General features: G+C 44.9%; 4 protein-coding genes across 4 annotated transcripts; 2 read left to right on the top strand and 2 right to left on the bottom strand.

Moving 5' to 3' along the window:
- The first annotated feature begins 9,119 nt into the window (after positions 1–9,119).
- On the top strand, positions 9,120–12,780 carry LOC104562960 (G-protein coupled receptor 55). The gene is made up of 2 exons (XM_010209257.2): positions 9,120–9,285; positions 11,694–12,780. Exon 2 carries the CDS (start codon positions 11,707–11,709, stop codon positions 12,616–12,618), a length of 912 nt encoding a protein of 303 aa, XP_010207559.2. The 5' UTR covers positions 9,120–9,285; positions 11,694–11,706; the 3' UTR covers positions 12,619–12,780.
- An 11,530-nt stretch (positions 12,781–24,310) lies between these two features.
- ITM2C (integral membrane protein 2C) lies at positions 24,311–41,952 on the bottom strand. Its single transcript, XM_062006001.1, has 6 exons — positions 41,818–41,952; positions 31,889–32,026; positions 30,202–30,390; positions 29,848–29,958; positions 27,260–27,410; positions 24,311–25,687 (listed from the first exon to the last, which is right to left on the bottom strand). The coding sequence occupies exons 1-6, from the start codon at positions 41,926–41,928 to the stop codon at positions 25,596–25,598; spliced, it is 792 nt and encodes a 263-aa protein (XP_061861985.1). The 5' UTR covers positions 41,929–41,952; the 3' UTR covers positions 24,311–25,595.
- Positions 41,953–57,656: 15,704 nt separating this feature from the next.
- On the bottom strand, positions 57,657–104,771 carry CAB39 (calcium binding protein 39). The gene is made up of 9 exons (XM_062005956.1): positions 104,631–104,771; positions 80,135–80,291; positions 73,033–73,197; positions 67,956–68,074; positions 63,485–63,653; positions 62,694–62,753; positions 61,995–62,060; positions 61,059–61,202; positions 57,657–60,251 (listed from the first exon to the last, which is right to left on the bottom strand). The coding sequence occupies exons 2-9, from the start codon at positions 80,246–80,248 to the stop codon at positions 60,063–60,065; spliced, it is 1,026 nt and encodes a 341-aa protein (XP_061861940.1). The 5' UTR covers positions 80,249–80,291; positions 104,631–104,771; the 3' UTR covers positions 57,657–60,062.
- A 12,918-nt stretch (positions 104,772–117,689) lies between these two features.
- Positions 117,690–119,367, top strand: LOC104561373 (transcription cofactor HES-6-like). Its single transcript, XM_062006209.1, has 4 exons — positions 117,690–117,752; positions 118,162–118,257; positions 118,400–118,478; positions 118,922–119,367. Exons 1-4 carry the CDS (start codon positions 117,690–117,692, stop codon positions 119,365–119,367), a joined length of 684 nt encoding a protein of 227 aa, XP_061862193.1.
- The last annotated feature ends 24,812 nt before the right edge of the window (positions 119,368–144,179 follow it).

The raw sequence follows: 144,179 nt of genomic DNA on the forward strand, positions 1-144,179 counted from the left end.
GCAGTGAGAAAAGGGTGCCTTTGCCTCTATGTTGAAAGGTGTGGGGTTGAGTCACCTTTCTTTGCATTTCTGTCAGCTGGGAGACCTGAAGGTGTGTGTGCCTGGAAGTGGAGAACACAGTGCTAAGTAAAAAGTGAAGAACTGGGGGTAGTGAAATGACTGGTGTGCAATATGAAAACAACATGAACATGTAAACCCTTCCTGGGTTTCCTTCTTGCCACTGCTTGTTCACTTCACTGCACAGCACCCAGACCCTCCTCAATCACTCTCTCAGGTTCTCCTTCAGCAGCACAACACAGCCCAGGTGTCTCTTGTACCAAGGTACAGGAGATGGACCTATCTGAAATGAAGTTAAATGAAACACCTTTAAATAATGAAAATCCCTTAAAATACAGCACTTTACCACAAAGAGATTTCTGGAGAGGTGATTGCCCATCTCCAAGCATGGCCCACCAGGAGGAAGGCACAAGGTGGCAATGTTTAGGTTCTGGCTGGGGGCCTGCCTGCATCCCCTGCCCTGCACTGCCTGCAAACCAGAGGAGGGCTAAATCCAAGCTGTGCTTTCTCTATGCCTGCACACCACAGCAGTGCATGAGCTGGCTGTGAAAGCCCAGCTGAATGCAAAACAAATCCCAGCACTCACACTGTCTCCTCAGTTCCATTATGAAGTGTCATGGTGTAACTAGCATCAAGGTAACATTTGTACTGTTGTGTAAATAACAAAGATGGGATAGTTTCTTTTCAATTTGCTTAGGGCAAGCACATTTCTGCCCCTCTTTGTAAAGACTGTTCCTCTTGGGAATAATGAAGTTCCTTTTGGTGTGCAGTAGCCAAGGTCTCATCGTTTTCCTGGCTCCATGAAGGGCTTGGCCAAGCTGCCGACATTTGTTGCTGTGGTACAGAGCAGGCACTGTGCTGGCTGATGGGCTACCTGGGGACCTACCTACCAGTATAGGCAAGGTCTTCCTGTGGGCTTTCCTGTATCTCCCAGATGCAGTGGCATGTCTCTGAGCAGCACCCTGTATTTTCAATAGGGCCTGAGCAGGCTAAAGGCACACCTCTGGGCATAGCTCAGGAAAGCTGCCAGGAAGGTAGCACTGGCTGATAGGCTGCCCAGGGACTAATGAAAAATTAACATATGAGATACAGAAGGAATGGGAGAAACAATATTCTAGATCCTGGAACAATTTACTCAGAAGAACCAGGTGACAATGCTGCAAAACATGAACCAAGCATCAGCTCTGAAAACACTGAACTACGGTAGGGATATCAAATAAACCAAATCCTGTAGTTAAAGAGAAATGTATTCTAACGCTTTCTTCCCCTCCTCCCTGAATTCAGATGACAAGCCTCACTGCTAAATCAGCATCAAAGCGATAGCCCTAGCTAGTTTTGTTTCAGTGGTTGTGGTTATTTACAAAGAAATGCTCAAGACCAGAGCAATTTTATGCTAAAATATTTAAATGCTTTAGAATTGCTTACCAGGAAAACAACAGGAAAAGGATGTGGCCAGATAAATGCCTGTAGCAATTTAATCAGTGGCATATTTATTCATATGAATTTGATTTCACTGAGAATTAATAAGTGTGAGAAGTCTGAAGTGTATGCACATCACAGCACAAACTTAAAGGTTAAATAAGCTCCACTTTTGGGCAGGAAGACGGAAATCTTTATAGTCATGTCAAATGCTGCCTCCTAAGCCCTTTAAATCTTTCACTGAAGGTGCAGGCACAGAATGGTGCAGCCTCACATACTAACGCTCTGGGGAAGGCAAGAGACAGCCAGTGGAAAAAGAAGGTATGAAGGAGAGGGCAAGAGCAGAGGATCTTCCTTTGGTTGGTTGAAACTCAGGTTGTGGTGCCACGGGGGACCCTTCCTGTAGGGACTATATATCTAACGATGCATGCATAGTAAAGCACATAGCTACATATAGATACAAAGGCTACCTTAGAGTACAAGTGGCATGAATCTCTCCCTGCCCTAGTTCTGCAGGGTAGGAATATCCTGCACACATTGCAGCAAGGACAGATGGGAAAACATAAAGAACACACCAAAAACCCATCCATCACAATTTCAGCCAAATGCCCGTGAACAGGTGAAAAGATCATCAAACCTTTGTCTTTCTTTTCCCTCCCACTATGTCCTGTCTCACCCTACAAGTATGTGCAGACAGCAAGCAGAGGCTCCAGCATTCCTGTCTGCATCAGCCTCCTGCAGCTCTGAGGATTCTGTCTTGGAGAGAATAAGCAGTAAAAAATGACACTCAATTTGGCCTTACTGAACAATTAAAGGTGCAAGAAACCATAAAGGAAACATCAGCATGAGCACTACTATGGAAAGCCTTTAGTTGGAAATGTGATTGAAAACCACCACTGCTATGGTGTACAGAAGAAAAAAAAATCCCCCAAACCCCAAAACACCACCAAAAATATCACCTCAGATGCTCAAAACAAGTCACATTCTATTACATTGCGTTTCGTCTTGTCTCAAAGCCGAGAACTCAGTAGGATTCAATGGAATAATACAAAGCTGCAAAGCAACAGGTTTTAGGAACAACTGCTTCCTTTCAATCAGGCAGTTTTACAGGTTATTTCTTGAGACAACGCTCAAGCTCTTCTCTCCCCAGACTCTGCAGTAGAAGAGGCTCAGAGGATTAAATATGCTGCTCCTTGAGTGCTTTTGTGAACATACTTTCTATCAGTTAAGTCCTGAACATGGTACAACAAACACTTTTCTAAGGACAACACGACAGCAAAAGTATCCTGTACATATTGATCCACAAACATTAAACCTTGTACACTTCTCCTTTCTAGATGAACTCACACTGAGGGGGTTATTCACACTGTCAAACCAAAGGGCTGCTAGTCAACCAGCTTCTTTTGGTACTTTGGTTTGCTGCTCTGGTTTAAGACAAACTGCAAACCCTCTTGCAGAATGGGAGCAAGCCAGTGACCACTGCTCAAACTGCCTTGCAAAGTCCCAGCTGATGCAAGTGCCAGGGTCCCAGGCTCCTGTCTTGACTGCTGCTCAGAACAGTCTCTCTCTGCCCCATCCCGTGAGGAGCTCTTCATCCATCAGCCTCCATGCCAGGCAATGGGAAGATGTTCACAAGGTCATTGGCAGCCAAGAAGGAAAAAAGATGATTAACTCACTGTGTTCAGTGTTGATGTGACCTCATCTTAAATACCACATGCAGTTCTGAATCCTGCAATATAAGGATGTGAAAGTCCTTGAACACATCCAGAGGATGACAACAACAAAGCTGGTGAAAAGTTCTGGTTGACAGCAATCTAATCATGAGCCAGCAATGGGCCCTCGTGGCCAAGAAGGCCAATGGCATCCTGGGATGCATCAAGGAGAGTGTGGGCAGCAGGTCAAGGGAGGTTCTTCTCTACTCTGCCCTGGTGAGGCCTCATCTGCAGTCCTGTGTCCAGTTCTGGGCTCCTCAGCTCAAGAGGGACAGAGAAGTGCTGGAGAGAGGCCAGTGCAGGGCCACCAAGATGATCAGGGGACTGGAACATCTTTCATATGAGGAAAGGCTGCGGGAACTGGGGCTGTTTAGTCTGGAGAAGAGGAGATTGAGGAAAGGGAGCTCAATATTTACAAATATCTAAATGCTGGGTGTCAGGAGGTTGGGGCAGCACTTTTTTTCTGTTGTATCTAGCAACAGGACAAGGGGTCTAATTAGGTCTAATCTCTCTACTGAGAGGGTAGTCAGACACTAGAACAGAGTCAATGCTCCAAGCCTGTCAGGGTTCAAGAGCCATTTGAACAATGCCATTAATAAAATACTTTTAACTTGGTCAGCCCTAAACTGGTCAGGCAGTTGAACTAGGTGATCCTTGTAGGTTCCTTCCCAATGAAATAGTCTAGTCTAGTCTATCGCTTAACAGCTTTTTAAGGGATTGGTGATAAAAATAGGGTTGGAAATTCAGAGTTCCCTTTCTGTACCCAAATGTAGTTATGGCACAGTAGCTCTTGTGAGAAAAGACAGCAGCTCAGAATCTAGTTCTTGCAAAGGTACCTAATGAGAAATGGTAACAATGACAAGGGACACAAAGCTATCAGCAGTCTCCTACTTCCTCTGCCTTTCATCTGAAGTTGAAAGGAATAAGAGAATGGACTTCCTTCTGCAGAAACTTCTGGCTGTTAGCAACCAAAGCTATAAAAATCAGTTCCTAAAAAAAACCCCAACAACCACAACTTCAAAAAACACCAAATCAAAGGTAAGAAAATTGCAACTGTATAAAAAGGAACCAAAAATGTGCAGCCCCTTTTCTATGATTCAGAGACATGTGAGATGCCATACCTGTGTTTCATGTTAGAGAATGCAAATGCTTAACACCACTGCTTAGCAGTAGCATAAAAACCACTGCAATAGGCTTTAGGGTAAGCAAATTGGTGTTTCAGCACCTGTGACTTGTGAGAAAAATTCTACTGGTGAAGCAAGGCAAGGCTTGAGAAGGAGAAAGCCTTCTGCTAAGTGCACGAGAGCTGTTGGGTCAAAGAAACCAAGTGTTTAGAAATACAGAACCTTATTGTTTTAAAAGGAGTAATAATGGAAAAGGAAATTATGAGTTTTGAGTGCTCAGTACATTTCCAGAACTTAGGTGACTAGATGATAAGTGCTTCTGCACAACAGTGCAAGGCCTGCTTGAAGGCCACCACTTCCTGAGTTCAGCTGCAGAAAACAGGTGGGAGAAAAAGATGTTCTTTTAATCCTTGCTGAAACCTGCAGAGAACATAACTGCAGAGACACTACACTTTTATCACATATACCTCACCCTCACTAAAACGTTACTGAAATGAAATAGACTGTAAGATTCCAATGAATTGCATGGCCACGTGTATGGAAAAGAACACAAAATAAAAGTTGGCATGTTCTTGGTTACTTCTTTTGTGTACTACACAGTTCCAAGCCCAGTTTCAACACTTACCAACTGAGAGCAGCTAAGGGCAGATACACAAATGATTTCTGAAGAATGTAAGACTTCCAGAAGGGGTAGGAACATCCAGAGGTGATTGATGCAGTGCTTTCTCTCCTGAGCTGCAGAGAGAGCTGTGCCCAGGAAGGAACAGGCTAAAAATAGTATATTGCCTTTGTAAAATCCTTTTGCTTATCTCTGCTTTGATTCCCCACATGTACAATGGAAAAGATAACTTACACCCCCAGGATGACACCAGAACAATCACATTTAGAAGAGGACAGAAAACCTCAAACTTGACAGTATCAAGCGGGCAAACCTGTCACGGTGCATTGAGATGTCCGTGTAGCCACTCATTCTAAAAGCCATGTGGTTGAGTGCAGCAACCACTACATCTCACCAGCACAATGCTCAGCAGAGCTAATGTTTGCTAAAGAGGTTGTAAGGTCAGTGAAGCACTGAAGTGACACGTCCAACTATGCATACAATGAGAGATTTCCATGAACAGCCAAATCCTTTGTGTGCAATACCTGTGATAACAGCAAAATTACATCTTCCTAGTAAGCCATGATGTAATAAACATGTGCATGGCTGCTGGCTTGGTAACATTATAGTAGACCATGAGTTGGCATTTGGCACAATAATGGTACACACAGTTGACATTAGGAAGTAACAGAGCAGAACACAGAGAAAGCAAAATGAATTTCCATCCCCCCCACAACAAACCTTTTGGAAATGTATCATTTTGTAAGAATCTCCTTTGAGGAATATGTTAGCAATACAAATGCAGGGAGAGGTAGTGTTGACAAATTCTGACTGCTATCACTGCAACATACCTGCTTTTGCTGTTGGCAAGCAGTTTCTAACAAACTACCTCTGCTAAACACGGGGAAAAGTAAAGCTGTGGTGTAATATGGTTTGGTTGGGGTTGTTTTCAAGAACAGTTCCTGAGGAAGCAGTTGTTAGGTAACACAGGTCATTGATATTCAACCAGCTCTCTAAAATAATGAAGATATGTGGATTAAACATTTTGGCCTTTTCAGTATAGAAGATGCTAGAATTGTCTGCTAGTTAGACAAGTGCATATCATGTTCAATGCCTGGCATGGTTCTGTAAGGCCCTTGTAAAAATACTGTCAGATATGGGAAGAGGAAAGACTGGAACCTAACTCGGGAAGCCTTTGTGACCAAGCTTTGTTTTCTGAACTGCATCTTTCTGGAAGCACTATCAGCAATGGGAATGATGCTTCTCACACTCTTCCCTTAAGCATCCACTGCTGGTTTCAGTCAAAGACATGGTGCTGTATTAGATGCATTTTTTCTCTCACCTAAAACAACTCTTACGTTCTTCTTCAGTTCATTGTTTTCTCACAATGGCATTCAATGAGCTTTCTTCCCTGCCATGAAGGCTGCTGAAAAACACACCAAACACTTTCTCACAGACACACACTGTGCCATTACACAGACCCCAGAAATGACGCAAGGAGAACTGACCTTTCCCATTCAGAAGAAATGCAGCTGTGAGCCCTGTGGGGTCAGACTGAGACTCTGCTGGTCACCACAGCATACACCTCAAAGGATGCGGTTCCTCGGCTGTATGAGCAGCCCAGGGAGCTCACAAGGTGTATCAAGCACCTTTTGCAAAGAAGCTCCAGTTCTGCAGTTACTTTCCTACAGCTTTACATGCACTTCAGTATTGCAAAATATAAAACAGGTCTCTGGTCATCTTCAGTAGCTGATTTTTATTCCCCACCTTGCAAAGTCACAGCTGAAGTGCCTGTCTCATGGTGCCAGGAGAGGGACGGGTGTCTAAATAGTTTGGAGGTTCAGATGATGTGCTGGGAAATAGATGATTCACAAAAATGCTGTTTCAAGTCTTTCAAAAGTGATTATGATTTGAAGGCCAATGTAGCTAATGGAAAAAAAAACCCCACCAACCTTAGGAGTGTCAAAATGACTCAGTCATCAGGCTGCAGAGAGGCACGGGCCATGCTGCTGCATGCAGGGTCCTCAGCCCAGCTTGTGAGCACCACTTGAACACCTGCTCTGCACACTCACAGAATAACCAAAGTGCCAAAGCTGCAACACAACAGATGGAACTCCACCAAGCTGTTGCTGTTGGTGCTGCAGCTTGAGAGCCAGCAGAATGAGGATGCAGGGGAACGAATGCTGTATTTGCCTGGGCCGTAGATCAGAATGTAGCAGGTAATTTGGGTTAAAAAGTTGCTTTTCCTCTGGGTTTATTCACATGTCACCAGTTTTGAACTCCACCAGTCTCAGGGAACTGACACAGAAAATGCCCATCCTGCTGACTTGGCCTCAGGAGTCCCGTGGGAGTCTCCCCAGCTGATTTCTCTGTGGGAACTGAGACAAAGCTCTCAATACTAGATCGTTTAAAACTAAACATGTCAGGGCTCAAATAGAGAAACCAGCTCACTTGCTCTCCCAAGCATCAGATTTAGCTCCTCCAGCATCGAAACAATCCTTCTCCACTGGGATCCTCTTGGCACTGGTGCAGAGCCAAGGTTTGCTGGTACCTCCCTCACACTGTAGGGTCCTTCCAGAGAGCACCCAACACCAGTGAGAAGGTCATTGCCTGGGGTCAAATTGTACCAGCTTTGTGGCCCTGGCAATGCACAGGCAGCACTTACACTCACCTCCTCTACAGCAAAGCTCCATTTCAGCTCTTTATGTACTTTGCCCCTCTGCCCATCAGAGCTTTTGGCTTTCCTCTTTCTCATGGCTCCTGGGCAGTCCACAGCATGGATAACAGAGCAAACACTGAAGACAAGGAGCCTAGTGCCGTGCTGGTGGAGGCAGGTCGTGGGATGAGCTGAGCCACAGAGTAAGGTGTTCCTCCTGCTCATCAACCACAGAAAGGCAACAAAGGCATCAGAGGATTGAAGCTGTGCTGCTTATTTCCCTCTAACCACGAGAGGGAGCAGCTCAATAACAAATGGCTGTCCCGAGCCGCTGGGTTTAGGGGATGGGGCATTTTCTCCCAGATCTGGCTCAAAAAAAAAGAGGAGAAAATTCTGTGTGCACGAGAGGACAAGGAGGGAGGTGAGTGAAACTGAAAAGCAGAGAAGACTGGGGGCATGTGGGAGAAATAAAGGAAGAAAGCAGGGGGATCACTGCAGTGGTTGCTCTCAGAGCAAATACCTTTCTCACTAGTTAAATCCTGATTTCGATCAAGAAAGAACTGGTAGAGTTTGCTCTGCACAGCCCTGCATGGTACAGTGACTACTGATTTTGTTCTCAAATTGGAAGGATGTCAGTAGCACCATACTGAGAGTCAGGACTGAGAGCTGAAGAGCCAGGGCCCATGGCTCTGCTGTCTGCTGTGTCAGGGCACAGCAATGGATCTGAGTGCTGGGGGGTGGCACAACATGTGGTCACAGTCACAAGGCCACCACTGGATACACAGAAGTGAAACCTAGCTCAGGGATGCAGTGAGGTATTGTTCACTCAGACCTAGCTTATTTTTCCCCTTGGTGGTGTCTCATGTTTGGGGATTTTTTTCCTTAAGTAGAGTCATTTCAACTAAAACGCCATGGGGAAACTCCAAGTGCTGTTTCTTCTCTCCTTTCCTACCCCTCATTTATTTCACAGATGCACAGTTTGAATTCAGCCAACACATATGTTTTAGGGGTAGGCAAGGACCAAGCAAAACCACCCCTCTGGCCTTTCTTTCTGACAAGAAGACTGCAAACATGCATACAATTTGGGGGAGAGGGGGGAAATCCCTTTCTCCTCTGAATAAAGTGAGCACCTGACCCTCTCCATGGGTACATTCCCTGCTGCCTAGTTTAAGTGTAAACCCTGTCTTTTAGTAAAATGGCAGCTTGAACATATCAGGTCACTACTGAAAATCAATGATCTCTTTTCCCTCTTTGGTATCATGAAAAGTAAGAGAAACAGTGATGGTGATAGCTCAGGTTTTAGCTTAATGCCCACAGACGTTACACAGAATCAATAAAATCATGTATGTAGGAAAAAATTACAGCAAAACAAACAGAGAAAGGTTTGCAGGGCCAGAGTTTCCTTCTTTGTTACTGGAGACTATTTAAAATGAGTGAGTCACACACAGGACAGCCCCACAAAGCCATGTGTTTACATCCTTAAATGAGCTGCGTGACATGCTATGTACATAGTGTGTGTACGTAGACACAGCGTGGGGAGGCTGGTGCTGTAATGGAAACCTGATGAAACGAAAGGCAGCAGCACCTGGTACTTTCTGACATGCTGAGCAGCACTTAGTCTGCATGCACCTCACTCCACTGCCTTAAAAGAAAACACAAGACGACAAATCTACAAGATGAGAAAGAGAAAAAGTCACCAGAGCTAGAGACAGCCCAAAGGTAAGATAACGAGAGAGATTATCTAATTGCAGTGAAGCCTTGCTTTAAGAGATTTCTTCTTGCTGCAAGATCTGAAACTAAGTCTATTTTACATAACTTGTTTTGCCTTTAGCATGTCTACATATTACTTTTTTTAACAACAAACAGAGCTGCCCTTTGCATTTATGCTTTAACTCTTTGTTTGGTCTGTTTTGTTTATATATATCGACAATAGACTCTAGTCTAAAATGCCTTTTTATCATAACTAGACCTTTCTCAGCTAAAAACCTTGAGAAGAGGGTGACATTCTATTTCTCCAGACCCAGACTTTCCTAGGCACACCAGCAAATAAACCAATTTAAAAAGGTAAAAAAAAAGACTGAAGGAAAAAAAGAAAGGACTAAGGAAACCTCCTATGGAAACAATGAAATCAAGAACTTAGTCAATATTTATTACTTTGCAGTGATTCCTTAATTAGCCTTTCATTCCTTTGGCTCTCAGCAATGGGTTCCCTCCCAGCTTCAGACTCACAGCCCTTCAGTGAATGAAGGGGACTCAGCAGCATACTGGGTTGTCAAGCCCAGGCCACTCATACTGGGCAGTGTCTCTGCCCAGGTCATCAGTGTAACTCCTCATCTGCCATGGGCCACCTGATTTTGGTTGTTCAGGGACCCAGCCCAGCTCCCAGCAAACTCCCCAGCCCTGTGGCTGCTGGAAGGTTTAACTCCCACACAGTGAACAACCTGTAGCATAACAAGGAGTATTTCTCCCCTCTGCCCACTCAGATCCCCAAGTGCTTCACAAGCTCAGGCTTTCCTATCCTTTTTCTTTTGGGCAAGGGCATTTCCTTACCTCCTCTCAAGCCTCCCTCAGTCCCTCTCAGGGAAGCTGTGCTCTGCAGGAGGGGGCCTGGGAAGTGGTTCACCCCGACAGCAGCATTGCCTGCCTGAGTGAAGCCCTTGCCTAGGGCAGCAGGGCAGAAACTGCAGATGGATCCCTGCTCCAGACTCTGAGACAGCCCCTGTGCCCTCAGCCTGCCAGCACCTCACTCTCCTCACCCGCCTGGGTTTCTGGAGCTGGGTTTCACACTTCTGTAATGTAAACTAGTGACGTGCAGATTCATTTACCTGGCATTGGTGTGTCCTCAAGGAGCAAACGGCCAACCTGCTCTGGCTCCTTAATCATAACAGTAGCTAGATCTGAAGCAACAAAATCATTTTCCTTTTTGTGGATCCTAGTGTCTTTCAAAGAGACTTTCACTTCAGTCAAAGCACAGTGGGAGAGAGCTTACCTGGGAAACACTCAGGGTGGGGACTTGATCTGCAGAACAGAAACTTTTACTGAACAGTTGACAAACCTAAAATGAAACAGCATCAAGATCAATAAGTGCTGTAGGAAAGGCCCAAGATTAAAGTTGCAACACCTCTAGAGCAGCATACAAAAGCAATTTCTGAGTGCTGACAGAAAGGTCTCTGCAAGGCTTTCTTTATAGGTTACCTTTGCTGTGACAGAGCTGACTGCAAGAAAGGACCAAGTATTCCTGGGAATTTGCATTTGTAAGCAATTCCAGCAGAGACCAGCTGGTCCTTATCAGGAGAGTCCTTGGGCAGGATCAAACCAGCAGTTTCCTCTAAACAGGAGGATTACTTCGTGACCCCTGCTCAGAGGGTGCCTGCCTCAACATTTTCAGTCCCCTCTTTGCAGAGGAGAAACCAGCTGCATGTTTTCTACAACCCCTGTCCCTGCAGATGCAAATGTGTCCACTGGGGTAAGTCTGGCTGGTTTAGGCAAAAGCTTTGGTTCTTAAATCTCATTTCCCTTCTAAAGACTTCACCTCTTCTAGAAACAGCCTGTCTGAAACTGAACTGCTGCTTCAGCAAGCTTGTTAGAGCCTCTCTTTGCCCAGTGGTGGTAGGAGAAGGTGCAGGGTGGCAAAAACTGTGTGGGGTCTTTGCATTAATAAACATGAGGGAGCCTCATGCTCTTGGCTTACTGAGGTCTCTTCTTATACCTTGATTCTTCAAACCTGATTCAACTGATTGCCTCAATCCCCACAATCCAAGTGACCCGAAAAGCTGGGGCTGCTATCTCAGCCCTGCAAAAAGATTGGATCACTCCAAGGGGATGATGCAGACACATCTATGCTCTGCCTAAGCTAAATTACAGGGCAGCACAATTTGGGGTAACACTGCAAGTGGGGCTTGGACCTCAGAAAGCTTTGCTCCTCCTTGAAGCACAGCCTTGCCCCGAGATCCCTTGGCACGGAGCAGCTCTGTGTTACTGGGAGATGCAATTCAGCACACAGCAGCCCGAGAGGAAAAGGCACCTCCAGGTCTGCAGGTGAACAGAGACGTCATAGGCCTTTGTAGTGTGTCTTAAATGTGGTCTTCATCCTTCCTTGTGGTGAAGGTCATTTTCTTCTCTTTCAGCATACCTGGCAATATGAATGACACCCACGCCAAGAGCAACATCAGCAGTATCAGCGCCACTGTGGAACTGTTCCAGCTCCTCATGTACACCCCCACCTTTACTCTGGGTTTGCTGTTCAATGTGATGGCCCTGTGGGTCCTGTTTTTTAAGGTTAAAAAGCTGTCAGAATCTGCAGTCTACGTGATAGCCCTGATTTTCCTGGATACTTTGCTGCTGTTTACTCTTCCTTTTAAAATCGTTTCCTATCACCTTCAGGACCAGTGGAACTTGGGGTCTGTCTTTTGCTCTGCCTTGGAGAGCCTTTACTTTGTAAACATGTATGGCAGCATCCTCATCTCCCTCTGCATCTGTGTAGACCGGTACATTGCTATCCGGCACCCTTTCACGGCTCCTACCCTGCGGTCCACCAAGAAAGCTGCTATGGTCTGTGCTATCATCTGCCTGGGCATCTCCACTGGCACAGTCTCTACTTTCCAGCTGCACAGAGGGGGCTCATCCTGCTTCCATAACTTCTCCAAGAGCACGTGGAAAAACACAGGCCTGTTCAGTGCCCTGGAGATTACCTTCTTCGGCAGCATGGCAACCATGATCTTCTGCACTGCTCAGACCCTCAGGTGCTTGAGAAAGCACAGAAAACCAGACAACCCCCAAACACACACCACCAGAGCAGAGAAGATAGTGGTGACAAACCTCATTGCATTCCTGGTCTGCTTCACACCTTACCACGTGGCGTACTTCATGTACTTCTTGGTGAAGAATGACATCATTCACACTAGTTTTCAGCAAGTGCTACGAGACATCCTTCAGATCACCCTTTGTTGGGCTAACCTGAACTGCTGTCTTGATGGGGTGTGTTATTACTTTGTTTTAAAGGAGTCCTTGGAAGACTCATTCCAAAACAGTCACGCAAAAGCCTTGATCTAGGTGCTGCATGTGAGTTACTTGGGATGATGTTTGGAGGGATGTCATTTCTTGGGTTGGTGTGTACTTGGGATGCACTTTCATCAAAAGCACAGCATCCTGAACTGCTCCCTAGGCAATTTAAATGTGCAGATATTTATGAAATAGGACAAAGCTATTTAAGAAAAATCAACCTAAGTTTATTCCCAGGAGATTGCTCCTAATTTTCTTTATTTCCTTCTGTAATGTTTTGTGTTAACATCTACAGGTAAAAAGAAAAGGAATGATTCCTACAAATGGTATCTGCATATCTCTTTCAATGTCATTCCTCTTTACTTTGAAAAAAACATCCTTTTGCCTTTCATGTGGTAGCACCTTTCAGCCTCCCTGTCTACACTGCACCTGCAAACATCCCTTGGGACCTCAGTCACTTGGGCTGCTGAGAAACAGAGACTTGGGGTTTATGGTAAAAGCTCCAGACTAAATTCTTTTGCTCCCCCTGCCCTGATCATGTATACTCATGCTCACATGTGTGCACACTTGTCAGGTTTATATTTGCATATGCTATTTAAAAGATAACTGTAACTCTAAATCCAAAGGCAGCTTTGGGTTAACATGGGTATGGCAAGATCTCCACCCCATTCCCTCACCAGCTGGCTTTTGCCTGTGCCTACCACATGGCACTTTTAACTAATGTTGCCACTAGCTCAAGTCCCAGGACAGCTCAGATTGACTATCCCAGTTCCAGGCTTCCTCATGAGCTCCTCTCCTGCTTGCAGGCTTTTCATGTTCCTTCCTGCTTGGTTACAAACCTAGTTTCATGAACAGAGCCAAACCAAACAAGATTGTGAAATAAAAAGCCCAAGTCCAACATAGTGGCAAACATATGCATCTGAAAGAACTACCTGCATCTTACTGGAGGGCAGCCCTCATCCCTAAAGCAGCAGCCAGCAACACAGCATCCCTGGGGGAAAGCAACCTTTGGGACCTCAGAGCACAATGAGCACTATCACTTCCCAAACAAACAAGGCAATAAAAAATAATCTACCAGAAGGCACCTAACATGTCAGACAGTTACTCCTTATCAGTGCTCATAGGCATGCAGATAAACAGAATGACAACACACATCCAGCCTGCAGACAGGCAGCTCACTGCTCTGGGTAACCCCACTGTGCCTCTGCCTTTGCCTCTGCTGGGCAGCCAGCTCCCACTGCCTGAGCAACAAGAATGACGGCAACTGAAGCAATTAGTTGCAATTGCAACAAGCAATACTCTCAGCTTCATCCCATCACCCCTTGTTCTGTTGCTAGACACTATAGGAAAAAGGGATGCCTCAACCTCCTGACATCCACAATTTATATACTTATAAGTATTAATGAGATCCCCCCTCAGCCTTCTCCAGACTAAACAGCCCCAGTTCCCGCAGCCTTTCCTCATATGAAAGATGCTCCAGTCTCCTCAGCATCTTGGTGGCCCTGCACTGGACTCTCTCCAGCAGTTCCCTGTCCCTCTTGAGCTGAGGAGCCCAGAACTGGACACAGGACTCCAGATGAGGCCTCACCAGGGCAGAGTAGAGGGGGAGCAGAACCTCCCTTGACCTGCTGCCCACAGTCTCCTTGATGCATCCCAGGCTGCCATTGGCTTCTTGCCCACGAGGGCACATTGCTGGCTCATGGTTAGTTTGCTGTCCACCAGAACTCCCAGGTCTCTCTCTGCAGAGCTGCTCTCCAGCAGGTCAATCCCCAGCCTGTCCTGGTGCAGGGGGTTGTTGCTTCCCAGATGCAGGACTCTGCCCTTGTCCTTGTTGAACCTCAGCAGGTTCCTCTCTGCCCAGCTCTCAAGCCAGTCAAGATCCCGCTGAATGGCAGCACAGCCTCTGGGGAATCAGCCAGTGCTCCCAGTTTGGTGTCATCAGGGAACTTGCTGAGGGTCCCTCTGTCCCTTCATCCAGCTCAGTGATGAAGACGTTGAACAAGACTGGCCCCAGAGCCCATCCCTGTGGAACTCCACTGGCCACAGGCCTCCAACTCGACTCTGTGCCATTGATCCCCACCCTCTGGGCTCTGTCATTCAGTAGCTCTCCATCCACCTCACTGTCCACTCATCCAGCCACACTGCCTGAGCTTTCTGATGAGGATGTTATGGAGACAGTGTCAAAAGCCTTGCTGAAGGCAAGGTAAATGACATCCACTGCTCTCCCCTCATCTCACCAGCCAGTTATGCACCCATGGAAGGCAAACAGGAGAAACTGCATCCCAGCTCACTTCCCAGCTCTTTCCCCACACAGCAAAGCTGTGCCCTTTGCATCTGCTGTATTTCCTGGTAATACAAGATAGAATCTCATAAAGAAGTGAAAATGTCCTGAAGTGAGGGAGCATTCCCACTGCTGACCCGAGTGTGACAGACAGGAGAGTTCCGAATGTGTCTGGTTTTGGTGGGAGCACACTGACTCTCAAACTCAACCTCTGCAATTTGCTCCTAGATTTGCACCTGGCCAGTGCAAAGTTACAATTCAACCAAGTCTTGCAGCCTGCCTTACTCAGCCCTGCCTTCATCCTGCTTCCCTATCACATGCCCCTGTCTTTAGCTGTTTGGAGGCACTGAATTCTCTAGAAAAGCTGCAACTTTTCCCCCTGTCAGGTTCCTTCCTCACTAAGAAATTTCTACTATGGCAACAAATCTTAATGAATTAGTGCCTTCAGCTACTGTGAAAGGCAAAGGACACTTAAAACCTCTCATTTATTCTTCTTTATACACCATGACTCCATAAGAATGACATTTAGCACATTTATCACATTGTCTGCTGTGTTAAAAACGTTGCTGCAGGATCCTGATGCAACCAAAATCTAGGAGGAATGAGAAATATTTCTCAGGAAGAAAAGCTGAGTCAGTGCCATTTGCTGACACCAAAGGATGTAAAACCTCATGTCTGCTGTGTTACAGATTCCTATTAATCCCTCTCTCTATTCCAAGACAATAAAAGGCATTAAACTGGGATGCTATTTGGGAGCGAGTGTCAGCAGTTTGGAGATATAAACACTGCCAGACAATTGTTAATCCAAAACTATCATTAGAAACCCAGGAAATCCAGTTTAGATTACACTTCAGAGTACACCACCACAATCCTGACCATTCCCTGTTAAATATTAACTTTGTGACTACAAGTAAAGCCACTTCCCAGAGATCAGCATGAGACCTGGTCCCACTCAGCCAGCTGCAGTGCCTGACACAATGAATGTCACTGCTTTCCTCAGTTTATAGAGGAGTTTAGGACAGCATGAGAAGCTGCAGACAGCAGAGATCAGTCTGACCTCATGCATGCTAATATAGGATGTGCAGTGGCTTGAAAACATTGCTGCTGAAAGGGAACAGAAATAAAGGAATGGGACCTTTGACAGACCCAGGGTGGCATGGCTGTAAAAACCCTGCAGACAGATTTGCTCCCTTCATGAAGCAATAACTGGCTATTAATAACAACTATGGTTATGTAGTCCATTGTATGTGAGTAGTGAGAGAAGAAAGCCTGAGCTATGAAATGCTCTTCCCACTCCGAGCTCAGGCTCCTGCTGCTGCTCCTGCCTGTGGCTGCACAGAGACCTGTTGGGCCTTGAGACAGGACCCTGCTGTGCAACAAGGGGTGTTTGCTCCCATTTGGGATGCCCTGGGACATCCCACCCAGCCTCCAATGCCGAATTGAACAGGGATGGGCTATTCCGGGCCTCTCACTGCAAAAAGGAGCCTGATTACAATGCAAACCCACAGCCTGACACACCTTGCCTTATGATACCTCAGAAAACACATTTAGGCTACTAGGTGTGGGAGGAGGCAAAGCAATGGGCTGGACATCTTTACATGTGTAACCAGCTCCATGGCAAGACAAAACTTTACACTTGGTATCAATAGTGGGACCTTTAATGCCTGCTGCAGCACAAAATACAGAGGCAAGTATATCTTCCCATGTTTTGAAACAACAGGGCAGAAATCAAGCAGTCTCACTGAATCTTACCCTAGATTTCTAGACATAACCACATTGTTATTCATGCTGTTACAGCTTATTGCTGTCTCAAATTAGCCTGTGTCACTTGCCTTAGGATGTCCTCATATATCTATCACAAAACACCTTTAAAAGACATCCTGAATCTTTCTCCCACTTTTTTGGCAATCAAAAATCAGATCCTGTGTGTAAACTTTTAGTCTGTCAGGTTGTCTAAATGGCATGACACAGCAGCCAGACTCCTGCACTGAAAACTATTCTGTTTGCATCAGATGAAGTGTTTGTTTTTCCAGAGCGTTGCTGCAATCTTATTTTGAACATTATTCCTAGTCACATCTGGGTTACACTCCATCTCCCTCCTCATTTTTGTATGCCCTTTAAACACAGAGGTAAACAGAACCACATAGGCTACAATCTCTCTTACCAAAAGTTTTGGAGAAGCTGTTCAAGGTACAAACTGTTATTTTCTTGGATAAATACAACATTTTCAAAGCAGCAAAGCTTAAAGGTCATCCTGACATGGAGCCATGAGGAAGCAAGCACTTTGCTGGTCAGTTTGAGGACACCTCAAAAAGTTTTGCAACACTTTTGGCTGTTAACAAAGACAACTCAACTTACCATTAGACAACTTCCCAAACCCAACGAGATGAAGAAGCAGCACCACAAGCCTATGGCAGGTGACAAAGCAGTGCAAGTGGCCCACTGGAGCAAAGGGGTAGAAGATCAGGCACCTGTGGCCCCAGGGTTCATAGCCTCTGTGGGGGGGGGGGGGGGGGGGGGTTCAAACGTGGCCAGAAACAGCATGTGCAAATTGCAGTTGAGATTCAAAAACAGCATATGCAAATTGCAGAGCTACATTTGTCCCTTGGAGGACTCTGGGAAAGCATCCCTGTAAGAAAGCTTGTTCACTGATACAACTTATATTTGCTGTATTACTGCAATCCACTCTCCATTACAACCACTTTTGCTCAACTGCTGTTGCCTACTTAATCCAGCTGAAGATAGAAACCCTTTTCTATCTCAAAATCAGTTGCTGTGGGAATGCACCCAGTATTCCACAGTAGAGAGTTTGGAGGGTCTGATTTAATTGCACACCCTGGACAGACTCAGACTCCAAGGGTCAATGTCCAAATGAGGAATAAGAAATAGGGATGGATAAGCTCTTGAGGAACAAAAGGTCCCATTTTAATGCAAATAGCATTCACTAGGGAAAACAATGATGGAGAAATAAAGTCAGAGACAAAGCAACACAATTCTTGTGGGCTGAAGGTTTTTCAAGAGGCCTCAGCTGCTCTTTAAACTGTAAGCAAAATTTTAGAGCTTTTTTAGATTTGCTTTTGCATCCCTAAGTGGGAGCTGGTAGATGAAACCAAAAGCAAGTGTCTGACGTGCTTCAACTTTCTTTTTCTCACTTAGCTCCTATTCACACCCTTAGACAGGAGCAATTTTCAACATCTGCTACCGAACTTCTAAATGAGAAAGAACCTTTTAAGAAACAAACAAACAAAAAAAGGAAGTAAAAGTGCAGCAAAAAGAAGAGCAGAGGCAAATGAAATGCCAGCAGCTCTCCTCAGCAGGTGCTGGCTGTGAAAAGCCCCTTGAATCATAGCACCATTATGGTTGGAAAAGACCCTTAAGATCATCAAGTCCAGCCACCACTGCCAGGCCCATCACTAAACCAAACCATATCCCTCAGCACCTCATCTATGTGTCTTGAATATCCCCAGGGATGGTGACTTCACCCTTCCCAATGCTGAATAACCCTCTTGGTGAAAAAGCTCTTCTGAATGTCCAATCTAAACCTGCCCTGCCCTACCAATCTTTACTGGAGAGATGGACCCTCACCTCACTACAACTCCTCTTCAGGTAGTTGTAGAGACTGATCATATCCCCTCTCAGCCTCTTCTCTAGGCTAAATTACCCCACCTCTCTCAGCCACTCCTCATCAGACTTGTTCTGTAGACCCTTCACCAGCTTCATTGCCCATGTCTGGACATGCTCCAGCACCTCAGTGTCCTTCTTGTAGTGAGGGGCCCAGAACTGGACACAGTATTGGAGGCGCGGCCTCATCAGTGCTGAGTACACGGGGACAATCACTTCCATGATCCTGCTGGTCACACTATACTTTACACACTATACTACACTTTCTGATACAAGCCCAGATGCCACTGGCCTTCTTGGCCACCTGGGCACACTGCTGGCTCATGTTCAGACAGCAGTTAATTAACACCCCCAGGTCCTTTTCTGCCAGACAGCTCTCAAGTCACTGCCCCAAGCCTATTGCATTGCCTGAGGTTGTTGTGGCCCAAGTGCAGCCTGTCCAGGTCCCCCTGAAGAACCTTCCTGCCCTCAAGCAGATCTACACACCCACCCAGCTTGGTGCACTCAATCCCCTCATCCAGGTCATCGATAGAGATGTTAACCAGCACAGGCCCCAACACCAAGCCCTGGGGAACAGCACTGGTGATGGCCACCAAATGGATTTAACTCCATTCACTGCAACTCTCTGTGCCCAGCCACCCAGCCAGTTTTTCACCCATTGCACAGTAGGTCCATCCAAGCCCTGGACAGTTTCTCCAGGAGGATGGTGTGGGAAACTGTGTCAAAGGTCTTACTAAAGTCCAGAAAGACCACATCCCCAGCCTTTCCCTCATCCACTAAGTGGGTCATCTTGTCATAGAAGGAGATCAGGTTGGTCCAGTAGGACCTGCCTTTCATAAAGCCATGTTGACTAGGCCTGAACCCTTGTATAACCTGTATAGGCCTCATGATGGCACTTAGGATGATCTGTTCCATAGCCTTGCCTTGTACCGAGGTCAGGCTGACAGGCCTGTAGTTCCCAGGATCCTCCTTCTGGCCCTTCTTGTAGATGGGGATCACATTTGCTGTCCTCCAGTCTGCTGGGACCTCCCCAGTGAGCCAGGACTGCTGGTAGATGATGAAGAATGGCTCAGCAAGCACTTCCACCAGCGCCCTTGAGTGGATCTCATCTGGCTCCACAGACTTGTGCGAGTCAAGATGGAGAAGTGACTGAAGATCTCAGCAACAGCAGCCTTGACCTGTGCCAACTAAGTGCCAGCAAAGGGTGGTGCTGACGGGCAGTGGAGGCCTGAGGGAGCAGCTACAGTGAGCCAACAAGCAGCCCAGCTTGGCAACACCTGCAGCAGAAGGCAGAGAGTATTTAATGCCTTGTGCAAAGCACTGTTACATCCACAGGAAAAACCACAGCCTTAAACTGGTGTAGAGGGGAAAATGCCAAGAAAAGGTATATACAGTGAGAGCTCTTGGAATAAATCTTGTGTTGTGAATGTATTTGTCTATTTCTGTCCACAGTTTTGCAGTTTTCTCTGTGTGAAGTCCTGGTGACATAAGTCAGCTTTTCTCCTTTTGTGTTTTAGTATGTGTTTGTGGTTTTGTGGTGGGGCTTTTTTTCTTGTAAACTACACTCTTGACATCAGAGCACAGCAAGAGCAAGTCACATGCAATACTTGTATCAGGAAGGGCTCACTGCCACTCAGCATTTAACTCCAACCATGCCAGCTACTTCTTTTATCATATTTTTTAAAATGACAAAGCAGCAACAAATGACAAAGCAATGCCACCCCTCGTGATGCCACACATCCCTGTGCATGGCAGTGCCTGCCTTCTGTTACAACCACCCTCTGCCACAGCTGCTTTGCTTTGTTTAAAAACACAAACCAAACCAAAACTAACCTCCCTCCAACACTTTCCTAAATACACCACCACATTTGGGATTTCATCTCCTCAGATAACCCGGGGATTCTGTTTTTGTGATGGTCCCCCACAGGAGATCAAGGGGCTGGGGGGTGTAAGCCCAGCTGTGGGCAGGCTTGGGCTGATGCAGCAGCCCGAGGGTTGCTTTTAAATATGCACAGCAAAGGACTTCACCACTTTCTCCTCAAAGCTATTTGCCAAATTCAAAAGCAGTTTCAGCCAGAATAGCAGCATTACTTTTAAAAGTTTCCTGTAGCAAGGGAGGATTTTGCACAGAAACACTCCATCTCCCAGCAACACAATGCTGTACACACAGCCCCGTTTCTGTGAGGAAACATCGTGGGTTTCTACATTAAACTACTTGTTTAAGTTTCTTCAGCTTACTTGGTGTTTGCATGAGCACCAGGACACCCACACAAGTGAATACAGAACTAAATGTGAGAAGGATGGAGACACAGGGCATGCAGGCCTGAGCTGGCAGCTCCTGCCTTCCCTCAGTGCTGCTGCCCTACCAGCATGCCCTTTGGCCAGCTGAGGGGAGCCAAGGCCAGGAAACCTGTTGAATGATAAGGGTCATCGGTTAGCTAATGACATGCTAATTTGTGCAAGCAGCCCATGCACTACTGCACAGGCACTGAGCAGCCCTGAGCCCCACTTGCTGCCTCGGAGCTGTGGTGGTGGCGGGTGCCAAGTCCCCAGAGGCAGGTTTTGGACACAGTGTGCTTTCTCTTTGCTCAAAAAATTCCCTCTTTTTGGCCAAGCCAGATGGACACAGGCAGCAGCCACCCTGTCCTGTCACAGCTGCATAGGGCTAATGTTATCTGGCCCACAGGTTTCACAGCAAATGAACTGAATGTGCTGAGAAGTGCAATAGTAGGAGTCATTAATGGATTTTGCAGCTTCTGCAAACAGCCTCACACAGAGCTGCCCTTCCAGCAGTCACAGCACAAAAACAGTGGAGCACTTGCTGCTAATGAAAAATCTGGGGAAAGAGGGAACTGAAGATGTGAAGACCCAACAAGTCCCTACAGGCAAGCACAAAGAACTGCTTTGGCAGAGGCAGCGCTTCAGAAACAGCTCTGCTGGATGAATTCAAATTGTCCAGGAGATTGATACCAAATATTTACTTTTAATGCAATTAAACAACTTCATCAAAAGCACTGAATGAAAGCAAAGTGCATTTTCTTTGCAAACCTCATTACAGAACTGACATGCCTTCCTCTCCCTGATCAACACTTTGACCAGCCTATTCAGTGTTTGGTACCTGCTGTTATAAAGGCAACTAGGTTTGAGTTTGTTGTTTGCTCATGCATTTCATGGCTAACACTAAAACACTGGAGCAGTGAGAAAGAAAAGCTCTTTTAAAGCTGTGTAGAGACTCCAAACACTGCAAAATGCTTCTCAAAATTATTTTATCAGGCAATTCTTTTTCCACTGCTCCAGCAACCTCTCTTGCAGCTGGAGGAGCATCTCCTAGCAGTGCAGGGGACCTGGATATCTTCAACTGCACAAAGTGACCAAAATATGGCAGGAGACAGATTATTCTTAACTAACCTTCATCTCCTTCTCAGGTCCTGAGCTCAGGCAGAGGCAAGACTGACAGTTGTGACCCCTTGAAGACACAGATGTCCCTGAAATGTAGCTAAATGCCTGATAAAGACCTACTTAAGGACTGTCTGTGTGGCTGGAGCACTAGGGAGGTAGCACACAGCCAGCTAAGGTGTGGGAGCTTTGGATGTGTGCATTCATTCCCAGCAGTCACCATCTGGCATCACAGAGCCAAATATGACACTGCCCCAAAACATCTGCCATTTCTCTGTGGTCATCTAAGCAGCTTCCAGAGGCTACCAGGCCCTGACACAGACTCCTGACTTTGGGGACTGTTTAACAACGACCTTGCCCACAGAGGGAAACACAACACGCTTAAATGGTTACTGCCAGAGGTGAAGTGAGAAACTACCTGTTTACTGTTCCCAGCCACATTCATCGCCTCAGGGAGGAGCAGGCAACCCTCCTGCTCCACATTTACACTGTGGGGACCTGTGCACAAACAAGTGCTGCAGGTGGTGCTGTGGGGTTTTCCCCAGCATTGTTCAATATCTGGGTGTGCTGTTAGCTTTTAAGGAGGTCCTGTTAGCACCTCAGACCCGAACAGCCAGCCTCAAAGGCACAATGCTGCAAACTCTTTGCAGAATGTGCCCTGCAAAGGAATGTGAGACTCCTGGCAAGCTGCATGTGTACCCTGCCACAGCTCAAGGGGCATTTGATATATATATACATTAAAAGTCCCTTATAATGCAGGAAGTTTTCAATAGCACTGAGGAAGACAGGGGAGTGCTTTGAAGTTCAGAGCCAGCATCCAGCCCCCTCCCTCAAAATCCCCACTCCTTTTCCCCTCAACTCACAAGGCCTAACTCACACTGAGATCCTTCTTAGAAATCATTGCAGAATCAAGAGCAATCAGCTGCCAGCCTGTGTCATGATCACACCGGCAGCATGGGGCTGCCAACCCACAGCGCCTTCCCTGCTTCCTCCACGAGGAGCTGGGGCTGCAGCTGGCTGGGCAAAGCCAGTCACAGCTAATGTTAAAGCCAACCCATAGGTGTAAGTGTGCATGGTTTATTCCTCTCAGGGCATTTTTTTGGAGGTGGGGGGCAATGACACATAATGGTTTTGTAGTGACCTCCAGTGTCAACTCTTAGTTTGTACACCACCACCACATCAGTCTACTGGAATCCTCCCAAATATTCAACCTACAAAAGGATCAGTCTATTTGGAAACCAAACTGAACTCAGCTGAGTCATATAAAATGCTGCCTGAAGTTGCTGCTCTCAGCATTCAAAACCAAAACCACATCTATGTCAGGTCCATACATTTCTCTGCATTATTCTGGTCTGTATTTTCCAGTACTCCACGCCAGAGACCATCAACATGGTGCAGCTGGTTTAAGTTACTACAAAAGCCACTGTATGTTCAAAGCCAGTGAGCTAGAATTTTCTTTCATTTCCCAATTTCTTCATTGCTAAGTCACTGCCCACTCACCCACAGGAGCTTCCCAGGCCCCCTCGGTCCTGTTGGGCTCAGCCATGCCTGCAGCGGGGCCAGGAGCAGGCTGCACCCCCAAAAACCTCCACAGACTTAGCAGAGGGCAATGCTCTGGCAATGCTGCTGACACAGGGGCATTTTCAGAAGGCAAAACCCCAGTGCAGAAGCAAGTAAGTTTATAAATTGAGCTGTATTATGCAACAATTTGTGGAGAAGGGAGAACAGCTCATGAAGCCTGGTTGCTGCCCTCAGTGGCAACCACAAAATCACCGTCTGAAAAGAGAGAGAAATGAGTTGGGGTCTGATCCAAAGTCTTTACTTAACTGAGAACAAGTTGCTCCATGAATAACAAATGGAAGAAGAGTGATGTCTTAGAGAAATCTCTTTAAAAGGTGAAAAATGTTGAGAGGTTTTCTTCAACGTTGTCTTCTTCTGTGCAACTTCATTCCCCCCAGCCAGACCATGAGAATATTGCCATTGTTGCACAACACGATTTCAATTCCATTCAAATACAGATCTTAAAGTTCAAGTATGAAATTATGTACTTGGCCTTTTCACATTAATTATCCAAGTGAATAGAATAATGTACTGGAGAACATGTGCTAGCCAGAATGGTTTGTTAGAGCTGGCACCAACACTTTCCATAGTCACTATGAATAATAATAGTCCCAGAACAAATATTCTCAAACTCTAACATACCTCAGCTGCTTTAACATACCTCAGTTTGGCAGCAACTTCCCCACCATGGGCTGCCCTTGGGTCTCCCAGGGAAGCAGGGGGACAGGGAAAACCCCTCGGAGCCTGCACATAGGAACAGACCCCATGGTGGGCTGCTCAGCCACGCTGCACCAGCCCCCCAGGGAGGCCCAGCTGCCTCCTCCCACAAGGGACAGCTTCAGGGAGGGCACGTGCTGTTCATTCCAAACACACATATGCATTACATATCAGAGGTAAAAGATTTTATTATCCCATGGAATTTTCCTAAGAAGTAAGAGTCTTGCCAGACAAAATATACAAAGCATCTTATGTTTTCCTTCTATACAACTGCACTCTCATCCTATGAAACAGTGACTACATCAGTTCACCTTAAACAACCAAGGTTTGTCCTTACAGCTGTGGGACTGCACAGAATTAGCATATTCAATGACCAGTTAATTCATGCAGAATCAGAAGGAAGGGGAAAAAGGCCTGTATGCTTGCCTGAGTGCAGGCTTAGGTGCCTAGAAACAAAGAGAAATGCAGGGCTTAAATTTACCAGTATGTAGCACTTCCATAAGCAACCCATTTGTCTAAGCCACTACTTGTCATCCACTCCTCAATGAAATGTTAGGGCAACACGTTCTCCTTGGAAAAACACAACACTGGAACTGCAAATACCCCTCTGGCAGTGGGAAACTTTCCTCACCAACCTGTATGAAGTGCATACAGCTCTTCATTTTACATCAAGCTTAATGGAAAATGAAACCAGTGTGTCCTCTACTTGTTAAAACTTAATATTTATAGTTGCCTATGTTTATATATAAAAATAAATCCTCAGTCTCTAAGGACATACTAATTCTTATTGCACTACCTGACCATTCTGAGACCCTGTTTTGTTTTCACATAATGAACTCACACTATTATTAAAGTTTTATTCTAGAATATATTCACTACTTTTTGGTTGTGATGAGTTAATGATTGTACTTGCATTTCCTTTATTCTCCCTCTTCTAAAACAAGCAGCTCACTTCAACACACACTGAACAAGTCCAGATTTGCTGGAAAAAAATTAACAAGAATGTGCCAAATTGAAACTCACCCCACTCTTTTAAGCCAAAAAAACTGCCTAGATTGCAAGAACCAAATCATAACTATTGTAAGTGTCAAGGTGGCCTCAAAGCACTAATACCAGCCTGAAATCGCTCAGCCAGGAAAAAAGCACCTATTTCCAGCCATCTCTTCTACTCCAAACCTGCTCCCCAAAGAGATTCCCATCTGTGGTGTGGAAGAAGCTGCATCTACTCCCAGGTTATCTTTGACCACTGTGTAAATTTAAGCCCAGCAAACATCTCGGGTAGGTAGCAGGGAGAGAAGAGAATCAACTGTGAGGCCACATTGGAACCAAGAGGTTAGAGCTGCACAAGCAGGGGAGGGAGTAAAAAAACAGATAGATTCTCATGTCTAGAGAGGGGGCTTGAGAGCATGTGTGTGCAAGCAAAGCCAAGGAAGGTTGCATGTGGAGAGCAGCTTCACGACTTTTGGCAGATAACGGTTTCGACCACAAAAGTGTTTTCAAAGTGACGAATCCGATGACAGTTTCCAGCCTCCCGTCGACTGATACCTGCAAGTGATTGAACAAGAGGAGAAATTCAACCAGTCATAGTCTGTAAGACCCACAGCAAGCAGGGGAAGGGATGCAGAGGAAATGCAACTCCTGAACACTGAAATGCAGGAACAACACAGCCCATATGAAAAGCAGCAGCATCTGGAGGAACAGCCATGTTCTCTAGGCTATGATCCTGCAGTAAGAGCTGCCATGAGCTGGGGGAGCTGCCTAGAAGCAGCTGGTTTCAGCTGACAGCATCTCAGTGTTATCTCAGAGACCAGAAAGCCACAGAAGTCACAGGCTCGTACAAAGCTCAGCTCTGAATGTAGCCAAGGGGAGCTTAAAATAGTCACCACTCCATCTGGCTGCATCCCCTCATGCACTGCTCCTGCTATGGCCTCGGCCTCTCTGAGAAAGTTTGTGCTACACTCATACAACAGCTCTGCCAGAAGTTCAATTATTGATCCTCAGTGGGAGAATGCAGCAGAGAGCATGGGATACATGCACTTACTGGCAGGTACTGGGAATTCTCCCTATGCCCTTGCACTGCAGGACTCTGGGCAGCTCTGCCAGGCAGTGGCTTCCCTCTTAGACCCAACCCAGCAGTGCCCTGCTGACAAACAGGACCATGCCAGGGCTCCACAAGAGCAGCAGCCAGGGTGCCAGCAGCCCTGGCAACAAGTAGGCAGCTCCCTTTGGGAAAGCAACCACGAGCTACAGCCATGGTGATTTCTACACCCTGCAGCTTCCACAGAGATCCAAACTCAAACTCATTATAGCTTCATGTTGCAGGTGAGCCTTTAAGTACGTCAGTATCTAAAACCAAATCAAATGCAAGTACTGAAATGAAGAAGCTTTTTTTCACCAGTACCACCACTTGTATATAAAATACATACTGCTGATTTCCATGAAGTCATTTTAAGGTAGCCCAACATTCACAACTTTTTCCATGTTATTAGGAACTTCATTAATTAAAGGCAATTTGCAGATCTAATCTGCTCTGAATAGCTGCCACCAAAGTGGGTGTCTCCATTAGGGGAATTTCCCAACAGCACTGCTATTAGTTGAGCCACAGGAGCCCACGATAGATGAATTGCTGACTCCTGCAACCATTTTCTCAATGCTTCAATTAAGCTGATAGATGACAAATGCAGCAGCCAGCACCCACTTGCAGCAGCAGCAGCATCCCAGATTTGGATTTCAATTAATTAGATTGGAAACACCTCAAAAGATCTCCTGTGTGCTCACAGCCACAGGGAAACCTGTCTGGAATGGCCTCAAGCTGCACCAGCAGAGGTTTAGATTAGATACTAGGAAAAACTTCTTCAGTGAAAGGGTTGTTAAATACTGGATCAGGCTGCCCAGGGAGGTGCTGGAGTTCCCATGTCTGGAGATATTGCAATGCCATGTGGATGAGGTGCTGAGGGATGTGGGTTAGTGGTGGGCTTGGAAGTGTTGGGTCAGTTGTTGGACTCAAAGGGTTTTCCCAGCCCAAAGGATTTTGGGCTGTGAGGCCAAAGCCTTGTTCCCAGGACAGTGGGGAAGGGGGAGGCTGGTTAGGGCAGTGGAACACAGCAGGGCTCTTACGTCTCCTGGCGCTTCGCCGCTTGAGCCGGTACGTCTCCTTGCCGCTGCACAGGCGGTAGATGAAGGAGCCGAGCTGCTCCATGTCACTGACGTGCTCAGTTGCAATCATCTCCTCCTGGATTATGTATGTCTGAGGCAGGTATGTCCCTTTCTGAAATGACAGAGTTCCCACCAAAATAAAGCACAATCAGTGCCATGATGTCCTTGAAGAGAGCTGCCCCACACAGAGCGCCAAGGACAGACCAACTGTGGAAGATTCCCTGTTTGAAGGCTCCCACCTCCACTTACCGAGGAGCTTGCAGCTGCCTGGGCATTGCTGTGCCAATAGGCAGATGTGTTACAAGTTCAGCTTGGGCTGGGGGACACTTCTGAGGAGACTGGATGCTAACTAGGCCATGAAGCAAAGACTTACTTCTGGTCCCTTTCACTTAAGAAGAGTCAAAGAAATAAAAGAACTAGCAGATCCTGAGGCTGTTTTCATAGAATCAGGGGGAAAGCAACCAACAACAGAACAACTTCCAGTATCATCTCTTCAGTTTCCACCACAGGTCTGGTTACATCCACACAGATGTACTTGGAAACACGTTCTTAACTTGGTGCCGTGCTGTTGGGATGGCAAAGCCTATGGATCAATAAAGCTCTCCTCTAATGCTGGAGCCCTGGACTATTAGTGGAAGTTTGTACTACACTCACACAACAGCTCTGCCAGAAATGCAATTATTGATCCTCAGTGGGAGAATGCAGCAGAGAGCATGGGATACATGCACTTACTGGCAGGTACTGTCATGTTAACACCGGGGCCATGTTCAGGATTTGCCATATCCTTGACCTGGTGACAGGGCTACATGCACACCATCCAGTTGGATGAGACTGAGATTGAAATAGCTGTGACAGCTGAAGTAGTCAGGAATCATGGCTCTTCCACTACAGGGCTGTGCAGCAAGCACCCCACCTTCAACTCTCCACCAAGAACACCAGAGTGGTGAGTGTCTTGGGTTCTGCAAGAGGTGTGGATCATTGGGGCATCTCCACCTTCCTTCTGCTGCAGGGAGCAGAGAATCCCTCCTTCCTTTACTCTCATATTTTTGTAGCCCTAAATTGTCACACCTATACAGAATAAAGGGCTGGTTGTGCTCACCATTGTACCACTGTGTTGTTTTGTGTTGGTTATATTTTGGGGTTTTATGGTTATGCTTTAGTTGGTGTTGCACTACATTATTTTCTGTTCTCTTCCCTAAGCCGACTAGCCTGCTCTGTTTTGTCCTGGACCTTAAGTGGCAATTAAGCTCTCCCTGCCCTTTGGCAATTCTCAGGTCTATGGTACTTGAGGCTAATCGTGGTCTTTTGTTCCCTGATGGGCCTAAACCACAACAAGCCACAGCAGCTTTGTACTCAAGAACCAAATACCTAAGATCATTTTAACTTTTCAGTTCCATTTTAAACTCAATTTCTGATAAAGAGAAAGCATCATTTTCATTAACTGATTTTATACCCCTTATTTTAGGGTGTGACCAGCATCCCCAGTCTCACAGGTTTTATTTCCTGGGGCTCTGCTGTTGGCTAGTGCAATCCTGACCTTTACACTTCCCTCTGTCCCACTGATTAGGTCACCTGCCATGGTCAAAAGCTGTGGGTGGTTTCTAGTGAGTCATAAGTAAAGGTGTGCTGTATCCCAGCAGGATTCCCAGCACATTTGCCAGATGGTCACAGAATATGAAACTGTGAGGAGTGGCAGGAAACAAAGTAGGAGTTTGACAAGACCCAGAGATAGGCATCTCTCAAGGCACAACACTTTGCCTCTGAGCTTAACTCCTACAAAGTTCATAACACTGCATGTAGCAAGAAGTGAGTAAAGGGAACTTAAGAAAGAGTAAGAGTTACATTGGTGGGTTTGTTGGGTTTTTTTTAAGTAGACCCTTGTGGAAGGGAATAAAAGTCCCAGGCTCAGTGCTTTCTTACTGCAAAAGACTGAGATGGGTATGCATCTTCTGCAGTCTAAAACTCCTGGGGGGTTTTTCTTGCTGTTAAGATTAAACAGCATATTTTAGGAAAATGCTTTCAGTCACTGCAATGGCATCATGGGCTTCTGAACTAGACAAAACCACTGGTACTAAAACAAATTAATGCCAGCTGTGAGCAAAGGTGCATGAGCCCAAACCTGATGTTGCAGCCTGCAGCACAGTGGGGAGGGAGGGCAGCACACATTTCTCCTGCAAAAGGGTGAGAGCTGAAGGCTTGATACTCCAAGGGACACTGAGAGCTCTGCAAAGAGCAGCAGCAACCATGGCAAGACAGAGAGGAGGGCAATTTCTCTTTATTTTTCCTTCATTCCTACAATCAGTAAACACCAGAGGGAAGGAATGTGCTGATGCTCTGTGTCAGGTTGATCTGTCACGCCAGCACCACCGTGCTGTCTGCAAAATATTTCAACTCTACCTGCTGAAGCCTTGGCTCTACCTGAAGGCTCAGCTTTGTCAGTGCCAAGGCTTACCTCCAGGCACAGCAGTTTTGATTTCCCACAAGCTTTCAGCTGGCACCCACAAACCAACTGCAGAGAAGCACAACAATCAGGAGGATTGCAGCAGTACCTTCACATTAACCAGCAGCTCCCATAGGTTGCGAGGAGGCATCACGATAGTGGTGTTGAGCTCAATGACGTAGCATTTGTCCAGCCTTATGTCATGGTAAGCTGTCAGGCCCTGCATTCCAAGCACAGAAAATTAGGAACTGAGCCCTTCACAGGGAAATTTGTGAAAGGAGGTAATTCAGGAAAGAAAATTCAGGTTGGAAAAACTCAGAGGAGGCTTTGGGAAGGACAGCTCAGTAACAAAACCATTGCAGGCATAGGAGACAAGAGTGACAGTGCTGAGCCATGAGCTTGGTGCTTGTGCACCCCAGCTCAGCCCTGTGCTACACCCCCAAAGGCCCCAGGAGCTCCTTACTCGCTGGAAATCGTGGATGATATCCGCAGGGTCGCTCCCACCAAACTGTGGCACCGGGACGTTGATTTGCTCGTAGTTGTCCTCGATGTAAATCTTGACGTCTTCGTGCAGCTCCAGCTGCCCTCTGAAGGGTGAGTACAGCGAGTCTTCGTAAAGGACACCGCAGTGAAACACGCTCTCGTGGGGCAGCTGTGGGGGTGACATCCAGGCAGAGGTATACATGCATACACCCCAGACCCCATTAACAGCAAACATGGGAAGAGATGTACTCATTCTGGGTAAAAACACCCTTCTCAAGTAGATTATTCTTGAAGATATTTGAAGACAGTCTTTTTACCAGAAAATGTCCTTGAAGAACAAAAGACTCTAGTGAAATGATCACATCTCCCTTCCTGCTAGCCAGGTGCAAAGGGAATAAAGGATTCCCTGGGGGATTTCATGGGGAGTAATTCAGAAACTCAAACTGGCTGCCTGCAAGCTTTTAAATTCCACAACCAGGCTGTTCACACCCCTCCATGGACACAGCTTCCTGTAACTGCATTGTTTTAGATAAGGCATATATGTCTGGTATGAAAACAGCATCATTTCTCAAGGCACTTGTAACCTGGATATGGCAATGCAACAAAAGAAAGCAGCTTTGCCTCCCTGCAAAACAGGAGCTCCTGCTCTCCAGGGCCCCAGAAACACAAGGTATGAGCAAGGGAGGTAACAGAGGGTGAGCAATCAAGTTTGAGCATGAGTACCACAGGGACAAACTGCAGTCATAGGAGACTAAGACATAAAGGCCACATTGCCTTGCTCCCCAAAACATCTCTGACCATGCTGAACAGGCTTTGATGTTTAACTGGAGATAAGCTGTTATTTGCTATGGCAGGCTGGCAGCTGGGGTGACAACAGGTGCCCAGAATGGACCAGTGGGCATTTCCCAGTGCTGTTCAGCATGTGCTGAGGGCAAGTTACTGACTGGGTGATGGACAGAACTCTGTTCATAAAGCAGTAGACAGCCCTTCCTCAGTGCCAGGACCTTTTTCTCATAAGGAACTATCTACACCAAAAGCCCTGCAATAGGATGCCATCGCACTAACACAGCAGTTGAGCAGCCCTATGGCTGTTACAGGGTTTCCAGGTTAGGTATAAATTGAGTATGGGTGATAAAGCACTGATGTATCCTAAAACAAAGACTGCAAATGAATTTGACAGAAAGAAAATTTATGAAGCAAGGAAGTATATAAAAAGATGATATTGCTGAGTGGTAAGTGCTGTCTGCAGAGATGCAGGCAGCCAGCTGTCCTGGGAAAGCTCAATCACTAATAGCTGCTCCACAGCAGAAACCCCATGCTCTGGGGTTTCCTGGCTAAACAGTCACCCAGCCAGAGCTCAGCAGGTCCCTCCTTACAAAGCAGCTCTGCCTTGCCTCATTCCCTATGCTCTGACCCCCCACAACGCTGCCAGCACAGCACCTTAGGTCAGGCTTTGCAAAAACCATGTGGAAGAAAAGGTGCTGAATTTAACACAGTTTAAGGCACACCTTCCACAGCATCTCCCACTTGCTTTTTACTTCTCTGCTTGCTTTATTAATAGCAGCACCTATTTTTGTTAAACCTATAGAGTTTTCTTTCAAAGGCCAAAGCAGCTTGCCCGGCTGCTCCAGCTGACAAGCCAGCAGCCCTTCCCAACTCACCCCTACCTGTGTGATGAAGAAGTATCTGTACACATACATCGAGGCAAAGACCAAGCCCAGCAGCAGTACGAGGAGTCCCATGGTCAGGTAGCACACCCCGCTGAGCGATGACCTGCGGCCCTGCACGGCGGGAACCGGCTCCTCCTGTGAGAGGAGGAGAGAGTGAGCAGCAGCCCCTGCCAGGGAAAGGGGAAGGGAAAGCAGCTCTGCTCTGCAAAGGCCATGCATCTGGGGCCTGGACTGAAGAAGGCAGGCACCCTCCTGCAAAGCGACTTCAAAGCTGACAGCATTCTGCCAAGAGTAAAACACCTCAGGTGCATTTTACTCTCCCACTGCCCTGCATGGATAGAGAAAGAGGGGGAGAGAGAGGGAGAGATAGAGGAGGAGAGGAGAGAGGGTGAGAGAGAGAAAGAGACAGAAGGAAAGAGAGAGGGAGAGGGAGAGGGAGATGGAGGGAGAGGGAGATGGAGGGAGAGGGAGATGGAGGGAGAGGGAGATGGAGGGAGAGGGAGATGGAGGGAGAGGGATGGAGGGAGAGGGATGGAGGGAGAGGGATGGAGGGAGAGGGATGGAGGGAGAGGGAGAGAGATGGAGGGAGAGGGAGAGAGATGGAGAGATGGAAAGATAGAGGAAAAGAGGGAAAGAGAGAGGGAGGGAGAGAAAGAGGGGGAAAGAGAGAGGGAGAGAGAAAGGTATTTTTCAAAGTGTTTGTGTGTGAACATACACGGGTACATGTATACTCTAGACTCTTGTCAGGACAAAGTCAAGCTCACGTTTGTTTCAGTGGGCAATAAGGATCAACTGAAAAAGAAAGGAAACCAGGAGCAAACACTTCATGGCTACTGAGTGTAAGAGTATTTATGTATTTACACTTTAGAAACAAAAGGTGTTGAAATGCTGCCACTCTTGCAGAGTTTTTCAGAGGAAAGTTTTGAGGTGGAACTTACTGGTCTGAGAGAGGCACCTTTTGGCCCTGCTGGGGCAAGCTCGCTAAACAGCTATGTTGATCTCAACTGCATTTTCAAGCAGACTTTCAAGCTCACCAGCCTGGAATAGGTCACAGCATCAAAAGAAAACATATGTAGAGTGCTGCTCAAATCTATATAGACAGCAGCCAGCTCACCTCATTACAGCCCCTGAAAAGGAGAGCAGTGCAAAAAGCAGGGTTATCTCCCAGGGACTACTCATTCCAGTCTACAATGCTCTTATTTTTACCACCAAACTAATTCTCCAAAGCATTAAGCAGGAGGATGTGAGGCCTCTCAGAAGCAAATAAAAGATGCCAGTTCAGAGATGCCCCAGTTACCATGCAGAGGAGCTGGAAGCTGCCCTCAGCAGAGCAGGGAGAGAGCGTGGGGAGAGCTCCTGCAGATGAACTCCCTCTGTGCAGTACGTGATCTGACGTGTTTGAGTAGAAAGACACTCTCTCCACAGCTAGACAGAGAACAGCATGAACTAGGGGAAGAGATTTAAAAGCAAACAACAGCTTCTCTCTTCTAAGATGCATCACTTTTTAAAGGCAGAGATATTTCTCCAGGGCAACATGGCCAAAACCTGCAGGGTGCTGCAGCAGCTGAAGCCCCATGGAGAGACGTCTCTGGGTCCCTGCCACCTTCTGATGGCATGCTGGCAGCAAACAGCCCTTGCCCCTGTCCCTGCCATGCAGCAGCCCTCACTGGAGCAGCAGGTCAGTCCCAGGCTTGGAGGCACAAAGTTGCTCCTGTCTCAAGCCCCCAGCATCCCTGGGGCACCTATGGGGAGCCTGCCAGGTGAGGATCCCCCTCCATCCAGGACACCTGAACTCCATCGAGGAGAGAGAGTACAAACCCTCACTAAAATATGCATCTCCAATCCCCTGGCCCAGAGGATGAAAAGGCAACCAGCCTTTGTCACTAGGAATGAAGTACAATTGAAAAGCCCTTGGCTTTGGGCTGGAGGTGTTCCCAGTGCTGACAGTGCATGGCCTGCACTCACAGGGACATGGTTTGCAGAGGAGTGCTGCCTGAAAGGCAGCAAAATATGTCAGCTCTCTCTGGGAGGCTGCTTGTTTCAAGGGAGCAGCAGCCTGAGCTTTTGACATATATGTACTGATACAACTACAGACACTGCCACAGGCAGCCACAGCTTCCTCAAAGGATGCATGCTTGAAACCTAGAAAATCTAACTGATCTCACCATTTACTCTTTTCTGCTAAGACAATATGGACTATGGGAAAAGAAAACCAAACCAAAACAGTTCAAGGTTTTTATAGCCAGCACATCAAGCCAAAAATTCACACTCAGTATCAGTTACTGCTTGGGAAAGTGGCCCCATGTCTGCACTGATGCCACCAGCTCTTCCTGCATGTGAAGCAAAGCCCATCCACCCACCCAGCCACCCCACAGACAGCATCCCTACGACCTGCAGGTGTTGGGCTCTCCCAGCACTTGCTGCTGCTGCCCCACATGATAAAAAGCACTGCAGAGTTTGTGGGTTAAATTGTAGGGCAAAGAGCCCCCAGGGCCAGCTAGAGCAAGAAGTGGCCAGCTCCTGTTTGAGACTGGAAAACTTGCAAGCTTGAGTTCTGGAGAAGGAACTTGAGAGACTACATGCAGGGAAAACACAGACAAATGAAGACAAGACAGGGGAGAAGAACGGAGAGAAATAAACCATCACAGCAAAAGCTGTTCACCCTTGCATCCACCAAAGCATCTCCTCATCCTCCAAAAAAGACTCCAGCAAAAAATGAGTCATGTCCTCAATGGCAATTATGCTTGGAGGAAGGGAAATGAGGAGAAATACAGGTGACACCAAGGAGGGGAACAGTACCTGGGCTATCTCCCTGGCAGAGAGTGACAGGGGTCAGCACCAGCAATGAGAGGCTACTGAATGAGCTTCTACCTGGAGGGAAAGTCCTTCCAGGATGAAAAGCAGTTCTGATGCTTTAGATCAGGAAAGAAAATAATGTGTGCATGCACAGAGACATATATATATATACACACACACATATATATGGCACATAGTTTCCAAGGCAACCAAACTCCCTGCACCACTGCACTTGAGCAGCACTTGCACAGGGCATGCAGCAGCATTTCCATGGAGAACACAACTGATGTCTTTTGGACTTAAAGATGCCTGGAAGCCAAAAAAAAAACCCAACCCAAAAAAGCCTGTAATTAAGAGATTATCACAGGCAAAGGCAAAAAGCTGCAATAAATGAATCTAATCACATCTTTAAACAACATCAGGACAACAAAGGGACAACAAAGCCACCTGCCTCAGGAGTCACTTTGCAGAGCTGGAAATTAGAATATCAAAACCAACTACTGGCTAATTAAAACCCCCAGCTTTGCTGCTATAAAACAAAGACAGCAGGATGTTAAAAATGCAGCCTAGCATGTGGGAGCTCCTGAGCACCCAGTGATCATATTTTCATTCTCTCTCGTCAGCAAGAGAGATATAAATCCCCCCACGTTCTCCTTTTTCCATCCCTTTCTGGAACTAAGGGGTTGTTTCTCCTCCCACTTTGCACAGGGCTGAGGAATTAATTTCTATACATCTTTTTACTTTATTTTTTGGCAGGGGCACAAGAACTTCAAGCTGGAGTTTTTCCAGCCTCCTTCTCCTCTTTCCCAGGAGTAAAACCATTCAGAGCATGAGCAGAGACAATAAAGCCCCTTGTAAAAATAAGGCTATTCTTACCAGACACATGGCTAAAGCCTCAAGCATCACATTGAACAGACAGGGAGGCAGACAGAAAATACACAGCTGTGATAAAGAGGCAAAAAATGTCCCAAGCTGGGTGTGTAACAGCCTGACTGCCAAAATATGGAATCTGATCAACATGACCTGATTTCCAGAAATCAATAGGAGCCACAGCCACGTGCTGCAAGGATGGGGAAACATCAGTCCCTGCCCTGGGGCAGCTCCACCACCACAGCTAGAATGCTCTGGAGCACCTGGGCACACCTCAACTGGGAGAGGGTAGGAGCAAGCACAGCCAAGTGAAGGTCAGGGGCTTCTCTGCAACCCTGAGGCAGCATTAAAAGAATAAGGATCTTCCTCAGGAGAAGAATGAAGGTTAAGCTTTGGCACTGGGTCTCAAAACCTATCTAGAGCAATTAAAGACAAAAGGCAGCTTAAGCAAGAAGCAGAGCAGCAGTTCTGGGAATAGGGAAAGCTCTTAAATAGAGAGTTTGGCAGAATTAAAGAGAGAGACCTGATTCAAAGACAAAGATGTGTGCAGGTGGGAAGGTATTTGACTGCTTGAAAGACCTTTGACCAATGACAAAAATACACAAGAATATAGAGCAACTGTGGCAAGGAAAATGCCACCAGCTTTCAGCTTGTTCTTGGTGTAGCTGAGTCCTCCTTCTCACAGGTGAAGCTGCTACCAGCTGCCCACAAAACCAGCCTTCCCAGGTGGCTTGGGAAGAAGCAAGCCACAAGCCTGACTGTCCATCAAAGTGACACGCTGTACCACAGCAGGACAGAGTGACCACAAGCTCTGGAAGGAGCACAGCCACACACTCACCTTTTCCCAGACTAAAGCAGTACAATTGTTCCAATACAAGCCTGTGCAAGAGGTCTGGTGTCTAGTTTAACAACAGCAAGAGAGATGAGGCAAATTTACCCTTCTCAGCTTTATTGTTCAAATGGACTTCACCAGTAGACCATAGCAGCAAGGAAGACAACTCTGCAAAGCAACTGCAGAGGGATGAATTAAAACTATACCCCTCCCACTGCCCTCCCTCAAACCATAACACTGGCATTAAAAAAACATAGATCAAAACACATCTACCTTCCCACACATCACCCATGAGGAAAACACCCATCCAGAAGTGAAAATGCCTTTTCCACCTCCTGTAAAACCCATTAATGGGCAAAGAGTTGACAGTGCAAAAGCAAGAACTGCAAAACTGCACACAAGAACTCATCCTCCCTCGACACTATCTCTCCAGAGCTGGAAGCAGTGCTCTGCTGGGCAGGAGCTCGCCTCCTCTGAGCAGCCAGACACATCACCCACCAGACCACCTCTCCCCAAACAGCCATGCCAGCAGCAAGGAGCAACAAGGGTGAAAACCAGCCTTTTGCTTGCCACTGCACAGCAAGGAGGGCTCCCACCCTATGGCCTGGACCTATAGCCCTGTACTGTTTAATACATGCAGCATATGCAGCAAAGCTGCTGCCTTGTACTACATTTGGTTCATTTGTACCCTTTAAAACTGCTTCTTTTTTAAAGGTATTTCTTGGTTGTCAGTGTTTTGCAAAAGAAATGGCTGCACCCAAAGCAAGTAAACACGAGAGGTTCCTCCCATGTGAAGAGCTCCTGTGTGCAAAGCTGTGTTGGCTTTAGGGGAATGCAGCCCTCTAGACAGACATTTCAAGTTTCTCCATTTCCAGCTCTTCAGCCTACATCTCTTTGATGAAAGAGAGCTCTGTGTTTCCAATTTCAGCCACATAATTTCTGCTAGAAATAGCCATCCCCCCTCCCAGTTCTCCCACTAGCTTTAGCCAGGTACAAGCGTGACAATAGCAAATATTCATATCTTGAGTCCACTAAGAGACTCCAGTCTAGCATTTCCCTAGGCAGCTCCTGCAAGAGTCCAGATACATTTTATCCAACTCAGCCTTTTTCCTCCACTTACAAGGCACTCCCACACTATAGGGAACTAGAGGCATTTCTTTTTAAGCTGATGGCTCTATATGAGACACAAAAAAAAGTCATCACTTCAACCCACGTGGATATGGGAGAGTTGGGCAAAGGCCAAGAATAACCTTCTGTTACAGCAAGCACCTTCTTGAAAGAAATAAATACCATGTTTAGATCCCTAAATCAAGGCCTCAACATGGTGAAAATATGCACAGCTCAGCCTGGACTCAAGCCTGCCAACATGTCAATGAGTATAATCCATCCACAAGGCTGCCAGCTAGCTTTCCTTCCTCTCTGTTGATTTACAGCTTGCTTTGTAAAACCTCTTTAAAAGATTTTTCCTCACATCCCCTTTGCTCATCATCTGTCTTTGACCTCACAGCATCCTGCAAGCAAGTTGTTCACAAAACCCAGCATTGCATTGGCCCAGCAGCTTCCAACCAGCAGCAGTGTGACTCTGCTTTATAGGGCCACTTGAGATGCCTACAAGGTCAGCAAGAGCCACTGCTCCTCTCCCTGCCCCATGTGCAGAGCCCAGCTCTGCAGCATCACTGCTCATGATGCACTGGTACCTCTGGGAAAGCCAGACACAGCATTGCTGCCTGTCCTGCTCTGACTTGCTGCCACCTCCCATGAAGCACACATCCTTTGTGTGCTGGCTAAGGCAAATGCAAATCAGCCCTGGCTCACCATGCCTGAGTGTAAGAAAAGGCAGGGGCACAGCAACAGCCCCAGCAGCAATGAGGAGCTGGGGCAGCTGGGCTCCCTGCCAGACCGTCAGGCTGTAGCGTTGCCTACAGAGAGCACGCAGAGACCAACGAGCTGGAGGGCCCCAGTGCCGGGCAGCAGGCAGCTCCTGGTGGGAAGCCTTTCCATGCCACCAGGAAGGGTGTGATCCAAAGCCTACCCAAAGGAAGAGTCTTGTTGAATCTCAGGGAATGCAGATGAAAGAAGTGAGAACAAAGCCTGGTATGACTGCAAACAAGCAACAGCAAAGCGTAAGTCACCCTTGTGGGACATGATCGTGCACACCCTGGAAAGGTCCTCACAGCCCCCAGGTCTGTGACTCCCAGTCAAGGTGTTTCCAGCCAGTGTGCCAGGTCTGTGGGCATAGAGACACTCTCCCAGTCCTCCTGGTTTGCCCATATAAGCCTTCTCTCCCACCTGCCACGACCAGAGCAGACACCATCGTCCCCTCAATGTTCACCCTTCTGGTGAGCCAAAGACAAATGCAATCACACACACTGTCTCAGCACGGCCTTTCCCAGACATGAGACAACAGGTTTTGCTTTCTGCTCCCTTTCCCCAAAGGTTTCTGTAAAGCTGGCAGGCTCAGAGATGCCTCTTCCTTCCACCTCCTGTCATTTCCATCTGCTGAAGCAGAAGATTTTAACAAAACCCCTTTTTCGCTGGCTCTTGCACCATCTGTACAGAATAACTAGCTGCAAGTATTAGAGGGGTTTACAAGGAACCAACCAAAAAACCCACAACCCCTAAACCAAATTTTGTCTGGAAAGCTCTTGCCATCAGTTTTACTTGGTGTCTGTGGATTTCACTGTCCATCAGCGTGTTTCCCACAGCAGCTAAAGACACACTGTAAATCTGGAGTTCAATTAAAACTCACTGAATGCTATTTTGCATCTGAAAAAAGATTTTCCAACACATTATTTTGCTGGCTGCATAACCTCAAACTGCCTTCTGCTGAAGGCTGCTACATCCTCTCATCTCCTACTAATGACAAGAAGATTGTTCCCAGTATAAGCCCTTGAAATGTTGTGATTCCCTTGAAATTATGTGATTTTTTTCTGAGAGTTCACATTGAATATTCTTCCTGATTCAAACTAAGCTGCACAAGGGACAAACAAGTCTCAGCACATGCAAGCTTGCTGTCAGGACTCTTCACCTACTGCTTTTCAGGACACATTAGCATCACAGACATCCTTCAGCCCTCTACATCTTTGCATTCACGGAGCACCTGCCAAAATTCACAGCCTGCAGAAGCCGCCGCTGAATCATTTCCCAGCTCTGGCTCCTATCATGGGGACTGAAGTCGTGAGATCAAAGAGGGAAGGAACGCAGAGCGTCTTGTTTGCATGTCACCAATGCCATTTTGCTGCAAGGCAGCTACAGAAAGACACACACAGACAGGAATTATTGGCAGCAGGAGAGAGAACACGGCAAGGAAGCCTGGCTGTGGAAAGACAAACCCCACAAGCAGCATATCCCCTTGGTCTAGTTAAGTACAAACTACACCAAAGAATCCAGCATCACCATTACCCTGAAAAATAGCATCAGGAAAGGGCCATCTTCTTCTCAGTGGATGTGCTGCTCCCCAAACACCTCCACGCTGTGCCAACTCACCGCAGTCTGCTTCTACCCTCTGTCGTGGCTCTTGTGCTGAGTTTACTGTGTTCCTGTTTGCCTGAATTAAAAGACTGTGGAAGAGTCTTTGTTCTAAATTCATCCTTTTGAAGTTCCTTTGCAGCTCGCTTGGGCCTAAAAGAACAACATCATGACCCCCAGGAGTCAGAGAAAGGCCTAGGGCAATGTAAAGAACCCAAAAGTTACTCCTTGATACCTAAGCCAATGTCATTCATCTGGCAAGACCTGAATCACAACAATTTTGAGTGCTGGGATCTGGCAGCACTAATGATGGAAATAAGCTGCTGTTATCTTTAAATTTTGAGCTTATTATTTTTTTAAACTCCTTCTCTCACAGTGCTCATGAGAAGCAGCTGGAAACTGACTGAGCTCCTGTGGCACCACCACAACAACCAACCTCCCAGCTGCAGAAAGCTGGTTTAATGGCAGCATGATTTGGAAGTCCAGTGTGCCAGTCAGCTTTCAGGGTTGGACATCAAAGGTGGGAAGAAACCTACAACTTCCTTTTGTTCATAATCAGGAAAGATGAAGTCTGGAAATCACAAAGAGATCACAGTTGGACACCTTCCCCCATGACAGGTCTCTACACAGCTTCTAGGTGTTAGATTAATAGATGCAACCATGATGGATTGAGCACATTCAGATACTGACAGCACAGCCGAGAGCTCCAAGCACAGCCGTACGTGATGTGAGAGATCATTATGATATATGTGACTCCCTGAACTCTCCACAGAACTGAGCAATCTCATGAAGCCCCAACTGCAGAGCAGCTCTCTGGGGCAGGTAATTCCCACTTGTGTGGCAAGGCACATGGGGAAGGATGCTCTCAGGAATGGAGCAAAACCATTGGTCCCCCCTCAGTCCCCTGAGTTAGGGAGATATTGGGGTTCAGTAAATGATCAAACTGCATGCATGGTCTGAGGCACTCATGAGGAATACAGAAATGCCATTTGAGTCTCCTACAAGCACTCTAACAAGGTTGACTTGATGCTGTGGGTCAGCCCCATCTCTCTGAACAACACCCTCCCACTAGACAGCAGGATATTCACCCCAGCAGGCCCATCCTCCTAGGAAAGCTTGCAAGCTAGGGGTTCTCTAGCACAAGAGACTTCAGAAACACTCAACTCCTGACTAAACACAATCATGCCCATTCCACCTGCGCCTCCTTGAGAGGGGCACCAGCTACTCCACCACTGGCACGTGCCCAGCACTGCCTGTGCCTCAAGCAGCCTGGATGAGACTTAACTCTACCCAAGTGCCACAGCCATGCCCTGTATCTGCTGGGGATGCCTCAATGCCTTCATCCACCTCACGCCTGGCAGGATCCCAGCCTTCACAGGGGGAGCGTGAAGAGTGATCCCTCCCTTGTCAGAGGGGATCTCTGACATCCATCAGCTGAAGCCAGCAGAGCAATTCAACATCAGCACATCACCTCCCATCTCCAAAACCACACAGGTTCTGGAGAGCTCTGTGTACTCTTTTCCTCTTCTCATCTTGCTCTGGCACGTACCGTTTTGTTCTCTCACCTCTTCTCCGTGCCAAACCTAAGCCCTCAGAGACGTTAGGCTTTGAAACGCACCCATTAACGACCAAGTCCAAATTCTGCTCCCGAAGCTAAACCACCCAGACCAAAGGGACGAATTCTGATGCCACTTCTCCCCACCGGCCATTCCCTCCCGTGCCCAAGGATGGCCGCTGTCTGGAAGAGTACAAATCATCCTGCCCCATCCCCTCCCTACTTCCCCAAACTTCAGCTGCCTGCGCAACACGAGGACGTGAGCTACCACCCATCAATCCGGACGCTTCCAGACCCACGCACACGCACCTCGCACCAGCCCTAACCCGGCAGCAAAGGGCCGGCACCCGGCGCAGAGGGGCGGCAGCGCCGGCGGCCACCCCCCGCCCCCCGGCCCGCACTCACGGCGCCCGCGGGCAGCAGCACGGCGCCCGCCGCCCCATCGCCGCCAGCCGCCGCCTTCGCCTTCTCGGGTTTGAGAGCAGCCGGCGGCTGCTGCACGCCGATCTTCACCATGGCCCCGCGCCGCCGCTCGCCGCCGGCACCGCCCCGGGGAGGTGCCGCCCCCGCCCCGCGGAGCCGCCGGCCGCGCCGCTTCCCCCGCCCCCTCGCCGCTGGGACTGGATGGGAGGTCCCCCAAGTTCCCCGCTGGGGCCGTGAATCCCTGACCGTGAGCAGCCGCAGGGCTGCGGCACCTGCGGCATCCAGGGACCCGAACGCTCGCCGGGACGCGCCTGGCGGCAGCGCACCCGCCCGCTGCGGCCCGCGGCTCCTGAGCCCTGCCCGCAGGTTTGGGACACAGGGAGGGGAGCCGCAGCCCCGGGAAGCCCGGGCCCGAAGCATTTTCAGTACTGCAAGGGGCACTGCTGAAATCAGGTCAGCAAATGGATTAAAACCAAACCACAACAACACAGCATGAAGATGCAGCAGCCTGGTATAGATGCAGAGAGCAGAGATGACTCTGGGGAAAGCTGAGAAAGCAAAACATCTTCAAGGCCTGAGACCAGAATCCATGGAGGAACAGTGTTTTCATCAGGTGGTGTCTCCCCCAGGATCAGCTCTGGGCAGACAGATGGCTTACCCTCATCAGGGAGACAATGATCTAGCAAAAGCCCTTCTTTCAGATGCAGAGAATTGGTGTCGGGGGTTTGCTTTCGTGCCACTGATTGTGGTATTGTGCCAGAATGTCCACTGATTCCAGCCATGGCTCAGGGAGCAGAGGTGCCCGCAAGGGGCTGCAGGTCCAGGGCGCTCTGAGCAGTGGGAGCTGCGGGACACAGCCTGGCTGTACACAGGAGTCACCCAAACACTTGCACAGCATGGAGTAAAGAACATCGTGTTGACAGTTTTGTAACAAAAGGTAACAAAATGGGGGAAAAAACCCACTAACAAAACTCTCAACTCAACACATCCGTGGAGAAACAGAGCAATACCCTGACATTGATTGGGTCCACTTAAACATAGTATTTATGTATAATCAAGTCCTTGTGAGCATTTTCTCTCAATCCAGAGGGACTCATTATGTACTGAGCGCTTTACATCATGTTATGAACGAATCCATTGATAAATTAGGGCTACATTTTATTTGCAAAAGGCATCTGTGGCAAGGATTCAATGTTGACTCACAATTGCTCATAGTTCTGACTTGCCATTGTTCAGTGTTTAGAGCCGCTCACTCCTCCCAGCATCCAACTGTGTGGGTAAAACTTGCACTGGAATTGAAGTTTTATCTTATCTAGAGATAAGGGGCAGCAACCATGGAGCAATATTTTACATTTTAGGAACTCAGAGACAAGACATTACTGAGTTTCTGGCATCAGGAGTGCTTACAGCCAGGTCCAAACATCTCATACCCACTGTGCACACCAAGTGGCACCATCAAGATGCTCTGTGGCAAAAGCTGTAAGACAGTTACTAACTACTCTAATAATGTTTATCCTAAATGACATGTAGCCTTAGAGCAAGGAAGTGCCCAGAAAAGGAGCAGAGGGACAGAAACCCCCACACCATCCAGGGATGGAGGTGAGACTGACCAGCCTGTAGTTTCCTGGCTCGTCTTTCCTGCCCTTTTTGCAGCCTGCAGTGACATTGGCCTTGCTCCAGTCCTCAGGCACCTTGCCTGTCCTCCGTGATTGTCCAAAAGTGATGGACAGAGGCTTAGCAATCACATCAGCAGCTCCCTCAGCACTCTAGGATGCATCCCATCAGGACTCATTGACTTAGGAGCCTTAAGCTTGGCCAACAAGTCTTTAACCTCTTCCTTTTCCACCCAGGGCAAGTCCTCTGCTGTCCAGGCCATCCTCCTATCCTTGCTGGACTGGGCTTCCCAAGGGCCAGCCTTGGCCATAAAGACTGAAGCTAGAGCATCAATGGCTCTGCCCTTTCCAGGCATGTCAAGTGTTGGCCTGTCAACCTTTCTGAACCCGTGTCTTCTATGGAGTACAACAGCCAATTTCCTGCCTTAAGCAGGAATTAGTATTGATCAAATATATGAGACTGTGTGCTGGGTGAACCCCCTGGTCACAAGCCCAGAAGCTGTCTGCTTGGAGCAGTCTGGCTGTTCTCCCTCAGGAAGCCCCACCTGCCAGCCCACTCCCCTCCACAGCCACTGCTTCTGCCATTCCTACCTGGGCCCCTTGGAACACGTGAACTGGGCCCCAAAAGCATCCACGGAGCAAAGCCTGCTCCCGCTGAGGTCAGGAATGATGCAGGATACTATTGATGTTAACATGCACTTCAAGAAAAAGCTTTTTCATTTTTTTCTTTTCCTACTGGAAATCCACACGAGTGCCTCAGTCTATCAGTCTGCAGCACTTGGGAATCCAGCTGGACTACGACTACTAATGCTACCGTATGACAACAAGAATGCAGCACTGATGATGCTCAGCATAACAATGAACCCAAAACTGATATTTTAAAAATGTACAGGAAAAAAACCCATTCAAGTCATTATAAAAATGGGTCAATATTAGAGGTCTAAAACTTTAAGCATCTTTACTTATTTAATGTTTCAAAATGTAGTATCAGCCACAGTCCTGTCATCCCAAGGCATCGCTGGATTTCAATTACATACCTCAATAAAGGGCTTTGCAAGCATTGAGAAAAATCACCTTTATCACCATATAACAAGTTTCAGACTGAAAAGAATATTTCAACAAGGAATCTCCTTCAGCCACAGGCCCTTCAGGCTGAGGCTTAAAGGATAAGCACTGACAATGAACTTCACATTTCTTGCTAACACAGCTTAAAAATGTCTCTTGCCTCACATATGCTGCTTATAAAACATTTTGCTCAAATCCACCATCCTTTCTATTATTTAAGCAAGTTTCAGTTGAAAACTGCCGCTTCACTGACTTCATTAAAGCTATGTGATGTTTTATTAGTTCTTGGTAACAAAGTTTCCACCTCTTGTGTGTAATTAAGTTGAACCCCAGGAAGGATTTCCTTGACTGATCTTTCATTAAGCACAGCAGCATGACAGCACTTCTCAGGTGCCATCCACTGATCCCTGGGAAGTTCATAAACTTTTCTTACAGAAACTTACAGAAAAAAACCAGCACTTTACATAGGGAAAAAAAAAATCAAGGGAGCAAGAGAGCTGCTTTAATATATCCTAAGGCAACCAACATGTGTTTGTCGTTTACTGAGCTGCATCTATTTCGGAGGTCTGCCTGGTGTATTAATCAGTCCCTCACTATATCAGGCTGGGAGAAAACGTGGCTTTCGGAGTCCTTAAATCATTCTGCTTTCCCACTGCAGTTCCAATAAGGGCCTGTACTAGATAGCACGCTGTAAAAATTAGCAGAACTCAGTAATGTGATGAAAGCATACTTTTATTTCCCCTTCCTATGTGATACTGATCAGCTGGGTAGAAAGAAAGAGACAGGCTAAGCTAAAAAACCCCAGTTAAAAAACCTGTAAAGGAACAGGAAATTCTTAAAGGAACAGGCCACAAATGCAGAGGATACAGTGATGGTTTTCACTATTCCTTGTATAACTTCTAATTATCTCACATAATTACATGAGCAATTACCTGTAGCCAAAGGCAGAGAATCAATCCAATGGTTTCCATGGAAAATCACAGCACCTGTCTGCAGCTGAACTGAGCTCAACTTCTTGTCATTCCTGGGTGTACCCTGGCCACACCAGCCAGGGTAACACATCCATCCCCACTACAGCCACTGTGGATCAAGTCTTTGCTTCCTTCTCCTCCTTGAAACAAAACTGATGGTTATGCAGCAGCAGGAAGCCCTGGGCCACCTAGGAGGGTAAATAGAAATCTATCACCATTATGTACTTCAAAAATAACAAGTAAATTTCTCCTAATAGTAAGAATTATCCTGGATTAGCCTCCTTCCTGGAAACTAGTGAGCTCTGAGATCTCAGCTATCTCTCTTTTATAAACTCTAGTCTACAAAAGGCTAACAGTAACCTTTGGGCAGTAATACAAAATAATATATACATCCACATTTCAAAAAGTATGCACAGGCCAGATGTGCAATGGAACTGACCCAAACCACGATGTTCAGTTAACCACAGGAGGCAACACTGCTGAAAGCCAGAGCCGGGAGGCTTGTTAACGTTTGGTTGCCTGCTCTGGCCAAAAAGTGCAGAGGGATGGTGAAAGAGGGAAGGAAAAACATGGCTTGGAGACAGCACCCTAAATATCCAGTATGTATCTGTATGTCACAGGTTATCCAGGGAGCACACCAGAGAAAGCTAAGTTACCAGAAGTGTTGTATAGTTTATCCTTTTTATGATTTACAGGGTTTTTCTATAGAGTTATCCACAGTTTAACTGGCAACATGTTACAAGCTCCACAAATCAAAATATTTTGGAAAACTCCACCCAGAATACTCTCTATCACTTCTGGAAAGGTCATGACCAGCAGGGAGGACATTCAAGTTGGTAAGAAAGAACGAGTGAAAGGAATGGGGTACAAGCCTGAAAGCCAGGAAAGCCCAGGTAGTGGGAAGGGCCCTATTCCTCATGTTTACACATGAATGCAAATGTTAAGACACAGATTAGACACAAAAGCAGGAGAAAGGGAATATAGAGCTGGTTTAAGAAGATAAAAGACACAGGACTAGACTTATGTAGTTGTGGGAGAAGTCGGGTGGGAGGTCTCAGCCCCAGAGTTCAGGTGCATCGAGAGGATCTAATCCGACCTCTTGCTTTCCCTCTGCCTTCTGACACCTCATTTCCAGTTCTGTACTCCAGAACTGGAGCTGACTTTTTTATCTGCCTGCAGCAATCTTGTAATATCCCATTGGTCTGATTTTGAAAGAGGCCAGTGGTTGTGGGAAAACCCTGGGCATGCATCTTCTCTGAAAGCAACAAACTGAACCAAAGCCCCCTCCTTCCTGCCTGGGACCTGCAAACCAAGAGTGGGGAAGGATTTTGGGAGGCTGGTGCCCCCTCATCATAGGCACTAATATCATGAAGTCATTAGGCCTGGCAACAGGTGCAGGCAACTATTTTCTCATCATAAGCTCTGCCATAGCAGTGTTTGAACCATCACATGAAGTTATTGAGTGCAGAGGCAGCACGGTACCAGCCTTAGATGTGGGGAGTGAAGCACCATTGACTCCAGTTTTCAATGGCTCCACAAAAATGTGCCTGCAGTTACAGCTCTGAGCACGATACATATTTCAGCCAGCTACAGAAAAGCTGGGTAGGTTCAGGTGTGTATTAGCTTACACCAGCAGCCCTGTTTTCCTCTCCTCATGCAGGTTCATCATGCAAGTTACATACTGGAAGTGAAAGCCACCCCACCTTTTTCTTCTCTCTCAGTTTTTCTCTTCTTCAGGGCTTAAGAGCAAGTAAGCACTCTCAGCCTAAATAACACACTTTCTGGCAAGAGTAGGACACATTGAAGAGAAATCAGCATGACACTGCAATACCAGCACCAGTAGATTTTATGCAGAGAAGCAGGAAAGGAAATGTCTCTTTCCATCAGTGTGTCTGCTGAAGAAGTAGTTTCCAAAGCTAAGAGAGAACTGCTGTGGTGTTTCATGACAGCCGCCTCCTCTAAAATGAGTCTCCTGTCTCTTTATTTAGGAGATCTTGATGAGGATGTCAGGGTTTTATGTTACACACTTAGACAACTACCATTACCTTGAACCCAAGAGGGATGAAGTATCACAGCACACCATAATAGTATTAACAATCCTTAGGAGATGGAAATTTCAGTGTTAAGCTGACTGTAGGACTGAGCAAGAAAGAGCTTCAATCTTTTCTGTTCCCTTTCACCTCTTTGGTCTTTAATGGCATTTTTGCCTGGTGTCCAGTCATTGCCCAAAATATCTGCACAGCACCAAGCTCCTCCTTGCCCCAGTTCTATAGATTGACTATTTCTCTTTGGTCCTTGTCGCTGAATGCAGTACTGGAAATACACACCACAAAACAAAGAACAACAAAATCATGGCCAGAGACAGACATACACAACCACGTCACTGAGAATCCAAGACAAACAACTGCTTGGACATCCTTTGTTTCACCTTCTTTTTGGGAGGGTGACTCAGTGAAAAATGCTTTTGTTCACACACATTTTTTGTCATACCCAAAACTACTGCAAATTGGGTCACATGGAAAGAATCTGCCATCCCTCCTCTAGCAACACATGGTATCCTACACATACCCATAACTTAATTAATCTCAGTATTGCATAGCTGACAGTTTTCAGCACTAGAGAGAGAACTGCATTTATTTATAGCATCAGCACATATTATACAAATTCAAGCAAGCTCAGAGTCAGCAATTGTCAGAAATCGATCCAGCCTTTGCTGGGCAACATTCCTCTGCTTTGCAGCCCAATAGAATACAAGCCAAAGCAAGTCAATTCAGCCACTGCCTGAGCAGGCAAAGCTTCAGCCCTATAGGGTGGGACATCAAAGCACTCACTCTCTTGAACATTTCAAGCATGCTTGGGGTACCCTTTGAGATATTTCCACAGATTTCCCCTCTGATGAATGTGCTGCAGTATTCTAAGGCTCCCCATTTACACTGAGATTTGTCTTGGCAAAGTCTTGGGGTGCACAAGCTGGCACTGCTACACCTTCACAGCAAGCCTGAAGTGCCCTGTGTAAGTGGGACAGCAAGTTGGCAGACTCGTTTCTGATCATTCATGGTTTTGATTTCTTTTCCAGATTTTTCTTCATCCCCTGTAAAGTTTTCCAAAAAGCAGAAAGTCTTGTCAGGTCAGACTGCGGGGGATAAACCAGTCTGCACCTTCACAAGTCCTCAGGACATATTCCCCTAGTCTCATCCTGTTCTGCCAAGAACCTAAAACTTTCTCTTTCATTAAGTATCACCACATAGGAATATTTAAAATCTCCTATTATCTTTATTGCACAAGTGCAAAAGGTCACACTGCAGGTAACAGAGGGCATGTACTGTGGGACTCCTGAAAACCAGAGAACTTTTACATAGTCATCAGAAAGAAAAGTCGGTCACCTTACCAGCTGATCTCCCACCCTGTGCTCTGGTGGCTCCTGAATCATTTTTCACAGATGTCAGCCAGAGACATCAAATCAGGCTGGTGTCTGAATCCAAGGAAATCTCTTACCTAGCAGCATATAAGGTTGCATCCCTGAAAGAGCATACTACACTGTTAATGAGCTGAAAGCACTTCATGTATTAACTTCTGTTGTGGATCAAGAAAGAGAAGTTAGTGTCCCACAGTCTGACACAAGTCACACACAGAATACCCATGTCCCAGACATGACCCTGGAACAGCACATGGCTACAGGTATACATAATGGCACAAATGTATGACAAGTCCATGTGGATGCCTAACAAGAAATATATTAAGTTGTCTCAAACCCTTCTCAGGTCAAAATATCAGCTGCTGTAGTGAAGGAGGGTCCAAAGAGGCAAGAGTTCAGGAGGCAATGAAGAGCAGCATGACTTTTTTCAGAAGTCTCTATCCCAAATTCAATGCTTGGGCATAAACATCACATCCTTTCCAAGGCACAATTCCAAGGGAAAACAAATGGGGAATAAAACCTTTACTTAAGTGTTATTTTACAGCTCTTGTAAATATTTTAAAAGGGCAACAGACAGTTACAGGGGACACAAGATCCAAACTCCTTAAAACATTCCTGTCAAAATGTGTATTTGATGAGTAATGTAGCCTCCAGGTTACTATAGCAGCAAGATCCATCACCTAGGTGACCAAGCCCTAATGATGGCAACATTACCTATCCATACACACACTCACACTGTGCACAGTATCACACTTTCATTTCCTGCAAGATGTTTGTCTTCACACCAACAGATGGGTAGTAACAAACCATATGGACAGTCTTCATGACGAGCGAGCTTTCCTGACAGCAGCACCCTGACTTCTTAAGGAGGACTGTTTGGGAGGGCATCACCTGTGTAAGAGCTGGGCACCTGAGGCATTCAACTTCTGTAACCTCATTTACTAACAGTGTAATAAGAAGCAACAGAACTTTCATAAAAGCCCTTAGGAAAAGCCTCTGATGCACAAAGAGGTCACTTAACATACTAGAGGGCCTGAAGCATACATCTGCAGAAACCAGCAGGTATCTCTTGAAAAATGCATTGGCAAGATCTTCCCCCAAATAAGCACTCCCTTTGGGAAGTCAAACTTTCACTAAGAAGCACCAAACCCAATAAAATTGATTTCCAAATCAATACATTAACATGGAGATGATCTCCCAACAATCCCGTGCTTTCTTTTTAAGGCCTTGCACAGCAATCTTCACAGTATAATACAGCAGAGCAGCTCATGAGCTTGCCCTGAACCTCTAGCTGGGCAACAAACCAGGAGAGCTGCTCAAGTTCATCAGACTGGTGATGTAACTCTGAGTCTGTGTCTTCATATAGCACTGCATACAGTTGAGGATAAGCCCTAAACTATAGTTACACTAATGCTGTTTTAACTCCAGATCTCTGAGAAACACTCATGGGTACATACATGCTTGTTTACAACCAAGAGACATATCACTTTGAATACACAGAAAGATTAAACCCAAGACTCCTGAAAAAGACTGGGTTTTTTTGGTAACAACATTACATAATCAGCAACTTCCAGAGTCTAAAGGGATTTGGGGTGGTTGGGTTAAAGGGAATGAAATAGAATCTGGATTTTTTTCTTCCCCTTTTGTTAAATGCTGCCTTTATACCCCACAAAAGAAATTTAACTGAAGCAGAAATCTCTTTCCCTCATTAACAAGCGGGCATGACTCATTATTTCCCCACTTTGCTTTACATATCCTATCGGTGTGGTTTGCTTTGCTCAGCTCTTCTCTTTTTCATACAGCACCTGCTGTAAAGACATAGGAAGTCCTCTGTGGTTCTTTTGCCCTTTCAGTACATGTCTCATCACCAGAGCACTCTGACCTTTAAACACCACTGACTTTACTTGCCCAGCAAAAACAGTGTTTCTTTGACCTTAAGACAGTAGATGACATTGTCTTGACAGAACCAAGAAGTTCTGCCATGGCTTTGTAAGCCTTTACCCTTACTGAAGCACACTCAAGTGTTGTACTGCTGTTTAAATTTTCACAGATGTACTGTTACAGCTTCACTGATGCTTCAGTAAGTAGGGAAACCTCTTGAATGAAATTTGAAGTCTCAGTGTTTGCTTCCTAATCTTCTGACCATCTTTCATTGCCTATTGGCCCAAGTTCCTTATGCCAAGTAAAGACTGTGGTGCCTTTTACCTGCTTATCCATATGTAGAGTGAGCAAAGACCATTTGAAATCAAGCCTTTTGCCAGCGTGAAGAACAAAGTAACAACTCTATTCCTGATACAGTTTTCTTGTCTGTATCTCACTGGCTGATGATGGGATATAACAGCAGCAGAAGAAAACAAGATCAATCGAGCGCTGGATGTGAGATGATAAAAGACAAAATCCAGAGAGAAAGCAAATCTTGAGAGAAATACAAAACATGTTTCTACAGTAAAGGGTATTTTATACTGAAGCTAGACAAGAGTAAAAGGTGCTAAGAGAAAACAAGGCATCTCTTGTTTCAGGAAAGATGACATTTGCTGGCACAGGGTTACTGGCCCCTGAAGAGTCAACCTCAACACAGAGAGCACTTGAGCAGTGGAAAACAAAAACTACACGCATGAAAATGAATGTATGTTTTGTTGGCTGAACACTGGACATTCTTTGTTGTGGATAAATGCAGCCTGAATTCTACAAAGCTTTTGTATCTGCTTGGTTTCATTGTGAAAACACCCTTCAGAGGTGAGCCACTCACCAGGAACGCCCAAGGGCTCCCATCCCAGTCAGAGGAGAGGCTGAAGGTTTTGAGGGGGGTAAGGGGGGTGCTGAGGTTCAGCCCTGGCTGCAAGAGCCCACTAAGAGCAGCAAAGTCTAGATGCCATGAGAGAAACCAAAGGACAGGCACAACCTGATTTGTGGTAACAGAGAACAGTGTCACTTGGAAACTGCCAGATGAACTAGGTGAGGTAAAGGGCACACATCCATGTAGTGAACTGGCCAAGAAACTCTCCATGGTTTTTGTGTGTGAATTATATGAAATCATGGTTTTTTAGTGCATATCCCTAACAGTTCTCTTCAGAGGATTGTAGATCCAAGGTCTGGACAACTGGGTACTCTTAATATCTGAACTTTCAGCAGTGAATTGCACTTGTAGAGAAAATATTCAGCACTTGTTACATTATACAATTCTGCACTCAGTACACAGTACAAGATAAGCAAGCAATGTCTGGGGTTTGCCTATCACCCTGCATGGCATCCTGATTCTTTCTACTTTTTCATTTTAAATAAATATTTCTATTTTTATATTTACAAAAGGTAACAGGCTAACTGAACAATTCAGAACTGGCAACAGCTGCTCAGGTGGAGGCCTTGCCATTAGAGATTGCAATCATGCTCTTTAGAAATACAACTCCCTTCATACTGTCATGTCATTTTGACTTTAACTTTTATCACTCTCAAAACCAAGATGCAACAACAGGGAAAGTCAGTAGGATTTTCGTCTGTTGTTTCAAAGGGCAAGAGCAGTTCATGACAGCACCTGAAAGGCAGCAGTGTAAAGCTTCATCTTCTACCTAACAACAACCAAGAGAGACATTATTCATCTATTTCTTTGTAGGGAAGGCTCACATTAAAAAAAACATAAAACAGAACTGCTTGAACAAATCATAAAAGGAGAACTTCAAAGTAAGGAGGCACAGAACCTTTGGACTACTCTTCTTTTCCCTTTTACAATGCACAGAGGACATGAAAGGGGTTTGTTGGTAGCTCTTTCTCATTGTAAAAGGATTTTTTTTCTCCTGCTTGTCTTTTATATTAACAATTCAAGTCTTGCTGTGAATAGAAGGCTCAGAGGCAAACAGCATCAAGCATATTGGTAAGGACATCTGCTTAGTGCCCATCTTGCACTGGATTCTCAGGGCTGCACATGAAAGTCAAATGTGAAGAGTCAAAAACCAATCTAAACCAATCTGAACCAAACTCAGTTCAGCTCCAGCCAATATTTTCAAAAGTGCAGAAAATTAAATTGCTAATGCTTTAACTTCAAAAAAATAATGCCCTCCAAAAATTCACAGCTAGCTTTGGTCAGAGGAAACCTGGCCCTCATACTTGAATTACATGCAATCACTTTGCCTACTTGCTACTTTCTAATGATAAAAATAGCAGCTTATAGGTAACCACATGTTGCCTGCATCTTGATCCTGGATGATACACTCTCCATAACTGGAGAAAAATTGATTAGTTATAAATAACTGTACTTCTTACATGAGATTCAGCAATTACAGAACATTTCACAATGCTCTGTTCACAAGAGCATCCTGGAAAAAAAGATTGAAAATACAAATGGCAGAAATTGCTTGGTAGGTAAGAGTAGAAAGATGAGATTTACCAAAAGGACTGGGGTTTTGAAAGTGAAGAATCAAAGACTTAGTAAGAGGGGAATTATCAGAAAGCAGAGCTGCAGAAAATGTCCTTTATGGACTTGGAAGTTCAGAAGCATCAGAAGAGATGAGGAAGATTTAAAAACCATCATCTCCCCATACCAGAAAGAGTTCACCTCATGTGGCTGACTAAACACAGTTATCTAAGTCAAAGACAGGTAACACAAACCTGCTGTTCACACTGCAGTGCTGTGTTACAAGAACACTGACAGCTCTGCTGCAGAAGGAGATCTTTTCTGATCCGCTGTTTCTCTGCCCGACCTTCCTCCATGTTCTTTTTCCTAGAGATTCATATTTAATGTGAAAGAAGTGCAAGGGATGAGGCAACAACCAGGTCAGCCAGGAGACTGCAGAAAGCTGACTCCACAGCAAGAGGCAGCTGTACTAGTGGCAGTGCCAACCTCCTCCTGCCTGGGAGCTGGCAGCAGCGCCTACACAGCTGGTGGAAATAAACTGAAACCACAAGTCACACAGCAATGTTTCACCTTGGGTGGTACCTGCCTAGCAGATGAGTTTGACTGAGGTTTATGCCTTATTCTCAAGAGCCATCAGCCAAGATAAATATCAATACTATAATAACTACATAGTACCAATATAATATTAGCAGTTCCTAGGTTTTGCATCTCCTTATTAGTAAAATAAGAACTTTCTTTTTGGAAATCAAATGTCTATATTACTCACTGCACTCATGAATTTAGCTTACTTACATTTTCCCATAGGAATCTTTCACCAGAGCACACCACAAACGGTAACACTGCCTGTGCACAGCTGTCATGGGTTACTAATCTCCAAAAGTGCAATGTACAGGCACGAGAAATTTCAGTCACACCAGTCAAGGCTAAAAGAAAACATAGCTCAGGAGAAACATTCAGCTAAAAGAAATGAACGTGCAACTTAACACTCCTTTAAGAGTTTTTGTACAGAAGTTTAAACTGCCACATGCCAGCTTTCAGATTATTCTCCTCTCAAAGATAGAGGGGAAACATTTTAAAACTGTAAAGGGGGAGTAATGACTGTGATGTGCTTTTCCCTTATATTTTAATAACTTCAGGTTTGTCCACATGCCTCTCTCCTTCCACTTGCAGGTTTCACCCAAACTGGATGAATACCCAAGATAAGAGAAGACTGGCATTAGAAATTGGAGAGCTCTAGCTTCCCAGATAATACCAAGCTGTAAGAATACTTTCAACCACTGTCCATCATAGCTCCTGCATGCTTTGTTCTTTGTAAAATATCTGTTTGTTACATGAAACAATCTGAAGCCAAATTCCAATCCTTACCTATTACATATATTGCATTCTGATGGCCTACAACCTACTATGGCAAACCACTTCATAATTTAAACTAAATAACACTGTTACAAGCTCTTCACAACCTCCAGTGAACTAATCTGACGCTTATCTGCAGGTTTATAACTGTTCCTGCTATGTCTTTGTTGGCTTTGTCTATGGCTTTTCCTTACCAGAACATTTATCTGATATGATTTACAACTGAGATTCAACCCTAATCTGCATGTGTGTTTCACAACAGCTCCTCAAATATGAAGCATATATGTACACCATCACAAAGCTAAGCCTAAAGGATATCCTCTTACACTGAAGGCACATTACAAAAAACTAGTTCTGCAAACACACTGCTTTTGATCACCAGCTTCTTCTTAAGAAACAATTTCCATGGAAAAAATGTTTTATGTAAAAACACACTATTACTGTAAATTCTTAAAAGCTGTTTTTGTGTAATTGAATATCAGCTGGCATGACCCAGCACTCTGTAATTCCAGAGATGGAAAAAGCTAAGTTTTAGTGCCAGGTGAACCTCTGCAAATTTGATCTCTCTAGGCCTTATTTCTTACCCTGTCAATGCCCAGAAGCCTGCAAAACACAGTCTGATTTCTTAGTAACACTTTTTTTTTTTTAACTTCTGTACAACCTGTGGAGACTGATAAGGACCTAAGGCTAAAAACTTGCCTTGCTCCCATCTCAGTTGGTTAAACACTGTACTACATGTACTGTATGCCTTATTTAGATGCCCCAAATCACAGTTACAAGCTCTTGTAGTGTTAGAATACACAACATTCTTCAACTTCCCAAAACAGCCCTAAAAATCTATACAGCTTCTATTCTTGAGTTTTGCCCAAATTAAATGCAAACCTAATTCTCTCCTACAAGTCTCTAGACAACACTAAGTAATGTTAAATTCAGTTCAACATCTGTTTTAATAGTAGAACCTTGCTAAGCGGCACTCATGTTTTTATCACCCCGAGTTTCTCTATGGTGGGATGGGAAGCACTCCCAAAGGCTGCCTCAACAGGAAAAAACAAGTGTCAGGATGTTCTAACAGCTCAGGAGGAGGAATTTGCTGGGTAAGAAAAGGAAAACCACCTCCTGTTGACTTAATGATAGACAAGGAGAGCAGACAACTCCAGTCCTAATCATTTAGCTTAAGTAGTCCATACATAGTTGTTCCAATAGATATATAATGTAGTATATATATTTATCCCTTGTTTCCAAACAGATCCACTCCACCTAAAAGTATCTAAACTCTTTGTGTTAGCATGCAGGGTCCATTTAAGAAAACAAAATATCCTTGCTTTCATTGTGCAAACCAGATTGTTGTGAATTTAACACACTTCAAAATGTAATTATACATTGGTTGTGCAACTCAGGGTGTTTTGAGTTTTTCTAAATAGATAGATATCTTTAAATAGGAGGTAGAACCGGTGTTTTCTCCTATGCAATAGCAACTTTCCTTCAAAGAATACAATATATTGAAGTGGCACTCTCCTTCCTCAACTTCTTTCCACCTTTTGATGTTTTGGCTTGTCTCCAGTCACGTGTGATTTAAACTGCATCCACTCAGGGATACTTGTAAATACAGACTACTTACACTGGAAACAGCTTGTCACAAGTTCAATATGCTCACCTTAAGATGAACATTGATTTAAAGAGGTAACACACAGAAGAGGGTTATTTTTCCACATAAAATAACAGTTATTTCCTCATAATGATCAATCACCAACTTGAATTACAACATGCTGAAAAGCTGAAAGACACAGCACTCAAAATAGCCTTACAAAGGCCAAAACCTTTAGAGAAAGGAGAACAGACGTATCATGAGAAATAAGCAAAATTATGAGACAAAATATAGGTACTACACCCAACAAGATGGCACTAGCTCAAGTGAACAGCCATGTAAGGGGAAGCAATACAGGCATGAAAATTATTCAACAAAGCAGCCAGCAAGGGTCTAGAGTAAAGAGGAGGGGAAAAAAGTGTAGTAGCAGAAGAAAAATTAAGTTGCCTGCTCGGAATAACTTGGCAGGCCACAAACAGAAGCAAACTTACTGGAAGCAGCTCTGTCCATGACCTGCTCTCATGGCCTCTGGGGGCAAGTTTTACTCTGGTTCCTAGACGGCATCTCATAAGGCAGGTCCTGCTGATCAGTTCTGCAGGGAAAACAAATTTGAAGTAGTCAGTGCAATGCCTCCTTGCATTTCCCATGCTGCCTCCCCCTGGGGCCATTTCATCCCAACACCCAGCCAAGTACCCAACTTAACCACTCTTTTAATTGAAGTTTGCAATTTGTTTGGAAAGAATAAATTACTCCTTATCCCTGTAGCCTGCGATCTTACTGTCAATGACGGAGAAAAATGATAAACAGGTGTAACCTCTAGTGGCAGCTAGAAAAGACCAAGTATTTTTGTCTGCAAGGTAAGTATGTTCCCGGAAGAAAACCAGGTTTTTCAGCAATTTTGCTAAACAAAACCACCCTGAAGAATCTGCAACAGAAGTCCTGAATGTTTGTGTTTAAATGCAACACACTCTCTTGATGTTGGCCACCCTGCCTACCTGTGAAAAATGCACAGAGGCTGATAACTTCAAAGGCAGAGGCCAAAGAACTTCCTAAGAATAGATTTACCCACTGCACACACTTTTGGCTCCTGAAACTTAAGAGAGAAGGGAAGGGACAAAAATTATCGAGGATTCACTTCCAGCAATCCTATCAAGTCCCATCTCTAGACGTGACTCAGGAAACGGCATCTCCTGGCTTTTCCACTGGTCATGCAAAAAAGGAACAGCACCAGCAAATATTGTTGCAAATTGGCAAGACAGACTACCAACAATTAGTTCTGATTTACTGCATCTCTAAAACGGTGCTTTGTCTTAAATCCTTACAAATGTTTTTGCGGGACAGCGTTTTTCACCATTTCAAACTGTTTCACATTTAAAAGGGAGAATGCTGAACCCCTCTAAGCCAAGAAAGGAGAACACATCCACAAGAAACTCACAGTAAGAAACTCAGTAACACAGGAAAGAACACACACTTTTCTTCAAAATTTTATTTCAATTTAAATTATGGGGCCAGCCAGATTTTTTTTAATAAGAAACGCATTTTCCTCAAGAGAAATGAAATGCTACCATGGAAGTAGAATTACAACTGTATACATCTCTTATTTAAAAACAAAACAAAACAAGAAACCCAAACAAATAAAAAACAAACCAAAACCTGCTCACATTTAAATAACTTTTAGTAATACCCTTAAGCCTTCAAGCAGATAAGAAACCACTTCCAGAACAACAGCTTTTAATACCAAGAGAATGTCAAATGAACTTTAATTTAAATACAACTTCTTTTCAAAAGCCAACCTTCAAACGTTTCCACAGATTTAAAAAAATCACCATAGCCATTGTTTCTAAGGCCTAACATAGAGTAACCTCTATCCCAGTCCAAATGTTTTCACTTCTTTACATGTATAAATCTACCTTTTTCTAAAGAGGAAGCCTTACATGTAATGGTGAGTAACTTGGCAAATAATATTTCCTCCATTCAGCTATGACAAACCAAAATATAATAGACTGTTAGTACTGAACTACAATACCATCTCATGGCCAATTCTGCCTGTCTGTGATCTTCAGTAAGAGTAAGCAATTTTCTTTCCTCTAGCCAAAACGAATAGGTTTGCAAAGGACACACTGAGAACATTTAAAAAGATCAATTATAATGTTGAGTAACTTTAAAAAACCGAGTAAAACCACTCAATTTTCTGGAGCTGACTTCCCTTGTGAAGGCTTTCAAATCAGCTTAAATATCACTTAGGAGTTTCATCTTGCTGACTGACAAGTACTTTAATTAGGAAGAGGACAGGAAGCAACAAACATTTTCTACAGCATTCGCAATCAGATTCAGCCATGCAGAATTTGAACTTTCATACTCCAATCCGTAAGTTTGCTTGGTTGTGATCTTAGCGCTACTATATGACGGATAGATACAATTTTCTTAACATCATTTAGCTATATTTAGTAGATTCATTTTGTATGGTCACAGTAACAAAAAGATGGTGCAAAATCAGTTGGTTTTCCTGTTTTTATGAATACTGATAGTTTGCAGCATTAAAGAACATAATTAACACGACAAAATCATTTTGTTACCCTAGGACATCTATGAAATTGTTTCTTGAAGTCAGAGGGAATTAAATCATCTACTTATACAATTACTGTGCTGAGTTATTTACTGTAAGAAATGATGCACTGCAGGCTCTCCAGAAGTAAGAGGAGGCGATATTAATTCAGTATAATCCATGCCATCTGCAGAGCTGATGAGCACAATGCTAGTTTAATTGAATAAGGCCAATATTATCCAGTAAGAACACGGCATAAAGGGTTCCAGTTGTCTACTTCAACCTACTCTAATTGATGGCACCCCATTTGATACGTGAATACAAAGAATTTGGTTTGGTTCTTTTTTCCTTTTAATGCTGCAGTACTTAAGATTGTTAAATCTGCATCTCCATGTGATCTGAAGTATTCAATTACATATGAGCATTCATTTTGCAAAACTCAATATTAGGTAATAGTTACAGACTAATACATTAACATTCCTCTGCTGTACAAATTAAATCATATTTTAAAGAAATGAGCAGCCTAGGAGTTATATACAAAAGAAACCAGCAAGCATTGTTGAAATGAAATGCAATATGTCACTGCTAGGTCTACTGTCTGAAATACCTTTAAAGTAAAATTAACAAAACCCCTTAGAACATATTTCCAAGTTTACAAGTCAATTCTCAGAAAAATCAAATCATGTCAAAAACAAAATTCCATAAAGCAGTGAAAGGCATATATACATTTTCCTCATGAACCTTGAGATTTCACTCTTCTAAAAGTTGCTAAGTTTCAGTATCAGTTTATTTGCAAGACAACTGTTTACCCCAATAAGCTCACATCTTAGATACATTTCCCCTTTGATTACAAATAAAGCACTGCACATTTTTTTGTAAAATCAAGGCATATAATCTTATGCTATGGTGCCAGGTATGCACAGGTCACGTTGTGCTCATATCTCAAACAAGGTAAGTGCAAACATACAGATTTATTCAGATTTGCAAGCATGCAACCTGTCACTTAACTACATTAACACCTTCTCCCCTAAACCAAACTAGCATCTATATGTTTGCTGTCATGAATCTAGAATCTTTCTTTTCAGGACTCCTAAAACAAGCAGTGTCTTTGAATTCTGAAATGACACAAATATCAAGAAAGTCCACATTGTGCAAGAAAGCAGCAGCTATGTTTTTCAACTTGGACTAAAAAAGAAAAGAGAAAAACAAAAACCGTTCACTGAACAGCAGATTAGCAGTAATGTTCCTCATGAATCGATAAGAGTGCCTGATGCTGAATATCTAACAGCAAATGCTGAATTTGGGTTTAATATTTTAAGGGTTTATCGGAGATTAAGCTTCTTGCTGTGCTGGTCTCTTCAAATCCCTGATCTGTTTAACTAAATAGGTCTTCTCATCATTAAATTGTTCGTCCTCGGTCCTGTCATTCTGAAACTTGCTGAGGAACTCAATAAGTTTGGTCTGGTTCTTTAGAAGGATGTCTAATATAGGCTGTGTCTTGTTAGGGTTGGCTACAAACACCTGCAAGAAAATAAAAGGCATTTAGGATAATAGTAGGCAATGGAAGGCTACATTAAAACCCAAACCTAACTGACAAAACAGTGATGACAATAACTTAAAATACTGTTTTAATTATTCTTATTGCAGTATCTCCAAGGAAAAATAATAGAGCAAGTGCAAGTTTTAAAATAAAATCACTCCATTTATTTTAATTAGAAGTAAATTCAATTTGGGGGAGGTGTCCAGCCACAATATCCTCTGCAGAAACCACTAAAGACACCTCATTGTTAAGTTCTGTAGCAAATGTGTAGTTTCAGATTATATACAGCACGAGATGGGTGTTTTAAAGTTCACTGAAAACCTTTGTATCTTGAGTTATATCTCCAAGTTCCCAGCCATTTGCTTGTCTGCTGCAAAGTCAGGAGGTGTCTGTTACAATGTGCAAATTACAATTTAAGCTTTGAAATTTAGGTGACTTGGCTAAAATACTGCTATGTTGCATAAATCCTGAAGCTTCGTGATTTTCCATGACATCACATACTCCTCTTTGAACTACTGCATTTCATCTTTTTTAATACCCACAAATTGCACAGATAATCATATGAAATTCCATGAGTGGTTTTCAAATAGAGTTTGAAAGACAGAAAGATAACTGTTTATAAAGATGGACCATAATAAAGACAAAGGTTATCACTCTTTACTTGGCCACTTAGCAGACATTAAGATAAGCTCCATTTAGACTCAGGTGAGTAGTTTACTCAACTGAACCACTCCTGGTGGGGTTCTTTTGTTGTTTGTTTTATTGTGTTGGGGTTTTTTTAACCATACCTTGAACACATGAAAGGCCTCAAACTGAATGTTACGACTCTTGTCTCGTAGGAGGTTCATCATGAGTTTCAGATTTTCAGGTTTACTGATGTACTTTGTCATAATTGTGAAGTTGTGTCTGTCCAATAACAATTCACCAAGAAGCTAAAGGCAGAAAACAAGCCCGAATGAATAAAATGACTGACATTGGATACAAGAAGTAACTTTTTCATAAGTGCTTTCAAACACACTGAGTAGTTGACAGTGGTCTGTGATTTCTAAGTTCTGAATTTCTAAGTGCAAGTGCATTTTCCTCATATTCCAATGGTGCAGTTTCTCCTCTTTCTCAACTAGTGAAAAACTGCCTTTTGTTCCCTTCCCCTTGTTTTGAACTGGAATCAAAGGAAGAGTCCTTCATTCTTTTTTTCTATGTTATTTCATTGTGCTTTTTCCTTTATACAGAAGCTAAAAATCACCAATAAGGATATAGGGTTTTTTTAAGAAAAGAAGTCAGTACTTCAAATGAGAAATATTTACACTTCTTGTGCTACCTTCTTTGTCCAGAAGGAAGCAAGATATTCCTCACATGTATTACCCTTGCTAAAAGTTATGTGTTAACTATTACCTACATGAATGTAAGATTAGTATTGCTCTAGTCACATCATGGGAATTTTTATTAAATTATTTGTGTCCAGATTTGTTGGAGGGAAAAAAACAAACAAGAAATCCCCATATTTGCATATAGTAACTTCTACACAGCTAGAGAAATTACTTGTGTGTGCTGGACACTAAATAATGAAAGAACTGGACTAAATAAAAGTACCTGATTCCAAGAACTTAAGCAAACAAAAAAATAAAGAAACCCCAAGGTGTTTACTGAAGCCATTTCAATTAGTCAACCCATTCTGAAACTAAAGGAATTCTCTAACTCCCCATTTAAGAATAAAAGTGCCTTACCTTAAGTGACTGTCTCTTTGTCACATAATTTTCTGAATGAAGTAACTTCTCGTATTCACTGAAGAACTAAACACAGAATAAAGACAAGGATTAGCACCTTTCCAAGTGTCATACACATTCTTCTTTCAAATGGTTATAAGAAACTGGAGGAGATGAAAATTCCCAACAAGAATGTAAACAATGTCTGAAATCCCAGCAGATTCCTGCAAGTCACTACTGTTCAAATATTGTGTCTGCTTTTAGAAAAAAATACCCTTTTAAAGGAGTCTTTAACGTTTAGATTGCAATGTGATGGAAGAAGTTCTCATTGTTTCTTAAAACTAGAGTAGTTCCTGGTACCGAACACTCTTGATGAATTTCCTGAGTCTCCAGCAGGTGGAGGAGTGCTAGCTAGGATTCTGTTGTTCAGCATTAATACAGACAAAAGAAAAAGACAAGGAGAGGGTTCCCTCTAGTGGAAAAATCCTATCGAATTGTCACACAACTAGATTTCTGTCACCTCTTGTTTTTACACCTTTCTAGATTCAACAGTAAGCTCCAAATCTTTACTGCTTGGCAGAAATTATTGTAAGTTCGATTGGCTTAATAAAGTGCATAAACTTCCAAAAACAAAGCTAAACAAGGAATGAAAATACTGGTCTCTTCAAATATGATACACAGCACCCAAAAATTCAGCATATTAAAATGTTGGCTGCTCACCCTATCATAATGTTGTTCCAAAAACTCTGCACTTAGTAACTTGTGTCTTGTAAGCAAATCCTGTAAAAAAGCACAAAATCAATATTTTCACTAAAATATTTAAACAGTACATCTACATTCTCATGAAACACTGAGTATACTTCAAACATGTTGCACTACATGAGAAATTAAGGACATGAATGCAGTTACCTGGACACTGCCAAGGATCTTGGCACCACTTTGGAAAGGTCTGCGATGTGTTACGTTAATTCACACAGGTAAACAGCCTGTGGAATTATCACTCAACATTGCCATTTATGGATCAAGGTTGTGCTCTGCACAGAACTCTAAACAACCAAGGTTAACACTCACTATTTAATACTGATCTCTATCATGCTCATAAGCCCATAACTGGTAGTTTTAGGACAAGAAAAAGATTTCCTAAGACAAAGCATTCAAATACATTCAAATTTGTAACAGAGTGAAAAGGAGTTTACGTGCTTGAGGAGCTTGAGACAGAGACTTTGAAAAGCCCCTGGCATTAAAGTGCACCTGTATTCAGATAATGCATGACAGTTTAAATCTTGCTTTCTAGAACAAGAGTTATCAGGAACATAGTGTATATATATTTAAGTGTATACCTTGCATTCTGGAAGATAAGGAAGACCGGTGTCCAGTTTATTCATTTGTACCACATCTATTTTCTTTCCCTCTCCCTAGGTTTGTTTTACCCAAGACTGCAATATACACCATCTGCGTTCATACAGCAGAGAACAAGGGAAATAAGAATTCAAATGTTGTATGTAGATTACCTTGAATGTGGCAAATGCATCTGAAGCTATGTCAAACGTTGACATTTCCACATATCTGAAGAAATCATAGAATTGCTCTGACCACAAGATTATTTTAGCAAGTGGCTCATGCCTGATGCATTCTCTAAGCATTATTCCACAATTTAGAGCAATTTCTGGAGATTCGTACCTATTTAAAAAGAAAAACAAATTCATCAACCAAAGACTCTTTATAAACACTTTCACAAGTTAGTGCTGCAAAACCACACAGCTAATTAAAATAGAACTATCCATGATATTACAGAATCACAGAATGGTTGGAAGGGACCTCAAAATGTCATCCAGTCCAACCCCCCTGCCAGAGCAGGGCCACCTAGAGTAGGTCACACAGGAACTCTTCCAGGTGGGTTGGAATGTCTCCAGAGAAGGAGACTCCACAACCCATCAGAGTAGCCCCTGCCAGTGCTCTGTCACCCTCACAGTGAAAAAATTCTTCCTTGTGTTTCTTTGAAACCTCTTAGGTTACAGCTTATACCCATTGCCCCTTGTCCTATCATTGGCCATCACTGAACACAGCCTGGCTCCATCCTCCTGACACCCATCCTTTACCTATTCGTAAACATTAATCAGGTCACCCCTCAGTCTCCTCTTCTCCAAGCTGAAGAGCCCCAGCTCCCTCAGCCTGTCATCACAAAGGAGATGCTCCACTCTGTCATCTCTGTGGCCCTGCACTGAACTCTCTCCAGCAGCTCCCTGTCCTTCTTGAATCGAGTTGCCCAGAACTGGACACAATATTCCAGATGTGGTCTCACAAGGGCAGAGTAGAGGAGGAGGAGAACCTCTCCCAACCTACTGCCCACAGCCCTTCTAACCCACCCTTTATTAGCAGGAAGTGCTAATAATACTGGACATAAATTCACATCTCCTCTTTCATTAAACCATTTTTCAGCATCAATAGCTACTCATCGTGGGTTTCTAGGTTGAAATGCTGGCAACAGTGTCCTCTGATTGTAAGGACAATTGTGAACACCTCTGCACTCGAGCCTTTAGTACCTCAAGCACCTTCTCACAAGAGACTTGTGGAACATGTCCATCCCTGGTTTGGTAGAAGCGATGACGCCTGAAGCCACCCCTGATGAAGCTACACTTCCTTGACAGGCTTTCTTGGTCAAATATTACACAGTTCCCTCAGCTGACTTTTTGCATACTCAACAGCAGTCATCAACAAACAGTGTGTTTAAGACACATTTGACAGAAATACACCTTTGTACTTGTTCCCTGCTCCTTGTTTTCCTAAGCAAGCTCATAGTATGACCCTGGATGAAGATGGAACTGCTTTTCCAAACCAGTAACTTATCATGTTGCAGTATAAGCTATCCCGGTCTACAGAAATTACATCTGTTGTTACATATCTGGCTCTGGACCAGATCAAGCCTCATATGTACCTTCCTGCCTCCCAGCCAAAGCATCCTTTATCCTATACCCCTGGAAGCTAATTCAAATTTACCAGAATATTCAGGAGCAAAGTATCATAGAATCATAGAATGGTAGAGGTTGGAAGGGACCTTCAGAGATCATCTAGTCCAACCCCCCTGCAGAAGCAGGTCCACCTAGATCAAGTCACATAGGAACATGTCCAGGTGTGTCTTGAACACCTCCAAGGAAGGAGCCTCCACACCCTCCCTGGGCAGCCTGTGCCAGGGCTCCCTCACTCAAACACTGAAACAGATTTTTCTTATATTTAAATGGAACTTTTTGTGTTCCAGCTTCATCCCATTACCCTTTGTCCTATTGCTAGACACAACTGAAAAAAGGGATGTCCCAACCTCCTGACACCCACCATTTAGATATTTGTAAATGTTAATAAGATCTCCCCTCAGTCACCTCTTTTCTAGACTAAACAGCCCCAGGTCCCGCAGCCTTTCCTCGTATGAAAGATGTTCCATCCCCTGATAATCTTGGTGGCCCTGTGCTGACTCTCTCCAGAAGTTCTCTGTCCCTCTTGAGCTGAGGAGCCCAGAACTGGACACAGGACTCCAGATGAGGCCTCACCAGGGCAGAGTAGAGGAGAAGAACCTCCCTTGACCTGCTGCCCACACTCTCCTTGATGCATCCCAGGATGCCATTGGCCTTCTTGGCCACGAGGGCACATTGCTGGCTCATGGTCAGTTTATTATCAATCAAGACTCCCAGGTCTCTCTTTGCAGAGCTGCTCTCCAGCAGGTCAATCCCCAGCCTGTCCTGGTGCAGGGGGTTGTTCCTTCCCACATGCAGGACTCTGCACTTGTCCTTGTTGAACCTCATGAGGTTCCTCTCTGCCCAGCTCTCAAGCCAGTCGAGATCCTGCTGAATGGCAGCACAGCCTCTGGGGAATCAGCCAGTGCTCCCAGTTTGGTGCCAGCAGGGAACTTGCTGAGGGCACACTCTGTCCCCTCATCCAGGTTGTTGATGAAGATGTTGAACCAGACTGGCCCCAGAACCCACCCCTGTGGAACTCCACTGGCCACAGGCCTCCAACTGCACTCTGTGCCATTGATCACCCCCCTCTGGGCTCTGTCATTCAGTAGCTCTCCATCCACCTCACTGTCCACTCATCCCAGCCACACTGCTTGAGCTTTCTGATGAGGATGTTATGGGAGACTGTGTCAAAAGCCTTCAGTCAAGCTAAATGAGATCCACTGCTCTTCCCTCATCCAGCCAGCTGGTTATGCCCCCACAGAAGGTATATATCATTCTGCACAGTAAGCATTAACTATATTTCCATCCAAAAACATTTTCTTTTGAATTAATTTTCATGTTAATTCTTGCAATAGTTTCCCATTTAACCTGTCATGGATATTTGAAATCTACTTCACTTTTGCAGCCCATTCCATAGTTTTACATTTACATAAATTTGACTCAGTTGGATACCATATGTAACATTTAAGTCACTAAAACCAACTAAATGCCTATTTCAAATAACCTGACTTATGAACATGTGTTTCGACAATTCCTATCAGAATAATGGTCTCTGAAGAGTAACAACACAGACCAAAAATTAGGACAAACGTGCCACAGTCCTCACTCAGTCACATTATCACTGAAAGCATGCTGAGAGAGTAGTTTCACCTCTCTGTACCTCAAATGTCTTTGCCTTCTCTTGTATATTAATTTGAAGAACTACTGAATCAGTATTTTGTGTTATGACATAATTCAAAATGCTTTTGTCCCTCTAACATTGAAATCTCTCTTCCTCCCAAAATCACGGCTGCAATGCAGGGGAAATAAAACCCAACAAATCACAATGCCCTTCTGGCAGACAAGGCTATATCTTACTCATATGAATTGAAGCAAATATTCCATACTGCTTCTGGTGCTAAATCTTCAGAGTCAGCATGAAACTAAAAGATGTAAACTCCTGCCTTCTCTACAGAACAAGTTTCTTTTCCAGTGGCTTACACAAATGGCCAATGATTAGTCATAAGTAGAGATGTTACAGTCAAATAGCCTAATATGCCATGTGCATGGCAGGTTAGTCAGCATCTCTAATGGCTGCTACAAACTAGGAGGAGGGAAAAGGAAAAATACAACAAGGTTTCTTCTTTAAATGTTAAAAATACACTTGGTTATCCTCACATCTCAATGCTACCAACATAACACAGACAAGTATCTCACTGAGAAGCATGGCCTTTTCACACATCCCAGCAGGGATAGCTTCAGCACAAGTTATAAAACCTTGCTGTATTTATAAAATAGTTTATTAATATTTTATGACCTTTTCTATCCCAAAAGAATACATTGTAATTGCAATATTTGGAAATTTCTTAATGAATGCTATTTCAAACATGAGGAACTATTCTCAGTTGTTTTTGAAACATTAAAATGTTAACATCACCTTTCTGCTTTCATGTTTTGAGATCCACAGCTCTACATGTGCAACCACATATTCAGTATGGCATCATTCTCCAATATCCAGCACACCAGATAATACAAGAATAGGAGGAAGAAATAGCCATGTGGCATGCACTATATGCCCAAAATCATTTTTGGTCAAGGTTGAGTTGGTGCATTTATGTCTCTACAGGAATATAAATCACTATGAAGTCTGAGACCAAACTAAGACCTGAGAACATGACAGCAAAACGGAAATGACAGTGGTTAAAGGTAAAAAACAGCTTTTCACTCTTGGTAAGTTCACAATGAAATAGTAAAGAACAGAATCAGATATTGTACTGACAGGAATACGTCTGCATTATGACAGAAAGAGTATTTTAGGTTGCTAACAGTTCTCAATTTTCAGTCATATTTCATGCAAAAGTATATACACTCAGTGTTTTATTACTAAAATTTTATCTTATTATGGGCCTGAAGACAAAAAAAAAGGAATGAAACTAAAAAAATCAAGCCTACTGCAAAGGAGGAGAAAAACTCAGAACACACTGAACGTTTTCCCATGAACTTAAAAAACTTCTTACTTCATGTAAAAACATATTAATGCTTCACACATACATACCCTTTTAATAGCATGAACAATATATTCTGTTGAGTGCAGATGTATTCAACTGTGGGAGTTCTTGTACCAATTTGCCTTCTGAGAATGTTGTTGAAAATTTGCGCAACATCTTTTTTTCCCTGTCAAAAATATCAGCAGTTAAACACGTAAAATTCAAGCCCACTAGGCAAGTTAACAAACAGTATCATCATCTCATGCATTCACACCATGTGAGTTCTGCAGTTCAGTCAGCCTCTGTACTCTGATCTTAAACAGATCAAATATTCTGTGTCTTTACACTCACTTCAAATACGCCAAAGTACTCAAAACATGACATCGTGTTGCAGACAGATCACAGTAATTTACGTTAAGTAAAGCCAGCTGATGTTTCATCACATACTACTACGTAGCATCGATCTCCTGGGCTTGTTTTATACTTGATTTTGCTAGTAACATTCCAGTCTAACTATGCTCTTGCCTGAAAATGTGTTTCTTCAATATTCCATTATCCTCTCCCCTTGTCTAGGAACAAAGGTAATGGTGTGATGCTACCATTAAGAGTGTGCACAGCATTTTTGACTGCAGTGTTAACATCCAGTTTAAACTAGAACTTAGAGAAGCTGAATAAATAAAGAAATAATACACAATCATCCACTGACCTAAAATGCAAGTCTCTCATTCTTCGATGTATAAAAGTAGCATAAATAAGACCAAGATTACATACAAAATATGTGCAAAGACAGCACCAGGTAGTATAAAAGGAATTGGGTATGTTCTCTATTTCATATACATGCATCTCCTGTTTAGTTCTTCTGTCAGACCCTAGTTAAAGATGACAAATTGGCATGGGCATCTAGCAAAAAGGTGATTATAGATATAAGCACTTTTCATCATCATTCACATGCTCCATTTGAAAGCCAGATTTCTGCAATTAACTTTCCATTTTGGATTCCCATAACTTCAGGACTATGTGTTATCAGATCGAATCCACAGAAAGCCTAGGCAAACTTGTACTAAGTCTGGACATGCAAATAAAGGCCTATTAAGCAACTCCACCTAAAGGCTCCTTGAATGTTACATAAAAAAACCACTGCATTGGTTTTGCCTAGGCCAGGTTTTTGGTAGCTACAGCAGGCTACAGGGGTGGCTTCTTTATACAAAGATCTGCCAGAAGCTTTCCCTGTAGGTGACAGGGCCAATGGCAGTCAATTCTAAGATGGACCCTGCACCTTACCCAGGCCTGACCAACTAGTGATTGAGGTAACACCTCTGTGAATAACTTATTTGAGAAGCGGATGAAGGTGCTGGGCAGTTGCTAAACTGTGGCAGCAACAGGGAGGGAGAACGAGAAAACATCTCCGCAGACACCAAGGTCAGTGGAGAAGGAAGGGGGAGGAGGATGCTTAGGCACTGAAAGACTCCCCTGTGGTGAAGACCATGGTGAGGAAGCTTTCGCCCTGCAGTCCATGGAGGACCATAGGGGAGTAGAGATCCACCTGCAGTCCATGGAGGACCCCACGCCGAAGCGGGTGGATGCCTGAAGGAGGCTGTGGCTCCATGGGAAGCCCACCCTGGAGTGAGTTCCTGGCAGGACGTGGGAGCCCGTGAGAAGAGAGGAGCCCATGCCAGAGCAGGTTTGCTGTCAGGACTTGTGATCCTGTGAAGGACTCTCACTGGAGCAGTCGGTACCTGAAGGACTGTTCTCCCAGTGGGTGACCAGTGTTGGGGCAGGGTGTGAGGAGCTGCCCCCATGGAAGGGCCCATGCTGGAGCAGTTTGTGAAAAACTGTATCCCATGGAAAGGACCCACACTGGAGAAGTTTGTGAGGGACTGTCTCTCGTGTGGAGGGACCCCACACTGTAGCAGTGGGACATGTGAGGAGGCCTCCTCCTGAGAAGAAGCAGTGGCAAAGTCCATCTGTAATGAGCTGATTGCAACCACCAGCCCCTGCACCACTGGGGGAAGGCAAGGAGAGTCCTGGAGGGGAGAGGCGTTGGGGGAGGTGCTTTAAGATTAGGGGTTTTTTTAATCATCTCCCTGTTCTTATAGTTGATTAATAAATCAAACCTTTTTCTCCCCAAGTTGAGTCTGTTTTGCCCATGACATTAATTGCTGAGCCATCTCCCCGTCCTTATCTCGACATGCAAATTGCTCATTATATTTATCTCTTTCTCCTGTTCATTTTAGGAGGGGGAGTGATACTATCACTTGGTGGGCACTTGGCTAAACCACCACAACCATACATAAATAATGTTTCTTGACAGTGTCCAACTGTATTATAAATGCCCTGGCTAACACCAGCAAGCTTTTGAGTAAAATGCAGCATGTGTTTAATTAATAAATACAACAGTAATTACTCAAAATTATTTCAGTTTCCCAACCAACACCAAAATGACTGCACCAGAAAAAAAAAATCAAGTGTTTATAAAAATGTAGGAGGATTGTAGTTCTACAAATGCCATGTTTGTGGATTAGCATGGACAGTTTTGTTAGTGTTATTTTCAGGATATAAGGTTTTGTTTGTAAATGCTTGTTCTCTCAATTACAATTCCATTGAAAGCCAGCCCAAAGTAACACCAGAACTCTTTGTTCTGAAATGAGTAGAGCAGTGTTTCCAGAAATGGCTTTACTCAAACTCCACATAATATAGTCATCGACTCTCATTCACTAACATTGCCAACTTTGCGCTGGATCTCACAAGTTGCTTTGGATTCACCAGCGAGAACAGCATTTCCTTAGTATGCACGTAATTGAACTGATGGTGGTACACAGTAATACCAAAGCTAGTTATTGTTAGAGGGATGTGATCTCATGGCCTACAAGGGCAAACAGACACTGAGCCCTGTGCCAACAGTCACGACTGCGAGAGGTGAGAGGAAGACTGCTGGTATTGTCTTCTGAGCAGAAGGATTCGGGCTCCCTTAAGCAAAAGGCAGTTTTGTTTTTTAGTTTGGGATTTGTTTGGGATTTTTCCATTTAAAAAAACAAACCAAGAACAAAAACAACAGTTTCATCCAACAGATATCATCTCTCCTGCAGACACATTAGCTCAACTCAGCATGGAGATGACCGTTAGGCAGATGGCTGTGTCCATTTGGAAAGCAAGATTCCAGATAAGGATACCATTTTAAATAAGCCTTTAGATACAGCAAGGTCTGGAGAGTCAGACAGTTTTCTTAATGAAAACATCAAATTTGTTACTTTTCTGGGGATTTTTACCATACTATTCAGATTCCAATACATCTGAGACAGTTTAAGAGTCAGAGTGAATAGTCCCTGACCATCAATTAGCTGTCTATTCCTCTTCTACATGGAAACTTCCTTCAGGAATGAGAGTAAAGTTCTTCTTAAAGACATACAGTTCACTGTCAAATGACCTCAAGCTGTTATGGGACACCAAAAGGAATAAAAGCTAGACCTACTCTTCAAGTTTAAGAACCAAGATGAAATCAAGTTTGTATCGCCATCAGTAACAGAAAAATCATTTCAAATGCATTAAACCCCAAACCACAGAGATATAGGATATCAAAGCTGAGGTCTGACTTTGTAACAGCTGAGAAGCTGGTGCACTTATGCAGCACTGGCGTATTGACATTAATTCTAGGTAATAACAATTGCTGGACAGTCTGGCAGAGTTCATGCTTAAAAAGCAGACATGGCCCAGCCTAGAAAGAGCCATGAATGACTTTTTCTCTCTGAAGGAAGAGCTGTCATATCCCCATGTAACACAGCAGCAGGAAATCAAAAACTAAGGAACCAGACACAAACTTTTCAAGTCTCCTTAGAATAAAATGAATAGTTCTCCTGAATGAGAGTAAGTCTGCACAAATTGTTACCATTCTTCACTACCAGGAGATAATGAAGGTTTTCTTCACTAGTAACCGGGCTGAATAAACAGCAAGTTGATAACAATCTGGAGGTCAGCAGAATCCAGATGACATTTCACCATTTCCTTTCTTCAGCAATTAACATTGATCACATTTCAGTATCCCCTCTCAGCTTTCCCAGCTCTCCTTGCTTATTTAACAAGCTGAATGTTTTATGTTTGCTATAAACAGTTGCGTGGGTAGGAAAAAATACCACTGTATTACAATTAAACACAAATTAGAGGGTGTTATGGGTGGGGTGAAGGGGAGAGAAGAAAGGACAGGGAAGAAAGCCATTGTTTTTGGAACGCCACACTACAATGGGGCTTTAAACTGTTGTGTTTGAATCACCAACAGCTTGTTTATGAACAATACTGTGTTTAAGTAAGCTTAGGAGAGATGGTCTTTATGGTCAAAGCCATGGAGTGAGATACATGGGCTCTGGCTCCCTTCATAGACAACCACACACTTCTTGCAGGACATCAGGGAAAACAGGAGCATCCTGTTGTACTGCAACTTCTTATAACTAAATAGGGAGATTATTCACTATGGCACTGAGAAGTGAAATTATTCCACGTGATGTTGTGACAAATGCTAGACAAAGGTTTGTGTACAGGTACATCTGAGTACAAATAAGTGCCACTATTTTGAAGTAATCAATAAAAACTTGGGTATGTTGGTTTCTAATGAACAGAAAAAACACCAAGGAAAAGAGAAGTAAGGTTATAATCCCTTATTTCCAGAGAAAGATAGAAATACTGATCTGTTAAAAGCAACAGCTTTAACTTAACTATTTAAAGTTATTCACAGATGTTACAATAATTCTTTTACTCTTCCAAGGAATTTAATTTGACAAGAGGAGAATACAGACATGCCTTGTAGTATTACAGCTTGTGTTCACTATGGTATTACTACTAAAGAGACTAACTCTTCTATCTACACGTCAATTAAGAATGATTCCACACTAATAACAGACTTTTATCATGAGGAGTAGAGGTTTATCTCCTTCAGTGTTGTGTGGTTTATGTGCCTGAATTCATCGATTTCATATTCTACATTAGTTTCATTTTCTAGGTAGCTTTGAACAATGAGTTCTTTTTCTAATGGTTTTGTCCCAGCCAAAAATAAAAAGCTGAAGATCAGAAGATGTCTTAAACAATTAAAGTGGTAAGAATTTAAATGTGTTCCTTTTAACATATACAATGACAGAAACGTCAGAGCTCTCTTCTTACCTCAAAATCAATTAGCTGCAAGTCGGCTACTAAGGTACTAAGAAGACCACTGTTGTAGAGCTCTTGAGCAAGCTGTGCCACAGCTTCTGTCTGGGGTTCTTTTTCATTTGTGCCATACAAGATTTCTTTCATGGCAACAAGGTTTTTTGAGACCTCTTCAGTAGCCTAAAGAAAATAGGAAAAGAATACAGTTAGAGCACTGTTATTTGTCTTTGTAACTGCACACTCTATCATTGTTAACATCTGCACACTTCCATCAAGGGGGGGGAAACCATCAGGAAATGATCACCTGTTGAAAAACAGATAATGTTCCTGAAAATAAGACTGCTATATGTTACTAAAAAATGGAAACAGAAAAAAAAGCAGAGGTAACACACACACAATTTATTTGACAAGTTATCAAAAGTAAAAATCTCTTCCTTTTACTGCCCTTAAAGTTCCCATTGAAAAATCCTCTAAAGAACAGCAATGAGATGAAAAGAACCTGACAAAATTTCCATTCTATAAAACACAAGTACATAGGATCAGATTGGAAAACATGACATGGAGACACATGACTGTATCTAGTGAACTTCTCAGAGAGACCAAATGTATCGCTTCTAGAGATTTTGCACTCATCAGGTTTTGTCAAATACTAGGCTCCCTCTCCAGTCAGTGTGAATGAAATTTTTCCTTTCCAATTAACAAAACCTCAAAGAGCATCTCCTTTAATTTTCAGGTTATCTCAGTATACAAGAACACACTGGCAAACAGGCCCTGAAAGAGGTGCACTTGAAGTGACACAGGAAAAAGTAGTGATACAGGAGACAATTAAAAATCTAAAATGTTTCCCATTTAAAACATCCTACAGAAGAACAGACTAACTAGAGAAGCTCAAGATCAGCATGACCCATGCACTATGGAAGCCAAAGCCATCCCAGATTTGCTCGGTATGCAAGTAAGGATTCCATGACCTTTAAGGAGGCTCCATATCAGTTTTAGCTCCTCCACAACTTTCCACTCCCTGCTGTCTCCCTCTTCCTACTAACTGCAGTTCCTGGTCTCAGTTGTCTCCTCCTTAATCAAAATTCCAAGGGATTTTGTGTGCACTGATAGTAAGACAGCAAGAAGCAGGTGCTTGATAAGACTGCTTAAAATCATGACAGCTCCTGAAAATGTGAAACAAGAAAGCCAGCTCACCCTTTTGTAGCAGTTAAAGTCACACAATTAACTGCTCCATTTCTTCAAAATTTAGAAGAAATATCTCTTTACTAGGAAAAGAACAGGAACATCTGACAAACATGGAGATATGAAGAGATGTCTTTGATGAATGTCTACCAAGAAAAGAGGAAGCTTTCTATTGCTGTTTGTCCCTACACCCTGCACACTAATTTAGAAAGCAAGATGAAAGAGGAAGAAAGGCAGAGGGGTTCAACTAGTTACCTGTTTTAGCACAGTGGCAATACTAAGGTGTGCCTGCAATTTAGAAGAATGCCAGTAGAGAATTTTTCATACCAAAATCCTAGAAAACAGAAAAACATACCACATTTCCACACAGAGTGCCCTTTGCCTTACATGAACATACAACTCAGTAACTCCAAGAAGAGACTACAGGACTTAAATGTATTTCTCATGCGCTTCACAACTATCACGACCATTTAAGTGTGTTTCACTTGAACCTAGAACTGCATACAGCTTCAGTAGGATACAGAGAAACAGAACAGCTTAGGTACCTCAGGAAGTCATCAGCATGCAACTACCTGCTCAAGGCAGGGTCAACCTCCAAGTCCCCTCGGGTTGATCAGGCTCATGGCCAGCCACACTCCGGACACTCCACAACCTGTCTAGGCAACCAGTACTGATGTTTGTAATCATGAATAGAGACTGGCTTCTATCACTTCAACTTAGGTCAGACTATCCTCTCTAGATTCATACCACAAATACAAAAATATGAGGTTTCCTCAAAATATTATCTAAAAAAACCAAGGTCTTTTGATGTACTACAGTTCCACAAAATGACACTTCTACGTTCCTTTCTATTCTAAAACTCACCCACAAAAGGACCAGAAATAAATTTTTACAAACTCTCTACTCATCTATACTCCATGAACTCTCACATGTATTCCAAATACATGATGTGAAGAGCTATTTTTGCCTTTTCAGATGAAGAATGAAATTTAGATAGCTACACTAAAACATACGACACTATATTAACTACCAATGTTAAGAGCAAACTGAAAAGCTAGTAAAAAAATGCAAGACAGACAAGAGAAGGCTACCTAGCATTATGTGCACAAATTTCTGTGACATTACTTTCTAAATAATTGCCTCATATTCTGTTTTCTTTTAATAAAAATAAAAAATCTCTAGAGAAAAAACAAAATGCACAAAGTTCCTCCAACAAACAAGATCAAAAGTGGAATTAACAATTAGACATAGATATAAAACTATATATTTATACTGTAACAATATAAAAGTAGGGTATATTTTATATATAGATACATGCACAGGATATTCTACTTACAGGCTACATCAGATATATAGATTTTATATACTAAAATGATATACATGTTCACATTTAGATAAATTAAAATGTATATGCATATTCTCAACACTGAGCAGGAGCAACCACAGAGCAACCAGAGAAAAATACTGTGACAAGTCACATTTGAAATTCAGTAGTGCCAGACAATCAATACGATTCAAAAAGAAGTCAAACTATAAAAGTAAAATGTAGAAGTAAGGAGAGAAAGCATTTGTTTCTCTATTTTTATCAAAGAGAGGACGATATTACTTAAAATTAAAACCAGACACCATGAAGTCACAAGTATGATTGTCACACCAGAACTGCTGCGTGTCTTTACAGCTATGAATCAGTACGGTTTATTCCAGCCTCTGGGGTATTTCACAGAATCAGAGAAGCTTAAGTGTTGGAAGGGACCTCAAAAGATTATCCAGTCCAACCCCCCTGCCAGAGCAGGACCACCTAGAGTAAATCACACAGGAACTTGTCCAGATGGATTTTGAATGTCTCCACAATTTATCTGGGCAGCCCCTTCCAGTGCCCCATCACCCTCACACTGAGGAAGTTATTCCCTATGTTTCTTTGGAACCTCTTGTGTTCCAGCTTGTACCTGTTGCCCCTTGTTCTGTCACTGGACATCATTAATAAGAGTCTGGCTCCATCCTCCTGACATTTCCAAAACTTACTCCCTCTGCAAATGCTAAGCAGTGTGGATACCAGCTACTTCATTTAGACTCGTACAGCTGGCGTGTTTGAACTTTATGAAGCAACACTTGTCTTTACTTAAGAGAAGCAGTAGAAAAAGAACACATGGTCAGTCCTGAAGTATTTAGACAAGCTCAGCAGGCTCTGAGTCTATGGCTCGGGGTTCTAGTCACATCAATAATGCAGTTACAGAAATTGCACTACTAAGGAAAACATCCATCAAAAAGGTAAACTAGCTCTAGTTTTGTGCCTCTACTTGGGGAATATGTTTACTAGTCCACAGCAGTATCTAACATAAGCAAACACCATCTTAATAATTCTATTTGACTGGATTTCAAAATACTTAGAAAAACATACAATCCTGTAAATGTGTGACTATCTACACCAATGCCACTGGTTTATTTTAAAGGCCAAAAATTATTACATGATTTTTCAGCATTTAACACGAAGATATAATTAAAGAGCTAAGTTCAATTAGAAGACATGCGTGTCTTCTTACCCATTACTTCCAGAAGCAGGCTCATCTTTACCCTTTGAGTAACAGCCTCATACCATAGGCAAGGCAGACTACTTAACCTTCAGTCTTCTTTCAACTAGGAATTAATTGTACACACATGCATAACAAATTGAAAATTGTACTGCTTTGTAAATGACAGCATTCACTGGCTGAATGAAGTCTGATCTATAGCAACATGCCATAATATCACACTCAGGCAGATAAACCAAAAGCATATTGCATCGTCCCATACATATAGTATACTGGACACTATACAGAGCTGGTTAAGTTGGCATGACCAACCATGCCTGCAATAGTCAACTCACACAGGTTAATTACATGGCTGAAACAATTACCCAAAAGCCAAAACTGGAGCTGTTATGAGCAGGTTAACACAAGGTCAGAGGGGAGGGAAGAACAACTTTATTACATGATCAAATACTTTCACAACAGTAAATGTGTGCCATAAACTAAGTGAACTGCTAGTATAAAAATAAATGCTGATCTCAGCCAAAGAGGAGGAAGAGATTTGAATAAAAGACTAAGTAATGGGCTAGAACAAGGGTAGGTCACGTTAATATGAAAGTTCTCCTTTCCTTTCTCTTTAGTCTCCCTTTCTGAAAAAAACACAGGTAATGGAAAACTAACAAGAGTGTGTCATGAACACATTTTCCATTATAAAGCATCTGACATTTCAAGTTTCCCTTCCATAACACCAGCAGACAGCAAGCTATCACCTGTGCCCTAAGTACAAGGCTGCAGCCACAAGCACTCAGAGCTGTGGCTACATGACACACTGTCAGCAGTGAGACACAGTCCAGCTTTTGCAGTCACTTGAGATTTCAGTTCTTAAACAGGTATCACAAACTTAAAAAACATTTCAAAATGACTGGGAGAATTACTTGGTTCATTTCTCTCCAGAATTCAGACAGTTCTAAAAACATTGGATTAGCATGCAACTAGAATTCACTTTTTGAATTTCAGATTTTTATTAACAAAACACATTTTCCAGTACTAAAGGGCAGAATGTTTCATAACTGAGTAAGAGGCAGCATGACCACTACTGTTGGTTTACATCTTTTGCTTTGAAGAAACATTTCCAATTTCATGATAAAGACTGTACAGGAATCCACACAGTCTAAGCTTTAAAAATCTTTCTTACCTCTTCTATTTTTTCTTTCTCTCACAAAACATAAAAGGTTATAAATTTCAGCTTAAACACTGAAAAAAACTGAGGTATTCTGTTCAAACATAATTAATTACACTTTTAAATTATAGGGAAAAATATTTGTCTAATTTCTTACCAATCTCTATTTCCAAGTGTGTTAGGACACTGCCAGAGAATCCTCTACATTGTAGTGCAGTGCTACTCCACAGAAGGAACCACGGTGAATTACACACTAAAAACAAACCCACTGTGGTACTGCAGTAGAGAAGTAATAGTTTGCCTTTGGAATCTCAGCCAGCTATAATGTGTGAAGCACAAGGGCATTTACAACTAATTTCAATTTATGGAAGTAATATTTAAAACTATGATTAAATTTAGAAATGTTCAGTTCAACACATGCTGACTTTTTTTCCAGTCTCATCTTCATGCACATTTCAAGTTCCACATGTTCAAGATTAAAGAAAATATGTCATTGTGGGTACTTAATTTTGGATGGAAAGTTACAATGCAGAAAGGATTATAGTAATAAAAGGGGTACTGAAAGGTAAAATGATGCCTAAATATTGAGATCTGGGGATGTAGAAACTCTTTTTTTAATAATGGCTACTGTTGTCTTTTAACTTCAAAGTTACTCCAGTCCTTTCTATAGACTGGATAGGAATAAGGCCCAAATCCAAGGTGTTTAATCACAGATATATCTTCAAAGATGTGAAGACTGGTCTGGAAGATACAGAAGAACTTTTCTCTATCAAATAGCAAACAATCTGAGATTCCAAGCACAATCACAGTCACCATGGAAGTCTTGGCCTGCCAATGGAACATCTATTTCCCAAAGAATCTCTGTATGGAGATGGGGACACTGGTGGTGTGACTGTTCAGATTCATTAACTCTGGGAATATTGAGGATGTCAGAGGTCAGCACTACCATACCCAACTCAGTCTTGTGAATGTCAGTATTTAACCCTCCTCACTTTTAACCTAGAAAAGCTAGGTTACCTTCTTTCTCCTTCAAGCACAATGTGTTGCTTCCTATGTGATACAGGGGAAACAACTTTACAGGCTTACCATATCACTTCTTATCAAAGCTTATATAAGCAAGGTCTTTAAAGAAAAAAGTATGCAAATAGTGCATAATAATTCAGTTACAGAATCAAGAACACAGACGTGTTACATACAGTGCAGAGCTACACACAATAGAATCAATCTAGTCTGTTCCCTATTAGAAGTCTAAGCAAAAGGGAAAGATGATTCAAAAGAGCATGGATTTTAGGATCAAGCCACTACTGAGAAGTAGTGACACATCCAGGTGAGACAGAATATAGAGAATCTGGTCACACTCTACTCAAAAATATTGATGGACATGAAATAGATTGTGACTAACTCCTACATGTGACTCCAAGGATGCCAAGAACGGCACAGAACAGCTCAATAATGCTGGGAGAGGATCCAAGAAGGGTATCACAGCTGGCTTGAAAAACTGTAGATTACAGAGAGGTGTTTTGTTTGCTAGGGGTTTTTTGTTTGGTTTTAAGGGGTTTTTTTGGATGTCTTGAAATGTGTGCCCTTGTGCTGAGTTTATCAGGAAAAACTTCATCTCAACAGTACATAGCCCTGTCATATAAGACACATGATGGGATGCAGCTGCACACAGGCTGAATTTTCAGTAGGAGTATCTAGACTAACAGTTAAGAAGTAAATGACTGTCAACAGTACAGATTCTGAAGTAGCAAACCATCCTATCTAAATGAAGTTGCAGCAGCCCAGTAATTCTTCTGAAGGTTGAAGGCAAGGCACCTCTACTGACAGCCACAGAGACACAAGGTTTCTCAGTTTCAGTAACAGAGACACTGTGCTCTGTGAGCATTTCTGTGGATAAGCACTGCCAGAACTGCTGTACAGTAGTAAAGCCACTATAATGGACGCAAGCACCAGAGCACTATGTGGCTGCAAGCTGCTTATTAAAGAATGTGGCATCCTACTGTTCCAAGCCAAATTATTTTAAGTATCATATTAGCTGCCAGTGGCATAAAAATGCAAAGTCAATCAACATGAAACATGCCTGCTCAAAGGTACATAGTAACTTACCCTGTATCACAGTCGAAAAATCCCCAAATAATTCCAAGTTATTTTCCCAGAGTTTTCCTAATTTAGTTTCAACAGCTTTCAGTCTCTTCTCTTCCTCCCCCCCCCCCCCCATTACTGTTTAGCAAGTGGAAAGTCCCAACTGTACCTTTTCTGCCTTTTTGTCAGAGATATCTTGCTTTTCTAGAACCGCCATACTTTCCTTCAGGTTCTTCACTATATCTGCAGGAGACTTATGGGACTTGCCAAAAGGGAATGGCATGATTGTGAGCCACAAGGTCTTCCTTCTACAGCTCCTGTTTCACCTGGAAAATGAGGAAAATACAAGCATGTCAAAAATAGAAACAGGAGGTCAGCATAACAACATGAAAATCAAGAAAGAGTGGAAAACGTACTCATGTGTGGAATAAGCATCCTGGACAGCTCAACTAGAGCTTGTCATGACAAGCTTAAATGCTTTAAAACACAAGATGCAGAATCTAACAACTCACTTTAAGATTATTATCTTACGCTATAGGAACAAATTAAAGAGTACATTAATTATATCCAAAGCCACATACTGTATAAATGCCACATATAAGCAAGACTAACACAGATAAATTATTCCAATTCATCCTGTCAAGAAAATCCCTTCTTATATTAGGTCTTTGACACAGAAAACATCATGTCTCAGTGGCTCTGCAATGACTGCCAAGGCATATGCTTTTACCTATATTCATTCCATAACAAATGCAGAGTAGACTGTAAAGTCTGCATCTTCGTGTAGGAGCTACAGGCACGATGCAGATGAGGCTACAGACAGCAGCAGTGTCAAAACACTTGGTGTGTCCTGGCTTTCTCTTATTGATATTACTATCACTTCATACTGAAATACAACCTCACCTTCACTCATGTCATGGTAAAAAAAAATTGTCACCAATAACAGTGACATAATAAGGCACTTGAAAACATTCAAATTTAACACCTATATCTTTTTCAGAAAGACACAATTTCTCTTACAGATTCATTTTCCTTCGCTAAAAGTATTTGTCTCTGGAATCTAAATATATTAATTCCTCTGCAAATTTACATATATTTGCTTCTGCACACACATACATTCACTCTGTGTACAAAATAGAAAAGTATTACAAGTATAAACAAGCACACAAAAGCTTTCCTTGCTAAATATATACACCCCCCCTATAAACAATAACAAAAATTTCTTACAAGTGAATTCCATGAAGCATACTTCTAGAACTCTAATCTAGACAGAAAAGAACAGGAAATCCTGCATTAAAAATGCTGACAGTGCTACTTCTGCTAAACACAAAGGACAGCTGAAACTGACAGAGCAGAGATTACACTGTCACTGCAAAGGGATATTACCCTCAAAGTTAGTCATTTCTCAGTCTATATAATGTCCAGGAAATTAGTGACAAGTCAACTATAACAAGTAGATGCTAAAGTTTCTTATCTAACACCAGGCACGTGGATCCTTGATTAAAAAACCAGACTGTTCACCATGAACTCCAAATTTTTAGTCCTGATCTTATTCAACCACGTTTTGGTCAAGTATTAAAAATATCAATTTGATGCTATGTGAGTTATTTTGCTTTTTAACACAAATTGGGTTGGCCCAAGGGCAACAATTTAAAGGTGAAGAACAGAAGCACTTAGATCTTCAGCCAAGAAAATTTCCAGAAATAGGTGCTCGAGGTAACCAGCTACAGAGGTCATATCCTTACTGTTCCCTGCCTGCAACTGACCAAACACAGCTGATAAAAAGCATAAGGCAGATAATTTTATCTGAAAGTAATCCCATGAAAAACTATCAGCATGAAGGTTGAAACAAGGCTTTCCACCAATCACTTGTGTTCTTTCACAGATCACAAGAACTTTCTGTTGCTTGTATTTTGCAGTGTAATAATTGTGTCATTATAGTAGCCTCTCAGTCATAATCAGCACAAAGGAAGGGTTGTAACACTGAAATTACAAATGCAGGACTGGTACCCTAAGAGATAAAAAAGTGCCCAAAGGTCATTCCTTAGACAAGATAATTTTATGCCCCTACTTTGTTACATATTTGAACAGAAACCTATATTTAAGAAAAACATGACTGGGGCTGTTTGTCTAGAAAAGAGGAGATTAATCGGGGGGGGGGGGGGGGGGGAATCTCATTAATACTTACATATCTAAATGGTGGGTGTCAGGAGGTTGGGGCAGCACTTTTTTTCAATGGTATCTAGCGACAGGACAAGGGGTAATGGGATGAAGCTGGAACACAAAAGGTTCCATTTAAATATAAGAAAAAACTATTTCACTGTTTCAGTGAGGGAGCCCTGGCCCAGGCTGCCCAGGGAGGGTGTGGAGGCTCCTTCCTTGGAGGTGTTCAAGACCCACCTGGACACGTTCCTATGCGACTTGATCTAGGTGAATCTGCTTCTGTAGGGGGGTTGGACTAGATGATCTCTAAAGGTCCCTCCCAACCCCTACCAGTCTATGATTCTATGACTACTCACTGTTATTTAATGAAAATGTAATGAAATCTAAAACAATGTTTAATGAAAACGATAGTATTTTCACACTGAGATTTTTTTTCCCTAGAAAGAGACAGGTGTGAAAATAGGTACAATTTCCCCACAACACAGACCACACACCTCAAGCATCCCAGTAGTGTTTGAAATGTATGTTCCATTTATCTCTCCCTTTGATTCCTACCCGTGTCAAGAAGAGCCCTGAAAACAAAGCTGGATTCTTTCACACTTGCATATCATACCCAATAACACTACTATTCAACAGCCACTCCACATATTTCTCCTGGAAGATGGCTATGCCCATGTAACTGAGCAGGATTGGCTCAAAAAGTTGCTAGCCTTAATTCCTTGGGTTATCTGTTAAAACAGAATGAAATGCAGTAGGAATTAAAACAGTTATTTAAGAGAATAAAAATATGATATGGGATCCTAAAATCTGGTATTGAAGCAGTATGCAAAAGAAACAAACCAAAACCAAGAATATGTCTCTGTACACTTGTTTTCTGGATCACAATCATGTTGCTTCTAAACTACAAGACTACATGAGTAACATATAGAAATACAGAACAACGACAATCAACTGTCCTCATGGTGTGCCCAGTGTCAGTTTGCAAAACTTGATTTCCTTCCAGACAGTGCTCAGTTTTTTCCTTGGAATGACAATCTGCCTACCATCTTCACTTATACATGAAACCTCCCAGATTCTCCATGAATCAGATACGCCTATGTGCATACACAAGTCATACGCAAGTTTTATTGTATCTACTAGCATATCTAATAGAAAATAACCAATTACTAACAGTTCATTAGCATATATTGATACTAAGCATTTTTTCCCTTTTCAGGTAAGTTGTGGCATGAATTTCACATAAGCAATTTAGAGAAATCAGGAAAGACTGCCAGCACCAGTAAGAATGAAATCAACATCACTGATCATTGAAGGTGCCATTTTGCTTCAAGGTTTTTCATTTATTATATAGAATGGAATAAACATATTGTTTCAGCTATTTCATTTATTTCAGCTATTTGGAAGGAATGTAGTGGCACTGCCAGGAACATCATCTACGGCCTCAAGACTGAAGACTCCACCAACCCTGAAGCAAAACTCCATTACTAAAGAACCTGTGCCACATCCTGCCAAAAGAATTAGCAGGAGCAGTCGTCTTTCTCTCAGAGCTGTACTTCACATTGCAAGAACATTGACAGGCTGTTCCCTTTTCAGTCCAGCAGAGCTAACCCAAGACACACTCAGTGCACAATAGACAACGACAACATCTGTGTAAGATCGGAAAGAGCTGCAACCACCCACAACTGCAAAACAAGAGAAAAAGGAAACAACAACCGTGACATTTTCTGTAAATAAAAACCAGCCTTACATCATGTCAAGTGATGACTGTTTCACATTACTAGCATCTAGCTGCCTTGCAAATGATACATTTTGATTGTAGCTTAAGAAAAGGATCACAAGACCCTTAAAGAGCTGAAGTGCAACAGGCACACTTGCTTCATCTTACCTTCCCAGAAACCTCACTGCTTTTATCCGTTTGTTGAGACACCATGAATGATATTATACAAAATTCAGGCTTTCTTGGGTGTGCATCTTTTCACCTATGCTCAAGCATGCCAAACATAATAAAATTTAAGGTACTCAAAGCATTGATGTCAAGGCCACATTTAGAAATCTTAAATGCCATTGTAAATCCAAATGGACTGTCAAACAACAATTTGGCACGCAGCCAAACTCCCAGAGATTTAAGCTCAACTGACACATGCTCAGGCACACTGGGACATTTGGGCTTTTGTGATAACAAGAGATAGTTGTCCCACTGTTTCAGATAGTGTATCATTTCCAGCTCGGACAAGGCAGCATACATCCATGCACAGTTTGCTTTATGTATAAGGCTTGATTATTTTTTTTATTCACTGCATGGACCACACAATCAATTAATGTCCATTTTAAAACTAATGCATGCCATGTTCAAGATTGTTTTTTTAATTAAGCAGACAACATTTAAAAGTGTATCTCTGTGAGGGCAGTCCTCTTGCAGAAAAATAATGCTGCAACAAGTCCAGAAGCACAATAAACAAATCCTTCTCTTTCAGTAAGTTTTCATCCTCTAAAGAATAGATTCACTAGCCTGGAGTATGCTCTCTCTTGTAATTGTAAACTTTTTCTTATTTAAAGACTCAGAAAATGTACTAACCATGTAATATCCAAGTCTAGTGAAAAAGCACATGCACTATGGAGTTCATGTGCACGTAAGAAAACTGACAGAGATCAAACAAAACCAACATCATTTTAATAAAGCCAAATAATTAACAGTGAAGTTTTCTGACACAAAGAGCCAACCCAACAGCTGGTGACTGCTGACACAGAGGTCCCATCCCCCCTCTGCTCCCTGCACCACACTCCTTCACCCACTTCTACCCAGTACCAGATGACCCATCCATCAGCTGATTCAACTCACTAAGCTATCAGAAAACTAACATATAAAAGGAAAAGAAACAATAAGTAGTGTAAGGAATGTAGAATAAGACACCCCTCTAACCAGCAAGCAGTTGCAAACTGGCTCCCTCATTTCACAGTCTCACCTTAGGAACACTTCGTGGTAAGGCCAGAAATGAAACAACAGCAGGACTGAAGGATGAAGGTCGGTTATTTTAAGTGGTCTGATATTTGTCTGAGTGTCCAGCGTACTGACTGCACTCAAAATGGCAGAACACAAACCCAACAAAAATTAAAGGAAATAATAAAGATTTCTGAAAGGTTCTTGAGCCAAATCAGCCCAAAGAACTCAGCTGTGAGTCAGAGCCAGCCCAAGAAAGGGAGGAGAAGGTTGGGCCACACAGAAGGGCACACCATCTCCTCTTTCAGGTAGAGAGAGGCTGCCAAGCTCTATCCTGTAATCGTTATAACATGTTGATTACATTCAAGAGTGTTAATAACACATAGGAGAGCAACTGAAACAAATACAGTTAACTAAGTGAATGAGTCTAGAAAAGCAAAATACTTAAATTCACAATTAACAGGTCTACTCTGAATATTTTTAATTGACAATGTACCAGTGTTACTGACACAACATGCTGCATCTCGCTCAAGAGAGGCATGTGTGCATTAAAACGTAATGTAGCAACCCCATGTTTATCCTCATGCAACCGACTTCCCCTCAGTTTTGTTATATGCCTCTTAGGTTAACAAGGATCATTAGGAAGTGTCCTAATCATGTCCAGGAGGTTTCTTCAGTGCATTGATGAAAACTTCCTGACACAGGTGGTTGAGGAGCCAACAAGGAAGTGTGTGCTGCTGGACTCTGTACTGACAAATAAAGAAGGTCTGGTCAGGGATGTGAAGGTTGGAGGCAGCTTTACATGCAGTGACCACGAAATAATGGGAGATCAAGAGAGCAAAATCTGGCCTCTTCAAGGACCTGCTTGGAGGAATCTCCTGGGCTAGGATTCTAGACAGTAGGAGTGCCCAGGAAGGCTGGTTAACCTTCCATCACCACTTCCTCCAAGCCCAAGATCAGTGTATCCCCACAAGAAAAAAAGCAGGTAAGAAGAAAAAATAAAGCAGGTGAGAAGCCTGTATGGATAAACATGGGGCTTGTGAAACAACTCAAATGGAAGAAAGTCTATGAAATGTGGAAAAAGGGACTGGTTTCTTTCAAAGAGTATAGGAACCTTGTCAGAGCATGCAGGAAAGAAACAAGGAAGGCTAAAGACCTCTTGGAATTTGATCTGGCAAAGGATGTAAAGGAGAACAAGAAAGGCTGCTTCAAGTACACCACAGCTAAAGGAAGACTGGGAAGAATGTGAGCTTGTTGCTGAATGATGTGGGTACCCTGGTGACAGAGAAGGCAGATGTACTCTACTCAGTCTTTACTCCTGTGGCCAGCCCTCAGGAAGCTCAGTCCCTGGAGGACATGAGAAAGTCTGGAGGAGGGAGGAACTTCCTTTCATTGAGAAGGATTAGGTTATGGATCTACTGGACATCCACAAATCCATGGGTCCTGATGGGATCAACCCACAAATGCTGAGGGAACCTGCTGATGTTACCGCTAAGCTACTCTCCATCATTTTTTAATGATTGTGGAGTGTGCCTGAGGACTGGAGGAAGGCCAATGTCACTCCAGTCTTCAAAATGTGTAAGGAGGACCTGGGAAACTGCAGCCCAGTCCACTGGAAAGGGGATGCAGTAGCTCATCCTAGATGCAATCTCTAAACATATGAAAGGAAAAGATGGTTATCGGGGGAGTCAACACATTCACCAAGGGAAATCCTCCTTGAACAACTCGATAGCCTTCTATGATGGCATGATGAGCTGAATAGATGAGAGGAGGGCAGTGGATTTCATGTATCTAGACTTCAGCAAGGCTTTTGACACTGTCTCCCACAACATCCTCATTAGAAAGCTCAGGCAGTGTGGCTGGGATGAGTGGATGGTGAGGTGGATCAAGAGCTGGCTGAATGACAGAGCCCAGAGGGTGCTGATCAATGGCACAGAATCAAGTTGGAGGCCTGTGGCCAGTGGAGTTCCACAGGGATGGGTTCTGGGACCAGTCTTGTTGAACATCTTCATCATTGACCTGGATGAGGGGACAGAGTGTACCCTCAGCAAGTTCCTCGATGGCACTGAACTGGGAGCACTGGCTGATTCCCCAGAGGCTGTGCTGCCATTCAGTGGGATCTTGACAGGCTTGATAGTTGGGCAGAGAGGAACCTCATGAGGTTCAACAAGGGCAAGTGCAGAGTTCTGCATGTGGGGAGGAAAAACCTGGGGACTGACCTGCTGGAGAGCTGCTCTGCACAGAGAGATCTGGGAGTTCTGGTGGAAAGCAAATTAAACATTAGCCAGTAATGTGCCCTCATGGCCAAGAAGACCAATGGCATCCTGAGGTGCATAAAAAAAAGTGTGGCCAGCAGGCTGACAGAAGTTCTCCTCCCCCTCTACTCTGCCCTGGTAAGGCTATATTTGGAATACTGTGTCCTATTTTGTGCTCCTCTAGTTCAGGAGTGATAGAACTTCTGAAGCCAGTCCAGTAGATGGCTACAAAGATGAGGGGACTGGAACATCTGTCTTATGAGGAAAGGCTATGGGATCTGGGACCGTTCAGCCTGGAGAAGACTGAGGAGGGATCTTATCAACACTTACAAATACCTAAAGGGTGGATGACAAGAGGCTGGGGCAAGTCTTTTTTCTGTAGCATCCAGTGACAGGATAAAAGGCAACAGGCCCAAGCTGAAACACAGAAGTTCCACTTGAACATGGGGAAAAACTTTTTTCCTGTTCAGGTGAGGGAGCCCTGGCTCAGGCTGCCCAGGGAGGGTGTGGAGTTTTCCAAATCTTCATTCCTGAGTGACTTGATCGAGGTGAACCTGCTTTAGCAGGGGGTTGGACAGGCTGAGCTCTACAGGTCCCTTCCAACCCCAACCATTCTGTGATTCTGAGATTAAGCCAGTATTGAAAATAACAATGTAAATCACTTTTCATCAGGTCTTATTGTTACAAGCGGCTGTTAGTTCAGCTAGAATTCACTGCTGTGAAGTCTATTTGGAATGATAAAAACAGAAATAGATCAAGAAATTATGCATTTTTAAAAGCACACTGCCTCACTCTCAGATATACCCAGCATCCAGACAGAAGACTGACAGCCATTCCTTTGATCCAAGATCCATTTTGTATGCAAGCAACCATACTGCTTCGGAAAAGAATATTCAAGTACTTCAAAGTCAGAAGCAGACACCGTATTAGTTATTCAGCCATCTTGTACAAGATCACAGAATTTTACTTATCAGAGTATTTAGCCACACTTCAGCTCCTGGCTGTACTTTCTGTAAGGACCATTAGCGAGCAGAGCAGCAGCTGTGCAGGATCTGTGCAGCAGCTGGCGTGGCAGGACAGCAGTCAGGTGCCACGCTGAAGCATCTGAAATGCCACTGCTAGCTCACCACTGCAAATTCCTCACCACAGCATGTCTTCCTCAAAGGCCTTACCACTTCCAATTGCAGAAGTATAGTTGACCAAAGGAAGCATCCATCATTTCCTTCACTATATTATTTGAATACCCACATTTGTCATTAAAACATTCCACATTTTTCATGTGTCGTTTTCTACTACATCTTTTAGTGCCCTTGTTCTGGGTATGGTGTTTCCCACTACATTAAACAATTTTCTAGTGCCTCAGCATTGTATCATAATCATTTTCATTTTTCTTTTTCATACACTAAACAAACTGAAACATAACAGCCTCTCATCCAAACTACATGTCCAAATACTGTAGTTTATTAACACCATCTCACATGCAAAACCTTCTTATCACAAAGAAAATGAGACTGATAAAGATCTGAAGGCACTCTTCAATCTATTTCAGGGCTCCAGCACAAACTATTTAGTATAACCATAGCTTTATCTGCATAAGCATGCTATTAAATGAATGGCTATGGTTGTAAATGGCAATTACTGGTAGCACCAGTTGGCAAAATTTAAGAGTATACTCCATCTCTAAAGCATTTTTGCTAGCCTCTAAATACTTCTGCACATCTTTTCAGCATAACTTTAAAATGTGGATAGAAAGATTGTATCAACTGTCTCATGTATAAGAAGTAAAACTTATCACGTTTATAAAACAATCAATGATCTGTTTGGATCTGCTGTGATATTTTGTGAGGGACATAATTTATATATCTCAGTTTTCTTGCAAGATAGGCATGTTCATCTCATACCTGGCATGCCTCACCTACCAAACACTAACATGTTCTTCAAAATTCACTATTGTTCTATCAAGTTTGCAGCACAAAAAAACCTTTAATCTGATTCAAAAGAAGTTTCACAACTCTGCATCACAGAATTATTTGTGGTGTGACCAATTTAAAGATTAAAATTAAAAAACAACTCCCTGCCTTGGAATGGTAACTTAATTCAGAGAAAAAATAAAGTAATGAAGGAAAAATTCTCTGCTGTAACACAGATGAACAATTAAGTGAACAAAAAAGATCACGTCAGTGAATTCAGAAAAAAGGAAAATGATACATTTCTATGTAAAAATGAAACAAGTAATGTGAGATAGCTTCTCGCTTTGTGAAAATTTGTAAGCAATTAAGCCTCCAGTAGTTGACAGCCCTGCTTGTTTCTTTAGCACCAGACGCCAGCTGATTTCTCTCATTAAGCAGGCATCTCTCTCGCCATTCAATTACTTGACTGATCCCTCTGCTGCTTCAAGAGCCCTGCAGCAGACACCTGCAACAGGCCAGGGGAAGAGAAGGGCAGCTACTGCCACGAGGCTCTAGTAGCTCAATGCAGCCTCCTAAAACTATGTTATACTTTGTGACTTGTACATTACTATATTCATTGGAGTTTAACACAGAGCTACGGAGCATTTGCAGAAACTTGAGTAAAAATTCATTTTAAGTAAGGCTGCTGCTTTTAAGGGGCTTCAGATATCCAGCATGAGCACAAAAAACTTGTTATAGTATCTGAGATCCCAGCTCTTTCTCCATATTCAGGGAAATCTTATGACTCAGCTGGCTTTCCCTGGTGTACTGTTCGGAGTTACCCCACCCATTCATTTCCCCACAAACCCTACTGCTACATTGCAATATGGTATACAGACAAGCATGTAAATGCCTCACCCACTCCTTAGTAAATATATGTCTTTTTAAAGAACAATCGCAAATTTCACCACAAAAAGGAACTATCTCTAACACTGTGCACACAAAAAAAAGAGAACTTACTTCAAGCTTCAAGAAGGGTTGTCAGACAATATGCCCACTTCTGGCCAGGTTGATGCTCAAACAACTTTGTTACAACTGGCATAAGAGTCAATCCCCTGTTGGCTCAGATGCCTTTACTGCATCATCACAAAACCCAGAATATTTCTTACGTGACAAAAAAACATTGCAATTATGTACATGCCATTCTACCCACCCTTGGGAGCAAAAATGCAAAGCAAGAGAGTCTCCTTTGTAACTATTTCTGTTCCTTGGTATATGTTACTCCCATTCCTTTCCAGAGGTTTTGGCTTAGCATCAGATTTCTGATATACATCTAAGAGCTAATTTTGAGAGTGAAGAAGTGGCAAAAGGGAAGGCAGGAAGCACACCGCAGTTTAATCTCTGAATTCATTTCAAAAAGTGCAACACAGTCTACAGCAACAGTTCCACTAGGTAAAGATAGCTGTATGAATATCAGAAACCGCGCAGAGAAAGGACTGGAAACCACCACACCACCAGCATTTAGGTTTAACCAGAAAGCCAGTGCAAGGGATAGAGGAAAAACAGATTATCTAGACCATTAATTAATTACAATTCTCATCCTCCTTCCTTATGTAAGTACTAGTGCAAGACAGGAAGTAAAATGCATGTCCATTTTGGGGGCGTTTTCTTTTGAAGAGAAGTTGAGAACAATCAAACTGGGAGAATGGTCCTGGGACTGCTCCAGGTGCAGTCCTCTAAGGTGTAATTTTCTTTAGAGAATACTCTTTCAATAAACAAAAGCACACAGTCAGTAAAAGCCATTCTCTAGAAGCGTAACTAACAAAACTAGGAAAAAAAATCCTAATCAATAAAGTATTTCTTTACCCAAACACTATTTTAATAAGAACCATGTCATAGTATTGTTTTTAAAAAATAACATTTAAGAAAATGAATAATATTTTTCCCATGGTTCCTTTGCTTCCTTTGGAGACCAAATTCTGTGGCCTGCTACAGATTTCTAACGTTCAACCTGCTGATTCAAGTTCAACACATCATAGGTCTTCATCTTATTTATTTGAAGAACAATTCATCTTTAATAAATAGAGCCTACAAAAAAACAAGATCACTTAAGGAATAACAACATTAATGCATGAAGTTAATGGGCTATAATGAACATCCTAAAACATTGCCTTAAAAACTGAGAAGATATATCACACAGCGTCCAGTTTCCCTGATTACTACTAGCCCCTGTCCCAGGCAAAATATAATAAACTACATCAGTCTCTGCTTTGGCATATTACACTTCTGAAGGCTTCATTCCAACGTAATCAGTTTGAGACTTCAACATTAAAGGCTATTTACATTAGACTAATGTACAATTCTCCTCAGTCTCAACAGCCTTTTACAAACTTGCTGAGATGACATGCAACCAAGCGTGGTTTAATGTCTCTGTGTTTACTTTTGTGCATTAGCTTCATGTATCTAAGGCTGAAACTCAAAACCAACAGACACAGCAAGCTGCACTGCAAAAAGATGTCAACTGGTCAGACTTCCAAGAGGTGACTCTGAGTCCACAGATGACTCCTCAGTTCTGTCATTTTTACCTCTACTGAGAGATCTCATTGGCATGACACACAGATTAAAATGTAAATTGTTCTGAGATCAGCTCTCATGAATCCAAGCTGATTCTTGCTACATGAAACTGAGAGAACTTGGCACATTATTCAATGATTACATGTCTCCTCTGTGAAAGGGAGTTCCTGACAAGGAACCTATGGGAGTTATCCACTGACTCACAGGAAAAGCAGGAGAGGGCAATCAATAAATGACATTGAATCATGACCCCACCATTACTGTCAATCCTTTCCTTTTAGTTCATTACATCCTCATTCAGTAAAAGGAAAAAGCTATTCACTTAATTCTTTTCCTTAAATTATCTCACACCTAGTACTACAAACTGATGTACAGGCAGTATCTGAGTTGATCCACAAGCTCATTATCCATTTGACAAATCTGCTTTCTGTCAAACTATTTTTTAGCCATGGTCCCTGCCACTTAAAACAGATTTGATGACAATGAAGAAAGTTTACCTGACACAGCTCTGTTGGCAAATCCTACTAGTAAAGATACAGCTTATATTAGCGAAAAACACAGCCTCTGACCATGATAACTGCAACTGTGCTAGAGCTTTACTGGTTCAGTACCTTTATAAAGAGTGCTCACTCTTTCTAACTGCCAACCAACACCAGTACCATCATAAATCCAGTGGTTGATTTTCCCAAGCTAGCTGTCTGGAGGTATCTTTTAATATGGAACTTTCAACCAGCTTATCCTCAGATGCAAATCCCTGCTTCCTCTTGAGGATGCTGTATCAAAGGCAATGTGACGGAAGGTAAATCAGCAAATAGAATAGAATCATTACAGTTGGAAAAGAACTTTAATACCATCAAGTCCAACCACTAGCCTCACACTGCCAGGCCCATCACTAAACTAAACCATGTCCTTCAGCACCTTAGTCTTTTGAATATCTCTAGGGATGGTGACTCCACTACCTCCCTGGGCAGCCCATTCCAGTACTTTACACTCTCAGTGAAAAAGTTCTTTCTAATGTCTAATCTAAACCTCCTCTGGCACAACTTGAATCCACTTCCTCATGTCCTATCATTCATTACTAGAGAGAAGAGATCAATATAATCAGAGGCTAGCCAAGAGAAACTTCTCTTTTTCCTTAAAATACCCAATATCAAGAATTAGTTTCATGGTCATCCCATGAAACATTAAAAAAACCCAACACATTATTGGCCAGAACACATCTGTGGTACTAGATGTACATCTCCTTGCTAAGACACCAGTGTGTTTGTAGGAAATAAACTTAGGAGAGGTAGCCAGCTGAACAAAACTGTCAAGGGTTCACAAAAGAGAATACATTGATATCATCATCTCTTTCTTCAACTAAACTAGAAGTCATTACCAAATTGTTGATCAAAGTATGTGTCATGATAAAAAAAATAAACAAAGAAGCAAACAAAACCTTAAGAGATAATTCACTCCATTCTCTTAAGAACCAGCCACACTGATACAGAAATGCCCCACAGATAATTTCAATATTATAATATACCTAAAGCAGTTGTACAAAAGTACACTTCACACAGTTCCTTCAAACCACTTCTGTTTTTCCTGACGGTTTATATGTTTGGTCTGAATCTTCAAAGTCACTACTGGATTTAATTTCAGATACAAAAACCACATCATATCTCAACTGCCAAGACAGGTGTGCTCCTTTGGGACATGGCAGAACACAGAACGATATACTTAAGGGCAGAGACGATGCATACCAGGGTCGGGAGAACTGTCCATGGCACAATCAAGCAGAAGAGATGAGGCAAGAGACAGAACTTTTAATACCATGCCATTGTACTTTCCTTATGTAGCAAATATTTTAAACAAGTTTCAATTTAACTCTGAGCCCTACTCTACACTATTAAATGCTCTGCAACAAGAAAAGAGAATGATCTAGATTGGCTCCCAAAATGTGCCCAAGTTCCTGCCACGTCAACCTATGAGCCCTTCTACTGACTCACAAAATGCCAGTCCAAAGATCTAACATACAGCAGGATACATCAGTGTACACACTCTGATAAGCCAGGTATTCCTGAAAAATCCACAGGAGAAGCCCTTTCCATCCTGACACCACCCGCGAGTTCCACTTACTGAAGGTTACTTGTACATTAAATCAAAATGGAATAGAAACTGTGCCAGACACCTGTGGTGACCCATCAGATATACACACATGCCACATGTTATCTGTCTTTCCCTTTTGGGGACATTTGAGTTGTTTTTCCAGGGTGGCAAACAATCTTCTCTGCTTCCATCGGAGGAACAAATATAATAACAACCCTGGGACAGGCAGGTAGAAAGGTCTTCGTTACAAGTTTAACATCTACATTTATTCCAGCCAAAACTCACAAGAAAATACCCTGCAGTTCCTGCTTGCTAGAACTAAGACCAGTTGCATAGGTGTTTCAAAAAGCATTTTTGCAATAAAATGAGGACATGGGGGGAATACTACAGCAGAAAGGCACCTTTCCAAAAGCAAGACTTCCCAACTGATTTTACTTCAAAGCAACTAGCAATAGCTGTTGTAGATGTGATTCTTCAAGGCAGAACAGCCCTGAAGGTTAACAAAATATGACTAAACCTGGCACTGTTGATATTTTCTATAAAGGAGTTGGCATTTCTTCTGAAACACAGCTAGAGGTTCACAAATTAAAATCAGTTGACAGCTATCAGTCTAAAGACATTCAATAAAAAATGAGGCTTGTAACAAAAAGCAACTAACATTAGGCCAACTAACACAGTGGAAAAACCGAAACATCTCTGAAACAGTTCACTTATCCCATCTGCTAAGAAGAGTTGCACTGGAAAAAGGAACTACTAAATTGTTTCGCAATACTTAAATGAGAGCTCCTTCCTCTCCTCTAATGCAAGTACTGTGTAACGTGACCAGGAGAAACTTGAACACTACCAGAAGTTATCATCTCTACAAGTCTACCCAAGGATGATCACACATCACCTCTGTAACTGCTGAAAATACTGTTCCGAAGGACAGCAGATCTTCCAAAAGGCTGACATCAACTTTAGGTGCAATTTACTACATTTTATGTGATACTTTTACATTGTGTACTATTAACTATTTCAGCTACATCATTCTCCTGCCAGCTTCTCCTTTTCCTTAGGGCTACATGGAAAAATCAAAAACAAACCAAAACCAACCTTTAAAATTGTTAATTGGTACACTAGCTGAACACTAATTTTACTTAAACGTGAGATTATAAAAATTACTTTGATAGGAGTTTACAACAGTATAATGTCATTACCAAGAAGCTTCACTTGAACAAGAGTCCTTTTGTCAACCACTCAAATATTCTAGAAATAAAGATTTGCAAGTATTAAAACTCACAGCTTTGGTAAACCCTGAAGTAAACACCATCTTAGAAAAAGGCTGAGTTTAAGAAGAAGATAAGGTTATGCTAGCAAGACTTTGGCTTAAAACTATAAACTAAGGTTTGACTGCAGTCAAAACATACTCTTGGTTATAAATTGTATAAGATCAACTGTGACAGTATCTTTAAAATTCCTGAAAATACAAAAATAAAACACATGGAGTAACAATTTGGAATCTGATCAACCATCCAGCAGATACAGAAGTAAATCAGGGGACTTTACAGAGTACAATATTTTTTTTAACTTCTAAATCAAATAACATTTAAATAAACAGTGGGAAAGACACTGTACTTTATTAGTTTTCTAATTACCCAGATTTCCCTTTTAGCTCCTAAAATACAGATTTTAATTTTCCCATTCACAGTCATTTCAAAATTATTCTAGTTTGGTGGTCTAACTTAGGGTCTTGATGAAAGTCGAGATTGTCTCAATTTGGTATAAATCTGAGAGGCATGAATCCACAACACTGAAAGTGGAAGCACCATAATAAATAGAATCGACAAGTTGTAGAAACTTCTGCTGTCCTTACTAAGACTTTCCAATGATTGTAAGTAATTCTGAAAGTTAAAAATAACCTGTTCAGAGAGGAAAGAGTCTGTATTTCTGCCCAACAATCCTTCTCCTTGTTCACTAAAGAGCTCAAGAACGGTGAATTCTGCAACACAGATTTGACGTTTCTTCCTAGATTTGATACTGTTAAGTCCTCAACTTGCATAAATATACGAGAGGCAACTGTGAAGGCCAGAGAGAGCATAGAACTACTCTCAGATGCCATTCCAATAACTCTACTGCAGCAACATGGAGACCTTACTCAGTGCAATTTCTAAGGGAAGCAGAGAGCCTTGCATGGTCAGTCTCAAAAGGAAAAAAACCATAACCCATCTTCTGTTGGATGCACACTCTAAATTCCTTGCCTATATGGCTGTTAACATTTTTTATTTATACATATGCACACACACACACATACACAGAAGTTCCCAAACAAATATAAAAGCTAAGAGTTCTCTTTAAGATAGATAAAAAGGCATATATACAGGTAGGAAGGAATACATACAGTAACGAGTTAGAAAGCTGGGGAATTGGAGGGATTTTGTATTCTCCAAGTTAAAGGAATGAAGAAAACTGACACACAATTCTTTCACAGAGTTTAAAACTTTAGTACATTCATAGTTTGTCATCAGGCACAAACATCCTGAAGTTCTTGTGACTTTTCTTGGAAAATATTCCACAGCCTTGAAATAAAGCAGCTCTTTTGGATCCAAGGATATTAATCCCCTCACCTAACACATGGGGTACGATTAACACCAGTCAGACTGCACAGTTACGTCAGGACTCTGCCCAAAACACTCTGTGAATGGATGCAGTTCCAAACAGAAAAACTGTTTACTCCGGCTCCACCCTCTTACAGAGTTAACAGAGTTTAAATATTGCTCAATGTCAATTATAGATGTAAAATGTAACTACATTAGTCAATACTGATGAGTCAATCTGATGCTTTTCTTAGAGACTATAGATCTAAATAATCATGTCCAGAACAGCACTTGTTTAGGAAACTTACAATATTTTCAAGAAGCTTCCTCCGCTGACAGTCATTATTCATTAAACCCATGGAAAAAGAGTTTTTACCTGATCACTAGAGCATGTTTCCTTTCAGACAAGCTGAATTTCTCATTTTCAAGTATCAAGGCCCTGAAGTCCAACATCCAACACTTAAAAGTTTTCTAATTACCTTCATTATTGTCATTTTCCTCACTTGTGCTTCAAGAGAAGCCTTCAAACATTCCACTGACAAACTGTATCAGACTACAAAAAGATGAATTTTCCACCACAACTTCTCATTGTTTGACTTCAAAACTGGAAAGCACGCAACAAGGCAGAAGACAGCAAAACCAGGTCCCTTGGTCAAGACTCTCAAGTACTGCCTCAGACAGTGGAATTCTACCAGTAGGTAACACATAACCAAAGTGCCTAACATGTGCTCACTTCTTAGGTACTCATACTCTTCTGGCAGCCTAAAATGAGACTCTGAGACCAATACTGTGGCAGTACTTCAGGTGCCTGAATGACAAATGTCACTGCAAATGCGCTGAACAGCACAGCTGGTTTCCATCTGCCCCTTCAGAAAAAAACTAAACCTTTCACCAGTCTTGGGTAGATGCCTTGGAGCAATGCCACTGCAAAAAAGGCTTTGGAAGTGTAAGCTCTCAAGTGCTCCACCAGAAAGTAAATACACCTTACATGCTCAAACACAGAAAATTCTCTATGCTTAACCATCTACCACAAAAAAAGGGGGGAGAGTCGCAACACTGCTGAAGAGCTCTGTGAACCAACAGAAAATCCACAACAGTCTGAATCCTCCTGTCTTCAGAGAACCAAGTTTTAGTCGATAAAGTGAAAGACCAAATACTACATACTAAACACTAAGTACTAATACCACATACCAAACATGTAGATGCAGAGGATGCCCATTCACTCAGTGTTCTCTTGTACACCAACAGAACAAAAGGTCCCTCTGAAAAAACCTGAAATCAATCACATATTCAAACTTCTTGTACCAAATCAGAAAAGCCAAGTGTGGGTCAGAATATGTTAACTTTTGAGAGCGTAACTTCACTTTCTCAATATTTTCCCGATCCAGTACTGACTATATACATAGGCTTTATCAAGAACTATGCCTAAACCCTCTCCCCTATAAGGTATATTTTTTAACTCCCTCGTAAGATTTCTCCATCACTACCAATCTCCACTCAGAAGTTTAAGACTTGATCAGCAGGTGTAACAGGTTAGGAGAACAGTGCATTCATAAACTGTGTGGGAGAAACTTCTCAGTGCTCACCTGTGTTAGACTCAGCACATGTCTGTATCACTAAGGTCTCATTTAGGTAGAATAGAATTCCCTACATTTTCTTTTCTAAAAATCTTCTCTGTGAACAAACTTTTGTTTTTTAATCTGTCTATACATGATATCCAATAAAGTAAAAATGTTGTGTGCTGGTACATTTTATAAACCACTACAATGTACATTTTACATACATAAAAACAGTATTACCTACCAGGCAGTAAAGGGCACGCTTCACACCTAATAAAGCAAAATATGACACAAGTAACTTTTGCCTCACTTCTGCAACTACCATAAACTCTTGAAACTGCAAAGCCAGAGAAAGAGGTCAGAGACTCCAAAGCAGCAGGATGCTTTGAATGTGTGCTATCAGCGTGCGTGGCTGCCACGCCACACAAGATATTATCAAATCTACAGAGTTTTTTTTTAAAGCAACCTCCTCAGCAGATGAGCTGGGAAGCTGGCAGGGCTCTGAACAAATGCTTGGCAAGAAGGCATGGCCAGCCTTCCCAGGTAAGCTCTTGTCACAGGGAGTAAAGAGAAAAAGTATAGGGAAAGTCACACCTGGCAAAATCCAAAACAGCACTGGACACGAGAGCTGGCCGGAGAGATGGAGGGGCCTTTCACAACTGTCTGTTCTACAGGGTTTCTCCCCATTTCTGTGCATTAGCATTACTTAAAAGTCAGTAAATAAAACAAACTTTTCAGAGAGGTATTTATATGTCAGCTGTTTGCCTGGGCACCTCCAGAAGCCAAAAAAACATTAGGCATTCCCTGTTCCTGGGTTCACTTCTCAATTTTTTTCATTACGTATTTTAAGACAGGCAACTTCAAAGGAGATAAGACATTTCACACACGAATGACCAAACATAAGAACTTCTCTTACAGTCATGCATATTCCACTCCCTGAGAAGATGACCTATCAATTCCCTTTACAAACCTAGTTCTAGCTCAGCTATTTCTAAGCTGTTTCAAATCTTGCAGGGTTTGTAGTTGCATTTTTAGTTACATTCTTCTAGTAACACAAATGAGTTTATTAGTATGAATTGAAAAAAAAAAATACACAACAGGTTAAGGATGAAAAGCAATACACAGTAATTTTTCACTTGATGTAACCACTTCACTGTGAAACACTTGACAATATACCGGAACATTTTAGACTAACTCCAAGTAGTAGCTCCTAAATAACTTCATGCAAAGATGATTCTGACCTTAGAGAAACATGTTACACTAACACTACAGTTCTGCATTTAATTATAGCTTCTCAGTTTTTGAACTATCTTGCTATATTTAACATTTACTGATGAATTCTCTGAGTGTTTGAAGGGGAGGGAAGAATTACAGAGCAAACAGGTCTTCAGAAAGGAACTAGGTATTTCATTAGAAGTAGCAGGTTTCCAATAAACAGAAAGATTAGTTACAACATTCAGCTATTTTCCCTGCAATTTTATGCACTTGAGGATAGGCTTAAAATTTGCTTCCTTCTGGTGTATTTGAGGTCCAGTCAATGAAATTTTTAGAGTGTCTTTTGACTATGTGAACTATTAGCTGGAACGCTCAAAACAAGGGAGTGGAAAGTAAACTGCAGTTGTTTATTTAAAACTAAGCAATTTACTTTCTAAATTAATGTTGTCTGAAAAAAACAGACCATAAAGGCTGCTGAGGAATGACCACAGTTACTCCTGTAAACACAGGATATTTGGGCTCTTTCCAGTTTTGATCAATCCTGAAGACTGATTTAAATAGGGGCAAATGAATGTGCCATTTTATCATAAGGTGGAACAACAAAAGCACATAAATCTGCTCTGGCCACAGAAAGCCCAAACTCACATGACACCAGTTTAAGCCTTAGGTACTCCCGAAGCATGTATTTAAAAACCTAGCTCAAGTCCATTAAAATAACTCAAGACAGCCTCATCTTCTAATTTAACCTTTGTGTTTGCACTTAGGGGGTGGGGAGGGGAAGAGGGAGGGATCTCAGCATAAAGTTTCACCTTCTAACTGAAGACATTCAGCTTCCTTCTAGCTCACATGTGAGATGTTGAGAGAAAACTTGTGGAAGGAGAGAGCAAAGGCAGAAAGGAATGAGAGCTGAGCTTGCCAACAATTCAGACTAAATATACTCTGAATTAGACAACAAATTGGGGAAGTAGCATTGTAAAAGTTCTCATTAGAACAGCACAATCTCGAGCACTAATAGCAAAGGGAATTTTTCATCTTGCAGAGGTTTATCCATAGCTACAGACAATACAGTTACAGTGAACACTGGCATCAGTTCTCTAATAACAAAAAAAACTGTTGTCCAGTGTGATTAATATTCTGCTTTGACCTGCAGTTAAGGAGGAGTGGTAAAAGTGTATGTAGCACATGGTATCTCTACCAGATATTGCTACAAGATTTCAACTGTACTATGTACAAAATACAATATTCAAGCTTAAACTCATATTTTTGCTTTGCACATTACTCAAATAGCTGCAGGCTGTTGTAGTACTATTAATTTTCAAGAAGCAGATGAGTTAAATCTTGTTTTTGATAGAAAGCTGCAAGATGCCTTCAATTAGACAAAGGTAATCATACTTCAATAGCTGCTCTTGTAATTAAATCACATTATAAAATGTCAGAAGTACAGAAAAGAGGACCAGAAGGGAATTCAAAAGGTCATCTAGGCTTCTGCCCCCATTTCCAACCAGCATCAACTCTTACAAGTGCCATTCCAATGCTCTACATACATTACAAAAAAGATGTCATTTTAGCAAGATCTAAAGCCTCTAAGTGCATTACAGACATTATCACAGCTTTCAGGATTTTACACAAACATTAAGTCTGCAAATATCTCATTTAAAAACATGCGAAAACTCAATACAGAACTGAATCAGAAGGAAAGACACTGGTCAGTAATTCCGATACTCACAAAAAATGCCCTAAAAAAATCTAGAAAGTGCAGCATGTATAGCACAACAGTAAGGCCTAATTCAACTAACATCCATTAATTATAGACTATAATACACATTAGCTTCAAGGATAGAATGCAAAATAGATACAACTCCCTCCTGCATAGATGTTTCATAAAGGCAATAAAGGAATTCCAAGAGGTGGAGTTAATAATATTATCACACTTCACCCAGAATACACATTTGTCTGTGCTTGATAATACCCAAAAAGTGTAGTTATCTCTCAAAGGCACATAGTCACAAAGTATTACTTAACTGGCACTTTTATTTAGAAGCCATATTTTTTAAGATATCTGTATTTATACAAATAAAGGACACCAATTGATAATTCTCCATCTATAATCATGCACTAAATGCTGGCAGAACACATCAAAGGTTCAGAATCATAGAATGGTAGGGGTTGGAAAGGACCTTTAGAGACCATATAGTCCAGCCCCTCTAAAGAAGTAGGGTCACCTAGATCAGGTCACGTGTCCAGGTGGGTCCAGAAGACCTCCAAGGAAGGAGCCTCCACACCCTCCCTGGGCAGCCTGTGCCAGGGCTCCCTCACTCAAACACTGAAATAGTTTTTTCTGATGTTTAAATGGAACTTTTTGTGTTCCAGCTTCATCCCATCACCCCTTGTCCTGTTGCTAGATACCATAGAAAAAAGGGATGTTCCAACCTCCTGACATCCACAATTTATATACTTATAAGTATTAATGAGATCCCCCATCAGGCTCCTCTTCTCCAGACTAAACAGCCCCAGTTCCCACAGCCTTTCCTCGTAAGGAAGATGCTCCAGTCTCCTCAGCATCTTGGTGGCCCTGCACTGGCCTCTCTCCAGCAGTTCCCTGTCCCTCTTGAGCTAAGGAGCCCAGAACTGGACACAGAACTCCAGATGAGGCCTCACCAGGGCAGAGTAGAGGGGAAGAAGAGCCTCCCTCGACCTGCTGCCCACACTCTCCTTGATGCATCCCAGGATGCCATTGGCCTTCTTGGCCATGAGGGCACATTGATAATAAACTGAGCATGAGCAGCAATCAGGATTCCCAGGTCTTTCTCTGCAGAGCTGCTCTCCAGCAGGTCAATCCCCAGCCTGTACTGGTGCAGGGGGTTGTTCCTTCCCAGATGCAGGACTCTGCCCTTGTCCTTGTTGAACCTCATGAGGCTCCTCTCTGCCCAGCTCTCAAGCCAGTCGAGATCCCACTGACTGGCAGCACAGCCTCTGGGTAATCAGCCAGTGCTCCCAGTTTGGTGTCATCAGGGAACTTGCTGAGGGCACACTCTGTCCCCTCATCAAGATCGTTGATGAAGATGTTGAACAAGACTGGCCCCAGAACCCATCCCTGTGGAACTCCACTGGCCACAGGCCTCCAACTCGACTCTGTGCCATTGATCCCCACCCTCTGGGCTCTGTCATTCAGCCAGCTCTCCATCCACCCCACTGTCCACTCATCCCAGCCACACTGCTTGAGCTTTCTGATGAGGATGTGAGACAGTGTTAAAAGCCTTGCTGAAGTCAAGTCTGCATCAACACAAGTAAAAGAACACAACCCTCAAAACCGTTAGCACTTAGAAATACTCAGCAGCATGCTGCTGAATATCACACCATAACATCATCCACATGGCAAAACTGACATTGAGAGACCATTATTTGGCTCACTCCCAATGCCAGAAGACACACTCTCCTGTTGTACTATGGTACTTCTGCCTGACTCAGGAGCTTCCCTAGTGACACATATCTCGCACTGCCATCAAGACTATAATTTAAACACAAGTAAAGTTAAACCAAGCAAGCAGACTCATTAGTTTCCCACATTACAAGATGATCATGAAACTAACTGTAAAACACAATATGAGCTCATGACACACAGAATCCTACCACAACACAGTGCCATGAGGCATCGTGCCATTCTTGCAGATCAGGTAAGCTGCCAATTCATACAGGGCAAACAAAAAAGGAAGTCAAGTTAGTTGACCCCAAAACAGGTACCATACTAATTCTAATTCACAGACTATTTCTTGGCCATTTTTTCTCTGCAGTTAAAGGCTGTTGCCACATCAACAGGTATCAGGGAACAGGAACTAACTAAAGGTGTACCATGTTTTAAACAGCAAAAAGCTATTATTTAAAGGCTTAGATACCAAGGTGCAAGCTCAGGATGTTGAATTTCCTCTGACAGTATACGATTTCATGAGCTCTTCACTTAAAAAAGGAAGACACACTTCCTGATGATGAACTACTCTGCTGAAAGGAAAACGTGGGGCCTTGACTTAAAGAGTTTCTGACAGGTGAGTTTAAACAACAAAAACATGCACACACAAAACTTTACATACAAAACTTTACAGTATTTTGATGTTCATCAAATTTCTTTTCTGATCTACATTTAAACTGTTCTTGCAAGCATTGTTACTTGCCTCATTGAAACTAAAGAGCCTAGGTCATGTAATTTAATCTTTGACTCATCATGCACATTAAATCACAGCATTCCCTTAATACAGCATGTAGGTTTCAAATAAATCCTTCATAGCTACATGCTCACTTACCAAAAATTAAATTTTCTTTAAAAACAACCAATCCAACTCACTAAAATACCAGCTACATCCTAGTTTCAATACCAGCAGCATTTCACAGATTTGTAGGAACAAGCACTAAAAAGAAAACTCTTTTTCTTTCATGGAACACAGAGATCACGCTGTGTTAGCTTTCTACGATGTAGTTTACAAAAGAAAATGAGGATCTTAACTGCCCTCACATACAGTTATTTCTGCGTGGAGGCCTATGATAGCTACGAATAACAATTGAAGGAAGAGGCCTGAGACCTGGACAGTGGGAATACTGGGTAACTTGGTGCCTGCTCTACACCTCCAATCAATTCAGCTCCTACAGGACATAACAAAGGAGGGGTTTTTTCCAGGTGTTTTCCTGAGCAAGTGTCTAACTCGGGGGACTGCTGCTCGCCCGCCTTGCCGTGCGGCCGGGCTGGGACACAGCACTCCCCTGCCCTGCGCAGCCCGAGGTGCCGGGCAGCTGCAGTGCCTGCCACCCCAGAAGCGCCTCCGAGGCTGCGGGCCGAGGTAAACCCTGCGCACTTTTGCATCTCAGTTCGTTAGCCGGCAACGGTATTTGAGGAACTCCGGGATAAAAGGCGCTGCCGCACCAGCGCAACGGACACCCTTCTCTCTGCCCTTCCCTTTCCGACTGCCGCCGGCTTTCACACACAGACACCTCCCGGCCCAAGCGGCACGCACCTCCCCGCGGACGCCAGCCGGGAGCCGCCTTCGGCCCCAGGCCGCCCGCCGGCCCCAGGCAGGCGGCGCCGCTCCCGAGGCCACCCGGGCCAGCAGGACGGGGCCGCTCCCTCCCGCCACGGGTGGCCGCCGCGCGGACAAACGAGTCCGGAGGGCGGCTGACAGCGGCAGTGCCGGGCCGCGCTCCCCGGCGGCCTCCGCGGGCACGGCCCGGCCCGGGCCTGCCCCGAGCAAGCCGCCCCGCACGCACTAGCCGCGGCGGCGCCGCCTCCCGGCCCGGCCCCGCGCCGCGGGCAGCGCCGGACAATGCGCGACGGCCCCGACGGGCCTTCGCCTCCCTCCGCTCACGAACCGCCCGCCGCGCCGCCGCGCCTCGCTCCCTTCCCTTCCCCCCCCTCCCCGCCTCGGTACCTCGGTGCGGAACGCGGCCCGGCGCCTGGCTTCACGGTGCGTCCGGCGGGGCCTGCCCCTGGGCGGCCCGACCGCCCCGGCTCTGGCTGCGCGACTCCGGCGGATGAAGGCAGAGGCGCGGCGCGGCCCCGGCTCGCCCGGCCCCCTCCCCCCCCCCCCCCCGCCCCGCGCTCTGCTGCGTCGCAGCGGCCCTTCCCTCGCCCGGCGGCGGAGCGCGGCGGCGGCGGCGGGCGGAGCCGAGAGGGAGCGCTTCCGCCCGCCGCCGCGCCACAGCGCCCCCTGCCGGCGCGGAGGACGCGGAGGACGCGGCGGCGGGGTCGGGAGGCGGCGCGCGCGCCCCGCCGCGGTGCGGGAGCAGCCCCGGGAGCAGCCGCGGAGCCGCCGCGGAGCCGCCGTTCCTGTCGCCCTCCTGGCCGCGGCTGCTTTGTTGTTGCTTGATGCTATTCTCCACGCTTATCAGTTTTTTTATTCGTATGCAACATTTTTATTGCCACTTGCATGCTCTCGCTCTGTATTCACCGGGGTGTGGTTTGTTATTGACGGCTGTTGTTACTATTCCCCCATCCCGGGCGCCCTGACCTCCTGCAGACCCTTTGCACTGTCAGCAAAACTCTTGTTCCGTGCCGGGGACCTGAGGGCTCAGGTGTGCGGTTGTGACGCAGCACCGTGCCCTGGACTTGGGCTTCAGCTGTGCCGGTGTGACAGTGCCAAAGGTTGTGTGCTCGTTCCCATGGCGGGGCACAAGGGCTCTGGGCTGTTCTGTGTCCATACATTATTCTCACCGTGACAAGTGCAGATGAGCCCAAACGACCTCCATCTCTCCCAGCACAGCTCACGTTGGTGTTGTCCATGAGTGCAGTGTAATCACAACGTGGTTTTAAAGCAGGATTTTCATGGAACAGGTCATGAATTTCTTACAAGCCATGAGGTGAAACGTTCCCCCCCACGGGTCTGATGCTGTGTGGCAATGTGAGACTTGCTGGCCCGGTTTCCTGAAACGTCCTTAAGCTCCTCACGCTCTGCTGCACTGAACAGCTCCAGCTGACGGCTTCTATCCAATTTCAGTTTAATTACTTGTCTCCACATCTCTTCCTTGCACTTCATCACACCGCTGGGGAAGCTTTGGGTCGGGTTTCTCAGGGCCGTCCTGTTTCCCTTCAGCGGCTCTGAGCTGCAGGTGCTGCGGTTGCCTTGCCTGGGCTACAGGGAGCAGGCAGCGTGGGTGGGCACAGCTGCGCCACGGGCTCCCTTGGGTGCAGCACTGGACACAGCAGCTCTCACGGGGCAGCTAGGGCAGGCAGGCACGGAGGATGAAGCTTCTCTCACTTAGACTCACAGCTGAAGTGAGCCCATGTTGCGCAGAGTGAGAATTTAGCCATGGCAAGATGACGTGGTGGGTGGGTGAAAAGCAAAAGCAATTTCTTGTAGCAACACCTGAATTAGTGCAATGGGGTTTGCACAGGGTGCTGGACCTACCCACTCTCCTGGGGCTTGCAGGGTCTCCTCTCTTCCCCCACACCTGGCAGGCATTCTCTTCTCCACAGCTGGAAGTTTATCCATTTAATAAACCAAAACAACAGCAACAACCGTCAGACATAAGCAAAAACAGCCTTCATGCCCAGAGGACAAACCCAGCGGTGTGGCAGTGCTGGACTGGCACAAGCAGTGCAACTGGCCACTGAGCTGCCCAGTCTGCTGCATTTTTAGGTACATATCCCGTGTTCTCTGTGCTGACTGTGTCTTTTGGCAGCCTGGCAGCAACCTGCAGTATTTCACATTCCAGCTTCTCATCCCTGTGAGATAGATTTTGATTCCTGGACCCTTTGCACGTCATCTGTCTGCAACGTCCCGTTAGATGCTCCGAGGCTCCTTGCAACATTCTACAAGAAGTGACTCCTACCAGCAGAATAGAGATTCCTGGTGCCATCTCAGATGTGGAAAAGTCTCATAGAACATGTGAAAATCTCAGCCAACAGGTCTTCTTGAACCAGCCTGTTCATTCAGCAGAAAAAAATGTTGCTGACAACACTTGCAGCCGTCTCTACACCTGACAGCATGGAAGCACAGAGGGATTTGCAGGGGGCAGTGTGGCTGGGCAGCTGCAGCAGCCCTGGGCTTCTGCCATGGACCAGCCCCACAGGCTCCAGGTCCAGCCAGTGCCACAAAGGGCTACCCCTGCCAGCCCTGCCCCGCTGGGTACCTCACAGGGCAGGGTATGGGGGTATAAGCAAGCATATATATGTAAAAGATGTACATACTAGCTTATATCTTCCAAATATATACTTACTGTTATACAAAGATACAAGAGATGAAGCAGGGGCAATGCTGCCTGCATGGGGGGAGGGAACCTCATGGTGGGCCCAGGGCATGTGCTTGGCCAAACACTGACAGTTCATCCGTCCCACTTGTGACCTGAGAATAATTGCTTCCAAAGCCATGGAAAGGGTGTGGATGTCTGAGTTTAAGTTGTTAACCTGTAATTATGCTGAAAACATTCTTTAAACAGATGATAATATCCAGGGTACTGACTAGAGAGAAGGAATTAAAGGATTTAACACCAGGATTTAACACCAGCTCCTAGAAAATAGACACTGCTGCTTTATAAATGACCACTGGAAAAAAAAGATCATACAAATAATGGGTTCAGTGCAATTACCATCCCCATGTGGAGAAATCCCTGAGCAGAGAGAGCATGATTTTTCTAAGCTCTTAGATGCAGGAATTAAATGCAACATGTGAGTGAGCTTTTAGCACACCAGCAATTCACTAATACACAGCCATGAGTGAAATATCCATTGTGAACTAATTCATTCTTGCAAATTAGGAAGTGAAAAAACAAGATTTTAAAATCTCAGTTACTTCACATGGGGAAAAAAAAAGGTACTTGTAAAGGCAAGTGCTAAGGTGCTTTGCTCAGGAGGGATGAACAGCTGAATGGGATCCTAGAGGGTTTTGCTGCTGGTTTGAGGCTCAGGAAGCTCTGCAGCTCAGCTTCAGCTCCTCTAATCACCATCCTGCCCCACCAAATGGAAAAAGTGGTGGAAAAAATAGTGTGTCATCCTGTGAAATTAATCCTGCTTCAAGCAGCTCTGGTTTGCTCACCTTTTTTACTTCCTTTGGCTGCACACAAAGCCCCTGTGCGTGCCTCACGCAGGGTGCCAGGGCTTGCATGGCAGCAGCTGTAGCTTTGCAGGGCTGGCCTCCCTCTGTTCCCCCTGAGGCCAAGGGCAGGTAGAGGTAGGGAGGCTGCTGAGAGCACCGTGGGCTCCTGCAATTCAGCCAGAACCCAGGCTGGGCCAATGTGTCCTTGTTAAAGGACATCCCTCCACTTGCAGCACGGCTGGATTCTGTGAGACAGCAGCAAAGCAGCTACCTCTCAAATACAATTTTAAAGTCAGTCCCAAACAGCCCCAGTGGTCTCTGTCCCATCCCATCCCCAGGGACTGAGGCTTAACCCTTCTGCTGCACCCTGCTCTTTCTCAGCACTTCACACAGGGGAAATAACTCATCACCTGATTTCTCTTTTCTCTTTCCCAGAGCTGCAATGCAGTAGGAGGACATGTGTGCCCTTTCCCTTTGGAGGATGTTTCCTCCTCTCCCCCTGCCCTGCTGCAGCAGCAGGTCCCAGGTACCTCTTGTCATGTCCCACACAGCCTCCTCACAGGTCTTACTGCCTGCCAGGAGCTTCTCATCACTACTCGTAGCCCAAATGGGCACAATCCCAAGCAGGGCCACCGTCATTCCTACAAAAAGCCCAACGTCAAGCGTTACCCACAGTGGTGCATATGAGAACCCCCCAGCACAAACCCCATTTGCACAGAGCCCAAACCATCATAGGAATGTGGGGCAGAAATACCTGTCCATACTTTGGGCACGTCATCATCCTGCCATGGGATGGAATGGAGATGTTCCTCTGCCACTTACTTGGCTGTCTCAATAGGCATGACACGGACCATCTGAAAAAGTCATCTGCCAGCTGCCTGGACAGATATACAAAGAGAAAAGAATTTAACCAACATCCAGGTTCCATTTTAACTGGGCTCCTGGTCCCTGACAAAGTGTTTCAGGCAAAAGGCTTTGGGGAGGAAGCATTAGTAGGGATGACTGCAGTTATGCTTAATATCTTAAAGTTTGGAAGAAAGTAAGCCTGTCTGTGGACTTTGGACCAAGCTGAAGTGGCTGAATTTAATCACCCAGGTTTCACAAGTGCTTGTGACTGTTCCTAAAGCTGCATTTCACCATTAATCCATCCATTCACTCAACAGAACTGGAAACAAACACACTTTCAAATCCCAACGGCAGAAGCTACCACAGAGGTACCAAAGGAACTTCCTCTGTCCACCTGAATTTATCCACAGACCTGTCTAAAAGGACTGCTTTTCTTCTCTTGCTTCTCATCACTTTTATCAAATCAATTCTAAACCAGAAAATTACTGAAGGAGAAAAGTTTTTCCCAGTTAAGGTTGAAAACCAGGGAAGGGGAACTGGAGGGCAGTTGCTTATCCTCCAGGGAACTGGGCTTCTTTCAGTGACTCTTCCTCAGGCTCAGCCCTACCAAACAGACTGGTAGGGTTGGGTTTTTTTTTTCTCAGATGCTTTCCCTCTTTTGTTTTAAGTTTTAAAGAAGTTATGAACCCTGTTTAGTAACTGGGTTCCTGTTTAATTAGCACCTGCTAAGCTGTGAAGTGCACACCCTCTGAATAACACTGGTATGCCCTTTACTGAGCACTTTACCCCTCCAAAGGACTTTGCAGAAGCTAATTAATTAGCTCTTATAGCAGAAAACTGCTACAGTGATTGGCATGGGCTTAGTGCTGCTGTTCATCTGGATTCAGCCTCAGCTGCTGTGGGGCTGAGTTAACACAGGAGCCATTGTCATGTCCCTTCACACTCAAATCTATGTCAAGCTACTCCAGCAAATACATGCAGAGACCTTCCTTGAGACTCTTCAAAGCTTTTCTGTGCCTCTTCTTCCTTTTTCCTCCTTCTTTTCCTCCTCGTGGGATCCCTGGCTCCCGAGGAGGAGGGCACTCCAGAGCTCTGCCTGTCCCCACCTTCAAAGTTAGGTGCTGCTTTTGGGAAGGGCTGAGCCCCCTTTTCCCAGCTCAGCAGCTTCACCTTCTAAAGAAAGTTCACTTACATTCTACAGAGAAATTTGTATCTTCTCAAAATCTTCCCTGTGCAGGTGTGCAAGAGAGTCACTGTCTGCATGTATTTATATGTACTCACCAGGAAGGAGGAGATGGGAGGAAACCTCACCTTTGAAACACAACAAAATGCCAGGAGAGCTGGCGAACTCCTTGTGGAGCTCACGTGTTGTGGCATCTTTCCCTTTTGACAGAGTGAACCTGGGGCATAGCTCCTAATCTGGACAAGAGAGAAAGAAAAGGTTATGCCACTGGGGGTTTAGCTGTTATTTTTGTATGCCTTGTCTGCTCCTCACCTCACTCTCTGGTCTTATTGTGCCCCAAGAGCTAGCAGGGCTTCCTACAACCTTTGGTTCCTCCAGAGGAATGAGTAACCCTCATCCATATAACAAAAGGACAGTCTCCTAGATATATTTAAAGGGGGAAAAACATCTAAAGAAATAAAGAGGAGGGAGATATGATTAAAAGCAGGCAGTGTTAATACAAACAAAAAGCAATATAAAACTTTTTTTGCTTTAATTGGTAAAAAATGTGGATAGAAAAATGCAGCTACAAAAGAATTAGACAGCAGCACATGATTTTATGTTCAATACAGGATGGGCCTGGCTCACAGAGCAGAGAGCCTGTGGCTCACGCCCTCCCATCCTAAACCCTTGTGTTTCTGCTCTCCCAGCAGCAGCCAGGCTGTGCTGAACCAGCAAGTACTAAAAACCCAAACATGTGTTTCCCCATTTCCTTGGTGCTGCAATCCCAGCCCTGCAGCACCAGAAACAAGCAGCACGTCAGAATGCTGCTGCTAAACCCAGTGCCCTCTCAGCCACCCCACTGCCCTTGCAGCAGCAGCCCACTGGCCCACGGCCCAGGACACTGTGCTGGCAGGAGGGGTGCAAGTCACTCTCCCTGCAGAGCACTCATGGTGACCAGCCTCTCTGCCTCCTTCTCACTGACAAGGTGTCAGAGGGTCAGGATGTGGTGTCAGCACACACATACATATGTACTATAAAAAGAAAGCTGCTATTGGCACATGGCCAAGCTGGGATGAAAGCCACATTTACTCACAGTCACAAGAGATATTTGTCTCACAAAGATGAAACTTAACCCTGATCCTTCTGTGGGCTTGAGAACCAAAACAGTAGGGAGAAACAGGCTGTGGGGGATGTGCAGGGGCTGGAATGTGGGAAGTGCAGGGATTGAGATGCAAGGTGTGCAGGAGCTGGGTACATGGGATGTGCAAGGGCTGGGACATGGGGTGCTTAGCCCCATGTTCCAATATTTGGGGAGCCAGACACACATGTTACTGTGAAAGTTAAGCTTACTGAATAAACCAAGCACTCGCTGCATGAAGCTTGTTATCAGGTGTCATCTGGTAGCATCACACACATACAGAGCATGAGAAAGTCCAATGCTGCCCTTCCTGAATGAAACAATTCTAGGGATACCCCACGAGGAAAGTTCAAGAACCTCCCTGAATGCTACCTCAAAGCCCTCTACCCTCTCACCACCAAGCTTGGCTCTCCCACCTTGTACCACCCACAGGAAAGGGGCTAACTCTTATCAGCCTGTTGCTACCCACATGATTTATCAGATTTTCTTCTTCCTATACAACATCCTTGCTGTGTTGCAAGCAGCAGCTTTCTGCCTGTAAAGCATCAAGTAAGACCTCCTCTGGGCTGGGAGCACTGCTAACCTGGCAGGCAGGAGATGGCTTGAGCAAGGGCTGGAGCATCAGCTGATCCTTGAAGCAAAGGCTGGACAGAGGTATGTGGAAAAAAAAAACTCCAGAGAATTACTCAGCTGATAACAGCCTTGTAATTATTTCCTATCCCAGGAGTCCACTCCTGAAGATGGCAGAGCCACTGGGCACTGAGGAAGCCAAGCCAGGGCTGGAGAGGTTTGGTGCACTAAACAAAGCAGGCATCAACAGAATGTCCAGATGTCCAATGCTACTTCTAGAGTTAGACTGCCCCTAAGATGAAAACATTGCATGTACCACTGTCTAGTGCCATATATGTTCTTTCTCTCCACCTGTAAATGTCTTTGGAGCAGATGAACCTCTAACTGTGCTCCTACCCGTATGTACACCATGGTGAACTGCATAGGACATTGCCTTGGCAAGACACCACCTGACCATAGACATCAAGATCCATCTCCCAGATCCCCACTCCCTCTTCCCTGCTCACCACACAACTCTTGTTGTGCCACAAACCCCATCACCTCCCAGCCTTCTGCCCAAAACCTGGTACAGAAAGCATCAGCCCAGCCCCAGTGATTTAACCCATACAGCCCTCTAACACAAAGGGTGTCTGCAACAGCCTCCCCATCACTACAGGCTGCATCAGGGCTGTGCTGTCAGATGACTCTCTTTACAGCAGCAAATGACTGCACACACTCTTCTCTGTGCCCCAAGCACAAAGAAACCATCCTTAGCTTTTCAGCCCCAGCTTATTTCCAGCGCTCCCCTGTCCTGGCCATGCTCTGGGACAGAAGGTGCCCCTGCAGACTCTGCTGCACCAGCCTGAGATGGGACGTGAGTACAACATCCTCAGCTGAGGCCAGTCTGGAGTCTCAGCCCAGGTTGCTCTGAGCAGCCCAGCAGTGAGCAATCCCTGAGCTGCTGTGGTCTGTGGCTGCACGTTGGGATCCATCCTACATGCCTGGCACCACCAGAACCTCCTGCTGCTCCTCATAGTCCTCTTACCATAACACACTGAGAGTAACCACTCCTGGGTGACACTGGACTTTGAGAACAGGCTGTTTGGGATTTACAACTATCAGGAAACCTACAGATCTAAACCTTTTAAAGAGCTTTACCCTTTGTTTTTAAACCTCAGACTTGAACCAGAACTGACCTTTTGAAAAAAGCAGACAAACACCTCTTTATTCATAATGACTAAAGTCCCTGCCAAAGCAGCCCCTCCTGGGTGGGTGTTTGCTTATGGCATGGCAGGTCTGGATCCCGTCCCCAAGGCGGGGAGATGGGTGCAGAGGGTGTGCTGGGGCTGCACTCAGGGCTGCCCCACTCCTCCTGCAGCCACTCCACCTCACCCTGCCCACCCCTGCAGCTCCTCAACCTGCACGTGCTCCTTGCTTCCCAAACCCCCTGCTACTGCAGGTGCCAAAAGCAAAGCTGCTCTAATAAAAGCAGACCCAGCAAACCCACACAGAGCTGGGAGTGCTGGATGGTGCAAGACACCTATATCTCACTGTCCATCCCCCTGGGACCATGTTGCCACCCCAGCCAGCAGATACACCTCAGAAGAGGGGCAAGAAGTCACTGAACTGGGGGCAAATCCAGTCCAGACACAATCCAGCCTGGAAAGGAGAGAGGATGGAATAGTCCTGCTGTGAATCACAGGTGCAGCAGACTGGGCAGTGCTCAGGAGCACCCTCTCTTCTCTCCTCCCATGGCAAATCCATCCCTGCTAAAGGCTCAGCCACATTAAAGGGGCCATTCATTAACCAGCCAGGGCCTGGGTTGGATTCAGGGGCCACCAGTCACGTTAAGAAGGCTGTTCATTAACCAGCCAGGGGCCTGGGTTGGACTCAGGGGCCACTCCAGTCCTGCACATGCCTCCTGCTTAGTCCTGCCAGGTTGTCAGCTGGTGTGCACAGCTTCGACCCAAGTCGAGGGAGGAGAGACCAGCCTAGGTGGGCATGCAGGTGACATACAGCAGCCTTCCCGAAGCAAGGGGCTCCTCAGCCTGGCTGAGGTGGCTCCTGCAGGGAGGGGTCTCCTAGTAGGAGAAACACAGGGGCCATTCACATGGGCATTTGAGCTGCTTACCTCACCATTTGACCTCCAAAGAGGCAACACAGCTCCATATCACCAGGCTTTTTCCTCCATCCTCAATCAGTGAAGAGGCACAACTGCCCCAGCACAAGGCAGCCACGCTGGCAGATGCAGTTCTGTTTTGCCCAGAGTAAATGGTCAGGGACAGAGATGGGGCAGAACAAAAGTGGGAGGAATTACAAGAATCATCACAGTGCTCCTCTCCTTTAACAGCAAATCAGAATCAGTTACTTTCTGGTGTGAATTTTCTTGGGTCTGCTCTCTAGGCTTCTTGCTTTCTTTCCCATGAAGTGCTTGAACTAAATATTACTAGCTTTCATGGCAAAAACTTATTGGAAAGCATTTTCTTTTACTACCCAATGAAAGGTTCACAGAAAATACTTTTTCCCCCTCTCAATATTCTGGCTTTCCATTAAAAAATATCATTTCCTCACCATCACTCTGACAAGGATCTTTCAATTGGTCCTAATCAATAGGGTTGGGGAGTTCTCTTCTTATTATCTTGGCAGAACCTTCTTATTTAAAAGCTTAATTAAAGACATCCCTGCCATCCCATAGTTGCTCCTCTCCCAGTGCTTGGCTGGCAGTGGCTGGTACATGTCCCAGGGTGTGGGGGACAGCCCAGCCCCTGGCAGGTACTTGCCTCCACCTCCTTGCTGCTGCCATGGGGTGTCTCTGGGTCTGCAAAGCACCTGACACCATTTAGGACGGAGAGAAGGATGATCCTTGGGCAAAGCACTGAGTTGGAAGCCCCAAAATGAGCAGGCAGAGGGCAAGGAGGGGACAACCCCCGCTCACAGCCCTGGGGACCCAAAATTCCCTTGTCCCGTGGCCCCTGGCTGCCTCCGACCCCTCCCTGGCAGGGCCAGGGGCTGCTGACCATTTCTCTGCTGGTTATTAGATTGTTCACGGCTCTCAGGTTTGTGTGAATGAGCCCCTTTGTTCGGCGGCGCTTTCCCACGTCCCTCCCTTCGCGAGGCAGTCGCGTGTCCCGAGTCAGAGAGGAGCCCCAGCCGCCAATCCCCAAAGAAAGTTCTCTTCAGAGCAAGACATCTGCGGCGGGGGGGAACCTGCCAACATCTGCCACACTATCCCCCTTTTCAAGAGCCTTTCTTTCCCTCTTTAAAAGTGCAGGAACAGATGTTAAAAGTTGTTTTCTTTCTCCAGGGTGTGAAATGTAGACAAATAGCAAAAAAAAAGGAGAACTCCAAGCAGTGCTGACCCTTTTCTCTTTACTTTCTTGGGGTTTTTTTTTGGCAAGCCCAGGAAAAAAAAACGAGGCTTTGTTTATGAGGGAGAATCCCCTTTTCAGCAAAACCTGGCAGTGGGCAATGCAAAAGGAAAGCGGGAATTTGCAGAAAGCTCCCTTTAATGCTCATTTGCATCAGCCTGTTGGGGCTCTACAATCCCCAGCACAGATGTCAGCCTTCCCCCAAAGCCAGGGCAGCTTTCCCCCACCTGCATCCCCCTGCCTCTGAAATAAAGGCCTTTGCCCTGACAAAGAGGTGTAAAATAACTGTTTACAGCAAAAGCTGCTCTTCTTTTTCACTGGGGCGCTGTCGTACAAATGAAGCTTGAAATGAGCTCACCCGGAGCAGAGCAGCAGGCAAGCCGAGGGGCTGGGGGCTGGGGCTGGGGGCTCAGGCTGGGGCTCAGCTGCCCTGTGTGGGCACAGGCCGTGGCTGGGCACAGGGCCACCGCGTTGTTCTTGCGCCGTCACGCCCAGCTGTCCCCGGCAGCCCCTGCCTCTCCGCCAGCACCACGCAAGCTGCTGTGCAGGGAACCTGACCTTCCGCCCTCTGGCAGAGCATCTCATCCACCCGGGGGCCTAAAAGCACCTTGCAGGGTGAGGAAAGCGGGGAGTGAAGGAAGGAAAGGCAGAGCAGCAAGTCTGGGACAGGGAGGAGATGGAGAGTAAGAAAGGAGGTGGCACCACCGCAGAGACCAGCGCTCTGCAGCCTGGCCAGGGAGGGATGCCAACGGGCACAGGTCATGTTTTTCAGAGCTTTTAGGCAAATCTGCATTTGCTGCCACCTCTGCAATGCTGAGCTGGGCTAGAAGCCAAGGTGGTCTCAGGCTTCCCCCTGCTGCCCTGTTTGACTTGGGAAGGTGCCTCTCTCTGCACAAGGTGTGGGTGGAGGGGTGTTTGTGGTGGGGACAGGGGCCTTCTCTTTCCCATCCACTACCCGAGCCAAACCCATCTAGGAGCTGTGTGCCCAGCTAGTGGGCACGTGCTTCCAGCCTCGAGCGCCCTAACAATCTGCCCAGAGCCAGGGGTGCACCCATGCCATGCCCCCTGCCCACGTGCAGGGCACAGCCCTACCCTGGCCCACCTGCTGCCTCCTCCACACCAAGCTGCTGGAGTTGTGTGGCAACATAGAAGCCTCAGCTATGCCTTTGATAAATACCAGCAGCACTCCACTGCCCCAGGTAGCCTGGCAAAAGCTTAGGAAACTAAAGGAGCCTTCAGTGGTGAGTAGCCAGAGCTGGCTGATGTGAGGGGCTCCTGCACAGGGCAGTGGGATCACCTTTCACTATCTGTGCAGGGGCTCCTTATCTCAGGTGCACCCATCCCTGTTACCTTTACCTGGCACAAAGGAGAAATGATTAACCTTCCCCTCCCAAACCCTCCTCTCCCAACACAACAACCACACCAGCCTGTCTTGGGTCCCTGCCAAGTAGGGCACTTATAAAACCAGATAACTGCACCCCAGCTCTGCATTTGACTGATGAAGAGCAATATCTCAGCCTGCAAGATACCACATCTGGGGACAGGATTTCATGATGAGCCCAGGCAGTAGGGTGTATAGACATGCTCCAAGTATGTTTGCACTTAGGCACAGGCAAACACACACCCACACACATTTCAGCAAGGGACACAATGTCCTTGCTTTTATCTCTGAGGTACATACATCCTACCCACGCTGGAGCAGGGAGAGGGCTCTGGCTTGTGATGCTTCTGAACCGCCGCCGCCGCTTCCACTTCAATAAGGTGACACATTTAACACCAGCTCGAAGGGCTTCACCTGTGGGACTCAACAGGACGCTGCCAAATCCTGCTCAATAGCAAACTGACCACCAGAAAGCAACAGCATGGTCGTGAAAAACGCCTTCATGCTCCCCCCTGAACCACTAAGAGAGCATAAAAGTGCATTCTCATCCTGTGCCAAGTCTCCTGCAAAGGTCTGTTTGCCTCTACACTAGCATTTCAGAGGAGCAACTGGTAAAACATCCTTTCCCTCAAAGCTACCAAAGACTCCTTGCAGCAGGGGAGGGGAAAAATCCAAGTAAAAATCCCACAAAGCCAGCCCATCTCTGGGTTTGTTGGACATCTCCAATCGCCTCTAAGTTAATATTAAGTTCTACACAGCAGCCAAAAACTAGACAAGTTGTGTACTTCCTACATCAGCCATATGCAGTAGAGAATTCAGCTTCCCAAGAGGTAAAATACAACTCCTGTGTTTTCCCTAGAGGATTTCTGTGATGGAAACAACCTTCCTACGGGCATCTGCTGTCAACAGTTTTTAATCAGTTGTCACTACCTTTTAATAGTAATTCCTGGGAGCAGGGACTCCTGGTTCAAGTCCTCTGTTATCAAACTAAGAGGCTGCTTCAAAGATGCAAAATGGCTGGGGCCCCACTTTAGCAGGTAAAAACTGGCATTGCTTCAAGGAGGTAGAGAGGGGAAAAGACAAGCAGAAGGCATTTTCCCAGGTGTAGCTCAACTGCTTTCCCGGCTATTGTTTCCCTCCCTGGGAATCTGTGCAAATCAAGCGAGGAGCCCTGCAAGCTGCTCAGAGTGCGCCCCTTTTCCTTCCCTTCTTCCCTAACAAAAGAGCCCTCCAAAGCCCGGCGTCGGAGGCTGGACATCTGTCGCCGTTTGGGAGGGCTGGCGTGGTCATTGAAAAGAAGCAGTGACCTGTCAGCTTTGATTGATGGCCACAAACCTCCGGGCTCGACCCTTCGTGTGGGAAAAGAAGTCCCGCCAAGGAAAAGTCCCCTTTCAGATGCTAATTCGGGGTTATAAATAGAGCAGAGGAGCAGCAGAGCTTGCAAAGATCCCGTGGGGAAGGGGAGCGACCCGCTGCAGAGTCGTGCTCCCCGTCCCTGGGCTGGCTTACGATGACGGCCACGGCCAGCGCTGGTGGCAGCCACAGACTGGCCAGCAGCAAGGAGGAGAGGAAGGTAGGTACCCTCAGCGGGGCACACGCTGCTGGGGCCACGGCCACTGCTCCTGGGAAAGAGAAAGGCAACAATTGGTTTTCCCTCTTATTATAAGAAGCTTTCTCTGAATGCAAGCCGTGTGGGTGGCTTATCTGCGCCCTTTCTCCACCTCAGAAAGGCTTCTCTCTGTTTCATTCGGGTGAGCTCTGCTTCAAAGGAGTGCAAGTGGGAGAATGGAGAGCTGATCCCCTCTAAAGGCCAGGCTGTGAGCTGGCACACTGCACCCATACCCAGTCCCTGCCGGGCACTGCCTTACCCTGTGCTGGCCTCACGCAGGGGCTGGGGCCCTCTGCCCTCGCTGGGCTGCAGCAGGCAGACGGAAAAGAAAATCAACTGCAATTTTTCCTCCTCCTTTTCTCTTCTGTGCCAGTTAAGGAAACCCCTCATTGAGCGGAAGCGCAGGGAAAGGATTAACAACTGCCTGGACCAGCTGAAGGAGACTGTTGTGGGGGTGTTTCACCTGGATGTAAGTGCTCCTCTTCATGCTGTTTTGTGTCCTTTTGCTGGTGGAGGATTGGGTTTTGGGGGGAAAATGTCTCTTCTTTTGAGAGACTGGGCCTGGTACAAGCTCTTCATTGCCACTAACTGCTGCACTCTTTGCTTATCAGCAGACTAAGCTGGAAAAAGCAGACATCCTCGAAATGACGGTGAAGCACCTCCAGAACATCCAGAGCAGCAAGCTGATGGGTGAGTGCCCAGTCCCCCATCTTGTAAGTGTGGGCAGAGCAGGGCAGGAGGGTGCCAGGAGCTTTAATCTGCTGGCAGCTTGGCAAAAGCATCTCTCAGACCTGCCAAAGCCCAGGCTGCTGCTCGCGTTTGCCGTTCTCCACTAGATGGGGAGATGGAGCTGGGCGCTGGTTAACCCATGGAAACTTTGTGCTTCCAGTGCTTTCTGCCTTTTGGACTAATTTTGCCCTTGGTGATGGGCAGCAGGACGTTGAGGCTGCCTGCCTGGGCAGCTCACACCCTGCATCCCCTGCACCCTGCAAACCATTCACCTTATAGCAAAATACAGCAACAGGCCCCAGGAGCCTGTGCAGGCAGGAAACCTGCCAAAGGCTTTTAAGCACGAACACACCGGGCAGCTTTTACCTGGTCACCAACTCCCGTTTGTCTCCTCTTCAATGCAGCTGACTCCAAAGTGGGTCTGGAAGCCCAGCAGAGGTACAGCACGGGGTACATCCAGTGCATGCATGAGGTGCACAACCTCCTCCTTACCTGCGAGTGGATGGACAAGACCCTCGGGGCACGCCTCTTAAACCACCTGCTGAAATCCTTACCCAGGTCTGGAGAAGACACCTGCAAAGCAGCAGTAAGGTCTTCGAGCCCATCTCAGCAGCCTCTCCTGAGGCCAAAAAGTCCCCTGAGCCTGAAGGGGAGCACTCGGGGCACAAACCCATCCCAGGAGCGTCTGTACCCCACAGAGAACAAGCAGGCTTTGAAAAATCCCTTCCAGCTGCCACCGCTGTCGGTTTTCAGCCAGGTTGATGCTGCTCCTCCCAGACAAGTCTTGCAGCCAAATTTTTCCCATAATAACCCTCGGATTGGGTCGTTAGATATGTGGAGACCATGGTAAAGTGTGTTTTGAAATGTTTACCCTATCCTTAGACACTCTCATGTATGTATCTTATAGATATGCTTCTTTAAAACACTTGTGGAGCAGTTCTGCTCCTGTAGGTGTGCTAAAGACCAGGGTACTTCAAGCCGAAGTCAGCCTATGTGTAGCCTGCATTGTAGAAGGCTGCTATTATTTTTTATTTATTTAATACATCTAAATTATTGTATAGAATCCTCTCATGCTCCTTAGTGTATATTAATTATATAGCTTGCTTGTCTTGTGTTCTTAAAGTAATTAGCTTCTTATTAATAAAAATACAAGGCAATAAGCAACAGCCCTCTCTGGCATCAAGCTTACCTCTCCCATCTCATCTGAGCCTCTGAGACTGCTTTGTTGGGCAAAGGGGTAAATGGCCAAGCTCTTCTTCCCTGTGCAGCTGTAGGAGATTCTAGTTCTGATTTCTGTAGAAAGGGAGGTACTTTTAGGACTTTGGACTTTTTAGGCTGTTTAGAAATGCTCTCTGAATCACTCACTCTGCTGTTTCCAGATATCTTGACATTGTCAAACTAGTGAGCTACGTGTGTATATACACACAGACACACACATTACATATAATTGTATTTAGGGATTTGTTTCCATAACTAAAAGTTCTAAATGAATTTTTGGAAGATAATGACTGATATTTCTCCCAGCCTTGTCCTGTCTGCTGTGAATAAACAGTACTTGTGGAGCTGCTTTTGTTGTCTTCTTTCAAGGACAGTTTGTCCCAAACACGGTTGAAGGAGATTGTGCAGTTTTAGCCCCATGCTTTGTAGGAAAAGCAGTGTGCACCACACACACACACACACAGAAGCACCTGGATCTCAGTGACATCTAAAAAGTTATGAAAGAAATCAAGAATTGGGTTTGCCAGCTTGGGTCAATGCTTTAGTTTTTAATTATAAGCCAATTGCAGAGAGAATCTAAAGAGCAGAAAGTGAAGTTTCCTGCAAATTGGCCCAAGGAAACTGGGGCAATTCTGCTTCACTTGTATATTGGTCCCAGTTTTTCATCTCAAAGGCAGTTAAAAGTTCTTCACAGTTAAAATAAAAGAGCAAGGAGCTCTTAAACAAACACTGTGCATGCTAATTTACGGACCCAAAGTTCAGAGGGGCTCATTATGCAGAGAGATCTATTTGATGATGTGCCAGAAGAGTGAAAACCATCACCTCTGGGTTTAGGATCCTTTTCTGTGAAGCTCTACCTTTTATCCAGCCCTCCTGAAAGGCCATTAGGAGTGGTGGTATAAGGATGGTAGGAGAAACAACTGGTCTACACATGGCTGTGTGGAGGCAAGACAGGTCCCTTCAACCATGGGGACAGAAGACAGGTAAAGACATAGAATTGTGCAGATCTTACCACAATCTCAGTTTCCACCCTCTGCCTGAAAGTTAGGACTTTCTCCTTTGTTTATGGGAACCTCTGGAGTGCCCACCAATGCAGAAAACACAGTCAAATCATCCCACCACGAAGATCCAGCCAGGGGTGGGAGCAAGGGCCAGCCTGAGCAGACAGCTGTAGCAAAGCACGCAGAGAAAACAATCAGGCAAAGCAAACTACAAAATCCTAGAAGAGAGAAGACATTAAAATCCCTCCCAGTTTATTAACAAGCATGTTGCTGAGTTTACATAAAGCTCCCATCCCACAAGGGCCCCCAGGGCTGCAGCCACCACTGCTCCGTTGCCAGCACTGGGGTCTGCACACCAGCAGGTCAGGCAAGAGGAGCAGCTCCCTACCCAAGCTGGGGTCTGAAGCTTTGTTTTACTTCTGGATGTTGTCAGTAAAGCATCTGATGGCACTTGTGGCCACCTTTTTGTTATACTGGGAGAGGTTGTGATGAAAATATCTTACTATGGTTTGACAAGATCAACTTCCCCCTAAAAGCTGTAAATCCCCAGTGATTACAATTATCAGCTATGGTTACTGTGCTGAAAAGAGATCACCGGGAAATATTTATTTCTCACCATCTCTGCTTGTTTACTGTTGAGTTAGGAAACACTCTGTGGTTAGTGAGTTTCATTATTTCCTCTTTCTGATCAGTGAGGGCTTTTTCTGCCCTGGCTGTGCAGGGCAGGGTCACATCACAGGCTGGTGAGAGACGTTTAAAAACACAAAAGTGAGGCTGCAATGTTTGGCTAACAATCTCCAGAAACACTGTTAGTGCAAGACATGTTTCATTGCTTTTGTTTCAAACTGATGGTGACCTCTCATACAATCTCCCTGACATGTAGCCAGATAATGCTATTTTTCAATCAGAAAGGCAGGTTACTCATGGCACCCCACACACACAAGTTGCAGCTATTACTTGTATTTGACAAGAAACTCCATATTTACTTCAAATCCATCCAGTTTTACCAAAACCAGGACTGTAAAAGAGCAACAATACTTTGCTCTTCACTGACATCCCCCCAAAAAAACCTGCATTGCCAGTTGCTCCCAGCTTCTTCCCAGGGAAAAGGAGGCATGGAGAAACTCCTGCAGCCAGCTGCCTAATGCAGAGTAAACAGCACTGTCCTCTCAAGTCGATGTCTGAGGCTGCACTGTCACGTGTGCTCTAGTGACAGCAGCAGGATCTGTACAGATGTCAGGTTCACATCTGCTGCAGGCACCAGTAGCAGTGTCTTTTGGGTGCCTGCAGCACAGCCCAGGGCTCACTCCCCCAGCACCCAGAAGTGGCACCTTGAGCCTCATCCCCTTTTCCCACCTGGGACTGCCTGCCCAAGGCACTGGGGCTTCGGAGGGGCAGGTGGCAGGCTGCTGCACACCCAGCTCCTTACCATCACCTCACACACAGGCTGGAAACGGCCAAGAGGAGCACCCAGAGCAGATTCCTCAGGCTGGGAGTGGCCAGACAGACCTGTTTGCAAGCAGCAGTGGCAAGATGCATCACATCTCACCCAGCACACGCAGGGCTGGGACAGATCTGGGTGCAGATCTGGTGCAGATCTGGGCTTTGCGCCCTGCCAAAGTGCTGTTCCAGACATGTATTTGTGAACAGAGCATTAAAAAGCAGAGGTTGTTTGCCATGTTCACAGGGGTGTGGGGAAGGCTGGACCCAAGGCTCAGGACCCCCACATGCCTTTAACACAAAGCAATGGCAGATTTATACAGTGAGTCCAGGTGGACAAAAACACCCACATGCACAGCAGCTCCCTCCATACAAACTGCACTCTCAGACCAGTTCTTATGGAAACTAACTGGAAGACTCACTTATTCCTCAGCAAATGGGACAAAATCCTTTCCCATTAGGAAAGTACAGAGGCTTATGAGTATGTAAAAGAACTCATGGCCCTGCCACGCTGTCTTCTCCCAGATACACATAACCCTCGAGGCCACTGCTTTTTCCCTTGCTCCTCCTCCCATCCCAAGGGCACTGAAGCAACCTCTTTCTGACCCACACAGTCCTACAATCACCCACAGCAACCAGGCCAAGATTCTTTAGGGATTTAGGAGTGGTGCTGAGCCCCTGTGGATCATTACAGCAGAGCTGAGCACACTGCTTAAAAAGGGAAAATGAGACAAATTTTCAGTTAACCTCTTATTTGAGGGCTCACTTAGGCAAAGAGGAGGCTCTGGGCTGCTGGTGTGACCTCTCCAGGAGCATGCAAAGGCTCTAAAACCTTCACTCTCACAAGCCAGTGCCCTTGCAAAACCCCATGCAAAAGCAAATGTGGGGCAAAACATTTTCAAACTGATCTGAGCCACAATGCCATGGCTGTGGGTGCTTGAGGCTTGCTAGCAAAGTGCTGCTCCTGGGAGGGAGGCAAAAACAAACCCACTGATAGCACAACACTAAAGATGTCACCTTCCCTTTATATATGCCATTATGTCACAGCTTCTAGTGTATTCATTCCTGTCTTAACAGGGACGTGCTCATAATTCATCTCATGACAAGTAATGTTGTGTTGAGAACCTAACCCAAAGTCTGCTGCATTTATCAGAGCTTTCACATACTCATGAATAACACAGCAGAAGCTGAAGTCAGCCCTGGATCTGATTTGTACTGCTGAGAGGTTTCATTTATAAACCACAGCCCTGGTGAGAAAGTGGCTTGCTGTCCAAGGCATTACCACAGACCTCCCAGAGCCCGGGAACTCACCTGGTTCTGAGACCCTCCTAAGGTCCCTGCATTAGGTCTATTGCATGTTTGGAGTTAAAAAGCATGTTAGAGCATTTTCATCAAGTTTTCTATGGCTCACACCACCAAGCAAATGGACTTGTTCAGTCAGTCCCACATCTGCTGCCACAGCTCGAAAGGGCTGTTCTTTGAGGATGGAGGATTATTCCTTCTGCTCTGCCAAACAGCACATACCCTCGAGGAGAGCTGGGAATGATGCCCCCAAGGTCTCCTTCTCAAGGGGAAAGGGCAGGGCAGAAGTTTCATGGCTGTGGGAAAGCTGCTCAGCAGGGAATGGGAACGGCTTCACTGGGGTAAGAGGAAAGATGGAGGAACCACTGCTGAGCTATCCCTTCCTTCACTAGGAGCTTCCTATATTCCTCTCCTCTCTCCATCTGCACCTCTCATACTTGAGGTACCCCCACAGCAGAAGTCTGCTGTAGGATGCCTTCTCACTCAGACCATGCACCCTTGTTTTGAAGCCTGCAGCTCTGAAACTATCTCTGTGTAACTGGCCTAGAAAGTTCAGCTGTAGATTTGTTTGCAGAGAGGAGAAACCCAGTGACTGGTCTTGTTACTCCTTCAGAAAGGCTGTCCTGTGCTGTAAAGAGACAGTTTACTGCCTTTCATAGCCACCTAATGCAGTGCTCACCTCTTCACTTTTATCCTTGATTGGTATTTGCAGCAGCTCTCACACAGTCCCAGCACACTCTGGATTTAAAAGCACAGGACTTAGTCTGCTGAGGGAAATAAGGGTTTACACAGCCACCCGTGGCATTTCCACAGTGGTGTGTGCTTCATGCTCCTACACAAGCCCTGTCGGGACTCTGTGTGCCCTTGCAGAGTGGCCACAAGCAGCTGGGCGTTGCAGGCCACCAGCCAGGGTTATCCAGGGACTGGCCAGCCCCTGATGAGCTGCTGGTCACAGACCTGGCACCACGGATCCCCAAGCAGCACAGCACAGCTCCTGCACCTTGAGCTGAGATGCTGGTGTTTTCCAAAGTCCCAGTGCTCACCAGGAGATGCATTCCCACAGAGAGGTGGAGTTCACACTGTTCTCCTCTACACCCCTCACCCTTCACTCCAGGCCACTACAGTAAAGATGATTTTCAGTTGAAAAGCTGTAACACCAGAAGCAGGCCTGATACAAAGACAAAACTACAAGGTGAGGAAAATCCCAGAGTGGCTCTGGAAGGTCATCCCTTTTTGTCCCAGACAGCCAGTGGATGGATTATAGATCATGCCAGGGAGCAGGTAACCTTCTGCAACACAAGCCACGTGCAAAACTGAGCTTAGCAAACTGCTTAGCTTTCCCCCAGCAACCTCCCTGAATGGTCACATGTCCTCCACTACTCAACATGTTTCCTTCTATTTCTATGGACTGAGAGGGGGAAAGAGAGAAACAAGCATTTCCACACAGTTCAGAAGTGCAGATGTTGGGCAGGACGGTGAAGTGAGCCAGGTGAGCTGTGAGCTCCTTGGGGCAGAGGAGCACCCACAGCACAGGTAGAGCATCCCCATGCAGGAGCTGAGACTTTCCTGTGTCCCTCTGAGGCTGTGGGAAGAACTGCTCAGGAGCAACCACACAACCTCAAACTTCTCTGTCCCCTGCCCTGCCCTAGTTAGAGTACTAAAGTACAAAGCCAAGCACTTTAAGATATGCACTCTTCCCACTGGGTAGGCTGTGAGAACAAGCAATCCACAATGGATAGCAACAACATCACCTCATGCACACCTGGAAAGTGCTGAGATATTATTTTCATAGGTGTGATAGAAGAACTGGCCAGACCATTGAACAGAATGAAAGCAGTACCCAGGCAGACAGGTTCTCCAAACCAGACACATAACAGTCAAAATCCTCTGGGGAAAAGAAGACCAATGCCTCCTGGGGTTTCCCATAGTGTGATGCCGCACTCATGAACACACATCTGTTATAGAAGAGGTCTGTGGCAGTCCAAGGCTTTGTCCTAGACAAAGGAAACCCCTGAACCTACAAATACAGCTTATATCAGCCATGGCTTTGGGCTTGGTGTCAGCTGCCAGGTGGCTTTTCAGAGCACACACAGTTCCAGCAGCAGTGTGGGACAGGGGCTAAGCACAGCCTTATGAGACCACTGATCTTGTTCTAAGCCCAAGTCACCTCCTCCACCAGCTCTGCACCTGAATTTTAACAGTGTCCTACATGGGGGTGAAGATTGCCTTCATCTCAAAGATCTTCAGGTGAAAAGTGCTATCAAGATGAAAGGGATTGCACGGATTAAAGAGGTGAGGCAGGACTTGAAAAGCACCTGTCCAGGCAACTGTCAGATGAATCATTTCACTGTCTTCCCAACTCCAGCACTTATCTCTTACCTCAAATATTGTGTTTAGTTTTGGGCCTCTCACTACAAGGATTTGGAGGTATTGGAGCATGTCCAGAGGCAGGCAATGGAGCTGGGGAATTGAGCACAACTGATGAGCACTGGCTGAGGGAGCTGGGGCTGTTTAGTCTGGAGAAGAGGAGGATGAAGGGAGACAGGGTCAAATGAGGTTGTAGTGAGAACAAAAGGAAATGGGCACAAGTTGTGCCAGGGAAGGTTTAGCTTGGATTTTAGGGAAAATTTCCCCACTGAGAAGGTTGTTAAACACTGTCCCAGGCTGCCCAGGGAGGTGCTGGAGTCCCCATCCCTGGAGATATGTAAAAGCTGTGTAAGTGAGGGGCTGAGGAACATGGGTTAGTGGTGGGCTTGGCACTGTTGGGTCTGTGGTTGGACTCAATGATCTTAAAGGTCTTTTCCAACATAGACTATTCTATGATGCTGTGATCAGGAACCCTTCCCTGGCCCAGACTTCCCGCTGCTGCTCTCTGCTTTGTCTGATTCACACTTGCACTGACAACTGCCCTCCTCCCACCCTGCCCTTGTGTTGGCAATGGTATGGTCAGCCTCAGCCTTGCTACCTGATCAAAACTGCCTGGCACACAGAAGGCACAGCATCAGATATGTCTGATCTCACCCCCCTAGAAGAAGTGCATGTCCCCTGTCGGATCAGGCACTGCTTGCCCTCAACAGATGACCTAAAGGCGTCACAAAAGCGTGAAGCTGTAGCTGGGAGATGGTTTGTTTTTGCAGTGACCCATTGCTTCTTTCATGAGGAATTTTTTCCAGCCCTGGCCCCTTATCAACAGGCTGGGAGGAGATGCCTGTATCAGAGCAGCAGGGTCTGCTCAGCCTCTGTGTCCCTTCCCACTGGAGGTGGTGCCTGGTCACTCAGGGCACTGGTGATTCATTCAGGAAGCCTGTGATCTGAAGTGATATCTGCAGCTGGGCAAGAGAGAGTGGGGAAGCCTTGGCATAAGGCCTGAAAAGAGCCATTATCTGTTCCTCTGACAGCTACAGGGAAGCTAGCCCTGCTCTGAACACTAATCAGCTGGTTACACAGCCATACCCAGCTCAGTGGTACCTGCAGGACAGAGCTCAAAGGTGGGCAGCTTGGAGGTGCTCCCAGAGGTGCAGCTCCTGCTTGCGTTGCTCAGCTTGGCTTTGGCAGAGAGAGCACAGTGCCTGGCAGCTCAGCATGTCAGCCAGTAGTACTGCCAGCACCGAGGCAGGCTGGCATGCCTCACCTTCCAGCAAAACACTTCCAACAAACAAGCCTGTTGCTTGTCACATACTCCAATCTTCTGACCCTACCACAAAGAGGGAATACTTAGCCCTCACCCTGGCAGAGTGGAGCCTGCAAACACTTCAGCCCAGGCCATATTGTAGGGGGGATACAGAGGCACAATGACCCCTGGAGAGCTAAACTTAAACACCCACTTGAGGCTGCTACTCACCAAAGATTCAAGGTCACATAATCTCAAAGGCAGCATCTACATCAGCAGCTTATTGTGGGTGACAGAGGATATCAGCTGGCTGAAGCAGTTGGTTTCAGGTCTCTTACATCTATCACATATGCTGCCCAAGGACATTACTTCCAGCTAGACTTAGTGACCTGGACCAAATGCCTGGACGTGCATGTGGTTCACAGCTGCACACAGGAGCAGCTGCTGCATCCATGTCCACCTCTGTGGTCAGAGTACATCTGGTGCAAGCTCACTGCAAAACTTCTCATCTATTTTCCATCAGAATGAACCCAGTTTTTGTGCACAAAAACTGCACTGCCAAGCCATGCAATGTGCAGAGAGTGAGGACAAATAGGAAATTTGCATTTTGGAGCAGTTGTGTGGTTTTAAAGCAATGGCAGTAGAGCTGGAGTCTATGATCTCCCAACTCTCACTGGGTTTGGAGGGACATGTGGCTATTCTAGAAGGAGCCTAAATAGTTTCCATAAACTTGTAGTTTCACAGCTTTAACCCTAGCACCTCAGGGAGGATTTTACACACCTTTCATCTGTCTGTGTCTATATCCAGCTCTTGGCACACAGACCAGAGGCCTCACCCAGCATGCAGACAGCTCTCCTTCCCTAAACACGAGGCAGGCGTTGCTCCAGCTGCAGGTAGAAAAGCAGCCTGCAGTACTCCTGGGGACAGGGAAGCAAGTCTGAGCGGGAAGGGATCTGCCTGTCAAGGGCACACCTCTCTATACAAAGGGCCATTGGGCCATCAGTCTTGAGAGGGTCTTAGGTAGGACCTACCTGCTCTCAGATGGACAGAGTCCCATGGTCAGCAGGGGGTCCTGCTCCACAGTGTGTAGCTCCACAACCACTCGTCTGGTCGAGTAGATCCTGGGTGTCTTGAGGCAAGCATCAGGAAAGCACCCATGGCAGAGCAGAAAACATGGGCTGAGAGGTTCCTCCTTGGACAGACCAATGGCTGACAGCTTGAGAAGACAGGATTCTCCATTAAGACAAGATTTCACCTGAAACCAGAAACATTGTTTTTTGCAGCTTTCATTGAAGAGGAAATGCAGAGAGAAAAATGAACCAGGAGAGCTTGTACACAAGTTGTAGAACAAAAGCAGGTGCACTCCAATGCTTTACATGACTCTATCATCCCCACTTAGAGATCCTGAGTCCTTCCACAGCTGGGACATGAACCACAAGCTCACAATATCTCACAATATCTCCCTCCTCAGAGGCAAGATATCCACTTCTCAGCCATGCTTTACATACCTTTGACTATACTCTTTTCAGCTTTGTCACTTCTTCACAGAGAGGCAAAGGGCTGAGGAGGAACAGATTTGGGCTGCTTCAGAGCCACAAAACATCTGTGGTTGAATCCCCAGGTGTGTGCCCTGCTGTGTGGCACAGGGCTGACCTGGACGTGGTTAGCCATGCCAGGGCTCACCACTGGTATGCTGCTGCCACCTGTTAGATCCTTTCAAATACATATAAAGGCAATATGTCCTCATTTTAAGGGACACTGCAGTAACTCAACAACTAACAGCTTCTTTGGCTGACCATATATATCCATATGTGTGTCTCTGTATATACATACATCCAGGTGCATGTGTGTGCATGACTGTACGTATCTATACACATAAACATAAAGAAGCATCTGTCAGACTACTTTGGAAACAGAAAGATGAGGAGGCAGCAAAACATGAGGAGATGAAAGCCAGCACACAAAATAATTGTTTCTCCAAGTGCCTTCCTATGTTTTTCCACAATAAAGTCAACAATACTGAGGGTAGAAAAACCATCCCAAAGCAGTGGCAGAACACATGGCAGCAGAGCAGAAAGAACCACAGGCAGAGAAATAAATGGGGCATGAGGTGAGCAGCAAACCCCCCTGTACAGTCTGTCATCAGAGTGCTAACATGGCATTTGTTTGGTGTGTCTTCACCTCCCAGGTATTCTGAAGGAGTCAGATCCTGGTGTGCCCCTTTCAGAAACAGTCGTGCATGGCACAGGCAGCTGACCTGGCACAGGTGGGGAGGACAGGACAGACTGAATTTTAGGCTTCCAAAGCCTCACTGCACTCACAGGAGGATGAAATGGCTTTGAGACCATGCAGCTTATTTGCCATGGAGAATAGACTTGCATTTTTGAAGGTGTGAATTTCCTCACAGGTGTGAGAGCAGGAGGATCATTCTTTCAGGAGAGAGAAGGCTCAAAATGTAAATTATTCCAGTGCTTCCCTTCCTCTCCAGCACCCCTAAAACCATGAGCTCCTCTTTAGCATCTCCCTCTCCCCCAACTCAAAATGAAAAAGTCATTTGAAAAGGTTGCTTTCCCCTAGTTATCCCTGGCAACAGAGCATGGTGAACACACATGAAATGAAGGAGACTGTGCATTCCCCTGGGGAGATAAGGAGGTGGAGGGGAGGAATGCTTTCCCCAGCATGCCTGTGCATGACTTGGACTCAAATAGAAGCAGCATGAAACTGGCAGCTCCTCAGCAGATGACTCTCAAAGTGCTGGAATGCAGGTCAAGGTGGCAAAAATGATCAGCCAAAAGGCTTGCCTGCAGCTAGCCTCTGGGATGCAGTGAGAGGCCATGGCATAATGCTGCCTACAGGTTTAGGAGCTGGGTTTTACAGAGAGCTCAAGCTTTGGGTACTGAAATATCTGGCTCTGGGACACTCTCAAGAGGAATCCTCAACCTCAAAGTACAAAGGAGGATGGGCACATCTCATGAGTCCACACACATTCATAGAGTGAGTTCCCTGGAGAATATTCTAGCCCCAGTGATGGGAAGCCCATTGCACATCCTGGCTTCCAGGGCACTGCCCATACCTTACCCACAACACATTGAATGCTGGCTCAGATGAAAGCACCTCTCTTTTAATATCCCTGAGCCAGCAGTGACTAAACAGGGAGATACAGTGTATTGGCTGCCAATTGATATGCATCCAGCTCCACTCACATTCACTTCACCAGTCTTGCTGGTGCAGCTATACTGGCAAAACTCACCACAGCAGAATCCACCAGTGAAATCAACACACCAGACAAGCAAAATCAGCTTTGTTTACCCAGCATTTTTATGCTGGTATAACTGGTAGGGATTTTACAGTGAAGCAGGGTAATTAAAATCAAACAAACCAACCAACCTTTGCCACCAACATCCTGCACAGACCAGACCTGACAGTGTGAGGCTGTTCAATCCAGAGGTCCTCTGCAAAGCAGGTACAAAGGACTGTTTCAATGGCCAGTGAAACAAACCCAACTCTGGGGTGAAATACAGATGGAGATTTGGCTGTAGTAAGCAATTAAAAATGCTGTAGGGAGCTGGAAACAGGGAAAGACAGAGAAGCAGAGGAGAGCTCTTAGCATGAGGCTTTGCCCACCATTAGTCTGGGACTGATGGATTTGGCCTGGAGACTCTCCAAGCTGTGGGATGAATGTGTGCAGGAGTGTTTTGCTGTCTAACAGCTAGGTTACCAACAGGAATTCCCTCTGTTTGTACCATTGCTTGACATACCTGTTATGATAGTAGAGCATAAGAATTGCTTTAGATGAGAGGAGCCCACCTAACACAGTATCCCACCTGTGATGGTCCAGGGAAAGAGCAACTAGGGTGAGCACAGAGCTGTTACTGCACAGCACACGTCCACAGCCCTTGCTTCTTTTTCTTCCTTATGGTTTCCATTTGTAAGTTGCCTAATTACAATCCCTGTACATTGAAATCACAATTAAGCAGGGTCAAAAAAATGAAGGTTATGAAGACTTCAATTTCAGAGGCCTAGTGCTGAGGTTCCTATTTAAAAGTCCTCATCAGATTTAGGGCTGCCAATCAAAGGGTCACAGTTGCCTTCAGAGACTGCTGTTCTATGAGGCATTTCCTGATGCTAAGCACCCTGGCTTACAAGACCAGCCACTCAAGTGTATCAAATACCCTGCAGCTCAGTGCTCTTGTCTAGGGGATACAAAAAAGTATTTGCACTAATCCCATTTTCCAGGAGATGATGCAGCCTCGGAGCAAGGGACATGTCCTGCAGAGGAGCCTGCCTCCACAGTGCCTCACCATGCCAGAGCCATGCAGCACTTCTCCAGATGAGTCCCTCCACCTGCAGCAGCCTGTGAGGACACCTGACATGGTGAATACCTGTTCCCATGGTCTCTGCTCTCTCTGTGGAAGGATTCCTCATCAGAATCACAGAACAGTCTATGTTGGAAAAGACCTTTAAGATCATTGAGTCCAGCCACTGACCCAACAGTGCCAAGCCCACCACTAACCCATGTTCCTCAGCCCCTCATTTACACAGCTTTTACATATCTCCAGGGATGGGGATTCCAGCACCTCCCTGGGCAGCCTGGGACAGTGTATAACAATCCTCAGAGGAAAAGCTTTTCTTAAAACCCAATCTAAACCTTTCCTAGTGCAACCTGAGCCCATTTCCTCTCACCCTATCACTCCCTACTTGGAAGAGACCAACCCACACCTCACTACAACCTCCTTTTGGGTAGTTGTAGAGAATGATCATTTGTCCCCTCAGCCTTCACTTCTCCAGACTAAACAACCCCAGCTCCTCACAAGATTTGTGCTCCAGACCCTTCACCAGCTTTATTGCCCTTTGTTGGACACTAATCAGCCAACAGAGCTAAAAGGGAGGAGAGGGGTAAGCACAGACGTGAGGTGCCCCTGGTAAGAGAGGAGCTCTGCCTGGGGCAGCAGCAGCATTGATGGAGCAGTCAGGGCAGAAATCTCCCCTGTGCTTTCCCTCTCCTCCCATCCCCTTGCCAAAGATTTTTTTCCCCCAAGGAAATTAAAAGATTAAGGCATGAGTGAGAAAATCAGAGGCAAGAAGAGTCTGCCCTTGGCCAGCTCCAGCTCCCACCTGTCCTCAGAGGGCTGCTTTGGTGCCTGCAGCATACAGGAGCTCCCATCTGGACTCCTGGGGATGACTTTCTCCAGCAATTTTGCCAGGTCTTGTGCTTCCACCACGTTATGCTCCTTTGTAGCTCTGACCCCAGGCAGCAGCATGTCTCAGCTCTGCCTGTAAGCTGGGGGACTCTCCCCTGGACCTGGGAGGTCTTCTCAGCTCACACCAGCAGTAGGTATTCATAGGGGGAAAAGCCCTTTTCAGTTTTGCCACCCTACCCCTTCCCCAGTCTGGAGACATTTGGCATTGTGATCTGGTTCAAAGCCTGTATAACCAACCCCTTTACAAGGTCCCTGATTCCCCAGCTGCCTACAACAGCTCAGCCTGTGGGAAGCCCTTATGGCTCTCCAGGTGGTCTCCATTTGTGTGACAGGAACACAGATTTGCTAAAAACGAGGTGAAGTGCCTTCTGGAGGAGACACAGCACAGACAAGCCAAGGGAGGAGAAACTCCACACTGGTCTCTTGGTGTTCACACAGGAGCTCAAAACATCACCTGCACCCCAGCCCACTCAGAAGGGAAATGCACCTAGTACAGCAGCTAGTGCAAACACTCACTAGACTGCTGGGCTCTGAACAGGAAGGACACATGCAAAGGGACTTTCACCAGGGAGCTCCCAAAACACTTGTGCTCACTGGTATTTTGCTCTACAAAAGATGCATCACTTCCTCCCTCCCTTCAAGTCAGTGAGTTGTTTGCAAAAGCCTGGTGAAACCCTGAAATCACACTTGAAGGAGCTCTAGGAAACAAACCCACAGGAGGCAGATAGCTGCAAGCACTGATTGCAAGATCAGCTGATGCCACTAAAAGCTGAGCAAAGGCAAATTTCAGCCCGTGCTTGCAGCTCTGAGGCAGTGTGAGCATACATGGCACTAGCTGGTGTCTCTGCACAGAGCAGGAGCTGGCTGCTGTAGGCTGGCTGGAGGGATTGCACACAGAGCCAGGTTTATGATCTGGAGAAAGATGCAGCAGAGTCATGGAAGAACAGAGCAACCCTTTGGTGGCCTGAGGGAGAACACACAGTCCCACATCACCACGCAGGACAGCTGGGCTCTGCCCTTGGCTTTGCTTCTGGTTTCCTCTGTGATGCTGTTGGAGCAACTCCTTTTCCCTTGCTCATCCCCTACATTTGCAGCCATCTCCCACCTGCCCGGTGCTGCTGCCCTGGCACTGCCCCTCGCCCCTGCTCCTGCACAGTGTACTTTGCCCCCTTCTTGAAAGGACAACCAAGATGTTATCATCTTGCACAACCCCAAACAAAAGCTCACAAACTTTCCCCTGGGTGTTTTTAATTGCTATTTGAATGATTGGCTTCTCCCTCATCCTCTTTTCAGTCTGCATCAAGAGTGAAAGGCAATCCATGCCAAGCCTTTTCCTGGCCCCAGACCATAGTGGGAAGAGGTTTTTTTGCAGCACAGTTATACTTCAGGAAGATAAAGAGCAATAGAGAGAAATGGCCAAGGTTTGCTCTCACAAGGCTGGATTCTGCTAAATTTCAGTGCACAGCAGTTAATCCACATGAAGTCCTGCTAAATCTAGTGAACCTAGACTCAGTAAAGAGCCAGGTAAAAGAAGACTCAGAAGTAAAGCTGCCAAAACACATCCCCCTGGGAGGCACTGTCCAGATTTCCATGGCACGAGAGCTAATTTAAAGCCAGAGGTGATGCACAAAGGTTTCAAGAGGACTCACTGATTCCAGTATACACCTTCAGGGCAGTTGCAGGAGACAGATTTCACCAAGAGAAAATGTGATGAACTGAAAATAAAACACCTTAAAGTGGTTCCAGGAAGGGTGAAACCACAGTGCATCCACAGACCTTTGCCATGGCAGCGTGGGGTTCTCTGCTGTCTGAGAGGGGCTGAGCTCCTGCTGCAGCATGACCCCAAACAGGGTCTCTACCTCCAACCTGGCTATTCCCAGAGACAGCAGGGTGCCCAAACCTACCTGCCCGCCCCACAGCCCAGGGGAGGCACAGCAGAGCCCCACAGCAGCGTGGCACAGTGCCAAACGCTCCTCCTGCAGAGCCCAGCCAGGCAAGCAGCTTGGCTATTGGCTTTTATTGCACTGTTATTGTTGGTGTGCTGAATTCTAGGTGGGGAAGGTGAGGACAGATGGGCTAGGATCACCTGGCTCCTGATAAAGTTCAGGTACAATGTGTAGCCCATAAAGAAGCCGCCTCTGGAGTTTCATGCTGAACGTGCTGCTCTGAGTCACGAGAGTTTGTGGACACAAGGTGTGACAACTGGCAGTGTCTGTTGCTTTGGGCAGAAGGTGGATTTTTAGCTCCACACTGGAGATGGTGCCCCACACCAACCAAGTTTATTAACAACTAGATTGCCAGTTGAAATCCTTGAGTGGGGCAACGGTTCCAAGTAGGGGGAGCTGTGAAGCTTTGTCTTCCTATGGAGCTCAGCAACCTGGCCTTTCCAAATCCATCCCATTCCATGTCACCCCCCAGGCTGGAAGGAAGAAAGGAAGGGCATATACACAAAGGAATATCATGGGCCATATCTCAACAGCAGCAACACACTCTGGTGGGTGGGGAAACAGAAAGGCTGGGTCATTAACTACATCTGCCAGCTGTCTGTTGTGGGACTTTAGGAGAAGTCTTGTCATTTCTCCACCTCACTTTTCCAGCCCATGGAAGTAATTAGATGACAGTATGCAAACAAAAGAACAAAAGTCCTATATTTAAAATAGGCCTTCTAAAGCCCAAGTAACTTCTGTTTGCTCTATTCAGGAAAGGGCTGTTTTCTTTGGCTACAGCTCTCATATGTGTCTAAATCCCAAAGGTCTATACTAGTCTGTCAAGCCTGGTAATCACACACCACTGAAGCATACAGCAAAGCAAAGACCAGCATCCAAACACTATGGAGAGCCAAAACTTCCCCTATGCCATACCAACAAGCAGGTGACAAGTGAGCAATTGTGCAGTCAGAGTATTTGGGACCACTGGCACATCTCTATCAGACAGTGACCCAAGGGACTAACATCCCCTGAGGATTTTCAACAGCAGAGGCAGGGCCTGGCATTACAGGTCAGTCACTGGCTGTCAGTACCACTCAGATTCAGCATTGTGGCAGAGATAGCAGCAGAGATATTAGTAGCCAGGTGTACACATATGAAGCAATGTACATAGGGAAGACACTCAGACCTTTCCCTTCCTAAGACAGTTTGGGCATTGTTTGGATCACTTAGGATTGGTATCCACCCAGACCAACACTGTTTGCACTGACATACCCTCAAAAAAGCTGCAAATATCCTCCTGCTTTGCCAGAGTGACAGGCTGGGGAAAGGAACAGGGAGTTTGGGGAGTGCCTGAATGCAGCCAGAAATGAGTGCACACTTAATCAGCTTAGCCAAAATAGATCAATAGGCACCAAAATGGGAAGGTCCCCTCAGAGAGCCACGCAGCAGACAGAAACCCATTGGAAGGGATGGAATATGCAGATGAGCAGCTCTCCCCAGGACAGGATCTGAATCAACCTGAAGTAGCCCCAGCCAGATGCACCATCTGCTCGGTGCATTCCACAAGGACATCCCGGTCAACGGTGTCAAAACCAGCAGGCAGATCAAGGAGCATTAATACAGAACATACCCCAGAGCCAGCTGGCAGGGACATCACGGCAGACCTTCAAAAGGGCTGTCTCAGAATCAAGCCTCCTGCCTGAGCCAGACTGGAATGTAGCAATGGCATCAGATACACAGAGGTGTGACTGCAATGGCTGTCTCAAGAGGGAAGGGAATGGCAGGATAGACATCAGACAGCAGCTGACAAATCATCCAACAAAAGAGATGGCTGCCATGGAGCAGGAGACAAGACTTCCAATTTTAGTGCTCTAACAAAACAATCCAGCAGTGAGGAAGCTCTGATAGACACCAGTTTCACGACTGTCATTGGTACTCTTGCAAGCAAAGGGTCATTCAATCAGATCATAAAGGTGGCAATGAACTCACATCACATCTCTAAAGTTCACCTACTTGATGTGATCTCCAGAGTTCCCACGAGATGTAGGACATAGCAAACAGAAACACAGGGTGTGTGGAGCCATTTCTGGAAATGGGGAGGGGGCTGTAATGGTGGCTCCTGGAAGACCATCTGGAGCAAGGGCTGCCCTCTGCATCTTCTCCAGCACATGCCTCGTGACACAAATCTGCTTAGGAAGTTACCAGCTGCAACCCCAAAGCTCTTACTCCCCAACATCTTGCTCTTTGAATTGCTTGTTACTCACCAAACACTTAACCAGGGTCTCCTTCTCTGGAGACATTCAAAACCCACCTGGATGAGTTCCTGTGTGACCTACTCTAGGTGGCCCTGCTCTGGCAAGGAGTTGGACTGGATGACCTTTCAAGGTCCCTTTCAACCCTTAAGATTCTGTGATTCTGTGAAGCAGCTGTTCAAATGCCTGGTCTCCTATCTTTCATTGCCCTGCATTCATCCATAGACAGTTTAGATGGTACAGTTGTCAAATGATGTTGTGGGGTCCTGACAGCTCAGCTCTGGGAGCAGGTGACCCCTGCTCTCGTGCAGCCCAGCAGACCACACACCACACCAAGATGAGTAACTCAGTGTACCAAAGTTGCTTGCATTTTCAGTTTGCATGTGATTTTTGAAAGCTGCTCTCTAATTACAGTTGTAGGCTGTATATCACCAGGGTTTTTATTTGACACCACAACATGCACTAGCCTCTAGTGGATCGAGTCCTACCACTTTGCTCAGAAGTCCCCATTTGTGCAACCCTGGTGCTTACTTTGTCTGTTATTTGCAAGGACACAGAAGCTATGGCTGTGCTAAGAATTTTTTACTGGAGCTTATAGAACATCAAGTAAACTCCAGAAGCTCCCCACAAAACTAATCACTTCAGAGTCCAGTTAAACTGGATCTTGAATTCATCAAGTAAAGGAATCCCTAATGTGTTGTATAAAACAAGGCATGCTGCAGAGGGTAGTGCTGCTCATTCCCCAGGGCTTAAAAACCAAAATCAAGCCTCCAAATACCCTCATTTCAATTATCTAGAAAAACTGATATTTTAAATGAACCAAGATTTTGTTTCTAAGTCTGTATAGCATAAATAAGAGCCCACGTGGTGTTCCTGACCTCCTGCAAGTCCATTGTTCTTTCCCAAGCTTTTTTGTTTATAAGATTTATGTCTGGTCATGTGAGCTGCCTACAATGCTCTGCACCTACTGGCTTGGGCATAATCACAGCAATGGCCATTGTTTCTAACAGATATTGGAGATGGAGCACCTTCAGCCCTCTGAAGGTCCCTCCTATGGCCACCCCACAACTGCTGAGAGGTGAGTGGAAGTACTGGGCAGCCCCACATGAACAAGTCAGCACACAGAAACAGCATGAAAACATTTTGCATTTTCCTGCAAACATCTCTGTTCCACTAGGAAAAGACATGAACAAAAATCACTATTCAAGCAGAGGAATTATGTTCTCCTCTGCAAGCCATATTCATGAGCCCAGCCAGGCAGGTTCACTGGCTCCATACAGAGAGAATATGTCTATCCATAGCTTGCAATGTCTTGGAATGTGTTTGTTTCCACCCTATTTTTGACATCCACAAGTAGCCCAAACAACACTTACTGGGCCTGACTTGCCAGATCCATGTTGGTCTCCCAGTTGAACCAGAGATAGTGGGTTTCCAGCTAGAAGCATCCTCTTGCTCTGTAGCTGACTGCATTCAGCTGTGCCTTGCCAGTATCAGAAAGCTGTGAAGTTTCTCTGTTTAAGAGGTTATGTTTCTCTGTGATGAAGTTCCACAGCTATTTTTCAGTCCAAGTAAATCACAGAATCACAGAATGGCAGGGGTTGAAAGGGACCTCCATCAAGTCTAACCCCCATGCTAAAGCAGGTTCCTCTCAATCAGTGTGCACAGGAATGTGTCCAGGTGCATTTTGAAACCTCCAAAGAAAGAGACTCCACACCATCCCTGGGCAGCCTGAGCCAGGGCTCCCTCACCTGAACAGGAAAGAAGTTCCTCCTCATATTCAAGCAGAATTGCCTGTGTTTCAGCTTGGGCCTGTTGCCTTTTATCCTGTCACTGGGCACTACAGAAAATAGACTTGCCCCAGCCTCTTGCCATCTGCCCTTTAGGTATTTGTAAGTGTTGGTAAGATCCCTCCTCAGTCTTTTCCAGGCTGAACAGCCCCAGGTCTCACAGCCTTTCCTCATAAGAGAGATGTTCCAGTCCCCTCATCATCTTTGTAGCCCTCCCCTGGAGTCTCTCCAGAAGTTCTCTATCACTTGGAAAACATAATGCTTTTCTTACACTGTGGTGCTTCTCCAGAAAGAAGGGCAAGCACATATGGAGAGAAAGGAATGACAGCACTCATCACCTCTTCCAAATCTGCTTGCTAAGCTTCCTTCACACAATGTCCTATCAATGCCTTCCAGCATCACTCTAAATGGTGGCTTCTCACCAAAACACACATCACAAGCTTCTGCAGCAGATTAAGGGACTCAACCACCAACATAAATCAGCAGAGCAGTGTGCCAAGTAAATGAGCTGTGCAGGACAGTAAGGCTGAAATCCCCTCTAAACTTAAGATCAGTTAAAAGATACTGTCTTCCATAGTACACAATACACCAGATCCTCAGAAGGGTTCTTTTCCATACCATTAAAAGGAGCCTGGGCTATAAAGTGTTACTTTCTTGGAGAAACAACCAGCCCAGAGTGGGAGAATGGCACAGATGAGGTCTACAAGTACCTGTTCCTGCAGTCACATCCCAGGTTGTCCATGGATAACTCCAGGAAACACCACCTGAGGTATCTCTTGCAATAGGGTCAAAATTGATACAAATATTGATACATCCATAGTTAATACATTGTATTGATACAAAATACAAAAAGAAAAGGTTCTAGGGCTTGCAATTGGAGGGGATTGGTCTCTGCCTGCAAAATGCTTCTCATTTTGATTTAGAAAAGACCATTGTTTATGAAAACTGACCACACAATAAATTCTGTCATTGCTAAAAGGATCTCACGAACATCCCCTGAGATCACAGGGTTTCTCCCCACCACTCACAGGTAAGTAACGTGAATGCAAAGCTGTGAGAGACTCTGAGAGCAGTCTCTTACTAGAGGATTTCACAAAACACACCAGAGCAAAGTTCAGAGCCTGATTGTGTACAGGTTAGGCTGATAAAAAGAAAACCCGTGTCCTGTCAGCAAACCTGGCATGTCATTGCCAGAGGTACAGACTGGGAGTTACCCTGGCCATGCACTGTGTGTCACAAGAAATATGCTCTGAAAGGCACATACTAAAAGCTTTCAGCCTTAGGATTGTGTTTAAGGGATTCAGCACCTTCTCTGAAGAAAATGCAGTAGAACAAGGATGCCTGTAAGTCATTTAGGAACTAATAAAAACCTCTTGCAGAGGAGGAGCAGTGAATATGAATCACTGTCCCAAAGATGGGATAAAGCCTGTGATGAAGTCAGACCCATAATTAGGGTAGCTTTTGAATACCAAAAAGGCCAGGGAAATCAAATACAAGAGGCTTCCCTAGAAAACCCAAAACTGCTCCCTGAAGTACCACAGGCACATTATGTTTTTTTAATCCAACTGCAAAAAACCCCACCCTCTCTACTTGCTTCAGGCAGTTATTCTCAGCTCCCTGAAATAACTGCCACAAACACAACCAAAAGCCAGTCTTTCTAACCTCACAAGACATGGGAGCCTGCCAGGGGCTGAATGATAGGAGCTGCAGCAGCTTGCAATGATATATGGGTTCAGACATATCTCTACAGGAGCCCAACACGCTGAGGGGAAAGAATGACAAGGTAAAAAAAGCAACACACAGGGTTTTGCTGGGGGGAGCCCCGCAGTGCACAACAGCCCATCCATCACTCTCCCGTGAGGAGAGGCTCTGCTGTCCTCACTGCTTGCTCAGTGCAGCCCCTCACCATTTGTTGGATTTGAGTATCACTACAATTACCTTTGAAAGGGCAGAGATCAGGATCCATCCTCTCGGCCCGGGGGAACCCGAGCCTTCACAGGTGGCAGACGTAGTCTTGGGGCTCTCCTGTGAACAGACATAAGACCCTTTTGAATGGTACTCATTAGTGCTGTGGCTGGCATGAAGTGTTCTTCTGTACCCCAGCTGATGAACACGAGTGCTGCTGCCAAGTCTGCTCATAAAAGGATAGGAAAAGCCTTATGGCTTTTGAAAGAGGCAACAGAAACTTGGCACTCGGGGCAGCAAACACAATTTGCAGTAACAACAGATTCAAGTCCAAGAGCAGCTCAGTGGTGGTACTCAACCCAATTTTCCTCTTAAACATCTGCTTTTAACAGCAGAGAAATTGATAGCACTAATGGCAACTAGGATCAAGCTGATGGGGACGCTGCAAGCTTCTCCAAACAGCCTTCCTCATTAGCCTCATTTATCACCTACAGCTCTCAGCTCTTCCAGCTCCAGGCATGCTCCCCTCCAGCTCAGGTCTGTAAGCAGGACTAATTTTCATCAGAGCCAAGACAGGAAACTAACTACAGTACATATTTCATTTGCAAAGGGACCTCAGGGACAGGAGGACGGGCAAGATAGCGCTTTGCTTGCTCTGCCAGCTGAACAGTTTGTGTTTGTTAGTGTAGAAGCAAGGATGATGACAGCAAACTGGTGCCTAAGAAGTAATTTACCCATTAACTGAACATCCACCACAGTTCACACCCACCACCATTTACATGCACCATTAATATTTATAAGGATGACGTGTGTCTTTGTCAGGATCTTGCGCCTCCAACGACAGCAGATGTTGTACTAGTTATGAAAGAAACTACTCAAGCATTTCCAATGGACCTTGTCCATGCTCATCATGTCTTTATCCTGTGCTCTGATTATATTATCCATGGAGAGCCTGGGTGACCTACTGACTCAAGCCAAAGGATGCAGATGGCAGCACACTTGCTTGTAGAGTCCTTAAAACTTTTCAGAGTTGCATTACGTCTCTGGATGTTCTTCTAGAAGCCAGAGACTTTTCAAACCTAGTAACTGAAGCAGTGTATTGAGGTATTTCATGGCAAACTCGCCCATCTCATGAGGGTTTGCCTCCAAAACACACGGCAAGTAGCTGAGGCTGCAGGATTTTCTCCCACAGTTGCCTTTGCCACTGCCACCACAGCTGCATGTAGTGATCATACATGATCTACAAAGAATTAAAACCTGCTACTATATGCTGCATTACTCAGCTCTGCACACAAACTTGCAGGAAAACACATGCAGCAAGGCACTGATGCCATTATCTCTGCTAAAACTATGCTGCTCTTTGACTAAACTGTAACACATCACATGTGAGAGCACCAGCCTCTGTCAGGACAGAGCTCTCTGCTCTAGTAAAGTTTAAACTCTCACCCTGCACTGAGGAGAAAGCAGTGCCTGTACATCTCCCCACGAGCAGACAGCAGGATGGGGTTAACCTGGAAAGAATTATATGAGTAAGTTGATGGGTTTACCCAAATCTCCTTCAGGAACCACCATGCACAGGCAAGCACTAAGGTATTAGACAAGGTATCCAAGGAATATTATCTTTTACTAGATTGCAGCTGACATTTCCATTAAAATGTAGGAGATTATCATGAATCATTTCACCTGATGTGATGGAACTTGTTTAAAGTGGCACAAAAATGTCACATTATCCCTGTGGGCTAGAGCAGATAGCCTGCAGTGACATGGTCCTCCAGAATGGCAGCTCAAGTACTGCCCTGATCTTCCTGGCATATATATCTTTAATGCCCAGCACAAACAGTGCCAGCATTTGTCAGCTCATTTGACCTGCAGCTCTTCAAAGAAAATACAAAAAGACATGCTGCAGAACAAGAGCTAGCAACGTGTAAAATGCTTTGCCATCAGTACTTACTGAGTCTGAATAGAAACAAGATGTTACAGCTATGGCCAGTCTCTCTGGCCATTCTCTGCCAACATCTGCCCACCTGGTACTGGCATCTCCTCTCCCTGCACATCCAGAAGTCCTGCTCAGAAACATGCTGATTTGATGCTTGTGAGAAACCATTGCTGATCAGCAGCTGCCAGAGCTTCAACACGCAAGCCCTAACACATCTGCATCACAACTGAGGTGAACCCAAGAGCATTTTCCTAGATAACACTGCAGCATCTCTAACCTAAGCTATCTCTGAAGCACAACACATACAAGCTCCTGCAGTAAAGAAGCCTGACAAACTGATGGACTGCAACTGCATCTGCGGCCACAGCGGTGCAATGATTTTTGTGGCAAACAGCAGAATTTACACCAGTGTAAAACCCACTGTTTCAGCATCTCTGATGACATATGCTAGGAAAAGCTAAGCTTGATCTGAAGAGAAAACAAGCTCACAAACTCTTGGAGTTCATCTTTTACCATGTCAATGCATACATTCGGTATGTTACTGCACATTTTATACACACGTGTGTGTATTCACGTTTGCTGACCTTAACGTGCCTAGTTTTGGTTCAGAATAAAGATGGTTCCTTCAAAATTATTTCCACCCATTATTTCACTGTAGTTTGCACCCATACAATTACCTTTTTACTTCCCATTTGGGCTAACTATGAATAAGCTATACACCAAATACAGTCACAGTTGTCTCTGCTTGCTTAAAACCCCACAATGTTATGTACTTGCCCTGGCCTAAACAGCATTCTTGCTTAGTCAGTGTTAACAGTACCAATGAAAAGGATAAGCCAGTTTCCACATTGTGTTACATGGAGCATCGGGTGCATCAGAAGCAGAGGACAGATTTAGTCATCCAGCCCCAGCTACATCCCACTCAGCTCCTGCCTGGTGCAAGGAAATGTGTCATCTACAGAGCAAACTCTTCACCCTAACCCAAGAGACAGTTCTTTAAAATAAAAAGAAGATATGAAATAGAAGCATCATTCTGAAAATAAAGGTTCCCTCCCATTGTGATACAAAAAGCTGAGGTCTCCAGCCAGGGTATCCCATCTGCTGGCTTTATCTCTGATGCACTCCTCTGCCACAGTCATGAGAAGACAGTGCTGAACGTCTCTGCCCCAGTTTGCTCTTTTCTCAGACGTGGATTAGCATATTGCAGCCACGGATGTTTATTTAGTACTTTGAAGATGAAAAGCAGCATTAAGTAAAATAGTGGGGCTGATCAAAAGCTACCCTGGCTTTTCTCAGAGCACATGCCATTACCCGCTGGACCACGGGAGACAAGTCAGACACCAACCTACGGATGTGGATCAGTAAAAAGTAACAGAGCCAGGGAAAACCTCAGCACCGCCAAAACCCTGGACGAGTTCCTTTGTGACCTACTCTGTGTGATCCTGCTCTGGCAGGGGTGTTGGACTAGATGATCTTTTGATTCTGTGATTTTGTGAACAGTGAAACAAGCCAGGAGAGTGTCAGAGCAGGAGAGGAGCCATGCTGGCCGTGTACAGGCGGCAGGCGTGCGGCTCCTCACTAGCAATGCCGATCCAAGCGAGAGATGTGCCTCCTGTTTCCTCAGGCGGTAAAAATATGACATGTATTAGCCAGGAGAGTAAAAGGGGGGAAACAAAGGAGTGCAAGCAAACACCTGTCGCTCTCCTTGGGGACGAGCCCTAATGCTTTTATTTGCCTCAGTGTGCTGCGGGAACTGCAGCTGCCAACTGTCATCAGCATCAAGTTACCCGCACAAAGCTGGCCTGCCCGGCTCTTTCAGCCAGAGGAGGCGGGGGGAGCCTCTGGGGCAGCACCCCGTGGCCACGGAAGGGCAAGCAGTCCCCTGGCCTGGGGAAGGGCTGCAAGGCCGCGTCCCGGAGAAGGGCCTCAAGCAAGCGCACTGGCTGGCCTGGGCACGCACCCAAACCTCACCCAGTCACTGCACAGCGCTACTGTGAAAGGCTCCCCATCCATTTGAACGGGCACGGGACACAAAGTCAGGCCCACGCTGGTCAGACTGACTCAGCCTCCTCCTGAGGGCTG

Source organism: Colius striatus, chromosome 12, assembly GCF_028858725.1.
Source record: "Colius striatus isolate bColStr4 chromosome 12, bColStr4.1.hap1, whole genome shotgun sequence".
Taxonomy (NCBI): Eukaryota; Metazoa; Chordata; class Aves; order Coliiformes; family Coliidae; genus Colius; species Colius striatus.

Bases quoted from the DNA above. Each gene is read 5' to 3' on its own strand.
- LOC104561373 (XM_062006209.1), top strand. From the start codon at position 117,690: ATGACGGCCACGGCCAGCGCTGGTGGCAGCCACAGACTGGCCAGCAGC. The intron at 118,258-118,399 runs GTAAGTGCTCCT...TTTGCTTATCAG, and splicing joins TGGGGGTGTTTCACCTGGAT to CAGACTAAGCTGGAAAAAGC. The intron at 118,479-118,921 runs GTGAGTGCCCAG...TCTTCAATGCAG, and splicing joins CCAGAGCAGCAAGCTGATGG to CTGACTCCAAAGTGGGTCTG.
- LOC104562960 (XM_010209257.2), top strand. From the start codon at position 11,707: ATGAATGACACCCACGCCAAGAGCAACATCAGCAGTATCAGCGCCACT.
- CAB39 (XM_062005956.1), bottom strand. From the start codon at position 80,248: ATGCCATTCCCTTTTGGCAAGTCCCATAAGTCTCCTGCAGATATAGTG. The intron at 63,654-67,955 runs GTATGTATGTGT...CTTTTTAAATAG, and splicing joins TTGTTCATGCTATTAAAAGG to GTACGAATCTCCAGAAATTG. The intron at 61,203-61,994 runs GTAAGGCACTTT...TTCTGCCTTTAG, and splicing joins CAAAGAGACAGTCACTTAAG to CTTCTTGGTGAATTGTTATT.
- ITM2C (XM_062006001.1), bottom strand. From the start codon at position 41,928: ATGGTGAAGATCGGCGTGCAGCAGCCGCCGGCTGCTCTCAAACCCGAG. The intron at 27,411-29,847 runs GTACTGCTGCAA...CTGTCATTTCAG, and splicing joins AGCTGCTGGTTAATGTGAAG to AAAGGGACATACCTGCCTCA. The intron at 25,688-27,259 runs GTAAGAGCCCTG...AATCACTTGCAG, and splicing joins GCGGCGAAGCGCCAGGAGAC to GTATCAGTCGACGGGAGGCT.